Source organism: Nyctibius grandis, chromosome 6 (assembly GCF_013368605.1).
Source record: "Nyctibius grandis isolate bNycGra1 chromosome 6, bNycGra1.pri, whole genome shotgun sequence".
Lineage (NCBI taxonomy): Eukaryota > Metazoa > Chordata > Aves > Nyctibiiformes > Nyctibiidae > Nyctibius > Nyctibius grandis.
Genome location: NC_090663.1, coordinates 6045656 through 6189093, shown reverse-complemented (window position 1 = coordinate 6189093; position 143438 = coordinate 6045656). Strand labels below are relative to the sequence as shown.

The 143438-nt window shown below is 45.6% G+C and overlaps 3 protein-coding genes and 1 long non-coding RNA gene across 7 annotated transcripts; 2 read left to right on the top strand and 2 right to left on the bottom strand.

Annotated features, from left to right (window-relative positions):
- The first annotated feature begins 53299 nt into the window (after nucleotides 1–53299).
- Nucleotides 53300–60758, top strand: LOC137664705 (histamine H2 receptor-like). The gene is made up of 4 exons (XM_068403079.1): nucleotides 53300–53513; nucleotides 55033–55321; nucleotides 58823–58999; nucleotides 60083–60758. The coding sequence occupies exons 1-4, from the start codon at nucleotides 53300–53302 to the stop codon at nucleotides 60756–60758; spliced, it is 1356 nt and encodes a 451-aa protein (XP_068259180.1).
- A 4969-nt stretch (nucleotides 60759–65727) lies between these two features.
- Nucleotides 65728–109714, bottom strand: EIF2AK3 (eukaryotic translation initiation factor 2 alpha kinase 3). The gene is made up of 17 exons (XM_068403362.1): nucleotides 109432–109714; nucleotides 102574–102703; nucleotides 88308–88502; nucleotides 86216–86346; nucleotides 83907–84141; nucleotides 83566–83725; nucleotides 82102–82239; nucleotides 81465–81587; nucleotides 80654–80874; nucleotides 80191–80303; nucleotides 78664–78786; nucleotides 77260–77409; nucleotides 75473–76241; nucleotides 70274–70441; nucleotides 69615–69716; nucleotides 67321–67383; nucleotides 65728–66243 (listed from the first exon to the last, which is right to left on the bottom strand). The coding sequence occupies exons 1-17, from the start codon at nucleotides 109692–109694 to the stop codon at nucleotides 66067–66069; spliced, it is 3261 nt and encodes a 1086-aa protein (XP_068259463.1). The 5' UTR covers nucleotides 109695–109714; the 3' UTR covers nucleotides 65728–66066.
- Nucleotides 109715–114548: 4834 nt separating this feature from the next.
- Nucleotides 114549–117460, bottom strand: LOC137665231 (uncharacterized). Of its 4 annotated transcripts, XR_011048460.1 has the most exons (4): nucleotides 116819–117454; nucleotides 116606–116731; nucleotides 115810–115926; nucleotides 114549–114777 (listed from the first exon to the last, which is right to left on the bottom strand). It is a non-coding gene; the product is annotated as an uncharacterized lncRNA (long non-coding RNA). The 4 variants fall into 4 exon arrangements; XR_011048461.1 differs by lacking the exon at nucleotides 115810–115926 and having other exon boundaries at nucleotides 117380–117460; XR_011048462.1 differs by lacking the exon at nucleotides 115810–115926 and having other exon boundaries at nucleotides 117390–117460.
- Nucleotides 117461–117563: 103 nt separating this feature from the next.
- RPIA (ribose 5-phosphate isomerase A) lies at nucleotides 117564–135159 on the top strand. Its single transcript, XM_068403884.1, has 9 exons — nucleotides 117564–117816; nucleotides 122429–122489; nucleotides 124335–124390; nucleotides 128266–128325; nucleotides 129037–129101; nucleotides 129428–129496; nucleotides 130040–130181; nucleotides 131386–131485; nucleotides 133966–135159. Exons 1-9 carry the CDS (start codon nucleotides 117634–117636, stop codon nucleotides 134061–134063), a joined length of 834 nt encoding a protein of 277 aa, XP_068259985.1. The 5' UTR covers nucleotides 117564–117633; the 3' UTR covers nucleotides 134064–135159.
- Nucleotides 135160–143438: the final 8279 nt, after the last annotated feature.

Genomic DNA, 143438 nt, shown 5'->3' with positions numbered 1-143438 from the left:
TTCAGGAGCAGGATGACAAGAAGAATCTTGCTGTCAGAGGCAGCAAAGAAGGGTCAGGAGACTGAAGAATCTGAGGGGCTGAGAATGGATTGATGGGGCTGTAGTATGGGTCATTGACCCAGCCAGTCAATCATATGTTATCAGGAAAGAAAAGATCCCCTAAACAAGGAAAAGTGGATCCTAGTAAGCAATTTCCACAAGGATGACCTTCCAAATTCTGTGTGTTTCCTGATACCTAAGCAAACTCCTCACTCTGTTCCTTGCTGGAGGATTCAGAAGGTGGATTCAGTTTCCACAAAGCAAGAGAGACAATACAGAAAAACCAATGCAAAAGGCTGGTCACTGGCAAGTTCAGAGATATCAAGAACTTCAGTTGCACAATTTCAAAAAGTCATTTGACCTGGTGTGTTGCAATAGGTGTGTGGAGTGTCCTAGGGCTATATGATATGTGTAAGAAGCTGCTGAAAAACATTATGAAGAGGTGAGGTCAGCAGTCCTGGTCAAGAGCAAGCTGAACAACTGGTTCAACACAATGACTGGTAGCAGACAGGATGTCTTGATAATTCACAGCAATTTCTGGAGCTGCCTGTAGAAAGCAAAGGATGGAGTTAGAGTCACCAAAGACTTTGGGCAAAGTCAGACAAGGAGATCAAGAGCCTGAGGATGATCACATCTTCAGTGGTGGTGCCAGTTCATCAGATGTGCCAAGTCAGATTGCTGGGTCCCATGATGAATGATGCAAGTCAAACATTGGTGTGAGCCAGACAAAGGCCAGGAGGAAAGGGAGAAAGAATGAGAACTACACAGGCAGGTAGCAGCAGGGTGGACAAGATGAACAGCCCCATTTATTTGAGAAATTTCACCACACGGGACAGCAGCAGATACCTCTACAGAGATCTGAAGGAGGATGTAGCTGGTGCATGCAGGTGTAGATCATCTGAATCAGTCACGAAAAGGCACAGAGAAATCATGGAAGCAAAAATCAGACTACTTAGTAGGTCCGTGTCCTTGCTCTATGTGCAAAGAAATAGACAGTCAGGAAGACAAAACAAAAAAAGACAGCTGGTATTTGCAATGAAATGTTACAGATCGTGAGACCATGTCAGAAATGGGACAGTCAGCAGTAGGATTTACAAAAGTGATCTGTCATCTGTGTGAGGAAACTGGCTGCTGGCTGGCTGGATAATCACTTTAGGGTACCCTGTTCTTTGTTCTGGTAAAGGGAAGAGCATTAAGATGCTGATGAAACTAGAAACTAGATTATTGGTTTTAATTTTTTTTTTTTTTTTTTGCTTTACAGTTTTCTCAACAGAGGTGTGGGCCCCTACATACTGAATTTACACCCACCTCTGTAAGATGCTACTTCCTGATCGTCCTTCACAGACCCTTTGGGTCTGTAGTCTGTGGACCTGAAGGGGTGGACGACATAAGAAAATGAGTCTGTATTTGCTGAACACAGTGGAGCTCTTGAGAATGACTTGTAACTGTCCTCTATGGTCATTAGTCTGCGGGACAAAAAAAATAAAGGGCAAGCCTGGCTGAAAATGGAAATAGCGAAGACAAGGGGACCGAGAGGGAAAGTGGCAAACAGAAGATTTATGCATGGAGCAGTTTCAGGTTCATCCTTGAGCGAGAAAGCCACTTTGAGTTTCCAAACGCTGGACCTACAACACCAGATCACTCTAATGGGCCAGGCAGACAGAGCCCTGCCAGACAGCAACTCGCAAGAAGCCTGCAGAAGAAGAGGCAAATCCAACTCAAATTTCCAAACTCTCCTCTTGATGAGTAATCTGGATCTTTACAAGTCGGGAGGTTTCTGCAGAGCAGTAAATTCACATGGCGTAGTCCCAAAGTTTTGGATGGGATCCCTAAAAAACCAATAAATCATCAAATGTGCAGGATGGAGAGAACCAGATGATTTAATCTGGGCTGTAGGAAGGGTGAGTGAGATGGAGGTGATTGAGCAGCATCAAAGGGTGACAATCAATTTGAATTTCCCCAGAAGTGATGTTGATGCCTGCGTTGCTTCTCCCTGTGCTTTTTCTTTAATTAAATACTGAATGTTCCATTAGTAGTTGGAATAACACGCTGTTCTTGGGGAAAAGAAAACCCAAGTAATCCCTTTATCTGCTAAAATAGATGATTTCTAGTAGATTAAACAGTGGCCTTTCAGCTACCAGAGCATAGTTCAGGCCATAATTGAAGTCCTCTCCTTGGCCTCTCCTCGGTCCCTCGCAGCCAGTAGTCCGTAGAGCCCCATCATCAGAGATAACCTCGGTGACTCTTGTCTGCAGTGAGTGTTTCTCCAGATGAAGAGATTAGTCAGAGATAAAGCATATTACCTGAAAATAATAAGTGATTATGGTCCCAGACTGTCTCTCCACATTCATTTCATGCTGGTTAACCCTTGCAAAACTGGCTGCTGGTAGGGTTTAGGTCTTTAAAGAAGAGGGAGGGTGAAGGAAGGTTTCCCATGTCTGAGTGGAAAAGGAGGAATTTCCCCTTTTGTTTTCTGTTTCTGAGCCTGGGTGAGGATTTCTGGGCACGGCAGGAGGCACTCGGCTCCTTGCATTGCTGCAGCCTGTGGTCCATGGAGGAGCCAGAGCTGTGCCTTGCAGTGTCCTTGCAGGATGCCATCACCCTCTGCCTCCCTGTGCTGGTCAGCTTGAAGCTCTGAGGTCTTAAAACTCCCTTGCAAGTCATCTACCATTTACTTGATAGCAACACAGAAAAACCCTGGATGCCCAGTACGTACACACTGGCTGTATTTCCACTGCTGCATTAGACAGGACCAGGTCATAGGCACAGCCAGTGACCTGCAGTAGTCCGTGCTGTTAAATTATTAGCGTGGGCCAGCCATGTTTTGGGGTTAACAGTACCCTTCCATGCCCAGGCATGGCTATGGACTTCTCAGGGGGCAGTTTCCATGGGACTGGTCTGCTCTGGGGAGTGCTGGCTGGGCTGTGGGGATGTGAGCTCAGGGCCAAAGGACAGTCCTGGGTATTTTTTCCAGCATGGATGTAGCTACTCTGACTCAACACAAAACCATTTATAGCTCCTGCATTCATCCATCAACAGGAGATCCAGAGAAATACAAAAACCTCACAAGGTTTTTATTGCAAATTGTCAACATGTCTAGGAGAAAAAAAAATGAACATATTGTGGTTTTCTAGAAATTCAGGCTGGTTGCCTAGGTAGAATGGAGAGGAGAAATGTAAAAGAAAACTCAGGTTGAAGAAATGCCTTGAAATCTGCTTATGGGGCATTGCTGCTGTTATCAGTGCTGGGAGCGAGCTCCTGCACTGCAGAAAGCAAGAGTCCTGATGGGCAGACCTTGCCTTGGTCTCCCTGCAAATATTATAGGTGATGTCCTGGCCCCGTTCAAGTGACTGGGAGTTTTGTTAATGACTTCGTTAGAACCACTGCCATTTCATTCATAAAAGGCGTCTTCGAAGCTCTCGTGCCATTACAGCATCCTCGGTCTGTCATCAGGCTGGTCTCCGTGAGCGAGGGACGAGCGGGTTCATCCTCCTTCCTCTAAATGCTTCATCAGCCACTCCCTTGAAAACTGTAAATAAAGGCCGCTGGGGATAGCTTTTCTGCTTGACCCCTCACCTGAAATGAAAATAAAGGTGACTGAATTTCATCCTGACGCGGAGCTCCTTCCCGGGCTGGCTCTTTCCCGTAGCTGTTGACAGTTACCTGCCAAGCCCCGTGGTTACCTTTGATTTTGCCGTAGTGACATCTCAGTACTTAGGATGGCTCTGGGACTGTAATCCTCTCTGCAGCCCTAACCAATTTATGGGGTAACCTGAGACCAGGCTCTTGCTTCCTCATGATTTCGCCTCTTGTTAACACTCACCGAAGGTATCAACAAACTAAATGCAAAGGGTTTATTTTATTGCATGCCCAGGGTTGGCACATATCCGCGTGCACGCCTGCTGTAAGCCTCTGCTGTGAGAAGGTGGCTGCATGCGCTTGCCATGTTAAAACTGGACAGTATTCCGGGTCCCCAAAGCGTGCTGCTAAAGCAAATGCTTTGTTAGCAAAACCCAGGCAGCGCTCCAAGGAGCTGTTAAGAGCAGAAGTGAGGATTCAGCGAAGTGGGATTTATCCACAGTTTTGCCACAGGTTTTCTGTGTGATCTGTAGCTTGCTTTGTCTCAGAGTGCTTCGTCTTTGAAATCCTTTAAGTCAAAGTCCTTTATCTGTCTTGTGTGTTTAGACTGTAAGCTCTTCAGGGCCAGGGCTTTTTTGTTTGTATAACAGCTTTTATAATAACTCTCCTCTGATCTTTAAAGGACCTACCTGTGAGTGTATAACACAGTTATAAAAGAGCAGTCTCAGCTTCATCACAGTGAACAATCCTGGCATTAGAAGAGGACACGAGCCCTGGTCCCTGCTCCCTAACGTGTATTAATTGGCTTTTCTAAAGGAAATCTCAGGGCAGATGATTTACACGGCGGCGGAAGTAGGAGGAGGATCCCTGGGGAAAGCAAACACTTGAGACTTCAAGGTGGGATGACTTCGGTGGCACACTTCTCTAATGACCATCTGATCCAGGAGGTGCCCGCTTCCTAAGCACAGATCAAAGGCAAAAGGTGACTTCTGAAATGACATGCAACCACCTCTCGCATTGCTTAAATTCTCTCCTCCTGCTAGCGTTTGATCTCACTTTACTTTTCCTGTCACTGGAAGCAGGTGGTTGCTTTATTCTCCCCGACAAGTTTAGATTGGCTGAACAGCTAATGGTTGCAGTGGGACAATCTCCCAGTTGCATGTCCAGTCCAAACCTTGGTGCAGTCAATGGAAAGGCTCCTCTTCACTGTGGTCAGTTGTGGGTGAGGTCTAGATGAGCTGATTTGGAGCGGTCGTTATCCTGCCAAACTTGTCTTTAAGAAGTAGATGTGATTGTATTGTGAGGTGAGACTCAAGGGAAGTCCAGCTGGCTGAAACCCATGAGCTTCTCCAGACTGTGGGCATATGGCTTGAGGATTTTCCATGATGTGCTATAGATGCACATTTCCCCTACATTTACTGCTAGCAAAGGCTCGTGCTTGTTATTCTGGGCTCTCGGCTCTATATGGTGGCTCCACTGACTGCTGGTGAGAATGTCAGGCTCTTGGCCACCATGAGATCTGTGACAAATGTGATTGCAAGTGACAGGTGTAAGTCAAACCAATGTCATATTGTAACTAGAGTTACGTTAGACCAAGAGCTTCCCCGAGATTTGGGTCCCTTGCCTGCACTGCTCTGAATTTCATCTGTTATTCCTATTTGTCCGTAACGCAAGGTGCTGTTCTGCTCTACTCGTGTGAGCCTATCTCTAATTTTAACCTTCTCCTTCCAAGGAGAAAGAGAAGCAGAATTTACCTAACAGGCAAGCTCTTAACAAAGCCTCGGATATCTGATACACATAATGGTCCCAGAGGCATGTTTACTTTGGACTGAGTGAGTGAGTGAAAACCATTTTGGAAGGGCTTTTTCACCTCTAGCGACTTAACCTAACGAGGAGAAAAGTGATGTGGTTAAAGGGCTATTTAAACAATGGCATTAGTGAGCAGATTTAGGTTCTCCAACAATACATATATGTATTTGCCTTAGACAGGTGCATAAATACGCAGTGATTTGTATCACAGGACACATCGCATAGACAGTGATGAGGTTTCAGCCATCCTCTGCTGATGGATGCTTTTTTGGGGGGAACCGTGAGCAAACAGCTGATTGTTTTGGCAGGCTACAGCAGAACTGCCCAAAGATTTGGGACACCACCACTGAGTTCACCAGCTCCCCTTGTCTTCTGCAGAGAGGAGTGTCTATGCAACAAGGAGTTTAACTTTGAGGGCTCAGTCCTGTAAGTTATTTAGTGGCTGGAAGAGAGCTACAAGTGCCTCAGATTTAGGCTGAAGAATGCTGCTTATTTCTCATCACAAGATGCCATAAGTACCCCCACCAATTTATCAAGAAAAGGGGAGAGGAGCATGAAATAAATAACTCCATGGGAAACCTTCCCATGTTGGACTGCTGCACTGCCACCAAAGTTCATGTTTTTAGACCCAAATGGATGACTGACCTCATGCTGACAGAATGGGCTGTCAACACTCGTCCCTTGAAGAAGAGTCTCCCCTTTGCGCTTTGTCTCCTCGTGGTGATAACCTGAATGGAGATCCACAGATTACGCCCTGCCTCTTTCACACGATGGGGGTCCTGCTTACCGATCACTTCCCTCTTTCAACATCCTCACCGGGGCAATGAATCTTATTCCTAGCCCAAAGAGCACTTGTCAAGAGCTGGGTTGACAGGGAGGTATGTCCTCCTTGGACATGTTTTTGTTAATAGCTGAGATGGTTCACCTGAACCCTGCTGGTACCCAGTGCAGTGCCCTGCATAAGAGCAGTACAGGCTTATATAGCACCGTTACCATTTCACAAGTGGAAAAAGACAGCAAAAACAGGAATTTAGGGCCAAATTGAGGTGAAATTCATCTCTGTGTCAAGTCCTATGTGCTACTGCAGTCTTACTGAGGCTATGAGATCGACTTTCCAGACATACATAGGTACCTCTAAGCACAGGGAAATGTCCAGCAGGATTTCAGAAAGTTGCTGCACAGATCAGGTACACAAATATCATTGTTTTACTTTATAATTAAGGTCCTTGAGTTTAATTTAAACTCTTCCCATCTGATTTTAAAGGACCTGAACTCAGCTACTATGCATTTGGGCCCATTGGAAAATTCTCCCGAGGTGCTACTAAAGCACATAATTGTCTGCCTTTGACAATCTGGTCTGGGCTGGCTTGTTGTAATTGCCCTGCATCCACGCACATAGCACGATGTGGAGAGGTTAAAAGCACCAGCACCCTCTGAAAACCTCCCTGGATGTTTGGGGTGATCATTGCCTTGAGAAACAGGGGCACTTCCATTCAGGTATGTGGTTTAGGCTCCTGACCCTGGAAATCTTAGCCGTTACCTCCCTGGAGTATTGTGAAAATAAACCAGTTAAAGAGCAATTTTCTCCTGCAAGTGTTTATAGCACAGTGTTGGTCTTCAGCATTAACTTCTGTCTTCTGCACAGACAGCAGCCAGGCAGGGTACAGCGAGCCCTCTTCGATGAACTGCTCCTAGGGCAGGGAAACTTTAGAAAAACATATAGAAAGCATTTAGTTGGGGAAAGGTGGGGAGGAAAAGGCACAGGAAAAGCTACCTGATCAAAAAAAATGCTGACAAAGCAACCCCATGGCTGAGATTCACAGGTAACACTGAAGTGCCTGGCGCTGCTTTGCGTAGCCCAGCAGAGTTTGAATGATCATACAGTGGTTAATGCTGTAGGGAAGGGGCAAATCCAGCTTATGTGAAGCCAACACAATATTTCCATTGACTCCAGTCGGATGTCTCCCTCTTGGTGCTTCTCGTGTGCAGCCTGTGCTGAGCACTGTGTGCAGGGATGAGGGATCTGACACGCGGGAGCTGAGTTTCCTTGTGTTGAGGGGCTCAAGAGAAACCTGGGACCGTTGCAGGGAGCTGGTATTGCAGGGGGGATGATGGCCCTGCAGCCCCCAGGCATCTGTGAAAGAAGTTTAAAAAAAGTCCATATGCATAAAAACCCTTAAAAAAAAAAAGGCATGTGCCTGGATTACTTTTTGTCCGTATCTGAATTAGCAACAAGGAGGCAGATAAACCCTCTCCAAGGCAGAGGAAGACGAGAGCTGGGAATTTGGTTCCTACCCACTTCTAATTGGGATTGTGTTGGCAATTACCAGCCCCATCGTTAGGTATTTGGGAAGAAGAGATGGGAATAGCAATAGTGGGCTGCTCCTGCATGAACTATCCTGGCAAAACGCCTTTTAATTTCATGCGAGCTGCGCCTGCGAGAAGACGGAAGGATCAAGCCATCATCAAGGAAGATTAGGATTTGGAGCCAGATTTTAGAAATTGTCTCCTATCTCAGTAATGAATCAGACACCTTAGGTGAAATTCGGATCCTACTGAATAAGCATTTTTGGGTTTTTTGAGTTTAGCAGGGCCAGAATTTCACCCCTAACTTCAAAAATATCCAAACGCTGCCGTGCCTGCAGCTTGGAGCTAGTTACCAGTGTTACAACCTGAAATTGTATCATCTCATTTATATTAGTCTTGTAGGACCTGATTCTGCTCCCCCTGTAATTAATGGGGGTTCAGGTGCTGAGTTCAAGATGACGGGACTGTCCCTCCTTTGTCGTGCTGCTTTACAGAATTGCGGTGTTTTAAAAGTGAATCTTCTTAATTTATGTTATTCCTGATAATTCTAGAGTGCAGATTTGGTTTCATTTCCATCAAAAATAGGATCCATTTTCCCTGCCCTGGAAGGAAGACACTCTCAAGGGCTTACTGATATTTGTGTGTTTGACTTTAAGGCAGAAGTTTGTTCCTAATTAATTGAATAAGTGCTTTAATCCCTGGCCTGAGGGCGTCCCATAGAGCATTAGCTGTATTAAGAAGGAAATGGAGTGTAATCCCTTTAATATAAGCACAGGAAAACATGAGAGTTTCACATTTCTGGAAATATTTTCTTTCCTTGTTGCATCATTTATTCTAATATTAATTTGCATAAAATACAGTGGGGACGAAGGGCTTCTCTTTCTGCGTGACTCCAGTGCTGAGCTGTTGGCAGCACAGGACCCTTGCCAGAGCGGTAGCATCCTTGGGCTCCAGTTACACACTGGTGCCTAACAGTGTGCAAAGAGAAATAACTCTAGAAATTCAGCTCATTCCGACAGTGGCTGTGAACACAGGCCCGTGACTGGCTCTCCTCTGTGGAGGATCCTGGAGCCAAGATGTCATCTTTCTGACTCATGTGTCATCACCAGCATTTACTACTATTTGCATCACTGTAGTGCCAGAGAATCTCGTTTCTGAACCGACAGCCAGGCTCATGTGTAGCTGAGAAACTGGACTCTTGGCTGAGATTCAGTTCACCAAACCCAGGCTTTCTAAGAAAGCAGTTTATTTCATCCCCAAGTACATATCTATGTTGGTTACATGAATTGGGCTTAAATGAGCCAGGAAGCCAAGAAGGATCAGCTCAGAGGGAGACATCCTCTTTGTGGACATCTCAAATTAGGTGAGATTAGTTTTGGATGAAGTGCATCCAAACCTGGTCAATGCTTGACATTTTTTAAAGAGTAAATGCTGCTTTGTGGATCTGGGCTGGTGTTCCTGTCCATTCATGGGATGGATAGAAGACTAAATCTGAGCATCCCCTGCTGTCATTTATGTTGCAGGTAATCAGAGGAAGAGAACTGCAGCATCTGGATGGGACAGTTCAGGTGTACTCGGCCGCCCTCCAAGACCAAGCAGAGATCCTTCCCTGCCTTACTTCTGCAATGTTTGCCACCCTTCCATGCAGTGAGGTAAGGATGCTGTTTTCTTCCGCTCAACGCACCCATAAAGTAGGTCCTTTATTCCCCAGTTTCCCCATCTTTTACTCCCTTCTTTATCTTTAGCAGGAGCTGGAGGTGCTTCAAGATCTCATGAAGGGCAGGCTTTGTCCCTCTCCTGGCCACGTGTCCCCAGCACATCTGGCTGCAGCTGAAGGAGTGGGTAGCAGCTCCCCAGCTATGACTGTGGGGTAGCTTCTCCTCCAAGAAGCCCTCACCCACACCTTCAGGGGGCCCCCCCTCCCACCAAAGCCTCCAGGGTTCTGGAGTGTGGGTGTCTCACAAAGGGACAGAGTTTTCCGTTGTCCCTGGAAACGCCGTAGCTACGCAGGTGCTGGTGGATCCTATGACACACATACCCTATCCCAGGAGGGGACACTCGTGTTCACCCCCTGGCTGGCTGTGGGGCTGCTGGTGGTGGGATGCCACCACCTCTTTGCTGCTGGGTCCCACCAGGCTGCATCCCCTGAGGTGTGTGGCTCCATATGTGCTGGTTACTGGGCTGGATGGGTATATTTTGCATTGCAGAAGTTGAATGAGGTCAGTCATACTCTAACTGCCAATTTGGGGTGCACAGGGGTCTTGTACCTCAGCTGAATCCCCTTCCTCATGCCAGTACCCAATCCAGGTATCTAAATCCCTTACCCCTTGGGGCAGTGTGGAGGAGAGGATTTGGTTTGCTGGTTGTTAACTGAGTGACTTTTCTGGTCCAGGTTCCTGATTCACCATGGTGGACACAACGAGGAAGACAATGCACTCAGAGGTGAAGTACACACGGGACTCTCATCCTCACCGGTGTTTGAGTAACAGGTTTGCAGGGTCTGCCAGGCTGGGAAGATAATAGGAGCTGATGACAATGAGGTTCTGGGTCCTGGCCAATTGCAGCCACTGGTCTGAGAAGCCCAGAGGGGGAAAATCTGAAATGTTAGAAAAAATGAATGAGAATATAAAATATATTCTTACCCATAGTGGGTGACATTGTTGGCAAGGCAAGAGGAGCTCTCCCTAAGGTGCTTTGTGCTGGTGGAGTTATTGATTTCTTTTTATCACACGGACATGGGAGCACGGACCTGTGCCTTGGCCGGCCAAGCCGCCCCTGCGTGGTGGACGTGTTCATGTAGCAGTGGAGACCGCAGTAACGCCATTGCTTACAGCACAAGAGCTCATCTCCCCCAGCCCTCTGCTGTGTCAGCACTTTTAATGCTTCGGCATAAAACCAGCTCTCTTGGGTCAGCCTGAAGGCTCATCTCACCCCATTTCCTGGCTCCAGCAGTGCCTGTGGTGGATGCCGAGGGAGAAGACACACATATAGTGCTTTTTCCCTAAAATCCTCTCCCCGTCTCCAGCAGTTGGCACTGCGGTGATTTCCAGTGTTAGGGCAGGTGTCACTGGCTTAACATCCCTTGGCAGAGTTTCCCTCCATAATTTCTCCAATTGCTTTGCAGAATGAGTATTGACATTAGCCAGCACTTAACTTTAAATATGTGATAAGCACATGGGAAATTTTACTGAAATAGAAGACGGAAGCACATGCTGATTTAACCTGAGTGACACTGGACCTCAGCAGCTGATCAAAGTATTTCGGCAGCTTTATATTAGTGCTCTGCCTGGGGGCATCTGAGCAGCCAGAGGAGGTGTGAGAAAGGCAGGAGGAAGCTGTTTGTTGCAAGGGACCCCCTGGGACAAGAAGAGCCCCAGAAACCATTGCCAAAAGAGTGTAGGACCTTCCTGGCCACCCTGCTCGGGGCTCGACTGAGCAAGGGCTTGCCCCATTGGACTGACCGCAGGTGGCCCAGGGGACAGAGGCTGTGTCCAGAAGAGCAGCTTATCCTCTCCTGAGCTTCGAGGGAGCATTTTGTGTTTGTATCACCACTTTTGAAGGCTTCCCCCAAGTCCTAGCAGCTCTTTGTGTTTGCCTCCTCAGCCACCCGTGCCACCAGGCATGTACAGGAGTTCGTACAAGAGAGACTACCAGTGGTGTGAGGAGTCACCCAGCGAAGAGGACCGGCAGGTACCGTGAGCTTTTCCTTGCTTGGCTCTTTAGCCCATGGTGTCAGCTCCCCTCTTGTGGCTACAGGACAGCTGGGGACGGGGTTGGTGCCAAGGGGGCAGCAGGCATGGGTGCTGTCTGCACTGTCAGTGTCTGCTTTGGTCCCCACCGCTGTGACCCACCAGCAGGTCACGTCACGCCCAAATGCCCTTGGCTTGTGTCCCCATCCCTTCTGCGGGAAATCCCCCTTGCACCCTCTGGTAAAGCTGTTTGGGGCGGGCGATGCTAATTACACTCATTAAGTCAGGGCACTAATGACTGCTTACTGAACCCGTGCCTAAGCCTTGGGCTCCCGTTGCTCCCCGTGGGGCTGATGGAGTGTGTCAGGATTAGACCCATCCCGGTACCGCCTTGAGGAGGGGGATTGCGTTTGGGATGGAGATGGCTCCTTGCCCTGACACGGGCCTGAGAAGACTTCTGCGGGGAAGCTGAGGTTGTTTTTTTCCTAATCTCCCTGCAGTGCGAGCGACCCCCTGAGCTATTTAATCTGATTTGCCTCGCTCCGCCTGCCCTGGCTTAATTGCTTGTGGCAGCCTGGTGGGGACAGCTGCGGTCTGCACTGGGCCACTGCAGGGAAGTGGTGGGGGGCATGTTCGGTTGCTGAAGTGCTTTGGGCTCGTACGCTCATGAGAGAGAGGGGGGGAAAAAAAAAGAAAGTTCAGGCTGGGGAGGAAAAGGGGGGGACAACAACAGAGGAATCATTGTGTGACGGTGCCCACTGGGGCAGCGGGGCTGCCATCCTCGCCTGGGCAGAGCCTGGGGAGCCCTCTCCTCTCCTGCCCTCTCCCTCCGCTGCCAGCAGCCTTCATTAACGGCCCGCTCGGGGCTCCCGCTGTTCTGGGGCTGGCGAGGCTTCCTGGGCAGCCCCAGCCTTAGGTGGCTGCTCCGCTTCCAGGAGCCCAGGCCCTGGCTGGGAGGGCAGGGTTTAACCCCTGCCTGCTGGAGCACAGTTCCCAGCCCGTGCATCTCAATTTCTTTTTCTTTTCTGCTTTTCCTTTTTTTAATTAATATTTTTTTTTTAATTTTCGGAAGGCTGCACACTTCTGTGGAGGTCCTGATGTAGTTTGGGAGATACGAAGGGAGGAAGCACCTGAGATACATCTGCTTTCTTCGGGTTGCAGCTCCCTTTGACTCTTTATTAACACCCAACACCTGCAGTGGAAAGCTGTCCCACTGGGTAGCATGATGATGGGGTACTTGGGAGGCCCAGGTTTCCCTCTTAGCCCTGCTAGGATTTGGGTTTTTTTTAAGAGGATAAAAAACACTGTGGTGGTTTTACCTGTGAAATTTTGGACAGTAGTTAGCTCCCGAGGGGAAGGTGGGGAGCTCCTTGATTTAAGGCAGAAAGCACTGGCTGGTGAGCGATCCCCACCATGGGCTCCTGGAGGCTCCTGTTCCTCTGGAGATGCCTCGTGAGGAACTCTGGCCATCCTCGGTGGGGGAAGCCCCCAGGTACAGGTAGTTCCTGTAGCTCTACAGCCTCCACCTGCCCTACTGTCAGCATGGTGAAGGAGAAGCCACCTTGGGGAGAGCCCTGAGGACCTTGGAGGTTGAGGGACAAACGGAAACCCATGGAGATCCAAAACAATATGTTGGAGAAACCCCATGCGGACAATCCTTGCTGGCCCCAGCAGCCTGGCAGAGCTCACAGCAGGAGCGTCTCTTTCTGAGTCCCTACAAAGGAGCAGCTGGCTTGTGATGGAGCTCTAGTGTGCAGCTGAAGAGGCTGAAGCCAGCAGACCCCCCAGAGCAGCCATGCCAGCAGCCCTGTTAGTCTTTTCTGACATGAACCCTGGAGCCTTTCCCTCTCCCACCATCAAACTGGTGTTTGTGCAGCGGGTCTCACTCCCTCCCTCCTCCTGTCCACCTGGGGCCCAGCAGAGTCCCAAGCCATAAGATGGGCAGAAAGAGGAGGCTGTGATGCTCCGTGCATTTTTAATGACAGTTATGGAGCTGCTCTGTGGCCGTTGTATCCCCAGGGGTGCTGACCCCACCAAAGCCCAGGCTTTGCTGTGGGCAGGTAGCGTTGCTTGGTGATGCTTTAGCAACCGTCCTTCCCACTCGCTGCCTCTCCATTCACATGGGACTTTTTTCTGCAGAAGCTGCGGATTGCAGACTCCCAGCTAAGAGCCAAGGAGTTTGCTGTACCCCGGGAGGAGCACGCAACGACCTACAGCAACAGCGTTGTCGGGGAGAGGAGAGAAGTCGCCCCAGCACTGGGCTTCCAAGCCAGCAGTCATGATGAGGATGCAGGAGGGAGGAAGGCAGAAGGCAGCCCCTCCGGCCCCAAAGCCTTGCAGCTGAGAAGTCACTTTACTCCGGTCCTCTCTGCTGCAGAAAGCTGCCTACCCAAGTATTACCCTGCCACCGAACCGGCAGCCACCCAGGCAGAGAAATTGGAGAGGCTGGAGGCTCTTGCTGAGCCAGAGGATGAGCTGTCTTACTGCCAGCACCTTCCAGCTGCTGCTCAGACTGCTGGAACAGCAGGTACCTCCCACGCCGGCACCGTGAACTGGCCACATTCAGGTACCCGAGGGGCTGTCTGCCCGAGCCTCGGCCAGCTGAGCCCCCTGCCCGTGGTCCGTGCTGGCTGGACACACGTGGGTGGCAGCATCCCGACAAAGGTGTTGGAACGAGTCCAGAGGAGGGTGACCAAGCTGGTGAAGGGTCTGGAGGGTCTGACCTACGAGGAACGGCTGAGGGAGCTGGGGTTGTTTAGCCTGGAGAAGAGGAGGCTCAGAGGTGACCTTATTGCCGTCTACAACTACCTGAAGGGAGGTTGTAGTGAAGTGGGAGTTGACCTCTTCTCCCGGGCAACTAGCGATAGGACAAGAGGACACAGCCTCAAGCTTTGCCAGGGGAGGTTCAGGTTGGACGTTAGGAAGCATTTCTTTACAGAAAGGGTCATTAGACATTGGAATGGGCTGCCCAGGGAGGTGGTGGAGTCACCATCTCTGGATGTGTTTAAGAAAAGACTGGACATGGCACTTAGTGCCATGGTCTAGTTGACATGGTGGTGTCAGGGCAATGGTTGGACTCGATGATCCCAGAGGTCTCTTCCAACCTGGTTGATTCTGTGATTCTGTGAAAGTGTCGGTGCTGGGCTGAGCCTAGCAAGGATGAGCAGCATGGGCACAGCACCCTGTCACTACGGATATGCAGCTCCCAGGCCAGCTCAAAGCACAGATGTAGTGAGCTGGAGTCTCAGAAACATCTGCAGAGCCGCATTCGGTGCATGAAGATGCTAGCAAAGCATCGGCACTGCAAAGTCTCTAAGGGTTTTATCTTCGCAGCAACTTGGGGATAGAGGGAGATGCAGTTGATCCCATGTTGCAGGTTATGAACAGAAGCGCAGGGAGGCAAAAGAACTCCGTGGTTGACCACGAGGGACTTGGGTGATTCGAGTCAGCAGCCCTTAGTGCCCTACTGCTAGGGGTACCTGTCTGGCAGCAAACACAGCAAAGGGGCTGGTAGCCAGCCCTCAGCCTCACCATCTAACTGCTTGCTTGCATGGATTAAAATGCTCATGGAAATCAGGAAAACAAAATCAGTGGTCACCAAACATCACCCAGCCATGCTCAACCTTCCCAAAGCAGCAGAGATCTTCTGCTGAAGCTCCTGTGTGAGAGGAAGAGGGCGGCATTGCTCAGCAATGCTCCAGGATCAAATAGGAGGACATGAGCAGGGATGTCCTCTCTGTTCCCTGAGCTCACCTCTCCCAGCGTGGAATGTGTGTGTCAGGGTCCTTTCACCATCAGTGGGGAGAAAAGACCCAGCCATCTCCTGTAGCTTAAATGCCACCTTGAAGATGAGTTGAAGTAAGCCCTGGCAGGTTTTCTCTCTCTCCACTCACTAGAAGGAGAGTCTGGACAAGCGTCTCAGATGGATTGTCTCCATTTGGACAGATGTCTATTTGGACAGTCCATTTAGACTCCACTTGACATCTGAGGGCTTCAAGCATCTCCTTGCCAAGCCCATCTGAAGCTGTCTGGTGCTAATGACAAAACTGTGGGCTTTTCCTTTCCTGCTCTGCTCCCATGTAGCCCAGCAGTGCAGTATTTCCCACAAAGTCTTTCCCTTTCATACACGAACCTCCTGCAGAGGGTCTCAGCTCCTTTTAGCACTCCAGGGCAACATGGAGACAGCACGGCTCCTTCCACTTGCTTCACATCACCATAAATCCTTCCCCTTCTGGCTTCATGAACCAAATCGATGCAAAATTGATGCACCTCAGCAAAGCTCTGCTGAAGTGAATGGGTCTCCCCTGATTTATGCCAGCTGAGGCTCCAACTTGCCGTTGTTATTTCCTTGCTCCCACCCAAGGGTAGGATTTGGGTGAGTAATTGATGGTGCTTCCCGACTAATGCACCCTTTTCTTCTCCCATCTCTCAGGGATGTTGCTGCACAGGCAGAAGCTGACCCCAGCCTGGGACACCTACCAGCAATTCACCTGGGAGACGTGCCGGGCAACGCAGCATGATGCTCGGCAAAACAGGAGCATGGGCCTGGGCTCGTCTGTTTTGGTGGAAGGTCGGTGGATGGAGGTTGTGGCAGCTGCCCCATGTGAGGGATTTGTGGCCTTCAGCCTGGCTTTGGGGTTTTGTTATTTTAACGCAGGAAGGGACTGAGGAAGGTGAATGACACAGGAAAAAGGTCCACAGAGTCCCCGTAACCATCTGCCCGTCAGTGGGGAGAAGCAGGGCAGAAAAAAAACAATTATCTTCCGGAAGAGGTTGAGGCGTTGTAAATAACGTTTCTTTCATCCCAGTTCCCATGTGGGCCACCCCATGCAGCGCAGCCCTGCTCGATGTGGCCTCCCTGGAAATAATGCCCAGCACGGGAACTGCTGCTGTGAGCGCTCAGGTTGCATTAACAGCCTGACATGGTCATGCATGTGTGAAATACCTGTAACCTCAGCCTCAGTGGAAACAACAAAAATACTTTACTAATGACTCACTGCAGGAACGTGTAATTTCAAAAAAATACGCAGAAAATCTGCAACGTCTACAATGGGCAGCTCTTCTTTGCGCGTCCTCCCTGCTCTGTTGCGAGAGGTGGCAGCGCGTTTCTCCGCAGGCAGATCTGCTCAATCAGAAGGACACCCACAGAGGCTACTAACATACAGATGGGGCATCTCTGGAGGGCAGGATAGGAGAGAGCACCCCTTCAAACCAGCTCCTACGGGGATGTTGGGAAGACAGCACAACAGATGTGATGGTTCTCACTTGGGGGTTAAGTGGACCCTGGATCTCTTTCCTGGTTTAGTCCCTGATTAAATAAAGCAGAGATGCATTGCTCTGGTGTGATGAAAGAGAAAATCTAGGCACTAGGGGAAAATATATACCAGCTGACAAGTCAATGTCCAGAAGGGAAGAGTGCAAGATAGCATTTCCAGATCTGCCTTGCGTGACTTCCATCATACATAAAAGGCTATAGAAAATAAGAGCTGAATAATCTTGTCTAAAAGACCTTATCTGCACCAGGGATGCGCTTCTTCCATTTTCCCTTGGCTAACTCTTCGATCGTGGTAGCTCCAGTGGGATCGCTGAAAGCATAAACAGCTGATGGAGCTCAGGAGAAGGAGGAACAGTCAGACTGTGGGATACAGGAGATAGAGACCTAAAAAAGTCTTTCAATTATTTGGACTCTCTTTCACTAGATTACTATGACCCTGACTGGAGAAGTACCTACAACATAGATTTCCAGCACTGGCCAGGAGCCCATGGTGGATACCGTAAAAGAAATAAGAACCTTTCTCACATTTTCCCTGAAGATGAGCAGTTAAACCAGTAAGGGAGAGGTGGGCTGGGGGGAGAGGGCGGCTGGTGGGAGTGGGGACTGGGTAAGAGCAGGGCAGTGAGGTCTTGGAGATGGTTGGGACTGGAGGGTGTTTCTCAAGTGTATTTCTCCATGTCCATGTTATGCAATGAGTTCAAATGAATTCCCTCAGGGTCAAATCCTTTCTCAAAGCCTGCTCAGCCTTTTCTTGAAAAGTTTTGCAGTGGGGTTGATAGGAGCAGGGAGACTTCTTCTGGGACAGCCTCATCCCTGTGGAAAGGAGATGCCGAGGACCTGTGGGGCTGGGGGCAGGAGGCACATCTCAACGTTTCCACTCCCGGGCTTCCTCTGGGAAAGGGCTCTCTCAGATCAGGGCAGGAGCTGTTTGCAATGTGACTCATCCTCACACTATGAACAAACAGGCATGAACTGCTCCTGAGCTCTCATTTCTCACCGGAAAGGCAATTCCTCCCCGCTGCCTCATCCCCCCCACCTCCCCCTAACACACACACACACACATTTCAGCTCTGTGTTGAAGTCTCGATTTTGATCTACGATCCTGGAGTTACATGTGGGCTGGAGACTGAGCCTCTGTAATGGTTGATCTAGGTGGGAGATGGGTCCCAATGGCAACCACGTGTGTCGCAGCATCTGCGCCACTCCTGATGGAGACAGGCTGTTCCCCCTCTCCCCTGTGCCATCAGCATGTGGTTTCCTTTGCTCTACTCCATTTCCTGGCTGGGTGGTCAACTGCTGTGGAAGGGGAGGCAGGTCCCCTGTCCCGGTGCACAAAGCAGAGCATGGAGATCCCCTTCTTACCCCCTTCTCCATGTCCTCTGCAGGAACTACTGGGTATCTGAGTACGAGGACAACTACAGCATTTTCTTGCAGAGGCTGAACCGGTCATCGCAGAACCCCGCTGCGGGGCTGTGCTCTGGGGTGTCCTTCGGGGAAGGGATTACGACGGAGACGGCCCAGTGAGAGGAGCTGCAGGTGGCCGTGGTAAGTACCAGGATTACCCATTTTTGCGCTGAGAGCTGGGAGTAATGGTGGGGTTTCACGGACTGAGGCAGTGGGAAAAAGTCTATAAACAGTCGTGAGACCTGGTACAAACTCTCTGGAGACCTGAGATAAAATGGTGAGGGCTTTACTGCCGGAATGTTCTGAGTAGCAGCATTTGTCCCTGCTCGTTGCAGGGGGTTTGGACTAGATGACCTTCAAAGATCCCTTCCAACCCAAACCATTCTATGATTCTATGATTTTTGGGGCTCCTAGAAAGTGGTTTTCCAACCAGATGTTATGAGGAGGATATTTTTTTGCCGCAAGAGTGATCAAACACTGTCTGGAGACCAGAGAGGTGGGAGAATCGCAGGGAGATGTTCACAAGTGACAAGACGAGGTCTGAGCAACCTCATCTAAGTTGGCCCTGCTGGGCCAGGACACCTGCATTATTCTATGATTTTCTGATTTATTTCAGGATGTGTTACCTATGCTGTTTTGTGATTACAGCTCCTTGGGCCTCCAAGCTGTCTGTGTGACATTGTCCATCAGAGACCCTGGAAACCTGGAAACCTCCTCTCTTCCAAACCCACCACCATGTTTATCAAATAATTGTGAAGTGTTTGGCATAGACCTTTTAAAACACATATTATCATTAAAATCTCCCAAGAACCTGAGCTTTTATCATTGCCAGAAAAAGTCTTTTTTGGGGACAGTGCAGGCTACAGAGCTAAAATCACTCACAGAATCACAGAATCAATCAGGTTGGAAGAGACCTCTGGGATCATCGAGTCCAACCATTGCCCTGACACCACCCGGTCAACTAGACCATGGCACTAAGTGCCATGTCCAGTCTTTTCTTAAACACATCCAGAGATGGTGACTCCACCACCTCCCTGGGCAGCCCATTCCAATGTCTAATGACCCTTTCTGTAAAGAAATGCTTCCTAACGTCCAACCTGAACCTCCCCTGGCAAAGCTTGAGGCTGTGTCCTCTTGTCCTATCGCTAGTTGCCCAGGAGAAGAGGCCAGCTCCCACTTCACTACAACCTCCCTTCAGGTAGTTGTAGACTGCAATAAGGTCACCTCTGAGCCTCCTCTTCTCCAGGCTAAACAACCCCAGCTCCCTCAGCCGTTCCTCGTAGGTCAGACCCTCCAGACCCTTCACCAGCTTGGTCGCCCTCCTCTGGACTCGCTCCAACACCTCAACATCTTTCTTGAAATGTGGGGCCCAGAACTGAACACAGTACTCAAGATGCAGCCTCACTCAGGCAGTTTCAATTTGTGTACTTTAAAGAAAATTTGCCAATAAACTTTGTCTCACAGCAAGAAGTAGTATGTGATAAACAGCGTTGCTTGTGTTAATTTACTCTCTAAAGCCTTGTGTGCTCACAGAGAGGGAAATACCTGCGTTATCCAGGGCTGCTGAGTACCAGCCTTGCAGAGCTCCTTCCCCTCCTTTGTATTTAACACCTTTTTCCCAGGGTTTGGCCACTGATTTCAGCTAATGCTGGGTAAGCTGGAATGGAGTTTGCTGTGTCTGTTTGGGAGATTTCTAGGATTTCTGGAAGGAACAAGGCTGCTCCCAGCCTGAAGATGGCAATGCAGGGCTGCAGAGACCTGGGAAGGGCTGATGTCCCCAGGCAGGACCGTGCCCACCACAGCCTTTCGGATGAGCCCTGGGGCTTTAGTGATTTGTCTCTGAATTGATGCCAAAGTTACCCGGGAGTATGTGGTGTAGAGAACTCTCTCCTTAGCACCTAAAAGGTATCTACAGAGATGATCAGAGGACTGGAGCATCTCTCTCATAAGCAGAGGCTGAGGGAGCTGGGTCTGTTCAGCTTGGAGAAGAGAAGACTGAGGGGGGATCTTATCAACACTTACAAATACCTTAGGGGCGGGTGTCAAGAGGAGGGGGCCAGACTCTTCTCAGTGGTGCCCAGTGACAGGACAAGGGGCAATGGGCACAAGCTGAAACATGGGAAGTTCCATCTGAATATGAGGAGAAACTTCTTTGCTTTGAGGGTGACAGAGCACTGGCACAGGCTGCCCAGGGAGGTTGTGGAGTCTCCTTCTCTGGAGATAGTCAAAACCCACCTGGACGCGACCCTGTGCAACGTGCTCTGGGTGAACCTGCTTTGGCAGGAGGTTGGACTAGATGATCTCCAGAGGTCCCTTCCAACCCCAACCAGTCTGCGATTCTGTGATTCTGTATTGCTTTTATTGAGACATCCTTGCAGTATTGAGGGATAAGAAAGAGATTCTTGACAGATACAGCCAAAATATCAAAAGTTAATAATAATGATGACAAATAATTTATTCTACAGTAATATCAAACATACCTAGACCTGATGGTGACAGGGACTGTGTAGACACAGCAGCACACATGTCCCTGCCTCAAGGAGTTTACTGTCCAAGGGAATCACCTCTCTTGTTTCCTTAAACTCTGCAGGCGTTTCAACCCGTCACCACTTACCCGTGGCACATTTTACCATTAACTTGGTGCAGGACCTTAGGAAAGCCACGTGCGTGGCTGTGTTTCCCTGTGGGAGAAGAAGCATTGGGGGATTTAGGGAAACGACGTCTGGCAAGGCCAAGCTCCGAGCAGATGGTACAGGGAGGTACCAGGACCCGTCGTTTCTGCAGAGCTGCCCCCTCTCCCTGCTCTGGCATGCGACATCTCTGATCACAGCCCACGCAGCGTTTGGGTGGCACAGGGTATTTCCACCATAGCTGAGAGTAGTGGACTAGTGGCTGCAGAGTTTGGAAGGCAGAAGCAATGAAACTGCCTTTAACTTAAAAACAGGGAAAAATAATACATCAGAGGCTCCTGAGGAAACACAGACTTTGGTTTCTTTGGGGAACGAGACCATAGGAATAGAGATGTTCTTAACGGGACATGTAATTTTGCACCACTTAAAATGAATCCCATGGCCTCACTGATAGTTTTCTCCTATGAAAAATCACCACCATCCTGCCTCCCCGTGCTGGAGACAGGCTCCTCAAGCTGATTGCGATGTTACTCCGCTGCAACGGTTTGTTGCACTGACAAGGGCCGTTTCTAGACAAATGCTTAGGGCACATATACAAGGTAATTTCAAGTCATCTTCACTAGGAAAAAACTATGTTGCTAAATGCTAATCAAAACGGGCAACCACCGTGGAAACGAACGGCTGAATCAGAATATCTGGTTGTGATACGCCCTGTCAGGCACACTAATGAAGATACTCAATCAGGCAGATGGATGCTGGATTTGCTAACGTGGTCCTTAACCGTGTGCCAGGGAGAAGGAAGGAAGCTGCTGATATTGAAGAGAAACGTCCTTCCTGGGTATTCTGGCAGTATGCTCATCTAAGGCACTTTCCAGCTTTCGACACCAGGTTTAGAGACGGGGCTTTCAAAACCTGTGCTCGCATGTTTCAGCCCCCGCGCCCAGGATCCAGCCTGTTGCACCTCCATCTCCTGCCATCTCTTTTCTCAGAATTACATTTATTTCCTTCCATACCTCTGTTTTCCCAGCCCTTATTGCTCCTTCCCAATATTGACCTGTCTGATGTTGGCAGTGATTGCTGTTAATGATTTTTTTTTCCTTCCAACTCCCTGCTATGGAAATGGAGGTGGCCCCAAGCTAGTCCAAGCACACAGAAGGGTGGGCAGCGATCAGCACAGTGTAGCTTCAGCAAGCTCTCACACTGCTCCAGGGAGCCATGGCTGTGTTGTAATGGGGGACATTTGGGCTGCATGCAAATATATTCAGATGACAGAAGGCAGCAGGCACATAGACAGCTTCCATGTCCCCCCAGAGCCCCAAGTGATGCTCCCATTACCCAGTGGATGGAGCCTCTTCATGTGAGTGACACAGACTAAGAATCGAAGAGCGCTGGGGTCAAAAAGAGGTGAAAAGCTCTAGATAATGCTGGCATTACCTCAACACCATCTGTTTTCAGTCCTTTTTCTGCACAGCCCAGCATTGCCTGCCTGGGCTCATGGCACCAGATAACACCAGCCGTGAGCTCAACAGCATTCAAAAAGGGATGAGACGTTTGTATGAAGAAAATCAGGTCTTACACTAGCAACAAAGTCCAAGGGGAAAAAAAAAAAACAGCACAGAGAAACAAGCTGGACATGAGTCACATTGTAGCTGGTGGAGAACAGGAGGTGTTTTCCAGGAGTGTGTTGCCCCATTATTCCTATGGTCGACCATATTTCGCCAAAGCATTTGGTGCTGCCCTGTGTCTGAAACAGAGGAACAACCCTGGATGTAGACTGGTCTCATCTACCAGTTCTCTGGTGGGAAAAACAATGGAGCCATGAGAAGGACAATCCGCTTCAAATCCAAGTGATGGCATCCACGGAGCAGTCAGAAATGTGTTCCCTCTTAGGACACTCAGTTGGTCCCAACATAAGATGCACAATTCAGTGAATGCAAATTTTGCAGGTTTTCTCCCCAACACACAAGTTCAGGGAAAACAGGTTTTTGGTAAGGCTAAAGTGATGCTTTTTGTGTGAGTGCCTTAGTGCCATCTCCTGGGTGGAAGGGGAAATTCTCACTTTGGAGGTACAGTGTGTGGTCCAAACACCCTTGGCTGTGCAGGTTCAATCATTTAGCAACTGGGTGTGTGGTTGTGGCATCAGGATATCACACCTTGCCTCATCCTGCTAAATTGCTAAACAAATGTCTTCCTTAGGATACGTAATGGAGATGTCTGTTCAGGGAAAAGGATGCTCTGGATTCATCCCTCATCACCACCATGAATTTCAAGTAGCATTTTCCGTCTTTAGTTTTGGCTTTTATATTTTCTAGCATGGAACAACAGAATGAATGCTGAACTTACTTCATGCATCGTTTATGGAAGAATTCATTCAAAATGATTAGAGGTTAATCCAATTATGAGTATTTCTCTACTTTGAGGCTTTCTAGATCTCACCACAAATTATCTTACTGGACATTAGAGGTATAAAATCTCCTTGTTGAATAGTTTAATGAATTACACGGTGCTGAAAGACAGCCTAAAATATGTCTGTGGCCATGCTGGTCTGCCCCTACAGAACATCTTCTTCACCATGGAGTGACCAAACCCTCAAATGTGGTTGCTGCTGTCTGCAGCTTGCATGGGAACAGGCAGAAATCCCGCTGCAACAGCTTCCTTGGAAGAGCACGGTTAGGAAGAACTAGTGGTTTGTGACAGAACAGGCATAGATTTTCAGAGGTGTTTGTACAAACGTAATTGGAAGCTGAATTTAGCCCAGCAGAGTCAAAACATTGGTGCTTGGGATCTCATTGCTTTAATGCAAAATTCGTAGAAGAAAAGCACCTGCAGTAACACTGCTCTGACACCTACACTGGTTGCTTCGCAAACAGCATTGCTCACTGAAAGCCACCATTTCCTGGAAGGCTGCAAGGACATTCAAAGGCTGATCCTCAGCCCCATCACTGAGCAATCAACTTTTCCTCCTGTTTCGAAGAAAATTCTTGTCTTGGCCATCACCCAACCCACAATTATGCAATAAATCATTCAGCATCTGCTTAACATTAAGCCTTGTAAACAGTCCCACTACCCTGTATGGCAATTAATAGTTAGAGCAAAACAACTTTGAGCACATTTATAGTCACACAGCTTCAATTGGGTGAAAAGCAGAGTTCCCATAGGTCACCGTGGAGAAGTGCTTCCCCAAAGAGGACTCCACCAGTGCAGCATCTCCGATCTCTTAGTCACAAGACAACTAGCTACGTACTTAAAGCTAGTGTGTGTTTAAGAGTTTTGTTGGAATAGGTTCTTCATGTAATGTTTTATAATGTAGTGGTCATGGAGGGGGTGGGAAATGCCCTTCTTCAGAGGGAGCTAAAGTAGCAAGAGTTAACGATGCAAAAACGCTGTCTGCTGCAGCTAGGTCACCTCTGGTAAGTCCTGCCCATGGCTCAGCCACTAACCCTGAGCAGAAATGATGGGCAAAGGGAAAAACTTGTTAATTAACATATTTCACTGAACTATGATTTTTGTCAAGGGTGATGATTAAACAAAGCTTTGGGAGTAGTATAATTTTAATGACACTTTCTTGGGCCAATGATGGGGTTCAAAAGAAATGGAGAGAAAGAGAAGGGAGAAGCAAGACAGGCTTGTTGAGAAGTAACTGATGGCTTGGCAGGCGAGAACGAAAGCAACTGTCAGCCACTCCTCCCAAGTTTCCGAAAATCAAGTCTTTTGCTTTCCAACCAGCCTCGACCGGCCTCATGCCTGTTCCCATGTTGTTTCTGTGTGGCAGCTCAGGCTCTGTTAGTGTTCAGGACCACGTCTGCTGGGCTTGAATGTGGGACACTACCTTCATAGAAATTCATAAACACTTAAGTGGTCTTCACTGCCTTTATTTGAGCTTGCTTAAAGGAAGAGATGTTCTTTGGTTTGGTTAAAAACTACATGAATCATCCAGTAGAAAATGAAACAGAATGTATTACTGAGACGTAGTGACTCCATTTATGGTGTATAGATCTCCCCGATGCCAACGCAACGTAAACGTTATAAATGACTACACGATGATGGCAAGTCCTCTACATGCAACTGCTTGGCCCGGTGCCCAGCTCAGAGACACATACCAAATGCTTTGCCTCAGTTCTCCCTCTTTTGGAAGAAAACACGTGTGCCTGCCATTGGGCTTGGCATTGGACCTCTGCTTGCTTTGCCATCAGCTTGTACGTTGCTGGCGGGATTTGCCTCCATCACATATGAGCCATGCTGGTAAAGCTGTTGGAATTTTCCACTGATTTTCTTTTTTTTTTTTTTAAATTAGAAATAACATTTTCTGTAATACTAACATTTTGATTTGGCCTGTATTGTTCCATTCTCCTTTGGTCACATCAAAACAAAATGTTTCAACCAAGGGCTGAGCTGACCCCAATGTTTCACTTTCCCCTTCAGCTGCTCAGTCACTGAACCTTGAGAAAATTCTCTTTTGGGTGGCCTGAGCCTTTACCTTGCAGGTCATGCGTGGTGCAGAGGACACGTTTCAGGTGTGCTGGGATCATACGGCCTTCGCAAGACCTAAGCATTGCCACGCGCCCAGCGAACAGTGGTGCCATCCAGCCAGGCCTATCCTCCTAAGGAGGAGCCAATCTTACATTGAACTAAGCCTATATAAAATATTTCCTTCTTTTTAACAGTGTCAAATTGAAACCTGCTGTAATATTTGCTAATTCAGTACTCATCCTTCCATGGCCAGCTGGAGACATACAGCTGCATGTGTTACTCAATAATAAAATGAGATGCCAAAGCAATAGGGAAAAGAAATAGATTTTTATCTCTCTGTAGGGTCCATATCTGGGGAAAATATTCTCGCAGATGATACATGGCTCCTGGCTGGGTCGCTGATAATGAGCCCATTAATTAAATAGGTCAGCAGGGCAAACGGTCACATCAGAAAGCTCCTGCTCTAATCAACACATGAGAGTCTTCCAGCCTGGCTATGCCAACTGCTCGTGCTTTCAATCTCAGTTCGCAGTATGAGATTTCACTGTATTTACCCAAGGAATGTACATATGAAAGACCTAAATAAATATGAAAAGTGAAAACAAGCACTTAAGTGTTTTATTTCAATCAAGCTGTCTTGAGTGTCATGTAGAAGAGCAGATACAGGCTGAGATATGCTACTGTGTATGATTACCTACACCCTCCTCAGTTCAGCTGTGACCCCTTCTAGCGAAAAACTAATTCACCTGGGGGGCCAGACCAGCCGCATCGCACCACACGTGACAGAGTCTCCCCAAATCTGCTTCCATTTCTCACTATGGCACGATCACCCTTGTGCATTCTTGCAGGGACAGGTGGGCTCCCATACCCTGAAATCTGCATCCAAAGGCTATTGAATTCCCTGGAAAGATTTGCACTTATTTTGAGAGGCTCAGACTTCATAGGACTTGAAAAAAATTAGTGAGAGGCAGCTCTGTTGAGAGGAGCTCCCTGCTGTGGCTCTTTGCTTGCAGTCCCATGGCTGAAAGCACTTGCCTTCCCCATCACCCTTCCCTGCCCTCGTGCCTGCAGCGGTCACAGCCCCCTGCAATAAAACAGATAAAACCAATATTGCTGCTACTAGTACCAGGCTGCAGGTACCTTGCTAATGGTGCCTTACGCTAGCTTTGCAAGATGCCGGTCCTGAGTTAGGCTTGTTTACATGACCATGCTGCACAGACTGGTGCTGAGTACCAGGTGTGATGGAGCATTGAAGTTGGGATAATAGCAGAGCCCTTAAAAATAGGGGCACTGGCTGAAAACAGAGACCTGGGACCTACAAACAACCCCCCTGAGGCTGTTGGAGAAGTACAGACTTGAGAGCTGGGAGAAACTGCTTCAAGGCTAGCAAAGAAATGAGGAATTGGTAAAATAAAAGGGAAATAGTTGAACAGCAGCTGATGCGTCAGAGGAATAAGATGCCCTCTGAGTCCGTGCAGCACCTAGGGCTGGGGCAGATGTCAATGGCTGAGCAATGGTCTCAGCATAGAGACTTGGACATCTTCTACAAGAGCGAGACCTGGAGCTTGGAGGAGGATGAGGGGCTCATTACAGAGGATGAAGGTCCTCATGGGGTCACTGTAGCAGCGAGCATGCTGCCTGCCCCAGGGACCCTGATGTTTCAAGGACCTTTTGATGTGCAGGAGGACTCGGTATGGTGGTACATGTGCTTGAGTCAGATGCTGGTGATGAACCTCTTAGTTACATCAGCGTATTTGTGCCTGTGGAGTGCTGCCTTGAAACCCAGCCAGGACACATACAGGGAACGGTAGGTATTCAGCAGGCATGTTGCTTGCATCAGTTTTCTGTTTGCCTAATACAAAGCAAATGGGTTTTGTTCCAAACGGAGCTGTGCAGCCAGCCTGAGAAATGCCAGCTATTAGCTCTGATGCTTTGGCTTTACATACAATTCTTTCTCAACCCAGTCACAGGCACAGTACTGTGTGCGCAGGAAAAACATCAAAGCAGCATTTCTGTGATCCTTGGAAGTTATCTAACTCCAGTCCTCCCTGGAGGTCACACTGAAAGTGGTGGGAAATACATGAAAGGAGGAGATTGTAGGAAGACCATATGGAGTTCCTCTGTTGACTAAGAAAAGGCTGGAGGGCTTAGGAGAAGAGGGTGGTGGTGTACGTCTGTGGGATGGAGAACAACTTGGAGATCCCCGGGCAGCTGGGGATGACTGCAGTGTGTGGGACCAGCCCGTCCTGGTTGGTAGCAGAGTGTGGGGTGTCAGGTAAGTGTGAGGATGGGGCGTTTTGTGGTTTGGGGAGCAAATTGCTATAGGTTAAAAGAAGTTTGAGAATGGTCTTTGAGCTGGAATCAGGCCTTCTCCTCTCACTGATACATTTTTAGCTTTTAAGGAAGAGGGCAGGAAAGCAGAGGAACTTGAGAAAAGACAATACTTGGTCTTTTGGAGAATTATAATGGTCTTTTCTCATTCGTTTTTGACCTAATCTGATCACCCACCTTTCCCAGGGCAGAGTCAGTGGTCCCTAGAGTCAGCGTCATCCTAACCATGCTAGCACATGGTGTTTGGTGAAACCCATCTGAATTTTTAAATGGCTTTGTGGCCAAAAATATTTTTAATTCTGAACGAACTCTGCCTTGAAGGAGACCCTCCCTCCCTCCAAAATTTCACCCTGGGAAGGAGGAGTAAAGTGCCCAAGTGTGAGCCCCAGACTCTCAGGCTTGCAGCTGCTGGGGAGGGAAGGACCGGATGGACTGGGGATGCTCCTGGGGATGGGGCTTGCATGACAGCACAGAAATCCCAGAGGCTGGAGATGAAAATCTCCCGCTGAGTCACCTCAGCTCTGCAATGCAGGTGCCTTCCCGTCGCTGTGTTCCTGACTGTTTTGACCACTCTTCTGGGGATGACCGACGTCTGAGTCATCCCCTCATAAAACTACTCCTGGAATCACGTTTTCCAGTTACTGCACATCCTCTAATATATGTTTTCCTATTCATGCACTGGGTTTTTTTTTCGCCTTGGAAATGGCAGGAACTCACTTCTCTGTCCCTTGTTCACCCAAAACCTTGACCAATATGAACAATTAATAGTCTGATCCGGGGATGGCACTGAAAACTGGTTTTTTGTTGTTTCCATATTTAAACAAATCATGGAGAATGAGGTTAAAAGGAATCCTGAAGGCACATATAAGCTGCTAAACAAGAGGGCTGGGGAAATCAGGTGAAACACTGGACCATCATGGTCCACATAACTGAATTGGCAGCTTACTCCACGGCTCTCCAAGACAAACCTGCTGTAAAGGATTAGCCTTAATTAGTGTGGATGAAAGCCAGTTCTGGCTGCTCAGCCTTGTGGCCAGGGTTTGGTCGTGACCATTTTTTATTTAGCACTGTGTGTATATACCTCTGTGTGTATGTATGTATATATGTGTGAGTGTCTCAACCCAACCATAGGCACAATACTGTATTTGCAGGAAAAATAGCATGTGCACCCCACACTCCTGATGTCCAGCATCCAAAGTGTCCAAGTTACAGCTCCTCTTAATCAGTCCCTTGTGCATCATACCATACCTCCTGCACCCAGTTACCATCTGCCATATCACAAACTTTTCATTAACACAAGTCTTTTACCTGCTTGCTAAGCACCCAGGTAAGCTCCAGTAATTATCAGCTTTGGGAGTTCAGTTCAAGCTTTTAATGCCATGCCTGGATACTTTCTGGCTGCACACCTTCCTCCATACAGTACCACTTACTGTGGGCCAACCTTTGCCCATCTTGTGATACTCTATAGACATTTATTAAGAGAGATGCAGCAATGATAAACATTAATCTCTTCTGGCCTGCATCAAGTACCGTCATCATTTAGTTTTTCTGGCAGCAAAGATTGCAGACATCTGAAAATGAATGGTTACGCATCCGACCCAGCATGGGAAGGAAGCATGTTTAACTGCCAGATCACGAATGGTAAGTGGTGATACCCATTAATGCAGTGGTCCCTGCGTGCCCTTCGCCTCCAGGTTAGCACTGATTGCATTGCCAGGCTTGGCCACCCAGCGCAGAGACGCAGCGACAGCTAAAATCGCTTTTCTTGTGAAGAAAGCTCAGAGATATCAACCATCTGAGTATAAATCTCCACTGGCAACTCATGAAATCTGCATTTTCCCTCCCGTTCTGTGACCAGAAATACAACACCCATACACCGCTGAAGCCTACTAAGGGTCAGTGAGCATTTCGCAGTTATAAAGTAGGGTAGGCACTTGCTTCAGTCAGTCTATTGTGCCAAGGGCAAGATGGAGCCTCAGCTTTTCATGTTGCAAATAAAATATTAAACTCATGGGGTTTTGGTTTGTTCTGTGAAGATGCCATGTGGCAACGGATAACAAGAGAATTGGTTTGGTTTAACACTGAGCTGGGAACTTCAGTGCAGCTCAGACAACATTATCGTCAGCCTTTTTCTGACCTTCAGCCTCAGACTCTTTTTTTTCACTGCAGAAGAACTTACACCCACGTGTGGACTACTGACGACTACCAACACAGGCGTGTTTCACCATTGTGGGATTTTGAATTGAAATGATTGTACTGTAGCGATGATACAATTTGGCAGGGCAGCAGCAGATCACCAGCTGGAGCCTCATGGGGCACAGTTTGAAAACCAATATGGCCGTAGATCTCACTGGGGCATTTGGCTTATAGCAGGAATCCCAAGAACATCTTCAGGACAAGCAAGAGCACTGTAAGTGGGTTTAAATCCTTCATGCATCCCTGTTCAGACTCATGGCTTGTTTTCCTCCACGTATTTCCAAGCTGCAGTGAGCGTCTTGGCCATTGCTTGTAAGGCTGATCGTAGGACATGTTATATATGGCACTGTGATGTATGCCACGGGCAGACTGCACATGCCATGGAGGAGCAGGTACTCCTCTGTGGGGGGCTCACAAAGCTGTAGGTCAGCCCTGATGTGGAGATATGTGTTGTTTTTGTGAACAGATCTCTGAGCGCCTACAGGAGCCCTGCAGGCTCCGGCAGATTCCTCCCACATATTTGTTCATCCCCAGCTGACATCCCAGCTGACCACGCTTGGCAGGCACTGCCTGAGGCATTTCCTAAAGGATTCCTGCAGGCAAAAAGGAAAACAAAACTTTTTCTTTTGCAATGTTGAAAATGTGTTTTCTAAATGTGGGTCGATTCCCAAAGTGTCCAAGTGACTTAGAAGTCAATGGCAATGCCATAAAGGGCTTTAAGCACACGAGTCCCAATTAGAATCATAGAATCATTTAACCATTAACCCAGCACTGCCAAGTCCACCACTAAACCAAGTCCCTAAGCACCACATCTACACGTCTTTTAAATACCTCCAGGGATGGTGACTCCACCACTTCCATGGGCAGCTCGTCCCAATGCTTGAAAATTATGGCTTTGAAAGCTGCACCCAGGCAGTGCTGGAAAACTGTGTGTTCCTGTGGTTTTGGTAGGAAAGGTCTTTAGGGAGTTGATCATCTGACAAAGAAGGAGGATCCTGATACCTCTTCAGGGATGGTCTAAGTCCATCTGTAATTCACATTTAGGGTATTATCCCAACTTTCTTATTTGGGACTGATGCTCAAAACAAACCTTTCAAACAGGACTTCACTTGAACACCCCCTGAGAAGGCAGAGACTGGGAACAGCGCTGGGATGGGGGCTGCTGTCCAAATCCTTATGTTTCAGTGCAGTTCCCCTCCTCACTGAGTTCCCGCCACACTCCAGGGCTGGCGGGGACCTGTGGGTCCAGGCATTTGCAAAGCACTGGAAAATTGCTAAGTATTGCAGCAAGGTGGACCAGAAATGCAGAGACCACTCATCTCACAGCACTGCTGCCCCCTTTTAAAATCTTTTCTCCCTGAGTTTGGTGTCTTCAACCCCATTGTAATGCAAGGGGAGAACTGGTTATGTGGGAAACATGATCCAGAAACTGTGGGAAGGGGAAGCTGCTGAACATGCCCATGGGGAGATGCTGAGCTCAGCCCTTCTCTGGGAAATCAAGCAACTTCCCCCACTTTGGGTAGGCAAGAAGAAACTTCTCCTGCTTTTCATGGCTTTTTCCATGTAGCTCAGCCAGGGCTGCCTCCTTACACTGGGATCTGGTGGTGAGGGCCACGGCCATGAGGAGATGACACTTGGATAGCTGTGAAAGAGCATCTGAAAAGTTTACTCTGTTCATTTGTTCTCCAAAACTAGTTTCTAGCTGCTATCAATCAGACAAAAAATTAAAACATTTGTTTCTCATTTTAGAAACAAAAATTCTTTGGGTTTCCCGTTTCCCAGTACTTTTGCCAACTTGGAAAAGGTACTGAAGGGCCCCATTCAAAGGGATAAAGAATGATGAATAACAGGAAACCAAATCTTTAAAAAATCAAACAGGCTTATTTTTTTTTTCTTTAACACAGAACTGGAAGGGTAAATTTAAAATCCAAGCACTAAGTAAAAAAAGGTTATTTTTCATGTGTCAAAGTTTGAAATGAAAAACATCGATTTGCTCTAACTGCAGTTTTTTTATACCACTTTTATCTTTGATAGGGATGAGGGTGAATCATGGCAGAGGGATGCCACTTCAGAAAGAACAGCCAAGTGTGACATTGTCGCCGGTAACCTATAAATTATACACGGAGAACTGCTGCTTGTTTAATCTTATACTCAAAGCCAATCAATAACTTTTCTAGTTTGCACTAATGGAAGTTCACAGGCTCTCCTGGGTACCTTGACAGCACGTTCTGGGTGAGCATTGCCTCTCCTGCTAATTCCCTACCTCTGATGAACCACTTCTGCCTCTGCAATGAATTTTCACATCGCTGCGGTAACATATTTTCATTATTTTATGCTACACCACAAGCCAGTGAAGAGGTGCTGCTAGCTACCTCCACCTAAGGAGTTTAGAAAATCTTCACAGATGGATATTTTTCTTCTATGAAAAGATACGAGCACTGGATTTTCCCTTTATTGCTTTCATATAAATTCAGTCTTATAGAAAAGCAATTTTCAGTAAGCAATTTTCTGTCTTCACTTTAGAGCTGGTTGTTTTTCACGGCACATGATTTATTTTTTAAACAAACTAAAAAGATTTTTGCATTTTAGTGGGATTTTCATTTTCTAACTCAATGCATCAGCAGCCAACCTGCAATCAAGTTTATGAAGATTCAGAAATAAGTTTCCCTTTCCCCACTATCAAGCACAAAAGACTGGGTTTCAGACACATCCTACTAACATAAATGTTTTCTGTAACCTGCTGTCCCATTGATCTGGGATTTCATGTGTTTTGAGTAAGCACAAAGCAATAAGTAGACTTAAGTCTTTTGTTAAATCAACCTCATCAGCCACCTCTTCTGGACATCAAATGTCTAAATACCCTCTCAAGACATTGCACAGAAGAGACTCTAGAACACTTTTTTTAATCATATATTTCTTTTTTGGATCTCTTCAGGCATTTTTTTTGCCAGGCCTTTCTAGTTTTTAAGATCAATCTGTTTAAAACATGTATTATCATTCAAGTGGTGGAGGATGATGACGCAGATGAGTTCCTGAACACGCTCTTGCTTTAGCAGCCTAGCTGCAGAATTGCATATATTGGCTTTGCAATCCACAGAAGCACGGTGCCCACAAATGAAATACTGCTTATTTTTTTTTAAATGACAGCCCTTCTATCAGAGGAACCTGGGGAATACGATCAATACATAAATCTACACATTGGGAAAAAGAAATAGAGTTGCAGGGTTCTGCTCTGAGATCTTCAATTTTGTGAGTCATGCAATTCACAAGGACAGGTTAAAAGCGTTCTTGGGCTTGACTTGTAACACAGGGGTTGCCAAACTTTACTGATTGCTGTGTCTCTTAAAAAAAGATATGGAGAAATTTCATATGCAAGACTCTCCTCCTAATGCATGTTTAATTAAAAACTTAATTGGCTCGAGCTAAGTATTTTTGAACTCTGGCAAAGTAAATGAACATTTAAAGCTCCCTTGAGGCCATTATAACAAGCACTAGCCAGAAAAATAGGATCTTGTTTTACCAAAATTAAAGGCTTTAACACAACATGATATAACACCAAGACCTGTCAAACAGTCAAAAGGGCAGCGGGCAGGACAGCCAGGTCTGAACTGGGCAGAGTGGGGGGGACCCTGAACTGTTTCAGGGTTTTTTTTTTATTTTTGCCAGAAACTCTGTTTTGTTTTCTGTTCCCCAACAGGTTTTTTTATATTCTCTTTTTTTTTTGAGGAGTCTATATTTCTGTTATATTCTTTCTTCTTTCTAATGGAGTAGCATTCCCCAAGCAGCCACCTCACTGGAAAGCATTTGAATTGCTCTAATTAGAGCAGCCTTTGAGGACATCTTGTGTTTTCATTTAAAAAAAGGAACAGCACATGATAGTCTCTGTTAACGCTCTGTGCAACACGAACTATAAAAAACAAAAAAGAAATACCTAATTATCAGAAAAGCCACCTTGATATCCCTCTTAATATTCTGCAATAATCTAGAAAAAAATTATTTTTCTAAGACAGCCTAAGATCTGATGACCCATAAAAGGGACTCATTCCCCAGGATGAAGCTTTGGGAAATGCAGGATTCTGTATTCAGGGGCTTGGCTTGTAGCTAAATCTCTGCTGGGTTTTTCACACAAACCTCAGACATTTGGAGACCACCCAGCAGAGGCCAAACCGCAGGGATGGCCACCCTTGCAAAGATGCTCCAGAGAGAGGGGCAGAGTCCCTGCCTGATAGTCAGAGCCAAAAAGCTGGAGCTCTGCCTCATGTAGGGTCTGATTTCTGGGTTAATGGTTGGACTTGATGATCTTAAAGGTCCTTTCCAACCAAAACAGTTCCATGATTCTATGATTTTAGCACATCAGAAACACAAGTCACCCCTTGCCTAGTCTTCCTCTGTAGACTCATCCCCAAGCTGCAGAGAGGTACTTATCACTCAGCATTAATGTGGCTGAGAACTTCAAATGCTTTAAATTCAACCTCTTACATGAGAAGTGTTCAGTTCCTCCCTGTGATGCTTTGTGGACCTGTCAATCAATTAGGGCATCAGAGCTGAAGCTGACAGCCTCCCACCACTGGTTATATGGCTTGTGAAGTCTTCACTGTCTGCGGTGATGGCTTCACCTCAGGTTTTTCTCCTCATTTTATTCCTGGCATAATGTGGGATTCAGGCTTCAGAGTCAAAGGACTCTGCTTCAGCCATGGTTTTAATGGATGAGCACTAATTATTGACCATGAGTTTCTGCAAAATGCAGCCAGTTCCAGCTCCTTCACGTCAGAGTGCCCAAAGGCTCCTGGAGATGCTCTGCCAGCCATGCTGGGTGGGGTGATCTTCCACTGGATGGTGGGATGGGAAAGTTTCCTCAACCCTTGCCTTGGGTTGTCCTCCTGCACATGCCCAGCCAGCCAGCCCTCCTGGAAAAATAAGAAATATACTCCCACCCTGGACAAACCCACATCCCACCAGTGACAAAGGTACCACAGATCTCTGATTTGAATCCATGTCTCTGTACCACCACGTGTCCCTGCCTAGGTACACATATGTCCCAACTGAGTGGATCACGCAGACTGGAAATCAGAGTCACTGCAAGCATTTTTGGTTTTGTCCATGAAGGGATTGTTTTTCTATTGGTTTTGAGACAAGACCAAGCAAATTCCCTGTCGTGACAGCTGGATCCATATTCTCCAGAGCTTAGACTGGCCTTGGTGTGAGGTGGTAATGAATGAAGAGTACCTCAGGTCTGCATGTTGTCTAGATATAGAGAGAAAAGTCCTGCTTAACTCACTCTCAGATAGAAAGAGAGCTGAGAAAGTCTTCCTGAATTTGCCTTGTACTGGGCTGTATCCTGCTTCTGGGTTTGCTGTGGCAAGGGCAGATGCAGCTGCCTGGTCCTCTGCAAGAGGATGCAGGTGTACAATGCGAGTGTACAAGAACAAAACCCACACTATAGAGACTGAACTGGGCAGCTTACAGCTTCAGAAGTACCAGGAACTCAGGCAAACATCACCATGCAAACTGCTTTGTCAGCTAAGGAGACTTTCTAATGAGCTTGAGGAAGCCGAGATGAAGAAACCCCCCAGGTCCTCTCCCAAACCAAGCTCTGCTTATACTGATCTTGCTGAAGTTCAAGCACGCTGGTGTTCAGCCCAGTGAGAGGAGGGAAGGGTCCTCAGTGCACAGCTGTGATTTCTTTGGGTTGGCTCTCCTGACTTTGAAAGGGGAGAGTTGCGCAGCCTGAATGGTTTGCAGAGGGTAAAGCTTTGCTTTGGGTAGTGTTAGCAGTTAGGCTCAAGCTCATTGCCTCCAGATGACGTCCTGGTGAGCCTAAGGCTCACTCTGTCCTTGATCTGCTTTTGTAGATGTGCCTGATTTGGGAAGTGCCAGCTTTGTGGCTATGGATGATGTCACTTAAGGGGTGAATGATGGCTTCATCACCATAATCAGAAAAAGGGAGTTTTGCAAAGAAAATAAAAGGTATCAGAACATCTTATAACCTGTGTTCTTGTTTATATTTGGTTCTTTTTCTATATTCAGATTTTATTTATCTAGCTAGATTAAAACTGATTCAGTAAAACTGCTAACATAAATAATCTGGATACTAATTCTCTGAATCCAACCTATATTTATATAGGATAAATAATATTTATCTTGCATACATCAGTGTCAAATAAATCAGCATAGCCTGGCTTGTATGAATATTGTCCCTGTCTTTTGCATTATCTGGCTGGATTAAAAGGGGATATCTCTGTAACCACCTTTGGAGACAGAAGAAGGGTACCTCTCACCAGCTACTGAGCACCCCTCATCTGACAGTGCCTGCTCTTCCCCCCCTCTCATGCTGAACTATGTGTGAGAGCTTTCTAGGAATTTCAGTCAAAATCACCCAGGTCAGCTGAAATGTAGCTGACAGGTCTGTATCTAGCAGCTGATTTTGACTAAAATAGGTATTAGTGTGTGCACACAGGCAGTCCTCTGGCAAACCAGCAATAGATGTGGACAGAAACATGGGGTGCTGATCCTGTGCAATCCAGCATGGGCATCACTCCCTGAGAGCCTCTGCTGTGAATATGGGCAAAGCCTTCAGGTAAATACCTCCTTTGAGCAATAAAAGAGGCTTTATTTAGAGCCTGATCTGGCAGCTTCACTGCATGTGGAGCAGATCCATTGACAAAGAGTTAAAGTGCAGCTTTGGCAGAATTTAAGTACAGTAGACCAAGTGTTAAAACAAGCAGCCAAAGTGCAATGAGGGCCAAGTACCTGAGATGTCACAGACACCTGTCTCAGGAAATTTCTACCAGGAAAACTTGCTTAGAAACCTAAAACCCCACTGTGTGTGCCTAGAGGAGCCCACGTCATGGCTTTGGGTAAACACCTAGCTACTTGTCTCTAGACTGATGCTGCCTGGGAATTCATAAATAAGGCAAGTCTGAACTTAAAACCTTTCAAAGTCACACACAGCATGGCTAGAGTGTGCAGAGAGGAGGGAACAGCAGATTTTTTGGGTAACAGTAGTAATAACTTAGTTCAACAAGGAGAAGTGCAAAGTCCTGCAGCTGGGGAGGAACAAACTCATGCACAAGTATATGCTGGGGGCCACCCAGCTGGAAAGCAGCTTGGCAGAAAAGGATCTGGATGTCCTGGTGGACACCAAGTTGAACATGAGCCAGCAATGTGCCCTTGCAACCAAGAAGGTGGGAAGATGTCTGTTGTGTGCAGACAACGGGATTTGAGTGTAACGCAATCACAGAACCAATACAGACACTAAATCATACAGACTTTTACTCCAGCACTCTGCTCTCCAAAGGATGGGAATAAAATTCATGGAAGAAAGCAGAAGAGGAGGAATATTTCTCCTTTTATTTGTATAAAAGTAACATAGTAACTTTGGCTCTATAACATTGAATCCTGATTTCCCCTGAAAACAGTCCTCTGATTGAAAAATATAACACAGCCCCCCTATGTTATTAGGTACAAACAGAGTTTTCTTAGCAGACACACACATGTACATATATATAAAACATCTTCGTATAGTCTGTCTCCGATACATCAGTGATAGAAGCTCAAACACCAAAAGCACGTAAAATGGAAATGGGAGAAAAGCAAATGTTCTCTCATTGAGATGACAAAGGTGTTCAACAGGATTAAAGATTTCCAAACTCTATTAAAATCAGATTGCCAGAGCCAGAGCCAGCAATGAAAAATAAAATAACCAAAAAGTGGGTTAATCTATGTTTTAGCATTCCAGATCAGGCAGTGGAAAACAGACAGATTATTGTGGTGAAAGGAAGTCTTTGGGAGTCCTTAGGACTCAGTCTGACACAGACGTCAACAGAAATACATTTTTGGACTTTGTTAATAAGTTATTGGCTGGATAAAGTAATTATAGATCCACACAGAGACAGCACCTGGTGCACTGCTCTATGCGAATGCCCAGGGGAGAATGACAGAGCTGGAAGGTCAGGGTGAAAGGAAAAAGAAAGTAAATGCAAGAAAGCAAGGAGCCAATATAGAGATCTGCTGGTCCCCTGGCAGGGCAATGCCCCACCACAACTTCTGTTGTCCCCATCAACCATGTAAGATTTTCATTCCCTTCCCCACTTTCTTTATATTTGCTCCTGGAAAGTGTAAGTTTTTGGTGAGATGGATTTTTGTCCTGTTGCTAAAAAGCCATGTATTCCAGCTCACAGTAGTTCATCTTCTTGGCAGACAAGATGTCTTATGCTCTATTCAGCCCCTTTTATATCATAACCTATATCAAATTAAGTTTCCCTCTCTCCTGCTCCTGCTGAGATCCAGGAGATGCAATTGTGCAGTGGCAGAGGGCACAGCTGGGCACAGCTGGGCACAGCTTGGCATCCCCAGCAGAGGTGCCAGGAGCTGCTGGCTCACCGCACGCATGCCCCGAACAACCTACCAACATGTGCAATGATTCTTGCTGGCTCCCAAAGAGTTTCATTTTTTATCTTCCTTCACTGACCTTGCATTTATACGCTAGCCCTTCTCTTGCCATCCAGATTTTATGACCAAGTAAGATTCACATATTGTATATCAAAAAAAAAGTCCTTGGAGTATAACATTTAATTTCCAACACATGCTCCTTTAATCTCCCCAAGGCTCTTACCTTTGGAGCAAGATACCATTGCCAGAGTTTGATTTCCCATCACAGTGAAGCAGCTTGTTTCTCACCCTGCTAGTTTAAACACATCCCCATTTCCACCAGCACTTCCATAGACAGATATTCAGATCAGGTGTGTACTCCCAGCACAACCGTGGGCCATTATCCCACACTTTCCGGTGGAACAGCAATGCTCTGACTGCTCTGTTCAACCTTCCACCCATGGAGCTGCAAGGCATATTACAGCATTAGTTAAGCTTAAGAAGACAAGCGATGGTATGGTTTTTTTATATGTGAATGCTCTATGGATTTAGCATCACCATGTTACCGAAGTTAGTAAAATGTTTTTCTCTATTGGCAAAGGAATTAAGTTATACAGCTCTACAGTATTTTGTAACTGTAATTGTTATTTTATTGAGAGGTACTGTGGGGGGAAAATAATGTTCTTAATTTAAAAAAAAAAGGATATTTGCTGCAAAAAATAATGTGTAGATCAGGCTGTAAGGTTTGTAAATATTTTGAGATCCTCGGGTGAAAATCCGTATTAAAATGTGAAATATCAGCCTTGCCAGGCAACAATTTATTCTCCAACTATGAATCACATCAGTAAACAAGTCTCTCCTGGATTCAGGATGAAATGCCTGGGAGAAAAGATTATGAATTTGCCATTGCCGTGCTCTTCAGAATAAAGTAGTCTATGTTATGTTTGTATTTATGTCCACACCACTTGATACGGTGGGTGGTGATGATATTTGAAAGGAGATATTCAACTAAAGCTAAAAATAAACCTCAGTTATATTTGTTGAATGACAAAAACTTAATGCAGCTGTTTGTAGAGGAGAGGATGTAGACCATCCCATGCTGCAATATCTCAATGCAGCATAGGATGGTCTGAGACTTAAACAGTCTAATGCCAAAAAAGCACCGTGCCTAGTTCTTTTACTTTCCACAACTTCCCTGCCTACCTGAGTATTTCTTCCCGATTTGTAATATTCTGCTGTGAATCTTCTCTGAAGATCAGGCACTACCATCCTGGCGTCACCCAGTGAGATAAAGTCTTTGCTCCAGGCAGGTGAGAAGGAGCCGGTGGCGTGGAGCACACACATTTCACAGCTCAGCAGCCAGCCTTGGCTCGAGCCACGCTGGGAAGTGCTGCACATGTGAATGAGACCAAGCGCTGCGCTCCGGGGGGGGGGAAATTACACAGTGAGGGGATGTGTTTTCAAATGGGATTGTAAAAGCAAAACGAGGATGGCTCTAGTTGGGACAGACAGGTCCTGGCACGAGGATCTGTGCCAGCAAATCAGTGCCGTGAAAGCTGAGGAAGAGCATTTAAGAAAAACTGTGTTTCAGAAATTTACTGCCCACCTTGCTATGAAAGGAAGTTTCTTCAAAGTTCCCCAGGGCTTTCAGAAGTAACTGTGATTTTTATTTTTTTTTTAAAAGCTTGTCTATAGCAGATTCATCAGGTTTGATGCTCTGGGCTGAGACTTACTCTTTTGGACCCATCTTCTACTCTGCCCAATGCACTTATCTTTGGTTCTGTTCTGCCCCAACACGTGTAGACCCAGAGCAGAGGAGAAGCTGTGCTGTAAGGGGGCCTACAGGAAAGCGGGAGAGGGGCTTTTTACAAGGGCATGTAGTGATAGGACAAGGGGTAATGGTTTTAAACTGAAAGAGGGGAGATTTAGATTAGATCTTAGGAAGAAATTCTTTCCTGTGAGGGTGGTGAGACACTGGCACAGGTTGCCCAGAGAAGCTGTGGATGCCCCCTCCCTGGCAGTGTTCAAGGCCAGGTTGGATGGGGCTTGGAGCAACCTGGTCTAGTGGAATGTGTCCCTGCCCATGGCAGGGGGGTTGGAACTAGATGATCTTTAAGGTCCCTTCCAACCCAAACCATTCTAGGATTCTATGATACTACCCAGCAGGAACCCAATCTTCCAATGAGGTCTGCAAAAAAATAAAATGCTTTTCCTGTGCAGCACTGTCTGCAACCATGTGAGAAGGTGCACTCTGGTGAGGACGTCTGGGGTCTCACCATGGTGCACTGGAAACCCTCATCCCCACCACCTCGTCCAGAGAAGGGCTTTCAGGCATCAGCCTCACTCCTGCACAGGAGGTGGCCATGAAGATGTAATCCAGAGAGGAGCCCACTTTTTGTTTTAAAACAGGAGGCTCAAGTTATGGTTTCACAGCCCTTTATTTTAAATGTAAGACTAAATTTGACTTCATAGGTTAGAACTGGACAGCCTGATTAAGGCAGGGCAACCCTAGAGAAGCACTCAGCTTGTGTTTGTGATACAAGTGTAGCTTGTGACCCCGTTGAGCTTCCCAAGGTCTATCTGAGGTGAGAAGTTCAAGTTACGATAGCAGTGGCTTGTCAGGAGCAGGTCTGGGCTTTGGTTTCGGTGGCTGCTGCAGTAACAGGGTGCATGAGAAGAAAGCCATTCCCAGGGAACGGTTGTGTTTAAGACATTATTGTTCTCAGGTGTTGCCCAATGTGGGTGTCTCCTCCTCCATTTCGACAATGCTCTGTTTCTTCATGGTTCCTGGGCTGTACAAACCATAACGCCCTGCCATGGGCATTGCCATTGAAGGCACTAGATAGTCTTTTAGTGGTTTATCTTCTGCAGTGTTTCCAGCACACAATAATCCCAGATGTCCAGTGAAATCTTCCATCTTCTCCCAATTACTCAGCCTAATCCTTGCCAGACTGTAATCAAGCCAAGCAGCCTTGTGAGACACTAATGTGTTTTGTGGTTGTAGTTTGCTTGCCAGCATTTATGACATTTGGAAAGACAGTGGTGAGTCATGCGAGACAAATGGTTAGTGCCGTCTATTTTTTTATGTACGTATATAATTAGATTTTGCAGCACAAGAGAAAACAGCCCCTGTCCAGCTTGTCAGGAAAACAATAAAAAGGGAAAAGACAATTTTCTTTGGCAACTTTTTCTCAGCCTGACAAGTGGTTTCGATGATAAGTTTCTTAGATGGCTTTTTTCCCCAACGAGTTATGAAAGAATTTGAGCACTGTTGCTAGAAATACATAATAGAGCCATGAAACGGAATTGTTGGAAACAAGTAAAAATACCACAGCTATTCAAATAGATACTGTGTCCTGATACAGTGTGTAGGACATACTGCCTTTTTTCCTCTGATGGTTTTGTGTGTGGACCTTCAGTGCTCTCCTCCCTCTCAGGACGCTGTTTTGTGTGTCACTGTGCCCAGTGGAGGTCTTTTCTTCCAAGGTCAATGAAAGCCTTTGCAACTCCCCTTGGTGGTCTCTGCAGCAGATCTCTAGTGTCTGCTCAGTGAGATTTCTGACTAGATTTATATTTTTCTCCCTCCCTCACATCAGACATGGTCTAATAGTTAACGCACAGGACTCAGGTTTTATGTTTCAGACCATGACCATGTTGACTCATTATGCAGTTTTTGGCAAGCAACGGAGGCTTACAAAAATGTCCACTCATTTCTGATGACTCAGTCTGAGCATCTCCATACCTCTTGGGCTTGAATTTTCTGAAGGTCTTTGAGAACTCAAAGCACTCACAGGACTAAGTTACACAACCCTGCTGCAAACCCAGCCAAGGTAACCCAACCTGGACGCTGAGGAACGGAGGTGCCCATAATTAGAGAGCACTTTGGGAATGTTGGTGTTACTCACTGGGTTTCGGTTTATTCCTCATTAACATAAGGGTAAAAATACCAAGGCTTCTTCTTGACAATGGACTTTTGTTTGCAAAACACAGCGATCCTCAGGTGAAAGTGCAGTGGTGTAAACAAGGGAAAGGAGTGTGCCCATGTTGAAAGACTGACCATCTGATAACTAGGACATGCCCTTTTACAGGCAAAACCATTTTGCTTAGAAGTATCATCAAATTTCTGGAGAAATCTCCCACACAAATACAACGCATCTGCCCAGCAGCTACAAAGAGATAACCAAGCCACTTCAGAGATGTGAGCGAGCAATTTCATTAGAATATATAGCAGATGCATGCACACTTCAATGCAAGCTAACCAAAGTTCCCAGAAAGTCTCCTGATACGTAACAGCTGGTCCTACTGTAAAAATCATGATTGCTTTCATGTAAACTCAGGGATATTTTCCTGCCAGCCTTAGATACCTCTACTTGAATCACAGGATATCTCAGGCGTAACTATGGCTGTTGGATTATCAGTCAGTGTGAAAGGACTGCGATCTGGCAGCATCAGATCTTTCTCGATGGGATAAAGTGCCCAAGGTCTCCTCAAGGTGTCATGAAGATTCAGCTGGAGCTGCTGACTGACGTGTGGAGTAATGCCTGAGTGTGGCTGAAATGAAGCCACAACGAACGATTCAAACATTAAGGCGCGTTCAGGAACTGTCACCATTGCGAGTTATGGGCAGTGCTATGCCATTTCTGTTCCTGAACATGCTTTTGCAGCTTACAAGCCTCAAACTCTTCTGTAGGGAGAATCCATAATAGAGCAGAATTTGGACACATAAATCCACATAGGAAATAACTTGGTTCAGCACCTACAGCCCTGCAGTTGAGGAGTTGTGAGAAGAGGTATGGGGAAAGCAACCACAGGTTCTTCTGGAAACCACACTTTGCTTGTTTGTACCAATGCAAAACCTGTGTAGAACAAAAGAATAGGGATGTTGAAACTCATTTTCATGCACAACAAGCTACCAAGGATACACTGTCCTCTCAACATGAGTCACACAGACTATACCTCAGGAGTTCCCCCGCAAAACTGCCTTCTTCTTTGCTCTGATCTCTGTTGCAGCTGGCCAGTCCTGCTCTTTGTCAGAGATTACATTTCCATTGTCAACACCAAGAAAGACTGGGGTGGATCAACGCTTGGATGGGAGACTTCTACTGCACTTTAGAGTTTGGTTTTTGAAGTTTTGAAATTACAGTTGCCCTTCCTCTCCAAGTAGGGCTGATCCAATGACCCAAAATTGCCCTATAAGACCAAAAACACCGAGCACTTCCAGGAAAACCTCCTGATGCTTACAAACACCTGCTGTGCTGAGCCAGTTTATATTTTGAGAATTGTTTTTCTTTTATTCTTTCTATAAGTCCATAAATATATATCCATCTTCCTGCCTTGAATTAATGGGTGCTGTGATAATAAATGCCTGATAAACTCTATCCCAGGCTCCAGTAGTTTCCGTGGATTTTATTAGAAATGTTTTTGGGACTTCTAGTTTCTTTGAAAACGAGGAGGATCCTGATTTTCCAACAGAAAGAAACAGTACTATTTACTTCCAGAATATAAATTGGATACAACTGAGACAGGAAAGATTAGGAGTGTATGTCCCCTACACAGGCATGGTAGAAGAGAGAGACCACCTTTGGGGTCAGAGGGGCAAGCGGAAGCAGCGTAGAACAGTTGAAGTGAATTCCTGCAGCAGACAATAGCAGTAATCCCTCAGTGTTCATCTTAAGAGTGAATACATCAAGGTAGAAGGATCACAAAATCCACCTGAAAGAGAAAATATAAATACATGGGGTCTGATGAAGGAAAATTGAAAGGGAAACTGTCAGATAGAATTCATCAAGTACAAGAAATGTCTCAGACACAACAGCATGTAAGATATTAAAAAAGCACAATCAGGGAGCACAGCAGGTATCATGTGCCAGAGGAACTTCATTGCTTGAGCTGGTGACTAACAGCATTTATACAGAAATCAGGCGCAGCATGCCAATGCAACCTGACAGAGAGCACATCTCGGAGGCAGCTGTCTCTGATCCCCAGAGCTGCTAGAAATGCAGTAGTTAGCAAGCAACTTTGGTGGCTTCTGCTCAGAAACCCCGTCAATCAGCAGAGCTATTAAAGAGTTGTTTAACAGTAGAGGCATCTGTTCGTACAGTTTCACACCTGGCTAAATCGAGACAGACAGGAAAGCAAATGCTCATTCCTTCCTTCTACCTCTCATGCGGCTGCCCGAAGGATGGTGTTTAACAAGGAGCAGCACCATCAGGACAGGCTTCCCCTAAAAAAACAAAGGAGGAGAAAACACAAGAACAAACCTGCCACTCCTACGAGCCTGTTTATCCAACGCCATGTGATTTACAGGTCTTCTTCATTTGCTATTCTCTATGCCTTTGGCCGATCTCCTTGTGTGATGGGGTTATCGCGTGCCATGGCAGTATCCCCACTGCTGGAGCCTTGACGTCTAAAACCCACCAAGGAAAGTGTTTCCTTGTGCCCTTCCACTTCATAGAATCATAGAATCACAGAATAGTTTGGGTTAGAAGGGACCTTAAAGATCATCTAGTTCCAACCCCCCTGCCATGGGCAGGGACACCTTCCACTAGACCAGGTTCCTCCAAAGCCCCATCCATCCTGGCCTTGAACACTGCCAGGGAGGGGGCAGCCACAGCTTCTCTGGGCAACCTGGGCCAGTGTCTCACCACCCTCACAGGAAATAATTTCTTTCTAATATCCAATCTAAATCTCTCCTCTTTCAGTTTAAAACCGTTCCCCCTTGTCCTATCACTCCGTGCCCTTGTACAAAGCCCCTCTCCAGCTTTTCTGTAGCCCCTTCAGGTACTGGAAGGCTGCTCTAAGATCTCCCCGGAGCCTTCTCTTCTCCAGGCTGAAGAGCCCCAACTCTCTCAGCCTGTCTTCATAGGAGAGGTTTTTCAGCCCTTGACAACATAACAAGTGTCTGAGATCCTTCCCAGTTTCATCAATGCTTTCCAAGTGGGTACCAAAGGTAAATGAAGCCTCAAAACAAGTCTGGGTATTCCACACCCTGATCCTTCTTACTTGGCAATTTAAGGAGATTTGCTGCATTCTACCTTTAGCTGTACCTTCATGTCTGCATGAACACAGCTCTACCACTGTTCAGGTTTTCTGAGATCAAGCTGCTTTTGATATGCAAAAGACTCTGGAATGTACATTTCCTATTTCTCTTCTTGTTTCCAAGACCAGAAAGTCAATTAAATTATAATATTCCTCACTCCTCCCTTTTCATAGAGCATGGCATATCATGTAAAAACAAACCCCCAGTGAGAAAAACCCATGCAACCTTTTCCTGCTTGACAATACCCTCGAAGTTCCAATAAATATTAAATTGTGCCATGTTTTTTGATGGCTTGTGACACGCTCACGGGTGATATCAACCACAGATGACACTAATACGAGTGCTGACACAGCATTTGCAGCACTTTGTCCAAACCACTTTCTTCTTCTTCTTGCTGTTATCTATCTTCTTTGACAGTTTTTTTGGATAGGTGCTATTATGCTTAAAGAACTGCAGGCCTTTATTACTATTCTCTATTCTGTAAAAACTGATATTATTCAAGTGTGACAGCCTTCCTAGATTACATGAGGATAAAGAAAGCCACAGCGAGAGGAAAGCCGTGATGCCTGAGTGAGGCAGAGTGAGCCCCTGCATACTGGGAGGGGCTAGGTCAGGTTGGACGGGGCTCTGAGCAACCTGATCTAGTTGAAGATGTCCCTGCTCAGTGCAGGGGGGTTGGACTAGATGACTGTTAAAGGTCCCTTCCAACCCAAACTACTCTGTGATTCTATGAAAAAGCATACTTTAGGAAGGGTCTGTCAAAAAAAAAACAACAAAAACTAGCCATTATTTAAAATGACAAGGTTTTTCTTGTTTCTGTAATTTTGTATAGATATTATGTATTTAAAAATTATAAAATAATATAAAAATATAATATGATATGTAATTTATATATATTTTATATATATAATTTAATTTTATTTGTTGATGTTTGATTGTCAGCACTGGAGAAATAACAGAGTTTGGTACAAGCTTTTCAACAAAATCCTCAATCCATAAACTATTTTTATTATAACTTCTTGCCCTTTGCTTATCTTCCCTCTTTGGGTGCTCATGGCATGAGTAAGGAGCTCAGAAAGTGGCTTCCAGAGCTCAGCTTGCAAAGAGGGTCGGAGAACAGTACACAAAAACTTTTCTTCAGGTTTTTGATCAGAAATAAAATATTTTGATCAGATTTCAAGTTTTATAAAAGCCTTTAATTTTTTAAATGAAATGTAAATTAGAAGATTACTTTAAACATAATAATGTTGAAGCATTTTACACAGAAGTTGTCAAAACTGACTTTTTTAGAAATACACAGAAGTTTATGTTGACTAAAGCAATGAAATCACTCTAGATTGACAAAATACTCCAACCCACACATGAGTTATTTCTCCACCTTTATAGAAAATAATTTATACAACTTTATTAAAGAAAATACAGAGATGAGATTGTGTTTGGGTGTGATACAAATTATTTCCTCTCTCCTTCCTCCCTTCTTTCCTTCCTTTCTTCCATCCCTGAGTGGAAAAGCATCATTTAAAGTAGAATTTATTATTTTCAAAGGGTTATCTGCTACTTCTGAAGCACTAAAGATGACACAAAATGTTCCAAGCATGCTCATCCATCACAGTTTGGTTGTTAATGTCAAACACGAGTTTGAAACCTGAAAGGCCAATGGCCAGCCAAGAGCTGAGCTGTTCCAGGGAGAGGACAGTAAATCTGGGTGTCTTTATTTTCACAGAATCACAGAATCACAGAATCAACCAGGTTGGAAGAGACCTCAGGGATCATCGAGTCCAACCGCTGCCCTGACACCACCATGTCAACTAGACCATGGCACTAAGTGCCATGTCCAGTCTTTTCTTAAACACAGCCAGAGATGGTGACTCCACCACCTCCCTGGGCAGCCCATTCCAATGTCTAATAACCCTTTCTGAGAAGAAATCCTTCCTGATGTCCAACCTGAACCTCCCCTGGCGAAGCTTGAGGCTGTGTCCTCTTGTCCTATCGCTAGTTGCCCGGGAGAAGAGGCCAACTCCCACTTCACTACAACCTCCCTTCAGGTAGTTGTAGACTGCAATAAGGTCACCTCTGAGCCTCCTCTTCTCCAGGCTAAACAACCCCAGCTCCCTCAGCCGTTCCTCGTAGGTCAGACCCTCCAGACCCTTCACCAGCTTGGTCGCCCTCCTCTGGACTCGCTCCAACACCTCAACATCTTTCTTGAAGTGCGCGGCCAAGAACTGAACACAGTACTCAAGATGCGGCCTCACCAGCGCCGAGTAGAGAGGGACGATCACTTCTCTAGACGGGCTGGCTACACTATTCCTAATAGAGGCCAGGATGCCATTGGCCTTCTTGGCCACCCGGGCACACTGCTGGCTCATGTTTAGCCGGCTGTCGATCAGCACCCCCAGGTCTCTTTCCACCGGGCCGCTTTCTAACCACTCTTCCCCCAGCCTGTAGAGCTGCATGGGGTTGTTGTGGCCGAAGTGTAAGACCAACTTTCCACCAACCCTGCTCAAGAGCTTTCCTCTCTAGACTCATTGAAAAAATTCTCCAAGGGCATTTTTGGTGGCGGGTGAAGCTGCAGTCCAAAGTGTTAGCAATTGTCTTTGGAAAACAAGTGGGACAGGAGAGGGACTTTTTGGTGACAGCAAGTGTGAAAAGTTGATGCCTTTGAGTGTGATTTGGGGGGTGTTTTAGGACAGGAGCTATGCACGAAGTTTACACATGCCCGGCTTTGTGTGTCACACTCACCCAAGCTCTCAAAGAACCAGATTTTTACACCTCTTCTTGCTGAGTTAATTTTCTGCCAGAACATTGAGCTGAATCAGCTCCCAGTGCCAGTCACGCCTTCCAGCCCAGACCTGCAGCTGGGAGGAGGACCTCTCCTTTCCAAGCAGCCAGTTTAGCCAGGTTTCCCCAAGGGACGTGCCTACACAAGCCAGTGCCCAGTTTCCAACCTGGCCAGCACTGCTCCAAAACCCACTGACCACCATTCCATCGCAGAGAGCCTGACTCAGCCTTCCTGGCAAGGCGAAGTGGGGCTGGGCAGGTAACATGGAAATACAGAACGGTTTGGGTTGGATGGGATACCTTAAAGATCATCTAGTTCCAACCCCCCTGCCATGGGCAGGGACACATTCCACTAGACCAGGTTGCTCCAAGCCCCATCCAACCTGACCTTGAACACTGCCAGGGAGGGGGCAGCCACAGCTTCTCTGGGCAACCTGAGCCAGGGTCTCACCATCCCCACAGGAAAGAATTTCTTCCTAATATCTAATCTAAATCTCCCCTCTTGCAGTTTAAAACCATTCCCCCTTGTCCTGTCACTACTTGCCCTTGTAAAAAGCCCCTCTCCCACTTTCCTGCAGCCCCTTCAGGTACTGGAAGGCTGCTCTAAGGTCTCCCCGGAGCCTTCTCTTCTCCAGGCTGAACAGCCCCAACTCTCAGCGTCTCTGCTGCAGCCCTCTCATCATCTCCGGGCTCGCTCCAACAGCTCCGTGTCCTCACCCACGCCAGCGCTCACAGACCCCTCTCTCCACACCCAGTATTTTACCGTTTTGGTTCAGTTTATGCACAAAGCGCCCCTTCGCTGTCGGTACCGGGGAGCCCGGCCGCTGGACGCCTCTCGGGGTTGTTTCCACCCCGCCGTGCCCGTGCCCGAGCCCGAGCTGGGCGCTGGGAGGGCACCACCGAGGGGACCCCGCGCCCGGAGGGACCGGCCGCGCCCAGCGGGGAGCGGGGAGGGGCGGAGGGGCGGGGCGGGGAGGGTCCCGGCTGCCGCCCCCCCCCCGGAGGCGGGCTGCATGGCGGCCCCGCTGCCGGTAAGTGCCGCCGCCGGCATCCCCCTCCCCATCCCCGGGCAGCTCCGGCGGTCCCCTCCCCGGGCAGGGCTCCCTGCCGCTGCTCGCCCCTCCGGGTGGGAACCCCCGCCTCAGCAGGCTCCCCGCAGGTAGGTCCTATACCCACCCCCCCGCCGAAGGACACCCCCCCAAACACTGCCTCACCCCCGGGCAGGGCTCACCCTCCTTCCCTCCCTCCGAGGCAGACGCCCTTCCCGGGCAGGACCCCCCAGCCCCTCTCCGGACCGACTCCCCCTGCCCCCGGCTGGGGCAGTGTGGGCTGCGCCCTCCGGCATCGTTGGGGTTTTTGCCCCCCCGGCGGTTGGGGTTTTTGCCCCCCCCCGGCGGTTGGGGTTTTTGCCCCCCCCCGGGGCTGGGTTTTTGCCCCCCCCAGGGGTTGGGTTTTTGCCCCCCCGGGGGTTGGGGGGTTTTTTCCCCCCGGGGGTTGGTTTTTTTTCCCCCTGGGGGTTGGGGTTTTTCCCCCGGGGGGGGTGGGTTTTTGCACCCCAGGGCTGGGTTTTTGCACCCCAGAGGTTGGCATTTTTGCACCCCAGAGGTTGGGGGTTTTTGCCCCCCTCAGGGACTGGGGTTTGGCACCCCGGCTCAGCTGCTCCCCCAACACCCGCGGGCACCCCCGCGTTTTAACTTTGCCTGGAGTTTTACTGCTGCGGTCGCACTTCGTCTCTTCTCGCTCCTCGGAGAGGTGGTTGCGATAGATTCGCTTTTGCTGTGGAAGAGCGTTCGCTGCTTCTGGGGAGGAGATGGCAAAGGGCGACCGGCTGCGCTGTCTCCTAGATGCAGGTTCGACGTCCTGCGTTGGGGCAGAAACCATCAGCCACGCGTAGCCAGGCCGGGAGCAGCTCCGTGGGGTGGGAGCTGGGAGCTGGAGTGGGTCCCTTGTACCCAGCTGCTGGGACAAGCCCCGCGCGCCCGGCTTGGCCGTGCTGCTGAGCTGCCTCGGGCTGGCTGGCTGCCTTCAACCATCTGTTTGGAAGGTAAGGATTGCACGTTCACCTCTGCTGGGTTTCCAGACTTGGGGCTGGTTGGCTGTCGGAGAGGTTGTACGAGTTGTTCTGGGCTGATTTGGTGGTGGAAGGAAACCATTCATACCCTGAGAAATGCTGCCCTGCAAGTGGGAAAGTTGGATGGAGGAAGAGAGAGAGGGAAGGAAAGTCAGTGCAAAGGCTCGCTTGCTGCCTGGCCTGCCTGAATGCATGTTTGACAGGTGGAAGCATCCCCAGGGATGTTCCTCCTCCGTTATCACCGCACACCAGCCTTGCAGAGTGATGCACCGCTCAAAAAATTACCGAGCTCCTGCAGTCTCTGTTCGTGGCAGAGAGGAGGAGGGAAATGTGTGTTTGGGTCCTGGGGCAGGTACAGTTGCCTGCTGCTGTACGCTAATTCGTACTTGGTTTAGCAGAGGAGCTGAGTCTGGCAGCAAATATATTTCCAATTTTTGTAATTCCTCTAAGATTTTAAAGTGCAGTCAGCCTGGAGACTGCAGAGCTTTTTTTTTTTTCCTCCCCTGCCATCAAAAGACACCATTTAGTGATGAAATTAACCTTTTGCTTGGGATTTGTCTGCTGAATAGGTTAGGTCAAACTTTCTGTACATTAAAGGAAAACTGCTGAAATGATGGAGCTGCTTCGCTCAGGCAGGCTGCGAGCAGAGTCTAGCCCATCAATTTTTGGAGGGAAGCAAAACTGTCGTGTCCGAATAAGAACAACGCAAACCATCAGGCATCTGAGATCCCCAGGAAACCTGGGATGATCCCCCATCATGGTACAACTGGGTATTTACCCCATTGGTAAATACCCCAGAGGGGTCCTTACAGGGAAGGCTGGAAGACTGGGCTGTATCAGCAGCGTAACCACATGAGCTGCTGCAGCTCACAGGATAATTTAAAAGCTCCAGTATTTAAGTTGTGGAAGTACATCCCTGGGAAGGATGGCACATCTCACTTTGTCGCAAAGATTTCCACAGAGATGTTAAGACTGTATCATCCCCCGCTTTCCTGTATTAACAATGCTCCAGATGGTTGAGGAGTAGCACTTCTTAGCAAGAGATAAGTTGCTGGCTGCCCAGTCAGAGGCAAAAAGGATGAGAGACGTCAAGCTTGGGTTGTTGGCTGTGACACTGACTGCAGATGAGCTTCCAGGGACTCTTTGCCTGGGGATCCTTGAAAAGAAGCCAGGAGCAGCAGCACCCTGTTGTCTGCACCCTGAATTAGAGTTCAGGGTTCAAACATGAAGTTTCAAGCATCCATCATCTCTTCTGTTTGTTGTCAGAGAAATCATGGAGGTCCAATGGGGAGAGTCATTTCCAGCTCCTCAGCCTATTGTTGCATTGACCAAAAAATAGTACAACCAAGAGAATGTTTCTCTAATGTTTTAGGAGTGGGAGCACATTTGTCTCCTGTATTTCTGCACCGTTGTGTCGTACTCCTAGGTGTATCCTGCATTAGGCAACCTGCGGTTAGTTTTTCACTTGAGAAGACCTTCTGACCCAGGCTGGTGGCTAAGGTGTTACTCAAGTAGCATATAGAGCTTCCAAAGATGAACTCTAATAGCTGCGTCCTACTTCTTCTTAAAGTGTGAGTGCAGTGTGTCTTCACAGATCTATACCAGAGCAATGCTGTGTAAGCAATGATCCGCTTTAATTAGAGTTGTACTGACACTGATACGTACTAAACAATCGTGTGAGCACAGTCATTGTTTGCAGGAGAAGGAAGATGTGACTTCTCAACCTTCTTTCAGTGTTACATCTAAAAACCCCAGACAATTAATCCTGGATTCGCACGTATGATTATTCAAGGCCATAAACCAAAAATTTGACATTGATTTTTTTAAACCTTAAAATTTGACATTGATTTTTTTTTTTTTTAAACCATTGATTTTTCATTAAACCTGATTTTTGCTATTCACATTTTGGGAGCCTATCTTAATGCTGCACCCTTCTGGGAGAACGTAGGGCTGTCTGAGTGGTGTCCATGTGCCTAAACTGGTTAGGGGTCAGCTTGAGGTGGAAATCAGAGGACTGTTTCTAGACCCACAGAGGCCCCGGAGGTGTGAGGAGGATACCAGCATCTCCGAGCAGGTATGGGAGGCAGCAGATGACCAGATGAACGGGAAGATGGAGGTGGACCACGTAACGGACCTTGTGGTGGCAGGTTCTGTAGCCTGGTCGATGTGCGGCCGTGTGTTGTCACCACGTGGTTTTGTCAGCCAGCAGTCACAGTGCCATCTGTGCGGACCATGTAGGGAGGAGAACGGGCTGAACAATTTTTCTGCCAGAAAGTGTGGTTGCATCAAAACCAAACTGTTCCGTAGGAGCTCATCCAGTTTGAGGACATCCTCAGCGGGGTTGTTAGGAAGAACGGTGCAGATTATCCTCTTCCCTGCCAATAACGTCAGAGCTGGAGATAGGATTTTTTATTTTATTTTTATGGGGTGTTATCAGGATGTGAAATGTTGTCCAAGGAATATTTTCATTAAGAATGATGTACTTAAGACACCCTGTAGACTTTTAGTAGCGCCTGCTCAGGGACCTGCCACAGATCTTGATGTCCAACAAACCGGCTTGTTCTCAGCACTGGAGCAGGGGAGCTTCAGGTCTCAGTCAGCAAGTCCCAGCACCGGTGAGGAGGGGCAGAGGAGGAGCTTTCCTTCTTAATTTTTTCTAGACAGCTGTAGTTATTTCTTGATTTTTATTTTTTATTTTTATTTTTTAAGTCAAAAGAAAGGAAACCACTAAATCCAGCAAGTAAATAGGAGTCAGGGGAGGGAGCTGAGAATTTTGAAGGATGAGTGCGTGCACGTAATACATGATTACATCCAAGGACAAAGTCAGTATTGCTTTTACAAAAGGCAGCCCAGCCTCATGGTCATATGGGAATGCTTGGAAGCAGACAGCAAGTATGTGGATGGGAAGGACCTAGCTGGTGTAGTCTGCTTGGATTTCTGAAAGGTTTCCTATATGGTCCCTCATGGGAGGCTTTTGCTGAAACTTAACAGTCCTGGGTTAAAAAGGAAGTTCCTTGCATGGATAAATAATTGTCTCAAAGGTGAAATGCAGGGGGAGAAGTGGATGGTGAGTTACCATGTGGAAAAGACATCAGCATTGCTCTTGACAGGGAATAGGGGCTGGGAGGTATGGAGTTCAATATATCACTCACAAACTGGAAAAAATGTGAGTAGCGAAGTGGTGATATTTGCAGGTGACACAAAGTTTAATCAGGGCATGAAGGGTAAGGCCTGACTTAAAGAATTTTGCAGAAAAGCTTTTATGAGGCTCAGCGAGCATTAAAATGGAAGAAGAAATTCAACTGTGAAGTGATGGACTTTGGGGAAGATGGAGAGAACCTAATTTCCTCATTTCATCCTATTTTCCTGGACCGTTACCGCTCAGGAATGAGATCTTTGGATGGCAAGAGGTGGTTCTGTGGCAAGGTCAGCTCGGTGCTAAGTGCCAATCAAAAGCAGCAAACCATGTTAGGGATTGTTATGGAAGGGAAGCAGGACAAAACAGAGAACATCATTATGCCCTTATGTAAATCCACAGTGCATTTACCTCTTGGAAACTGTTTGCAGTTTTGGTCCATCTCAGGGGCTCAGAAGAGCAGGAGGGATGGCCAGGAGTCCTCAATCACTTCAATACGAGGATGAGCAAGTTGGCGAAGGCTCCTCAGCCTGACCAAGAGGTCATGAGGGGGCTGGGGGATGTGACAGAGATTAAAGAGCCCACCAATGGCACTGAGAGAGTGGATGGGGATTGCTTGAGTGATGTCTCTTCCAATAGAAGGACCAGAGGGCATCAAACGAAACTGGCTGGTGACAGGCTCAAAACAAGCAAAAAGGTGTTTCTTTGCACAGCGCATGGCTGAGCTGTGGAAGGTGTTGCCGTAGGAGGTCATGGATGCTAAAATTTTGCATGAGTCAAAGAGGAAGCAGGACAGCTTCATGACTTAGCAGTCCTTGAAACCATCTTTAGAGGTAATTCTGGATCACAGGCTGCTGGCAGGAAAAACAGACATCGGGGAAATTTTGCTCCATGCTGCCTTGTTCTTATAAGCCTCCTGAGGCAAAGTTTGGCCACTGTGAGATAAGGCACGTTGGGCTACATGGGTCCCCTCAAGTTTTGCCTTTGTATTCCCATTAGCCACACCAGTGAATTTTGAACTGCTGGAATTTTTGCAGTGCATCATTCCCACCTTCCCAGGTACCTGTGACACCACTCAGTCAAAGTCTGGGAACTGAGCTGTGGACACAAGCATGTGAATTTCCTTGACTTAAAAGTCCCCCATTACGGAGTTGGGAGCGTCCTCTCCCAGATGGGTGCAGAAGGGGACATGAAACAGAGGTCACTGCTGCACCCGAGATGCCTCAGTTACTTGCATGAAGCTCCGTGTGTGGTTGCTGGCAGCTCTGCATGGCCATTCAGGCTGTAGGATGGAGCTGCCCACCGTGGTAGTAAACAGCTCTTAACTTCAGAGCCTAAAAAAGTACCAGGATGACCCAGGGTCATGTAGTGAATAGTGGGGTTATGAAAGCAGCTGGACTGGGCAAGGAGTCTCACCCAGTCTGTGGGTGGCAAAGATGATAATGAGAATATAGAATCACAGAATGGTTTGGGTTGGAAGGGACCTTACAGATCATGTAGTTCCATCCCCCATATTTTGTGGACACGGCGTGCTGTTCAGTGGGATTTAGCAGAGCTGCTTTAATTTTGGATTTCGGTTGCTTGCTTGTCCTCTCTCTGCTCTCAGTGCTTTTATTTTTTTTTTTTTTTTTGTATCACGCTTCACGTGATGATGCGTTTTCGTTCACAGGAGGGCTTTTAATTGCCATGAAGGACTTCAGCCAGTGCTGCACATTTATCCTCACCCTCAGGATTTCAGACACTTCTAACGGACCGATAACCGTGGGACAGTGATGGCACAGCAGGGTGTGTGCATTTTTCTTGAAGTAAATGACGCATAAACATTATTTCTGTACTTCCTTTCATAGACCTACAAGCCGTGTGCATTAAAGTCCTTATTGATTTTTTTTTGCCCTTTCCTCTCTTTCAGGTTTTAGCAGTGGGAAGATGCTGATGGACAAAAATGAATCATGGCTGTCTAATTTCTCCTCTGCTGCATCCTCCTTTGTGAAAGGAGGTGGCAACTGGGCAGGGATCGGCCTCCAGGAGGTGGTCATCGGGCTGATACTGACCCTCATTGACTTGATCACGCTCCTGGGAAATACGGTAGTCTTCATCTGCCCGGTGGTGGAGAAGAGGCTGCGCACCGTCACCTACATGTTTATCATGTCCTTGGCCATGGCAGATTTCCTTGTAGCTTGTCTGGTCATGCCCTTTAGGTAAGAAGTGCTTGTAAGGTGAGATCAGATGGCGATGTGTGCGTGCAATGTCGCCTCTCCTTGCTCAGCCACCGCTGTTTGAGCAGGGCTGGCTGGAAGTTCACGTGTCGTGCTTAGGGCTGGGCTCTCCAAAGAGCTTAACTATGGGTCAGTAATTGTATGTGCTTCTGTGCCTCAGTTTCCCTACCCTTTATAATCATAGAATCGTTTTGTTTGGAAAGGGCCTTTAAGATCATCGAGTCCAAATGGAGGTTGGGCATTTCCAGCATCCTCGTTACTTCTGCCTCCCTCCTACCGAGGTGGTATTTGCAATCTGGGTGATGGGAGGGAGCGGTAGCAAAGAGCAAAGGCAGGCAGGTGTCTCGGCAGCTGGAATTTCCCCCCACAAGACTGATAGCATCTCCCATAGCTGGAGTAAGACCTCTTCCTTGGCAAGGAGAAAGAGGGAATTTGGCACTAGGTTTTGCTCAGTTAGGAACACAAAGGGGAAGGAAATTGGACAATTCCTACTTCCTACTTCCAGGAAAGCATGGAAGGAATGAGAAGAAGCAGCTGAAAATATATTTCGTTGGGAAATCTGTCTGTGGCTTCCCATGCCCAGCAAGAAAGGAGAAGAATGGCACAACAGGGATGAGGAGGGGACCACAGCTGTAAAGAATATGAGGGGAGTGGAAAGATCATAGAATCACAGAATGCTTTGGGTTGGAAGGGACCTTTAAAGGTCTTCTAGTCCAGCCCCTCTGCACTGAGCAGGGACATCTTCAACTAGATCAGGTTGCTCAGAGCCCAGTCCAACCTGACCTTGAATGTTTCCAGGGATGGGGCATCTACCACCTCCCTGGGCAACCTGTGCCAGTGTGTCACCACCCTCATTGTAAAAAATTTCTTCCTACTGTCTAGTCTGAATCTACCCTCTTTTAGTTTAAAACCATTACCGTTTGTCTGATCAAAGGATGGTAAGAGGGCATGATAAGGGGGGAAGGATTTCCACGAAAACCAATGGCTTTGCTAGGCAGCCAGAGAGAAAACAGCCCACCTAGGAGAGTGATGTCTTATTTAACAAAAAAAAATAGGAAGGGGAGCAAAAAGCAGAGCACGATTGATGCTTTGTGCCCCTCCTGAATGCCCTGGTGAAGTCTTGCCAGCTCTCGGTGGGCCACATGGTGAGGATTGGACCCTGCTGGCTCCGTTGGGTGTTGTTCAGCCCTGCTGGTGGGGTGGCTCTTGGTCCACATCTTCCCCACTGTCTCAGCTTCGTATCTATATTGCTGATTTGAATTGCAGTTTGCTCTCAGCCAGCATGTTAGCACATGCCAAAGAGAAGGAAAATAAATGACCTTAGGAGCCCGTTTGGCTCAGGAATAAGAGGTTTTGTGATGGGAAACCAAGGTTGTTTCCCGCTGCCTTAATTTCATAAGAGCAAGGCTTCAGTTTTGTTCCTGGTTTGGCTTGTTTGCAGGAGCCATTCAGCTGTGCTTAGCTTGTTGTCTGGGTACTCCAGCCAGCCCAGCCATTTCCAGGCTGAATATTTCCACCTACTCTTTTTCTTTTGCACGTGTAAGTGAAACACAGAGGTGACTTCACTTCTGCTCATACTGTGCGTTTCTTTGGGCTTTCATTATTCCTTTTTAACCAGCATCATTTCCAGGCTGCAGAGATGGAAATGATGTAAAATGTAAAATGTTCTTTTTACACCAGAGAAGAGGGAACAGGTATCTGCTACTCTGTGCTGTGAGAACATCTGCTAGGTCAGGCATCCCACCAGATGCGTGCTGATGAGAGCTAGGTACCTGCTCAGCTGGGATCTGTGTGCAGGGATGTTCATGACAGCAGCACGGTCTCCTTCTGGCAGGCCATGGTGCTCACTCCACAGGCTTTGCAGCATCTCTGTAGATAAGGAGGACTTCTGAGGAATGGCACCAAGACATCCAACTCCCTTACTGGACCCATGCTTCAACTTCTAGATGTCTCATTTCCCCATCTAAAAAAAGAGCCACGAAACCCTTCCATGTGTGCGTGGTGGGACCCTCCATGCTGGCCCTGTGGAGGCCACCACAGTGTAGGGACAGGTTCTGCTGTCGATTAACGTTTGCTTGAATTTTTGTGTAGCATCCCGCATCACAAAATGCTGCCGAGGGCAGTACTGTACCCGCTTACCGCAGTTGTGCTCTAAGACAACCTTCACAAGTAATTTTAATGAATTGTTGCTAATTAGATGCAGAGTAGGGGTTGGTTTCTGACTCCTCTGACACCGAGTTGACTCTCTGCCCGTGCCGACGGCAGAGCCCACCTGAGCGCACTGCAGCGCAGCAGCAGCCCTGCTTTCGCCGTGTTTGACCAGCAAGCTGTGAAGCTACAGGATAATTAAAGCTTTGCAGGACTAGGTACTTACTCAGCCTTTCACATCAAATTCACACACAATGGTTACTTCAGCAGCACCACAAGGGTTCCAGAAAGCTGGTGAAAGGAAGGGGAAGCGAACGGCATCTAACTGAATGCTACAGAAACAGGCATCAGCCTTCCTACAGCTGCCATATGTTCCTTCCTCCGCTGCTCACTTCTTGCAGGCCCCTCTTGACTTTGTTAGGAATAATTTTGGCGTGATGTCTGCTTTTTGATAGTGCACTTACCTCGCTGAGGCATTCGTCAGCTACACAATGTACAAGCCGCATAGGCTTCCTCTAGGATTTATTTTTTTTTTTAAGAAAAGTTGAAATCCTTTAGTTTTGAAGCATGAGACCAGATGAAAAAGAGCATCTTCCACGCCCCAGGAACTGGGGAGAATTCATAAACCTCCATGCTTCACAGGGCACTGGAAAAGCTGTGATAAACAAAGCTGTGCAGACGTAAATTTGGGGAGCTTTGTGGGAGCAAAGCTCCTCTCTCAAGGCACCTGCTTGTGACAGAGTGCAGGCAAGGGTGACATGGATTTAGTATTGTACTTAAATACATGCAGACATGTATTTAGTTGTAGCGAGGAGAGTGTTAGTCTCTTCTCCCAGGTAACAAGTTGTAGGACGAGAGGAAACAGCCTGAAGTTGCGCCAGGGGAGGTTTGGGTTGGATATCAGGGACAATTTCTTCACCCAAAGGGTTGTCAAGTGTTGGAACAGGCTGCCCAGGGAAGTGATGGGAGTCACCATCCCTGGAGGGATTTAAAAACCGTGTAGATGTAGTGCTGAGGGACATGGATTAGTGGTGGGCTTGGCAGTGCTGGGTTAACAGTTGGACTCGATGATCTTAAAGGTCCCTTCCAACCAAAACAATTCTGTGATCCTATGATAAGGAGCATATGTTTGGTCTTCTTCAGCCATGCCCCACCTGTGGGCTATTGCCTTGGGTTGCACTTTGAGGATGCAACCCCGCTGTCTAACTGAGCCTCCCTATGCTGGCCGTCTTTAGCACCTCCACGTTAAAATATGATGTTACCTCAATGCAGTCTTGAAGAAATGCATGAAATCAGTCCTTCTAGCTTTGATTTCTAGCCATTTTTCTCTCACAGTATCATTTACGAGGTGACGGGGATGTGGTTGTTCGGGAAGCTATTCTGCAAAGTCTGGATCTCCTTTGACGTCATGTTCTGCACTGCATCCATCGTCACGTTGTGCTTCATTAGCCTGGACAGATACTGCTCCGTGGTGACCCCGTACCACTATTCAAGAAGGATGTCCCGTGGCAGGTGGGTGAAGAGGCTCCTCACTTTGTGTCCCTTCAAATTCTTACTTGGCCATGGCCTATGTTGACTAGGGACCAAATGAGCTATTGACAATTGTTGCCCAAAAGCAGAGCGGTGTGACAAAAGGATCTTTGCACCATTTAAAACTTCACAGAAACTGTTTAATGTGGTGCAGGAGAAAAGGAGAATGCAGCTGAGCTGGTTTGATGGCGCTCCTGGGAAAGCACTGTTTAAGGATGGGTTGCAAAATGGGGTAGAAACCAGGGGTGTGGGCTGACTTGTGCCTACAGCTTCTGCCCTGTGCAGGCATTTCATGGGAATTTCCCCAAGGACGAAGGGACACTACACCCAGGAGAAGGCATGTAGCAGTAGTCTTCCCCCTCAAACTCATGATATTCCTGGGGAAAATAAAGAGAAAACAGGATAAGTTTCTAAGCTCCTGTCAAGGTTTCATGTGAAACGTTGAAATGAGGACTGAAGGGTGGGGAAAGTTGTCTGAGGATGGGTAGAGAGGACACTGCAGCTGCGGGGTGCTTTACAAGGTGGGTTCAGGCTCTTTTGGGGATGTTTTTCCCACTGCCACTCTTGCTGTGTACGATCTGTGGAGCGTGGGCAGTCACCAAAACGAGGAGGGGGCTGCGCAGCACGCCCTGTCGCAGAGCAAGTGCTGCAGCGGTTCTGGGATCTAGTGTCCATCAGCTCCACCCCTATTGCTCCTCAGAGGGTAAGATAACGGCCAGATATTAAAGCTGGAACCAAGCAGAAAAATCTACTAAAAATATTAAATATTAACAAAAATCCTCTGTAAAACCTTTCCTCCTCTTTTTTCAGCCAGCTCTGAGCAGGCCCTTACGTTGACCCCCGTTCTGTAAACCACAGACCCAATTACCCAGTCGATAGAGATATTAACGTATGGACTTGTTGTACCCCAGCTTTTTTCCTGCTCAGCCACCTCTCCGAGCCCAGTGGGACTGCTGAGCAGTGATATCCCACACGGGTTACCATGGGGATTGAATTGTACTGGATGTTCTCAACTCAAAATAACTCAGACCCTCTCTTTCCCTCCCCATCTCTTTCCTTTCACAGATGCATCGTGATGACCTGCATGGTCTGGGTGTACTCCTCCCTCATTTCCTTCCTTCCTGTCATGCAAGGCTGGAATGAGATCCCCGGGGTGGACTTTGATGCAGGCAGAGAATGCATCTTTGTCACCAACTGGATTTTTGCCATCGTGGCTTCCGCTCTGGCATTTTTCGTCCCCTTCATGGTCATGTGCAGCATGTATTTCTTCATCTACCGAGCTTCACGGCTCAAGGCTACTCGTATTATGTCTCAGACCCTGGAGATTCACTACCACCCCAACAGCAAGCGGCAGAACCATCTGCAGCTGGAGAACAAGGCCACACGGACCATTAGCATTATCATTTCAGTCTTTGTTCTCTGCTGGCTGCCATACTTTGTCCTGAACGTTTGGCTTGCTGCCCGAGGCACCGACTCCACTAGCACGGTCTTGGTAGACACCTTCAAGATCATCACTTGGTTAGGGTATTGCAACTCCACCATCAACCCAATGCTCTATGCTTTCCTGAACCGGGATTTCCAACGGGCCCTGAAGAAGCTGCTCATTTGCAGACACAGGTCTCAGGTGGACATCGGAGAAGACATGGTTTCCATCGCCACCTTTTCCAAGACTGCTCCAGACCTAGAATATAGCATTACGGTGCCAGTGCCCAATGGTGCCCTGAAGGGCAAACCCAAGTAAGAGGGATGCAGGATCAGTTGCTGGAGGTGGTAGTACAGAAAGTGCCAGAGCATATCCTAAGGGAAAAACAACACGTAGGAAAATAAGGGAAGGAGGAGCTGGAACACTACAGCTGGGGGCATACGACAAAGATGTATTTCTTCATCTTCCATCTTTTACGAATGAAGAACTTTGATATTTTAGGGGCAATTTGTTATAGCTAATGGAGCTAATTCCTTCCTGGGTAATTATTTTTTTAATGAGCATTTCCTAAGACAAATTCAATCCTCATGCTGGGGGAAAAAATCAGTATGATAATGTGAACTTGCCTTTGTGTACATCCTGGTGATCTACAGTTTAAGGTGGGACAGTATTTCTTTCTTATCAAGCCACTGTAGCTCTCACCTTGCAGCTTACATTACAAATTTGAGCAGTTTTAATAACTCCACGTGCCCATGTACGGGAGTTAGGAGGGATGTGGTCAAAGAGCAGAGGTCACTTTACGAAGGCACCACTCTGCAGTCTGGGCTGTTGTTCAGGGTTCAACTCACTTGCTTCTGAAGTATCAAGAGGTTCAGAGATTTCAGTGGCTTTCTGTGAATTATCTGTGAGTTTCCTCATTCATTCTGGAAGGGAATCTCCTACGTGGCAGACCCCAGGAGATGAGCAAGACTTGCTGTAAGCACTGAGTGCCCAGAGAGTTCAAAGGGGGCTACAGGTGACTGACTCCAGCCAAAGAGGGGATGTGAAGAGGAATTCTTACTTGTGTGTTTTGCACTGTGATGTCTATGCCTTGATGCTAGGAGTGCAACTATAGAGTATTGCTGGACCACACAGCCATAAAAGAATGATGAGAAATGGGAATGATTATTTTTACCACTCCCAAGTGCTTGTCTGGACTTCAAACAGCATCAAACAGCACTGGCTCCCCGCAGGAGGGCCATGGAGTACCTCGCTGAAGGATGGCCCTGGAAAGGCAGGACTGCTCCTGAACGTCTCTGCAGCATCGTAACAGTGAGTAAAAGCAGGAGCGGAGCCCCCAGGACCACAGCTTTTCTGTGGCAGCATCACGGGAGGGCTGGTGACCGCTCAGACAACTGCCATCGCTTCCCTTGGCACAGTTCTGGTGGGGGTCTCACACTGATTTACATGGGAGAGTCACTGCAAGGATGGTTTTTAAAATAGCTTTTTCTGAGTGCTCAAACACCTATGTGGGACAGGCAAGGCTTCTTCAGCCTGGGAAGCAGAGCAAACACAGCAGAAGGATATCCAGGCCAACATTTAATGCTAAAGCGACTGAACTGAGGCACTCAAGAGTGCTGAAGAATGTCACTTTGTTAATAAATAAACAAAGTGGGGGGTTAGTAGAAGTCCTGAGTCCTTCTGCTCTTCCAGCTCAGAGGTAGCAGAGGACTGTCCTCAGAGATATAGCAAAAAGCAAGTAGCTACTGCCTGGAGCAGCTCAGCTACTGAAGACACGGGTGCAAGGGTCAGAAGTTCTCTCTCAAGAGCTTGGTAGAAGAAACAGCCCCGACCTGGGGTTGCAACGCTGGTACTCCTGTCAAATGACTCTTCATGGAGTGGGGTAGGTCTCCCAGCTCCGACGACTCCAGTAACAACACTGAAGCAGTAAGGAGAATAACTACACAATCCTGCCCTTAGTCTGGGGGAAGCATCTAGGTCCAGTGGGCACAAAGGTGGACGGGATGGGATTCTTGCTCCTGACACCCAGTTCATTTTGATAAACAGGACAAGGGTTTGTGTTTCAGCCCCAGGAACTATGGGGTGGAGGGAGCTGAGGGATAGGCAACACCCTCTGCAAGAACAGGCCAGGACCACCATGCTGCACAGTGCAGCAGAGCCTGAGACCAGCGCTCCCCTTGGCAGGGCTGGGAGCTGGCAGCTGTGCTGGCCTCCATGTTCAGGTGTCCCTTTGCAAAAAAAAAAGTTGGCAGGAAGATACACAGCAATTCCTGTGGCCAGAGGAAGACCTGAGACAGTCTGATAGTGGGTTTCTAGATGTTGACAAACTGAAAGAAGGCAAATAAACTTGTCTATGAGCCATCAGATGTTCCTGCCACCAGGGCTGTCTTGGAAAGACTGGGATCTCACAGAGAAGCTGGAAAGCTGCTGCTGTCACCTGTACAGAGCTGAGAAAATCCTTCCTTGCTTGCCCTTCCACGATGTGAGCACAGAGCAAATGCACATTAGACCTAAAGGCCTTTGGTCTTTCAGCCATGGTTGACCATTTGGTCTGAGCTGACTGAAGAACATCACCTGGCAGGACAGGGATGGAACAGGGAAGTGTGGTATAATTAAAACCCAACTTAGAGGAGGAAAACAACATGGGAGGTGCATCCCTGTGGGTAGCCGGGTTCTGAAGAGCTGCTACAACAGTCCTGGAGCTGAAGGGGGTGTTGAAGCCCAGGTGGATGTTTCAGAGCACAGAGAAGTGTCCTCTTCCCCCACTGGTGGGGCAGAGCAAGTGGAGCTGCCAGAGGCAGGGAAATGAGTGCTTGCAGGCAAGACCTGAGTTCAGAGAAAGTCTCCCTGGTTAGGGAGAAGACTTCCTTAGTCAAAGCCTGGAGCAAAAAAGAGCAGACAGGGATGCCACACTCCAGCATCCAGCGTTAAGAGAACCAAAGTCTGACTGACACAGACAGTTAACAGCTGCGCATGGCCAGATGCTTTTGTGGCACGTTGACACGGTAGGATTTGTATATCCCTTTGGGGATACGTGTAACATCCCAGAATATGCAGACACACCCAGGGTGAACAGGTATGCCATTTTTGGTACCGAAATCCTGCAGGGCCCTTGGAACAGGCAGCTACTTACATCCAGCACAGACATACAGCAAGTTAAAAATACCTTATTCTTCATTTCCTGTGCTCCATCTGCAATCATTGCACTGTCAGGGAAGCTGGAGAGGCTTCGAAGTGGCCATTAACTGTGCATTTATAGCTGGGGCTAACAGGGACATCCAAAGGAAGAGGACACACTTTGCTGTCTTCTGTTTTAACCCGGGTAAACTCGGTAAAGTTGTTTTTGACCAAATACTCACTGCAGCGTTCTGGCTTCCCCGGGAGAAGCCAGTATCTAGGAGCATTATCCAAGAACACAAGACAATCCTTGTAAGGCAAAAGTGGATTATCATAAGGCTGCAGGGTGTCAGATGGTTTCATTGCTCATTGTAGAGTCACACCACAGTAGTGATGCAGAGAAGGGTTTGAATCCAGCATCTTTTTAAGAAACTGATTTCAGAGACTACAACTTCAAAAATTTGAGCCTGTAAAACAAGAAAATGCATTTATGCAAAAACAGTTCCAATAGCGTAAGAGTTACCCCTTCTTCTGGGGTTACTGAAGTTACTTCTTCTGGGGGTGCTGATTGACAGCCGGCTAAACATGAGCCAGCAGTGTGCCCAGGTGGCCAAGAAGGCCAATGGCATCCTGGCCTCTATTAGGAGTAGTGTAGCCAGCCGGTCTAGGGAAGTGATTGTCCCTCTGTACTCGGCCCTGGTGAGGCCGCACCTTGAATCCTGTGTCCAGTTCTGGGCCCCACACTTCAAGAAAGATGTTGAGGTGTTGGAGCGAGTCCAGAGGAGGGCGACCAAGCTGGTGAAGGGTCTGGAGGGTCTGACCTATGAGGAGCGGCTGAGGGAGCTGGGGGTGTTTAGCCTGGAGAAGAGGAGGCTCAGAGGTGACCTTATTGCCATCTACAACTACCTGAAGGGAGGTTGTAGCAGAGTGGGAGTTGGCCTCTTCTCCCGGGCAACTAGCAATAGGACAAGAGGACATAGACTCAAGCTTGGCCAGGGGAGGTTCAGGTTGGACATTAGGAAGCATTTCTTCTCAGCAAGGGTCATTAGCCATTGGAAGGGGCTGCCCAGGCAGGTGGTGGAGTCACCATCTCTGGATGTGTTTAAGAAAAGACTGGACATGGCACTTAGACCATGGCACTAGTTGACATGGTGGTGTCAGGGCAACGGTTGGACTCAATGATCCCAGAGGTCTCTTCCAACCTGGCTGATTCTGTGATTCGTCTTCCCTGTTAACAGCTGAGAGATCGCCTCCATAATGCACTCAGGTTAGAAGAGCTCGGTTCCCTTTGGACAGAATCTCACTTCCAAGCAGCACATTCACCTCCGCACCATCACGTGCACTGGGGCAAGTGTGAGATGGGAAAGCAAAGCACGTTACAGAAAGGCAGTGCCCGTCCCTCCTGTCCCCACTGCAGGCGGCTGCCATCTGCAGCGTGCACTGAGGCGGGCTTTGAACAGAAACAACTACTATTTTTCTTTTTTTTTTTATAAATAAAAAAGTTTATTAAATCATTTAGACTTGAAAGAAGTCACAATAATTAGTGCACTCAACAACTGTAGCAAGTGCATTCTGTACACCACCAACCCAAATGGATTGATTCTGTATTTTATAAATAAAAATTAACATATTTACAATGAGAAATAAAAGCATGGCATTTAGGCAGTTAAATTAGCAGATTACACAAATGCCTACCGTTGATTTTTTTAAAAAGTACAAATCTACAAGATTACATACAACACGTATGACTTCATTAGGTTTAAATTTTCAGAATCACAACATTTTCGTACATAATTTTTACTATGGCTCTTCCAACCATTGCCTATAAAACCCCCTTTTTTAATGGCAAAAAGCTCCTTTTCCTTCTCTACAGGTTTATCTGTATAAAATGCATTTCCTAAGATCTACTATAGTGCAGAAGTATGAAACGATTTCCTCTAATGACTGGCTATGGAGAGTGAGAGTATGTACAGCTGTGGTACTTTTTTGCTTTAAAAATAGTGCATATTCCCAGTTTACCCACCAGGGACAAAAATGGAGTCAGAGTTCATTTCAAAATGATCTTCATTTCACCAAAGAGCAAGTGATCCAGATAGATACTCACTAGGCTTAGAGACTGTAATTTGCTCTATAAAAATACAGTATTTGAATTCTATTTACATGTTACAGATCTCTCACTTACCCAGCAAGCTGACACTTACAAGCTTCAAAAAAAAACCCCCAACAAACCCAAAAAAAGGATAATGGAGCACAACCTCGGTAAACACAGTAGCTGGACCCATCCGCCTAGGAGAGTTAAGGTAAGAAAAATGGAATGTGAAACGTGTGGTTACTGGCTTTCGTTGGCTGTCAAAGTAAACGAAAATCTGTCCAACATGTCTTATACATTAAACATGGCAAAAAAAGTTTAAGTAAACTATTTCCAAGATAGACATTCTGCATCATAGGATCCTTCTGCTGAACAATCCCTGTAAAACCTCCCGAGTGGAAGAAGTGATCCTGAGGATAATTATTTGCTTGGTTGTCTTGAATGCTTATTTCCTGATAAACTCATTGTCCGTGACCTCTGCCTAAGCACTGGTTTTGGTGGCAGTTCCATGTCTTCAAATACAGAATTTTCTATGATTGCTGCAGCCTCTGGTCTTTCAGTGGGACTCGGAGAGAGCATGTCCTTCACCATGGTGTACTAAAAGAAAACACGACATGTGCTACGTGAACCAAGTCATAAATTCTTTCTTATTTCATATTCTGACTTCAACTGTGGCTGTATGAACATGTGGAAAATGTCCCCAGTTGCTTTCTGAGTAATTGGGGTGTTAGTGCTTTGGCACAGTAGTTGGAAGTGCATTAAACATTTGAAAATGTGTCACTGTGCATCCATTAAACTGTCTTTACTGCCAAAGACTACAATCGATTTGGCAAATCAAATCTGACCCGAGATTCAATACAGTTATAAAACCTTTACATTAATTTGCAATCAAAATAATTTAAAAACATATGAAATATAATTTATGAGTAATTTTTAGCTTCACGTTTAAGCCACCATGTTTTAAGCCACGCAGTAATTTTTCACAGTGAATTAGAGGTTTTCCTTTAAATATACAGGTAGTTTGAATATTTGTCTCAAATTTAATCAGAATTAGTGTCCTACTCCAGCTGAGCACAGCACATCACATCCCCCCGGGCAGCCTGCAGCTGTAAAGCAAGAAAGCCTAGTCTCATTTAGCTGCTGGTCTGAAGCTACCATGAACACCTGAAAGCATCTCAGCTTTTTATTGAAGAGGTTTCGTACATCATCTCCTCTTTTTCTGCAACCGTTATCACTTTAAAGATCTGACTAGTAAGAACACATATGGTTTCCCACTTGAGAGATCCAGTTCCTGGAGTGAGACCCCATACATCCATGATGCTACCTACAGTCTCCCCTTTGCCTGTCTAGAATTCTGCACTTTGTGAATATGGATTTGTTGCAAGAAATCATGTCAGGATGCATGCAAAATGAATGACAGCAAGTGACAAAGGGAAGCCAGGTAATATTGTATAGTTACTGGAAGTAAACTGTGACAAAAGTATCATCATCCACATTATTGTAACATTACAGCTTTGAAATGTAGAAAAGTACAGGGATAGAGAAATGCATCTTAATAACATGAAAGCTTTTTTTTTGCTCCTCTATTTTTACCTGCAAAGCAATTGGAAAGCAAAGAAAAAAGCTACAATTATTAAAGAAAAAGCTACAATTAATAGCATCAGATATACTTACCTCTTGTGCATATTTCTGAGTGAACAATGGTGGAAACTTCAAATTTCTAACATCACTTAAGGTCTGCAAAAATATTAAGAAAAACATGTAACTTCTCCAAAATACCATTCTTCAGCAGTATTACTTTATATATTCTTAAAAAAATATGCAAACTATGCAAACAAATCAGCCTGATGTAAAAAACCCTTGGTTTAAAGTCTTGCTTTAGTGGTTAAAAATCACAACATAGTTAAATGGGCAAGTTGCTGCTCCCTTAGGTACACAGCCTGCAACAGGAATCCTGTTACAAGAATTCTGATCTCTGCAGTTTTAATTCAGCCAGAAACACAAATTCGTACTTCCCTCACTTTGGCTCAACAAACTCCACAAATCCGTGCTCCACCCATAATCCCCAAGATCACCTACACCAGTATTAAGACACATGAAATGACTGGCTCTGTCTTAACAACGTAAGCACTAGTCTGTATTTAATGTTTATAGACTAATGAGCAGATTTATCAGGAGTTCATGTTGTGTATTTCTGTGTCCTTACAAGGCAGCTGGTCTCCTTCAGTGTTTCTTCCATAACAAGCACATTTGCTCCATCTAGTGACAGTAATTTTCCTATGTTCAGCCACACAATTATTTGCAGCAGGCTACCTTAGGAATTTAAGTTCTGTAATTGCCATGAACCACTTTAACATGTTTTTAGCACAGAAGGACAATATTTAGCGCTTAATTTCTTTTAGGAAGGATCTCCTTTTGCAGAAGTTTGAGCAGAAAATATAAGAATTCTAAAGTTAAAACAAAATTAATTTTGCTATTACTCCACTGAAAGTATAAACTGACCAGTTAATAGTGATGGGCAATAGTCAAACTCCTCTTCAGGAGAACTGAGCTTTATGACAGTAAAATGCTTCAAAAAATTGTTCTCCTCCTCTACCAACTCAGTCTGCAATTTAGGGATGTTTTCAAACATCTAATTTGGAAATAAATTGCACTGTCACAGACTAACTGCTAACAGCTTGAGACAGAGGCAGGTCTCACACTCCTCCTCTGGGGATTTTTCCAGCCCTTTATCACAGATGCCTACAATTTGCTGGGCTACCTGGTCAGGCAGAGCATGCTTTGCTTCAGCAATTAGTGCTAACGTGTGGCTGATGCCAACAAAAACTTCAGTGTAACAACTCGGAAACAACTACTAAAGTAGCTAAACTCCAGAACTTGACAATAAAGGGCTGTGGGTTTCTTGTAGATTTTATCAAAGAGAGTGGAACGACAGAAACTGGAAGGGCAAAGCTTGTAGTCGCGGCTGCACGAGATCTTGAGAATCCAGGATAGCTCTTTATTGTGTATGTGTCTCAATAAAACTGATTTTATTTAGGGAAACTGAAATTGGTTTCATTGCCAGGGGTTCAAATCAAGCACTGTCATTCCTCCTCTAGACTATGCTCTTTTGTACTATAAAAAGCCAGAGCAGTTCAAGCAAGAGAATGCAACACCAGCATAGGTGAAGCATTCCGTCAGGCTGCATTCATGGTGCAGTTCAAGCTGCTTCTTACACCTCTGCTAAAAACAATTGATAACCAGATGAGAATTACCCCCCCCAAGCACATATAAATGATAAATACAAATTATAATGACTCTTTCTTTCCTGCATAGGTCACTAGTCACCATATACAAGAGGAAAAACCTTTCTGGCTGTAGCCCCTGTTCTCTATGAACTTGTTCCTGAGCAAGATGGATCTCTCATGCATTTTAACAGCAAGGAAGAGCTGTAATGCACCATCAAACCTCCCAAATTCACATTTGATGCAATGAAGGTCATCAATTACTGGGAAGATTGTGCTTGAAGCTGAGTGAGACTCAAAGCTAAGACCTACTATAGGAAAAGGAACAGCAATTTTTCACTAAGTGCTTTGGGTGAAAAGCATTGCAGATGCAAATGAAGGAAGAAATGATAAAAATGCACAGTATGGTTCCCATTCTTGAGTGAAAAACAAGCTGGTAGGCTTAAAGTCACAAGCTATATTTGTTGCTTGAGTTCTTGGATATCCTAGTTCAATAGTTTCTCTTACTTGGCTTGACAACAGAGGAGCTTTGTAAAGAAATTAAGGCCTCAATTCAACTGCACACATTAGGAAGACTGCAATTTATTTTCAGTGATTCAGGAGCTCTGTATGAGGCTGAAGAAGTTGTGCTCCTAATTGCAAAGCTTTTTCTTAACTGAAAATAACCTCTTGCAAGTGTTTCACCAAGCGAATAGCTATTTTAAACAAATGATCAAACTGAGGATAATCCAATACCATACATACCCTGACCCTCTCCATCTGTGTGCTGAAAGGGTAAAGCAGCTCAAAGAGAATCAGTCCCAAAGAAAAGATATCAACTTTGTGCGAATAGGTGTTCCCACAGATCTGAAAATTCAAAATTAGGGTTAGGTCAATCAAGCTGCTCACTGTATGTAATTATGTAATTATGTACAACACAAACAACACCCTTTCAAGTCAACATATGGAAGTGATTAGCCCTGTGCAGAGCTGAAAACTGCAGGACAGGCACATTGGCAAACTTTGTCAAATGAGCATGGGTGAGCAAGGCCCCGATCACCAGCTCCTCTTTGCCGACACAACTGCAAAGCAAAATGTTTCAACTTACTTAAGCCTCACGCGCAATAGTGTGTCTTGCTCAATTAACTTGAATATTATACTGTTATCTTTCTACTACATTAAAAGCAAGATAAATTAATGCATCTAAGTACGAAGCATTAGCCGCTTTTTTGCTATAATAAATATATATATTAAAATATTAATTTTGGAATTCAATTTAGCTCAAAACTCTACTTTGATGGGAAAGAATTTAAGTAACTTGATCGCAACAATTTAGTAGAAAGAGTGCCTGATCTTTGAGCTCCCGGGATTTCAGGTGTCTTCCAGGCACTGCCAGATATAGCTTTAGAGCAGAGAGCACAAACCTGTTCTGGGCTCATGTAGAGTTTGGTCCCTACTTGTCCTGTGTGCCTGGCATAAGCTGGCATTGGGGTAAGTACTGATTCCTCCTCCTCATCTTGGTCCATAGCAGTTACCAGTCCAAAATCCCCAACCTTTACTATGTCATCCATTGTAAAAAATATATTGGAAGGCTAAGAAAACAAACAGGTGAAAAGAAAAAAAATATGTAAGTAATAAACAAGTCTCTGTGTTTCAGTAGATTCAACACTTTGTTCTAATTCAGATAAGCCAAGCTGTCAAGGCTGAAAATGTTCATTAATCAGGTTAGCAGAGCCAGCTAAGGATCTTAGCTATTCAGGAAAAGGGAATTACTCCTGCATGAAATAGTCTTCTTTCCTGAAACTCAGACTCCTCATTTCTCGTCATCCAGTAGAGGTTTACAGGCACTACGCAGGTCTGCTGAGTAACACACACAAAAGTCAACAGCTGTTGGGAACAGCACAGAGAAGTTACCCAACTCTCCATCACATGGCAAATTCACACCAGATGCTGGAGTTCTGACTCCTAGTCTTCTTTATTCTAATCTCTGAGTGCTAAACTCATTCGCCATATTATTACCCAGCACATAGCATGTCATCTTAATGTTAAATTATAAATACACTGGAAGTCTGGGATCAAGGTCTGCTTTTCAGTTGGTGCTGTGCAGTTTAACTGTGGGAACAGCTGTCTGCGTAACAGAATTATAAGTTTGTTTTTGAAAGAAGCTTAAGAACTCTGCAATTCATAGAAGCAGCAGCAGTGACGATCTGGCTTAACTCTCCTTTAGCTCGTTTGCCACGTACCGCCATCCTTGTCTTAACCTACTGATAAAAGAGACTGGAAGGCAGATGCCCCCTTGCTGATGGTACATATCTCAGATGGTTTTTCAAGAGATTTGCATTCTAGTTGATAGAATAGCATACACCAAATGAATGACATTTCTTTGAAACATGATCGCTCCACCTCAGTTACAAAGAAAGACAGACACACGGTTGTGGGGGAAAAACAGACTGATCCTGCAAGGGCGAAGAAGCAGCAGGATTATGTACGGAGAAAGGGCCGAGGCGTGGTAAAGAGGCAGGTGGTGCTGGGCAAGCTCCTCTCAGAGCTCCTGAACCTTCAAGGCTGTGAGAACACGGTCCATGCTTTGTTGACATAAACCCTGGAATGGGAGGCTGCAGACAGATAGAGGGCAATATTTTTCCACGAGATAAGAGGACTACAAAGCAGACCTATTTCAAAGTCCATCCGACTTCCTCAGTCAAAGACAAACCCACCCTGTACAAGAGAGAAGACAGAAAAAAGGCTGCTGCTTTTTTTTAAGCAACAGACAGCTCTGAGATAAGCACTACAGAAACAGATACAACTTGTTCGTTCCACAGTGCCCACATCCTGCCTCTAAAATTGCCTTCTGAGACAGGTCTTATCTCCCGCTATATTTTCCTGTAACGAATGTTATGCCCTTTGGAGTCACAACTCAGTGCACAAAAGCTACTACCCTGTAAACCCATAGCGTCCCCAGGCTCTCTCTGAAGCATTTATAGGGCACCCACCCTCTGACTGCACACCCACGTCGTCAAAAATCTTTGCATCAGAATTTTAATGCTGAAGGCACAAACGTCTCCATGAGGGATTTGTATCCCATTGCCTTGATCTCCATTCCCCTCCTCCTCCAACAAACACACAAGAAGTCAACAAGATCTGTCTTGCTTCACGAAGCAAAACTCTTCTTAACAGAAAGTTTTATTTCTCGTACTTCTCTGGCTGAAAACAGACCGTCTCTGAACGGGCTGGTGTATAGTTTCTACAAATTAAGGAGAATGGACTCTCTGCTATCACAAACTGCCAGCAAAAACAAGCCATCAAGACCACATTCGGAAAGAGGAAGTCTAAGGCAGATGCACACAATTTTGTTTTAAATCAGATGAACACAACCACCCTCCAGTTTAGTTATCTTGGCACTTGTACAAAGAAATTTCTCTCCAGATTCTTCAGTCAGAACAAGAATTCTCATTTTTTTCACAGATATAGATAAGCTACTCACACATCTGGAAGACTACTGTTTAATTCAATTAATGCTGCAAAACGTATCTAAGACTGTTCTTGCAGTTCTATGAAACTCATAATTTCTTTTGAGCTGTCAGGCATGACCGACGGCTTACCCTGGGAGTAACAGTAAATTCACTTGACAGACAAACTTCTGTTTCTGTACTTCATTTTCTTCAAAAGAGTTTGAACTGTGACCTATTCACTTGCCTACCTAAATTCCTGCCATCTTGTCATTTCAGTATCTCTGATCAGTAGGAGCCTAATTAATGCATCTCAATGTGCACTGTTAATTTAAATAGTTAAAAGATCTTCTTGTGTCTTTTAATATGCATGCATACAAATTTATTTCCACATAGGTCAATGAGTTTTTGTTGGTGACAAGGGGAGCAAGAGCTGGCCTCTGCTATCAGCTAGCTCTGCCTCTACCAAAGACAAAACAGCTTTGCAGGTTATTTGCTTATTAGTACTGGCATGAACTTAGGGTTGCATGACCAATCTCTTGGACAAATTACAAAATCAGGTGAGATATGTTCCAAGGAGCTTCTGAAAACTACAGAAAAAAATTAAATATACTGTCTGTTGTTTTGACCAAATTAACACATAACAGACATACAAACTTCCAGGATCCAAGAAGAACATCTACACACGCCTGGGAAGTTTTCTGAAGCAGGAAGTTGTTCGTTCAGGGAAAGGCTTTCAAAGTTGTTTATACCAAGTCAACAAAATAAAACCTCTTGTTCAAATTACTGCCAATATTGAACTTTTAAGATATTCCAACAAAATGCTGCATAACTGCTGATTAAGACTAATACAGCTTTAAGTGAAGATCTACATAAGCTTTACTGAACAGTGATCTCAGTAAAGACTGCAAAGAGTTACAACTGGCAGTACTGTTAAGAAAGGTTATTAATTAACATGTCTAGCAACATATTAGTAGAGGGATTTAATTAATTTTCTGGTTAGTTTCTCAAGCACTAAAGATTTTTCAGATAACTGGTTCAAGGTAATTGCTTAATGCTGATGGGGAAAGAAAATACTTGGACAAGTTTGTGAGTTTTTCTAACTTTGACATATCCTTTCAGTGTTACTGAATCCCCTTTTACTGCCACATCTGAGATGGCATTTTTATCTTTTGTTTCTACTGATACCAAATGATTACCATCCAAGAAGTTCAACAACAGTTATAATCATTTCAGTATTTACTCCAGTGAGGAAGGTATTAATGCCTTCTCAAATAAGCAGAGAAACAGGAACTGCCTCTCCACCACTTGGCAAAAGCAATCCATTTCTCAGAGCTTATAATAAGACTGACTTCAGCTGGGTTCTTTAATTAAATGCTGGTATTTGGTAACACATACTGACATTTCCAGTGCTAAAAGTTCCAGCAAGATTAGGCACTAACATAGGATTAGAAGCAAAACAAAAGAAAAGGTACAAAAAGTTACTCCTGACTTCAGTTATGTTAAACACCAGAGGTAAAAAACACCTTTCCCAGTCTCAGCTGTCTGGGTGTTATCAGACATTAAAAAGATCATGAATCCTTCAGAAAGCTGCATGGTGATAGTCGGCATTGACTCAGAATTCAACTCCAGGACAGTTTACACTTCAATCCTAGAGCACTAATACTGAATTTTTACTTTCTCTAACCAGGATTAACACCATGCTCTTAGGCAGTATTACTATAGAAAGAAGAAGGAAAATACCAGAATTAGAATCATAGAATCATTTAGGTTGGCAAAGACCTTTAAGATCATCGAGTCCAACTGTAAACTTAACACTGCCAAGTATCTGCTTCACTTGAAACAGTAGAACAGGATCCAAAATAGCTTTCGTTGCCACACAGCTCAGCAATGAACAACCCTGTACAAAGAACTGAATTAAAAATGCCATAAAACAAATGCCACTGATCTGTGCCAGGTACAAGAAGTCTTGCTGTAAGAATGACTTTAATTGCAATAATGAATGATTAATGGGTATTTCCTGGAGCACTGCACCTCCACATTATTGTACAGACGTTAACTCAGCTTTTGTAACACCCATGCTGAGGTCACTGATACGAGTCAACTATTTCAGCAGGATTTGTCTCCAGTGCCATATTACTCCCACACACAAAAAAATTTTACCTCTATCCACACACTCATGATCTGTCAGTTTAAAGCAGAACCTGACACTAAGCTAAACAGCCTGGCACTGCTGTATTAGGAGCACACAGAATCACAGAATCACAGAATGTTAGGGATTGGAAAGGACCTTGAAAGATCATCTAGTCCAATCCCCCTGCCGGAGCAGGATTGCCTAGACCATATCACACAGGAACGCATCCAGGCGGGTTTTGAATGTCTCCAGAGAAGGAGACTCCACAACCTCTCTGGGCAGCCTGTTCCAGTGTTCGGTCACCATCACCGTAAAGAAGTTTTTCCTCATATTTATGTGGAACCTCCTGTGTTCCAGCTTGCACCCATTGCCCCTTGTCCTGTCAAGGGATGTCACTGAGAAGAGCCTGGCTCCATCCTCATGACACTTGCCCTTTACATATTTATAAACATTAATGAGGTCACCCCTCAGTCTCCTCTTCTCCAAGCTAGAGACCCAGCTCCCTCAGCCTCTCCTCATAAGGGAGATGTTCCACTCCCTTAATCATCTTCGTGGCTCTGCGATGGACTCTCTCTAGCAGTTCCCTGTCCTTCTTGAACTGAGGGGCCCAGAACTGGACACAATATTCCAGATGCGGCCTCACCAGGGCAGAGTAGAGGGGGAGGAGAACCTCTTTTGACCTGCTAACCACACCCCTTACAAGCAGACAAATTTGGACTTGCTGATGCTCAAGTTTGTAACGCAGTGGAGGGACAGCTACCCTGTGATGCCATTTGAGTCAGTCCATGTGTTTCAGGAATTTTATAGCGCCAGAGCCTTTTGTATGACACTTTGGGCACAGATAATTCAAGTTATGATAGCTCCAAAGATAATCTCTCACAGTACTAAACCAGAAAGTGTTTGCATATAGGACACAGCCAGTGAGATAACCAGTTACAGCCAGAATTTGGAAAGTTCAGGCATTCAGTGATGATCATGCCAATAAATAAATTAAAAAAAAAAACCCAACATTTTTCCTACAGTAACCTATGAATACAAACCTTGAGATCCCTGTGCATTAATCCTTTGCTATGCAGAAACTCAACCGCTTCAGCTATCTGCAGAAATATCTGCAGACACTCTGTCCTTTCCCTCTCCTCTATCATGCATCTTCTGCTCATCCAGTCTTTAAGGTTCTCTTTCCGGCAGAGCTGCATCTGGATGTAGAGATACACCTTTGGAGAGGTGGGCTTGACTTTTTCTGCAGTATTTTTAGAAAGGTCCAGGCTTAAACTTGTTGGCCTTGGTGGAGAAACAGAGAGGGGACTTCCTGAAGCAGACTGCTTGTTACCAGATTCCTTTGTACTTTTCACCTTCTCCTCCGAAAGACTCTCATCATGTGAAACATCAACTTTATCTTCCTTAATAGAAGCATTTCCACAACCAGAATCCTCAAACACAATAGAAGAGGAAGTCCCTTCCCTCAGGTGTACAACAGGAACAGCTGAAGAACAAACTTCCAAGGAGTGACCCAACTTGTTATTGCTGATAGTACTGTCTTCCACATCACAGCCTGTAAGGACACTGTCCTGAAGGTTTAATAGTGGATCTTCTGACTGGTGTAAGTCCCTGTTGTCCGTGGCAGAAAATTCCAGAGGGGAAAACAGGCTTCCGGATGAATCGGACTGACCACATGGTATTCCCACAGACCTTACCCTCTGCGATGAAGTGGCAATAACTTCACTGTGCTCCTTTGTAGAAAATGGCTCTGTTCTGATCTTAAATGATGGGATGTCCATCGGACTGGGGGAACTGAGTGGCCAGTCAGTGCTAGAAGAACAAAATGGAGAGATCAATACTACAGAACTTTATTCCACTAGAAATGCATTTTCAGAAGCCCAGGTTTAAACAACTGCTACTTCTGAGAACCATGTTGTACCATAATGGTAAATGACTACCCAAGTGTGGGAATCACTAATAACCAGGATTTAGCATCCTCTTTTCTTCACGAGGATAATATCTTCTCATTAAGACAACAGTGTTGATAAAGGAAAATTTAGCAAGCTCTACTGCCTGGATGCCCAATGTGCAATCAGGCTTCAGCTTGAAAAAATTCAGTCCTTCAGAACATGCATTGCAATGACTATTTAAAGTGCCTTGGAAGAATTACAGCTGTGAAATGTTAACTTGATGCCTGAAATATAAAGGTATATTCTAAAAATTGTTAGGCATGTGAAGATCTTATGATGAGACCACTAAATAGTCTTGTATTAGGCCACATTCTTTAAATGCTAACATACACCCACTTTTTCCTTTCTCTTAACATCCTCTAACTCCTTTATCTCATTTTCTATTTTTAACTTACTTCTACCAAGCTTTATAAATCATCACTCTGATTATCTCTCACATATTTCTGCTGAAATAAATTCATTGAAGCATTGAGCACTTGAGTACTGAATCACACCATCTAAACCAAGACAACAAAGAGCAGGAAAGCAGTGGAAAGGAACAAAGAGGACAGAGATGCCAAAGTTTAAAATTGAATCACAGTAGCAATGATCCAACCTTCCAACCACCCTAAGATTGAATTATAGAAATTACATTAAGAACTACAAGATGTTTCCTAAGCTGAAACAAGGACCTTAACACGATAGAGGATGCAAAAAATCGAGAGACGCTATGCACTAGTGGGATATATTTGTACCTTGTTCAACTGAAAAGTTGACAGGCTAAGTTAATAACCATCTCTTTCCTACACAGTCTCTCCATCTTCCTGGATCATCTACCAGTTCTCCAGTTCTGTTGATATACAATCTCAAATTAAACTGTAAAAACCCCCACGAGTTACCTTTCATCTTTTAACCACTGTTCATCCATCTTTTCCTGCCATCTCTCAGGTGGAGCTTCCAGCCATGCGTTGAAATACCGAACAATACCTGGATGCTCAAGTTTAGCTAATGCCTTGACTTCCCGCATCACCTTTTCACGAGCCAGCTCCCTACGATTTGGAGTGAGAACAACAGACACATGGTCACATAAAGCAACAACATAGCACAGAAATTTCTACAAAGGAATTTAATCAAAGCTAGCCCAGTATAAACAAGGCCGGTAGTACAGCTCTTCACACCAGAAGACAGATACGTCTTAAATTCCCCCGAGTAACTCCTTTAGGTTAGAAGTGTGGAGGAGCAGTATGTGCTCGTAACGGCTAAGTATTTAGTCATCCCTTTTCAAATAATTACAGGCAGCAAAACTGAGAAGAAAAGGTTCATCTTGCTCTCAACTGTTTACCAGGATAGAAAAAAGACCACTAAACAGCAATATTCTACAGGGATGTAGAAGACACTGACACAAAAGAAGACAGTAATACCTTAGTATTTCTTTTTTAATTGGCATAACATAAGGAGACTGCATAAAGACTATCTCCATTCTATGGACAGGAAAGCAGGTAGCCTGCTATCTTCCTGAAGTAAATAATCTCTCTTCATAAGACCATAAACTGTATCAAATGAAGTCACATGGTTTTATTTAATGGGTTTGAATATGCTTGGAAAAGAAGAATTTAGGCTACCTTAAATTTCTAAACAAAACCTTTAATCTTAAATAGTCACGTTTATTTAACACATTAAAAAAAATAGTAATTCTAGATTTCATAGCTTTACCCCCTCCCTCTACTGGCCTGCCTGTTGCTGTTCTAACTTGAGATTTCCAGAAGCAGTGTCTCCCATCTCCCACTAAAAGGAACTGCTGCAAGCTCTGTGTAGGGTAATTCAGCAGCATGGCTTGACCACCTATGACTGAAAGAAAAGGTAGGGGTTGTGGGACCAGAAAATGAAACAAATGGACAAATGGAGTCAGAAAAGCTGGTGAGGGAGAGAGAAAAGAAAGAGAAGGTGGAGTAGGAACAGTAAGGAGAGGAAGGAGAGAAGCAAATTAACAGCGCTACAAATAACTGGTCCTGTTATCAAAGGCTCTATTCATCAAGGAAATCAAAGGAGTTCCCACGTAGCTGCAGCATCCTCACAAGGGTCCTGCTATGCAAGTATTTTAGCCAAGCAGGTCACCCTTCTGCTGTGATTACATATGCCATATTCTCGATGCCAAAACTAAGTCAGCCCCCCCATTAAAAAGTATGTCATTCATCCGAATGTAATATCTGGGAAATCAGTTCAGGAGCAGATGGTTCAGTGTAGGACGGGATCCCACCATTCATTCATTACTACTTCTGTATCTCAACAAACTCATTCATTACCTGTTAGGTAAACGGATCCTTTTGATAGCATAGTTGCAGTCATCCACTTTATTTCTGGCTTCAAAAACTACTCCGAAACCTCCACGACCCAGACACTGAATTGGTTCAAAATCTGTCAGGTATCTGGGAGAAGGGTGTGAGGAAGAGACAGAAGAATGGAGGGAGGACAGAGGAGAAAAATGCATTAGTATAGATAGACAAAATAAGTTATTTATGACTCAGAGCAAAATATTTCTGTACAGGCAAAACATGCTGAATGACTTGAAGCATTTCTTATCCTTTTTCCCTGCTCACTCACTGAGGCAATCAGATGGTTACCTGTTTATGAAATGGACACAGTTGCTGATTATACATTTATTCAGTGTCTACCACAACTCAGCAAGATCTATTATGCATGCACATGACAAACTGAAGAAGTTTTTCAGAATATCAAGTTGTATGTTTACTGGATCACGGAACATAAGTATGTAGCCTAAGTTTCTATACACAACTAGGTGGTGAAAGCTAATTATTTTCTAAATCATAATTTACCTTTAACCCCACCCCAAATAACTACTTCTGCAACTGGTCCTTCCAAGCATCCCTTCTGAAACACTGTTCTTAAATCTCACTACCTCTCTTATTTTTCCTCATTTTAAATACTCCAGTCCTTACTTTCAGGGAGTTACAAACGTACAGAAAATGGTCACATTTTCTCCAGAGTATCACAACATGCTCCTATACTCCCTTCTGTCTTAACCAACTCCTTCATAACAGCAACAAAGGTTTGTTCCAAGCACAGTCTGCTTATTCAGCAGAGTATATAAAACATCGTTTCCATCTGCAAGTGCCTTTCTCTGCTTTAATCCATAAACACAGAAACAAAGAGAGTAAACACTGATTAAGACCTTCAAGAATCAACCTTCCACTTCACGTTATCAGCAGGAAATATGAGAGCAACGTTCCTGATCACAGGTGTCCTGCAGACTCTCTGGGATTGCTTACGCTAATCATAACTGCAATGTCCCATCAGTAATGGGGTGACAGGGTTCTCTGTGTCAGTTGCTTTGCGTCAGTCCTGTGAAGTCGGAGGACTAGGACTGGGGTAGGTAAGAACACAGAATCACAGAATCAACCAGGTTGGAAGAGACCTCAGGGATCATCGAGTCCAACCACTGCCCCTACACCACCCTGTCAACTAGACCATGGCACTAAGTGCCATGTCCAGTCTTTTCTTAAACACATCCAGAGATGGTGACTCCACCACCTCCCTGGGCAGCCCATTCCAATGTCTAATAACCCTTTCTGGAAAGAAATTCTTCCTGATGTCCAACCTGAACCTCCCCTGGCAAAGCTTTAGGCTGTGCGCTCTTGTCCTATCGCTAGCTGCCCGGGAGAAGAGGCCAACTCCCACTTCACTACAACCTCCCTTCAGGTAGGTGTAGACTGCAATAAGTGAACAAGTGAAAACCTACTCTTTTCTTCCAGATAGTATTAGTTGTCACACTGACTAAAAACTCTGTACATGTTGTGTTGAACTGAGCTCACCTTGACACGTATCCAGAGTTCTTGACATCACTCCAGCTGCTGTCTTTAACGTCTCCACAAGCGGGCTCATATTTACTATCAGTCTGACACTGTGTTTCAGATTCCTTCCGCAGCTAAGGAGGGTTGCCGGAACAAGAACAAAAAACAAACAAACAAATTCAACTCCTTAAGTACTTGAGACCAGTTTGTACCCCTAGAAGTGGCATTAAATAATTTCAGTGTAAATATCTCCAAACAGGTCAGATACAGTTGAAGCAGTCTAATCTGCTTGCTGAACCAGTTAAGCAAATTGTATATGGCATCTGCCAGCCTTCACAGATAGATTAAACAATAAATGTAGGCTGTTGATTTTGTTATCTCATTAGTTATTAACTTATTAATACTACTCATTGCAGACTCAAAACCAAAAGAAAAGGCTAGAATAATACCTTCTGTATTTAGGATTCGGAAAAAAAATACTTACTCTGCTGTAAGGATGAGGATGGAAAAGTTTGCGTACAATAAAAGTTGTGGCCACAATGCAAAATACAATGGTGCCAACAATTTCTTTCCACCAGTGAAGCAGAAGAACAGGATCTTTTTTGCGAATGTTCTTGTAATTTGTATCATCAAAAAATCTAACGGTGATCTGGGTGCTACGTTTATTTCTCTCTCTCTTGTAGTATGGTAAGTAATAACCATTATCTGTGTATAAAAGACACAAAGAGGGCATAGATTTTGTTGTAGGCAACTACAAAACGGTTTTGTCTTCTCATTAATAGGTTTCCTCAACAGACACAAGGTATTTTTATTTGCATGCCCCATGATTTTAAATGGCACATAAGCAAATTCAGTTAATCAAGGTTGTGGATTCCACAGCAACTAGGTCTCCCATCAAAGTTTCCACTTCAGAAGGCCTGACCCACTGATAGCTTTCAACCACTACATCTTCCATATGGAAAACTTTATACCGCCAGGCTGAGTCTCCAGCCCTGTTAGCAAATTCTGAAAAAAATAATTCACACGCTTTTTCCACTCGGACCAACTACCAGTGGCAACGGCAGTACACACAATACCTCTGCTGCAGCAATTTCAGGCACGCCGAAGTGCTTTGCATGTCACTAATTATACATACACCACAGCCTGGAAATCCTAGTTTGGGCAATAATTTCCTAGTTCATTAAATGTTAAAAAAATACACATATCAAACAAATGGCCATTCATTGAATTTCACAGGTAATAAATGGGTAAACCCGGCTATTTGAAACACTTCAAAATTTGGAACTTCCACCTACCGTATGGATACTGCAAAACTGAAAGTGCTCCATTACTGTACTCTTCATGAGAATACTTGTCATTGCTGAGACACTTATCGAACTCGTCAGACCCCACCAACACTGGAGTCCTGGAAGGAGACTCTAAGCATAGAACAGACACAATTTTTTGAGCTGAACTGCTATAAAAATTCTGTCCTTGTATTAATTTAATGAGCACTCCAATTGCATAATCTTAGAAAATGTCTCTTGGACCAGACCATGAGAACCAAAATGAATGCAAGGAAACATTAAGAAGGGTATTTTCAGGTAACAGTTACTTAACACCTCTCCCCCTTGCCAAAATACTAGTTTTGGACAAGTCAATTCACTCATATTCACATCACTGCAAAAAACTTCCTCTTTTTTATTGAAAAATTTGATTTAGAAGACCCAACATTTCACTATTAAAAAAGACCCTGTCAAATTCATAGTAAAAGAAAGCAGACATTAAACATTTAATTAGAAAAAAAATAAACAATTAATAAGGCACAGAGATAGTTCCTGAATTGGTTTACAGCTGGAAACATTAGACTAGTTTGAAACATACTGGAAATCAGAAAGATGTCCTGTCTTTTCAGAGCTAAGACAGTAAATGAAACTCTGAATTGTTACTTACGGATTAAAGGTTTCCATTTGATTTTGGGAAGAGGAATAATTGCATTATCGTTCCTGGATTCCAGAGCCTTTGGGTTGGTTGGGAATTTCTCAGAAATTCTGACTGATGACTGAAGATACAACTGGCCCCTGTACATACCTAAGTAATAAACCAGAGAGCATACTAGTCTTAAGATTTAGTTCTCTTCACCCCTAGAATAAAATTGGCCAGTTAAAATACATGGTTAAAAATATTTCGGAAAATATTTCTTTATTTTCTCAGAATCTGAGATACTGACTCTGATTGCTAGGCTGGATGAATTCAAGTAATATGTTCCCTCTGTTCTAGAAAAGCAAGATATCAGGACATCTCATTTTCAGTGTTGGAGATCTGGTGCTACAGAAAAATGCCAGGAATTTTTAAGAGCTATAAAGCAGCTTGGGCTTTGCATAGGTCAGACTTCTTTCAAACTTCTGACCCTTGTTAATGCTGGGTGCAGATTACTCCTCAACAGCTGTTAGCAGGAAGGCTGGAACTATCTGGCTTCTTCCTAGCGTTATTCTTTATCTGTGTAACCACTAACAGGAGAGCTACAAGGTGTAAAGACTTATAGAAAAAGAGTAAGGCAAACAAAGTCTTAGAAAACCAAAGCATATTTACCACTCGGAGACAGACAGCTGAGAGGAAGAAGGACCTTGGGCCACTCTTATTTCAAATTGTCACAAACCACATCAAATGAATTCTGACAGCTGTATGAAAACTTAGTCACATAAAATCTTAACTGAAATTTCTTCATGGTAAGTTACCGTAATCAGTGTAGAGGAAAAAATGAATGTGACAAATTAGCGGGCTGAAGGGAGATATTGCTTATAGCTTACGGAGCAGTAAGACTGCCTTGTTAGCTATAAACCTATCTTTAAGAGTTTCAAGACTTTCAGTCATCTCCAATGTACTGGAACTACAAAGCAGTGAACATTTCAGAATCAAAATGGAAAAGATGTACGGATTTGAAATGTTTTGGTTTTGAAAAAGGAAAAAAAAAAAAAGAAAAAAAATCTTTTAACTCTCACTGTTTAGGCTAACCAGTCATAGACATTAATTCTGCCACAGCCAAGGGTATACTGTCCCTTCCGTAATTGTCAGAGTTTCTAAGATGGGTACACAGAACTCTGACTTTGGATGACAACAGCAAAGATGACCAGAGCAGGCTAGGAAGAGATGAGAACACATCTCTACCTTTTGAAAGTCTTTAAATCAAGTCAAGGTGCCTTTCTGGGATAGGTATGTTGGTAAAGCCTCAATTTTTGGGCTTTATAAAGCGATGTGGGTTAAATTCAACAGTCTTCATTATGCATAATATTAGACTGGACATGTTACAGCTCCTCTTAACTGTAATCGATCAGTACAGAAAGATCTGCTTTACTACAACCTCAACGGAGAAAAGAATAATGTTTACTACAGAAAATGCTGCAGTCGGTGTCTCACCCAAATAAACGCTGGATTCTGTGGCCCCTCTGGCAGCTTCCACAAGATCTTCATCTTCCAATACTTCATTGTTCGCTGTGTAACTTGTGTCATCAAACAGACTGATTGGAATTACTTTGCCATCCTTAACCAGCCATGCAGAAGCAATTGGAGTGCAAAACTGAAGGAGAGAGAGGTAACTGGAAAATTAATGTTGTATTAACTGGATATTATACAAGCACAATGCTAAACAATGTGCTTAATTTACAAAGACAGCATCTGAAACCCAAGATGAAAGACAACATCTACAATGCTGCAAAACTTCTACTTTTGTAACATTTAATATTCTGTCTTTCCCCTACCTGGTATTCCCATTCCAGATGTCCTCCTCGTTTGTTAAAAGCCATCACCTTCCAGTCAGCTACTGAGACCTTTATCACTGTATCTTTCATCATAGCTTCCTGCTCATCCACATCTGAAATAATTTTTGTTTCTTCTTTGTTCATATTTGATTTAAAATTGCTCTCAATATATCCCGCCCTAGTTTCAATATCTGGGACATAGCGCAGCTCAAAGTGACCAACGCTGAAATTCCACCTTAAAGAAAAAGAAAAACTTTGTAGAAAGAAAGAGAAAAACTTTGTAGAAACAACTTATAAGTCCCAAATCCTCCATCCAGAAGATTCTTAAACCAAATTACCTGTGTTTGGCCCATATTTTCACAGTAAGCGCTCAGATTGTCAGATGAACACAACTGCACCAGGAGGGGGAGCGCTAGTCCAGAATACAAACCAAACCAGCTGAGAAATCTTGTCCAATATGACGGGTGAGTTGAGAAAACAGCTGGTGAAGTAGGGCCAATGGCATTAAAGGCTTATTATATGGAGAGGGCAATTAAAATCATCAAGTAGTACAGCTAGGTCTGTTTAGTAGGAAAATGTTATGTAGCTGATGAAAGCCAGAAGTATAAAGCATTTAGGAAGCAGCATTCTACACAAGACATATTTCTCTTCATTAATAAAGCGGCTTTCACTTGAAACGTCAGGTTTTTCAAGCTGAGGGAGGAACAATGATTTTTTTTGTTTTAATCCCACACACAACTTAACACAGGATCTCCTTGACAGGTACTTCATGAAACCAGGACTGCTCACATCCCATAGGTTAACACCAAAAAAAGACAACTGTATAAGGAACGCAGAGTTGTCTTGCACAGCCAAAATCTCTTTAATTTTTGTAAACCAACAAATTAGGGCAGAAACTGAAAATTATTTTCAGAAAAAGAAAGAATAATTCTTTTCTTTTTTCCACTATATAGCCCAATGCTGTAGGGACGATGGGAAAGGATGGCAGGTTTGTGCCTTGAACAGCAAGAAGGGGGAAAATATTTCTTGAACAGTGTGTTTGGGTATCCAGAGTTTCTTAGGACCGGCCTGGCAACCACAAGGAGCCCAGTCTGTCTCCTTAAAGAATTTACACCCTTATGGTAACAGTTTGGTATATTTTATATATTTAGTTGTTTTATTACAAGTTTTTCTTTCTCTGGATTAAAAACACAGATCTATCCTGTAAACTCCACAGCAGCCATACCATGTCACCAGGAAGGCACCTCTGTTTCTGACTGTAAGGGCAGTAGGATTCTGGTGCACAAGATGTCATACTATGTTTTTGAAGGAGATGTATGAAGGAAAAAGCACCTCTTTACGACATACCTCTCCCTGCCCATATCAGTCCCCAAGAACCACGGAACCCAAGATTTCTCTTTTCAGACATCTGATCTGCTAATTTATCAGAGTTCGAATTAGGTTCTCTCTGATACACTACAGATGCACAAGCTGTCAAATCCTGCTGTAAACAGAAGAGGGAGCAGGGGAACAGGGAATGACCAGTTCTCCACTAAGTTGTTGGGCAGTTATTGTATCTGTTTATGGCAACCAGCATTTTAAACCTGTATTTTATTAAGTGGGTTTTGAGTTTTTTTTAGTAGAATACATGTCTGTATTTTTATAGAAATCTTGATTTATTAATACTTCAGCATGGAAGCATTAGGAAAGTCACAGACTGAACCAGTTCCTACAGCTTGTAAAGAACAGACCTGCTACATTATGAAATGAACAAAATACATTTAAGAATGGGACTTTGAAAAAAATAAGACTGAAGACTTCTTAAAATACCAACTTCAAATGAAAACTAAAGACATCAAGTATAAAAAAAATCAGTGACAGTTACCATGAACAGGTAAAGAACTTAAAAAGTCAATCAGCAGGTCATAAGATGACTTTTAAACTGTCTCCTTTTGTACAAAAATCAACAGTTGGAGCAAACATTGGTGACGTTTGCCCTGTGCAGTAGAGCAGTGACAAATTCTTTTGAGGTATGCAAGGACAAGGAAAGTAATTTTCATTTGATTTAGAGAGAATAAATACATGCACAAATCTTTTCTGTCTAATCATCTATAAACCTAAAGTTCAAGACATTTTTCAAAAGCACTGAAGAGCAAAGGGGTTAGATCCTAGCCAATAGTCTGGTGCATTCCTTTGGTCAACAATCTGAACTCCCTTGTGCAATTCCTAAACTAATGAGAGTAAAAAGAAGGTCAAATCCTTAAAACATTACATATTAGGAACTTACCTCTATCGGATTGGATTGTTTCTGAACACTTTCTTACACTTACTTTTCATTGCCGCTGCGTGGTCCAACAGCACGGACTGTTTTCTGGGTTCGGTGTAATAGGAGTGTCTCTTCCTGTTCTGTTTCATCGTCATCCCACCGGCGACAGCCCATAGCTGAGCAGATGTACTTCACCTAAGGGACAAGGCAAGAGATTCACACATGCTTTGAAGCTCTGGAGAACTTCAAGACAAACAAATGCAATCAACAGCAATATTCAAAGCCAACAATCCTTACAACACATTTTTGGCTCGCAGGCAATTTGGAGCTCCATGATTTTAGATGCTTGACTTAAGGGATGTTGAAAAGCCTGGTTTAAGAGAGAAGGGCTTTTCAGAGCTAAAATTTTTAAAAAAAGTCTAGTAAGTCTACAGTTTGGGCTATTTTGACTACCTTTTGACTATACTTTGCACGTATTTCTACTTCTAACAGAAAGAAATCTTAGCTCTCTTTTCTCCCACTATTTCTATGGACATAAAAAGAACATTCCTACAAGACCCACAGCATAATTCTGCTTTCGTGCCATATTTGTCTCAGCATAACTCTATTAACTTCAAATTAAGTACTACTGATTCCTATAAAATAGCACCAGAGCCTTTCCCCTTTGACTTGTCAGCTATTAGGGGGGAAAGAAGACCTTATTTAACTCTCACAGTCACACAGACTTTGCAGCAGTCCCAATCTCAAACAGAATTTGGATTATATGGGCAATTGTGTTTTGAAAATGGAGTTGAACACACCTTCAGGAAGTCTGAATCAACATCATACTGCCAAAGACAACAGATTGCCCAAACTCTTAATGAGGAAGAGTCAGGCACTATTTCCTGTATGAGGCACCTTTGCTACTGTGAGCACAAGCCAGGAATCAAAGCAGAAACCGAAATTTCCACTTCCTGAGCACTGGGGGAGGAGCAGTCTGTTGGTGCACAGTGCCCTCTGCTATCAATGAGGAAATCAAAATGATTTCATGAACTCTTGTTTTGGGTCTATGCTCTGTATCACTAGTGATCACTCTACACCATGCCATAGAAGTATTCTACATTAAAATGTACGGTCAAAATGAAAAACTGCTTTTGAGGAAAACAAACATTGGAATTTTAAAATTTTTAAACTGAATCTATTTTTTTTAACTGGTTTTAACATGCACCAACACTTCTGATTTAGCAAATATCTGTTCCTCACTACACAAAGTATCTACAAGTACTTTAATGACATCTGACATTAAGGAGGGGATGTCAATTCTAGGACTCTGAATAATGCAATTAATTCCTGGGCTTTTTCCAGCCTTTTTTCCTTCTGTGTTTTTTCAAAATATACAACTTTTAACCAATGGATTTCAGAAGAAAAATGTCTTCTGAACTAGTCAGATAGCAAGTAGTTTTCAGCTTAAGTTTTGCATATGACTTTAAAATGTAAGGAGAACTAAGAGATAGTAAACTCGCTGACAACTACAAGTCTTAAACTTTTGCATATGTTGAATGTTTTTGTTTTCAACCAGCTATCCCTCTTAGTTGTGAAAAATCTCAAATTAGTTGTGAAGAAAGTGTGTCACCTAAAGCTGCCTTTGTTACGCAGTAAACTGAACAGCAAAGTCTACTTCAAGCAGACCTATATGACAAAGCTGAACTCCTCTCCCAGCTTGCTAGAAATGGGTCATCCCTCTTTTTTCCCCTCACTGACCTCTGGTCACAAAACCCCTGTCCCTTCCCTTGTGCTGGATCTGGCACTCCCTGACCCCTTGCTCAGCTGGCTACAGCTAACCCAGCACAAAACCAATCCAATAAAAAGTGAACAGTTTTCTGTTGATTAGCAAGTTGAATCAGTTTAGCAAGGGGTGAGACGAATGTTAAAGCCAGCACAGGGGATACAGCAGGAGCTCACAGGCAGGAGACTGCAGTGAGGGGCTCAGCCTCACCGTCTAACCACACCAGCCATTAGCCTTACTCCAGCCCGCTGCATTTGTTGCCCAAGCAGCTCAGATTGTGCTCTTTCGAGCTCTACACTTGAGCTGTGCTGCAGTTTACATCTCAAGAGCAACCTATTTGCAGGACAGCACTCGAAACACACATACACACGGCAACTTTTCAGGCTCTTACCTTCCCTGAGTATGAGCTCAGCCCATAGGTCGTCAAAGACTTGCCCCCAACTAAGACAACATCCTCGCCAAATTTGTAGGATGACTCGAGAAGAGATTCAACTGTGAAAGGAACTGCTTCCATGCTCTCTCGATCCCGATCCCACTGGAAAAGGTCCCCATCCAAGGAAGGGATTATCATCTTATTTCCAAATACCTAAAATAATTGAATTGAAGGTTAGCCTCCATTTAACCACAGTTTCATCAAAACACACAGATCACAAATGGAAGCAGAAACGCTGTATAAGCAAGAACAGTGCATTATATTCCAGTGTCCTGTTTCACGGTTTTGCATCCCAGAGTCTTACTTTTCAAAGTTATACTGAGGACAGAAAACTTCCAGGCATTCAAATCAAATCCGTATTTCACTATTCTCAGTTAAAAAACAGTTCACTGTGTGACACTTTTTCCACTTTAAGCAAAACATTTTAAAGCTCAATCAGTAGAGAGATTAGTATTCATCCGAACTGTAGAAAATATGATACTGGGAGAAGCGTTCTTGAAGAGACAGTCACTGGTTAAAGTGCAAGTTTTGCAGATTATTTGTGATAGTTTCAAGACAGTGGTATTGTAAGTAAAGTTCTACTTCACTGTTGTTTTTTTTTCCAGAGCTAGTTTACTGCTAAACACAGAATCATTCTCTCCAGATCAGAAGTCTGAATTAGGTTTTAAAATAAAAGCTGAGGCTGTATGTGAGCTTGTTTACAATTAATGATTATTCCAGAATATCTGTCCTCCTGTAAAGCAGAGAGAGCAATTACCACTGAGATCAGAGCTCACATCTCACCTTTGCCTTTCCAGTTAAATCTAACTTCTCCTCCCCAGAATTTCTTATGTTTAAGTATACCATTCCTTTAAAACTTGCCTGGCTTTTTCTTAAATACACAAGTAGTAAACAAACAAACAAAAAAATCTTCACCAGGCCACAGCATTTCATCCCTTACACTGAGATTTTCAAGGAGATCCTAGTTCGGAAGTATGAGTCATTGTCAATGAGTACTAAGGGACTTATTAAGAAACTCATTATCAGCCTGATAGACCATAACTAATACTGTGGAGCCACAGTGGCTGTGCCCATCAAGAATGTGAGAAACTGTAATCCACATAACCTCAGCTTTTGAGGATATGGATTAACATGGAAGATTTTAATGCTTTTTCAGAACCTCTGTCCATATGGGCAGTATCCTACACATAATTACATTCAATTCAGATACTTTACACATTAAGGTTTAAAGACTACTTCTGGTACATGCATATTAGGCACTTCAAACAAAATATTCCTGCTCAGACTCCAAGGCACAGACGTGGATTACAAAGCCATACAAAAGATCCAGAAAGTTTCTGGTTATTATTTCTGGAACCACTGTGAGGATCTGAAACCACACCTTCTGCATGGTTAAAATTCTCTCCAACATGAGACTTTTTATTCCTCTAACTGGGTCACAGACGGGCAAACAGCATTAAGCAAGGTTGGGATTCACCTAAACACAGAGGGGAAGATAGGTCTTATAAATGTGTGCATGTCATGACTAATACCTCTTCTTACACTGTTTGACACACCTCATTCAAAGAGAAGATTTAGGTGAGCTACCCGACAATGCTGGTGACTGTATTTAAGATCCCTAAAGGATCCAACACCGATGCTTTCTGGCTTTGAAAAGCCTCAAGATGACTGACAATTAAAATAAAAACTCCTCTCAGGAGCACAATGTGTAATTGAACAGATGATAAAAATAAACCCCTGAGAGTAGCTGTGAAGTTCTTTACAAAGCAAAACGAGGTATGTTCTTTCCCCCCCAGATATTTACCTTATGGCAAAAAAGGCCAAATATCCTGGAAGAGACATTGCGTGAGATCTGTGATGCACAAGAAATGTTGCATTATGGCCTACCATTGGGGAGGAAAAATACAAGCACACAGCTCTATACATACGCTTGCAGAAATAAACTACCAGAAAAAGCAAAAATTTGTGCAGGGAGGGGTCATTTGTAGAAATCGCCTGTTCAGTGGAAAAATAAAGCAAACAAATAAGGTTTGCATAAAAATTTATATTCAAGAGCAGCCTTGTGATCTTGAGAAACAAAGGCATGCAGATTTTGGAAAATACCTTTTTAAAAACAAAAGATGCCAGTGCCAAAGCTGCAGCTGTAGCCATGTTGGAGCATCTTGTTAAAACTTTCAACACAGAAGAGTAATAGTGTAAAATGTTTTTATAATATATTCTTTCAGAAACGCATAACAATTTTGATGACAACTTTTAGCCTGTGCAGCTATTACTTTGCATTAATAAATCACCTGTAAGGTTTCTTCCTGCACATGGTCCAGATACCTGGAAATTTTCCACCAGCAAACAACAGGCAAAACGTTGGCCATTTCTGGGAACCACACTTCCCAACACGCATGAAGCTCACTCAGCAACACGCACTCATATACTCCCAAGATACGGGTCAAATCAGGTCATGGTTTGCATGCCTTCAAAAATTCCCTGACAGCGGGGCACTGCCTGCTCATCTGTTAAAACCTCAGTCCCATAAAGCTGTGGAGGGCAGGCGAGACCATTTTGGTCAGCTCTGCTGATCACCTGCCCGCGCTCCCAACCTTGAGGGCACCTACGGGAGCAGCACGTCCTGTGTGACATTGGGAAAGAAAGGCTGGGAAAAGACACAACTGCTGTCAGTGAACGCACAGGCAGCAGAAAGAGCTCTGCACCGAAGGACAATGCCAGGGTACAAGCACATGGGCTTAAACTGACCATGAGTAAAGTGCAACCTACATATTTTGGTTACTAACCATCACAAATGTGGTATTTCACAATGGAAACAGAACAGATGGGGGAAAAAAAACACCTTTTTTAAGATGAATCTATCTATAAATGGGATTACCTGACACGGTGGTGACAAGGGACTGCACCTGATTACCACAAAGGTCTTTTTTTACTAAAATAGCTTTGTTTGAAGAATGGGGCAGGTATGCAAATGTGCATACTTGCAGATGCACACACATGTAACAAGAGGCATTTGTGGGCACCTGTGCTGACATCTTTTAGAAGAGCAGTTTAGCCAGAGGCTTTAGAAGGACATGAATAATAACAACTCCTCTGGAGTTATGCAGCTCATTCTCTAGCTCATCAGAAGCAGCAAAGGGACTTTCCTTGAAAGTACTAGCAAGTAGCATCGGCATGCGGCTCAGGTAAAGGAATGACATCACCCTGTATCTCAAAAGCATTACCTCATCTCCTAATCCAAGGAGTGAGTCACCCAGGCAGTCAGCTGCAAATCTCTTGGCACAGAAAATGTAGGTTACCACGATGCACTTACACATTCCTCTGATCTGTCAATGTAAATAGCTATTTGTTCAGCTTCACTGGTCAGCAATATGGCACATAATTGTTAAGTGGCTTCTCTTTCAGAAGTAACACTTAAACCCCCCCCCCACATTAACTATCGAGCCCTAAATGAGACGCTGCTCTTTTGCTCATTAAGAGTTTGAAGCTGAAGTTCTCCATTGGCTCGGCGCGGGATGCTGCAGCCCTATCAGCGGCGGTGGCTGCTCAATCTCCAGGCCGACGGGTGAGGTAATGCAGTTTCTAAAAAGCCTTCACAAAAAAAAAAAAAAAGGCAAAAAAAGGCATAACGATCCGAAATGGCATACGCTACCGGGGAATTTGCTGTCTAGACTCTTTACTGGAAAGGAGGGCACTGCACGCGAGGTTCCACGGCAGGTTGATGGGTGCGAGAAAGCTGCTGATCTATAGCAGTGGAGGGGAAAAAAAAAGGAAAGAAAGAAAAAAAAATCGTGTAAACAGAGATCAAAACAAGCTGAACTACTAAAGCTTCCACGAGCTGTTTAACAGTAAGTGTGACATTCATTTCCCATGCCTAACACTCTTTATCATATGAAGCAAAAATCAAGCCTGCTCACGTACAGGCACATCTGAGACAAGCCTGGTGCCAAAACAGTCAATATTATCGTTTTCAGATGGGCTCCACTTTCCAATAACTCCAAGGAAATAACTAAGCAAGGTAAAATATTTTCCTTAGAATAGGAAATGTTATGTCTTTATGTTTTTCTAACACTTCAGCTTGTGGTTTTCAAGCCTTACTCTTATGATAAACTGCCAGAGCTTCATTCCAGTTACTAATTAACTAAGACTAACCTATATGATCCTAAATGATAAGGGTACCAATTTTTTTTCCTCTATGATTATCTCTACAATAACATCACTGTAACAAACAGGATCAAAGCCAACATCAGGCATGTTCTTAAGAAAGCTACTTCTCAGTGAGAACTCTGTCTTTTAAGATCTCTTAAAATTAATCCAGGCAACATACTAAAAGCTACATATGGCAGCTTTACTCTAAAGGGTAGAAACACAAACCTGCACAAACAAATCTGTGAAAGAGAAAGCAATCACTGTACGTTCCACATTTTTTAAAAAAAATGCATACAGTAATACAGGTATCCCTACTACAAATGTTTACAGATTTTTCAGAGGAGATATGTAGATATATACACACACACCCTGGGCAAGGTCTTAAGATGTCCCTAGTTCAGGTTGGTCTGGATCTGATTTATTGTCTGCCCTTTTTTGATATGCATGCAGGGAGGTATCTGCACAGATACACTGGTTTATGACTTCTTTCCAATATAAGAGGTTATTTCTCCTCTTCAGCTTGGATTTCAGGACTTTGATTCATCTGTTTTCCCTTCAGCTACCTGCAGAAATCCTGACATACTACAAGGATGACAGCATACTATTACTAACATGCAAACCTGAATCAAACAGGAGTACACTGGGATGAAGGGGCCAACCAGAGTCTAAGGAGATATTTTTCTTCAAACTTTCTGCAAAGCCCACAACATCACCACATCCTTAAGAGGAGAACAAAGACCTGGGCACAAGTAAAATCTTTTGAAAAACAAAGGCTGCCGAGTTAAGATATTCCACTGCCTAAAGCACTGGTAAAGAGCAAAGTATTCTTCAGAGCATACAGTGCTGTTCAACCAGCCAGGGAAGGAGAAAATTGATTGCAAAGGGGAGTCCATGATTTACATCAGTAAAATGACCTCCTGAGACGTGTTCAAGGGCAATGAGGAAGCTGAAGCAGGAAATACCAAGACAGGTGGTTGTTTTGTCTAGAAAAAAAACCAAACACTTCTTGTGAACACCCTTACTTCTGATCTCAGCGCTACACTTGTTTACAAAGTGCGTACCTGTTCCTGACTACCTCCTGTTCCTGACTACCTCCTGCTCCCGTTAACCAGCGTACGTGCCCAGACTGTCTTCACGACCAGGACCGTGAGAAAGGCTGCACTTGGACATCTGATGAATCGGTATTTTATGGAGCCGTTTATGGAAGCAGGATTATGTGGCTTTCCTCCTCTGAAGAGGTAAGAGCCAGCCTGTGCCAGAGCGGCACAGAAAAGCCATGGAAATAGGTTTCATCTCAGCTGGGGTGTGACAGACCGAAAGGGCACACCAGCTCTGCACAGCAACAGCGAGTGTAGATGTTTCTCAAACCTCAGGATGATTTTTACCCTCAGGCTGTACAGCTCACGCGGTAACGTTCACAGGATCGGCCAAGTGATCAAAGCTGGTTCCCTGCTCCTGCCCACATTTAGATCCTTATGACAGAAGTTTGTATCTATTACAGTCTTTCTTCTCCTTCCACGAGCTGGTGGTTTCCATTTCATTTTTCATTGGTTAGAGAAGACTGGGCCAAGTCATAAATGTAACTTTCACGGCCCTGTATTTTGTGTATGATGAGCGCATGAAGCGATGCTGTAATCCTGTGCCTAGATGAGTACTGGAGAACTCGTCTGAAAACTCCTTTTTTTTTCTCTCTCTCCTCAAAGCAACACCTGCACCGTCCTTCCAACAACTTTAATAAACTTGGTATCTCTGTCGTGATTCTACACTTCAGATCTTAAAACCTGATCAGGTGTAAGCTACCAGGGTCCTGACAAAACTTTTACACAAACAGTGGAAAAAGCAACAGATGACAGTAGCTCAGTAGCTTCAGAACTATATTCTCCTTTCCAGCATCAGGGGCACAGCATCTTGTTCATCTTGAGTTTGCCATTAAAAGAATTAGTCCTGCTCTGCCCTCCCTTGAGCAGCCATGCAGGGAAACGGAGGAACTGCAGTGTGTTAACCACACCACTCCAGCTTCAAAAGAGATCAGGTCCCCAATACTGTTTGCTGTACAATCAAACAGACCTTTCTTCTGAAGACTAGCAAACTAAAATATCACCATTACTTTTACATCATAGTCAAACAAGACTTGGGGTTTTGACTAGAGATGCCAGCCTGCTCTGCTGCCATGGTAACAGACTTTTAAAAACTGTTCTCCTTAATAATAAAAAAAACTCACGGTGCTTTAAGAAAGACTTTATTTTGACATTATTCCATCCCCCTCTTTAAGGTGGCAAGTTTTGTTAACAGGACTGCAACAGTCTGCTGGAACTTAAGAGCAGTCCTTCCTGAGACAAACTGGAGCTGCTGCTACTGGGCCCATCACTGAGCTCCTTAAAACTAATAGCACAGAAGGGAGAAGATTAGTGAAGAAAACAAAATTACCCAGAACCTTGCCTCTACAGAAACAGGCCCTATACAGAAGCTTATTGGCCACCATGTCAAAATTGGTACTGTTCCAGTATTGAGATGTTTTAAGATCATGTTTTAACTCCACCTCCACCCCCCAAAGCTCTCTTGCAGACTACCTGGGCTCCTATAGCACCATCTGGGAGCTAAGCAAAATCCTTCTCTTCAGAGATGGGGACAACAGGCAATAGCAGAAGCCACGTCACTTCGGGGGTCCAGGATTTAAGCTGATCTCTGCCGCCCCTTGTGTGTTTCTTCCCCGGCCCTGCCTGGACAGGGTGTTTTTTTCAGATAAGGACAAAGAGTCTGTGTGTCTTGAAAAATTAAGGCACAGAGCAACTCCAATGGGAAAGGAGAGCCCAGTACAAGAGAACAGAACATGGCAAATGCACAGGCTGCTCTTTCAAGGATGCAAAGAAAGTAGAGAGCACGAAACATGCAGGGACTCTGACAGAAAGAGTAATAGTTACCTGCGCAGGGAGGACAAAGTCCAGCAGAACTTTGGAAATGAGATGTCAGCGGCTGTGCTGCTAGAAGAATGATTTGCTAAACTGTCTAAAATGCTTAGCGCTTGAAGCAGGCACTTTCTTTTAGAACAGGCTGAAAGTTCAAAAAGGCTTTAGGGCAGAGTAAATCACTTTGTTGTGTTTTAGGCAGCTGAGCTCCAAATATCTAAGTTACCCATTCCCTGTGCTGAAACAGGTATTTGTCCAGGCATTACAAGAGTTGATCCATTTTAATATCTGTAAATACTAGAACTGCTTAACAGCCAATACAAAACATGCAGTGTACCATATGTTATTAAATTACAACCTACTATAAAGATAACTAAACAACAGAGACAGTGAGTTGATGGTAAATGTCCTTTCCAGGATTCGCAGCAATGCATTTTGACCATATCTGTGAGTGCGACAGATGAAAGCTGGTGATAAACATTAGCCCAGGGTGACTCTGAGAAGCTTTCCTGGCTTCGTTCAAGGCAAAGCATCACTTGTGAGGATTGGGGCTGAGAGCTCTGATATCATACAAGCCACAAGATCTCTTTCTGTAGCTTCTCACGTGTCTCATAACAGTTGTCATCACCTCGAACATCCTTACAGTACGAGTTAGAGGACACATGTCAGCACTTTATCAGAGCTTTATCAGCGCTAACTACATCAAGTGTCATCAAGAAAGCCACCAAGCTGCAGTTATAGGAAGTCTCTTGTTTTTTTAATTGAACAAGACATTGAACTAAGATGACTGTCTTTGAAGACGTGCAGTTTCGATAAATACACAAGACCACTTGTCTAAGCAATAGCCCTACTTGTCACCCCGACAAAAATCATGATGCTGCGTCATACTAACCACTTAACTCAGCTCAGGCATCCACCAGCAGTTCCCCTTCTCTGCAGGTTTACCACTTCACATTAAAAAGTTTGGTTGCATTTCCTAGAAAAGCACGACTTCTAGCTACCCGAGTATTTTACAGCAATTAGTCTTTTGCCAATGATTTTTTTGTCCACTAAACATCATCAGAAGTTTATTTTCAGGAGAATTATAAATTACAGGGTTTTGTTTCACCAAGAAAGCGGCAAAGATCTATACTTGGAAATCCACAGATCTCTCCAGGAAGTTTCCCAAGCCTGTCACCTCTTTATGGCCATGCACACTGGGCACGTTTCCAGCAACAGAAATGAAAAGAACCGCTCGTGCCATCAGAAATCGTAATATATCTATGTAGTTAAAGAGCAGTCACCTCTATTCTCTTCTTGCAAAACACAGGCTCCATTCCCCTTGATAGCCCTAATAAGCCTTCTCTGCCTCAATTGCAATTGGAATTTATCTTCCTTTGAAGCACAATTCTGGACACTCACTTCTTATTCATTATGAGCTTTTCCAGGACCATTTAAGACACTAATCTCTCTCTCTCTCTCTAGCCGCAGGCAGCACAGGATCACATTTCCTTCCCCTGCAGAGGAATCGAGATGGCAGCTGACAACCTGCTACTGGATCTCTTAGTACACAGTATTCTCAGTTCTAAACTGGTCACCTCCAACCTTCAACAAAATTGTCATTATCAATCCCCACATCTTGTATTTTGTTTAGTACACTTTAATTCCATTTCTATTATAGAAAACCTGTATGATGGAGAACTGGATAATGCCCCAGTCTTCCTCTGTAGGAATGATACTCGCAGCTATCAAAGCATCTGGTGGTCCTACATCTGTCTCAGCAGCACACAAAAAATAAGGATCAGCTACAGGACACAAGAACTCTACTAGAATATTCCAGACAACTAAAATTATACCACCTTACCTGCAAGGAAATTGATTTTCCCCAGATTAGGCACCTCAATAACAAGTCCATTGATTTACACTCTGCCTGCCTAAACAGACTGGCAATTTGGGGCTTTACATCTAGTCACAAAATACTACAGCTGGAAAGTAACTTTTCAGCATTAATAGAAATTTTAAAAATTTTATTCTTTATTTTCTAGAATAAAACTTTGCTTTAGAAAGTTTTGCAAACACTCAAAGGCTTAAAAGAATTAACTTGTTATTCTCTGTACATGAAGCTCTGACCCCACTGCCCAGCATTTGCTCCTGCAAGCAGCCTGTTTGGTGCGCAAGGACTCTTCCAAGTGCTAAGCGGGGAACGTTGCTTCTGTTGCTGATGCCTTCCATGCCACATGTTTTAAGATGCACAAATACATTAAAAGTTAAGATTAACACTAATGAGCTAGACAGACCCATTCATTTTTAAGCAGAAAGACAGAGAGAAAGCCATTTTCTCAGAATGTCTGTGTAGTTTGAAATGAATCTCCTTTTGTTTTGTCCAGTGACTGTTAGCAGGCAGAAGAGATTTATACATGTTTAATAGAAATTCATAACATACAGTGCTGTATTCAACAGCTGCTATAACAACCTTTTAAGTGAAAGTACTCAAACAAGTCTGACTGACAATCTTAAGCATCCCCCACACCCAAGCACAAAACAAACATTATCTCAGCGTTTTGTTGGATGATATTTACAGGCAGTGACTTAACTGAAAAAAAAAAAAAAACAACTAAATCAGAGAGCCATGGACCAAACAAAAACCTCCTTTTTGTTCAGGCTCATAAAATGCTGCTGTAGGGGTGCCCTACGTGGTGGGTGTGACTTTCCTAAAACTGATGGCACAAGATTTCTCTTTCAAAGAGAAGGTTAAATTATTTACCCTCCCGTAACCTCTGGGAGGGGCACATAAAAGAATTCAGAAATCACAATTCAAGCCCCTCAGAGGGCGTTTTGACCTCTTGTCTTGCCCTGACCCACTTCAGTGTGGATTTTGCAACTTCTTCTGCACCAAAGTGTTAAGAAGCCCAAGGATGAGTTGCTGAATTTCTTCCTGTGTTCCTAAAGCAACCCAGGACAGCTTTTGGCTCTTCTCTGGCTTGACAGGGTACAGAGGTTACCTTATCCAACGTGCAGGGAAGTGTAGGCAGTTTACAGTGACTCCCAGGTGCCTGGACACTTCACAGCAGAACTCAGTATTTCTTTTGGGGAATCGAAACACTGAAAATTTGAAAATATTTATGATGCTGATACAGGGAAGAAAAAAAAAAGAAAATTATACATTCATACTGTACATTAAATCCTGTCAGTAGTGGAGCTCTGGAGATTTCAAAATCCTGTCTCAACTCACTGCTCTAAGCATCAGTCTGTCCTCTCCAAAGGGCAAAAAAAGGAACAATCTGCTAAAGACATCTATGGGTTCACTTTGCCTACAATGTAATGAGTTTTCAGCCAACTTCAGTATAAAACTTCTTTGCATCTCCACTTTTCTCTGGAGGAAAAAATATAATACTGGGCTATTCCACAAAAATATGCCACTTTTATAGCCAAAAAGAAAAAAAAAAAAAATATCACACAGATGTCTAAGTTTGTAGAAAAGTTTATTTTATGAGGCTATCACAAGAAAAAAAAAGGCAAGAATTTAATATATATACAATACAATTCAAAGATTCTGAGAGCCTTTAGAGGGATAAGGATGTTGCCAGATTTTGTGACAGGACATAACCCAATCATTTCATTTTTCCAGGATACAGTGGTATGTTTACTATGACCGCTACAAATGTCAGCCTTGTGGACTGAAACTCATTTTGTCCCATGATCGCCAACCTCTCAAATAAGGAAATAAGATGCTTACTTATGGATTAGTTGTAACAGCCAAATCATGAGGCAATGCCGTTACTTTTACCGAGTACATCCCAGCGTAGCCTCTGCCCTGAGCCCTGACACCACCACGGCTGGAGCTGCCCCGCCAGGCTGAACTCCCTGCACCATTCCCGACAGCGCAAAGAAAAACCCCGTCACAGTCGTGAATGTATTTTCAAGCTGTTACTCTCACATCATCACCATCAGGTATCCCACTTATTTTCCCCTTTCTCATCGAACATCAGCTGCCAGCTTTTTCACAGGAGTGTCTCTACCATTCATCCATCCCACAGCAGGCTTTTTTTCCCCATCTCCATCTCTTCTCCAGCCTCCCCCTGTCCCATCAGTCACACTAGCCACTACCGGCCAGTCACTAATATACAGGCAAGTTCGCACTTTCATTTCTCTCATTTAACAGATCCTCATAAAAGAAAGAGACAGAAGGCCATTAAGTAATCTAGTATAAAGGTATGCACGCAAGAGGACGCGTCACCCTCGTTAGTAAACGACAGCAGTCTCGTAATGATGAGCTATGAACCATTTCCACTGCTTGAGAGGCAGTTCTCTATTTTCACTATGATTAAGCATCATTATCTTAACAAGCTGATTCTCCCAAAAGTATTCTTTTCTGTCTAAGTACAGACGATGTATTCATTACAAAGCTAAATTTTAAAGGGTAAATTAAAGCGTTTTCATTAAAAGTAAGCTCCCTTTTAGAAAAGTTGAGATTCAATGACTTTACCCTGAACTTCAACAAGCAACCTTTACGTGCAAGTAACAAGAAATCTCGGAGTTGTGGACATACAGCTTCTCTAGAGATGGGCTTTTCATTTTAGCACACTGGATAGGGAAACAAAGTTTTTAAATTCTTATTCACAAGACTGAAATGTAGAGTCATACCTTATCAGCACTGGCACCCTGACCATGATTGTTTATGTTGGAGCTTTGAGCCAAGGAATGAATTTTACCATTTTAGTTACTCAGAAACACAAGTAGTAGTTCAGCAGCCTTTCCTTTCTAATTGATCTGTTCACATGACAAATGATGAACATCTCACTTGTCAGTGTCTTAAGCAGTAGTTTCAAGAGCTGAAGTGTTTGACAGAGCTGCTGGAACATTTGAAATTTTACTACCTCACTTTCCTAATTAACACATGAGCTCCAGACAGCCAAGTTGACATTTTACAGTGAGGCAAAGGAAGTAACTACTGTTCTATTAAACACTCAAAGTTTGAAGATCTAACGTCTTTTCTTAAAAGGCACTTGGAAACTAAGTTGATGCTTTCGCATCAGGACCTGGAGCTACGGCTCGTAGCACTCTCCCCCAAGATAGTTCAAAAAACTCATCAAAACAATTAAAATATAGCAGCACACACTTTCCTCACTCTGAAAGAACACAGATCTCTTAACACTGCAAGTGTAACGCAAAAAAAGTTTATTATCTGCCATTTCATGTAAGAAGATGTAGGTTAACAGCTTACACAATGATACTGGTTTATTATGAAGATAATATTGTGGTTGCAAGCACAGAGACCTTTTTCACCTCAAAAATGTTGGAAGCGGAAGAAAAAGCCTCAATAATTAGTTTGAGAGAGTAAAACTTAACATGCCACATGCCCAAATCAGAGTGGGAGTGGGGAGATGACAGACTCGTAGACATTAATGAATTTAAAATTTTGACCCAAACCAGAATTGTCCCAACAACTTTAATGAGGCCAATTACTCAAGTAGTGTCTAGATTCACTTCATGAAGTCTTTCAGCTGATACTGACAGCAGATTAAACATTTAAATATTTAAATGTTTAAGTGCAGCTTATTTGGAGCATTCGTTACTTTCGTTTCTTGTTAAATTTTCTCTTAACAGCATTTGTTGACATGACAGTAAGTCTAAGAAGGTCTATATTCACAACGCTTAACAGCTTCTAAAAGGCCAGAATGAAGTTTTACTTCCCATTCTCTTGTAGGCTCCGCATCTTAACCGCCAAAATCTATTTGCAAAAACACTTCTATAATATTAAATGCTTGAAATCTTTAAAAACCTGGCTTCATGTCTTAATTTGTGCTGAAAAATGAATTTTATATTTGCACATATTTCAAATGTGTGTTTTATAACCGGTTGTTTTATTTTCACAGTGGTCATTAGAAACTATTAGCAGCAACAGATAACAGAACAATAATTTACGTATCTAGTATTGAAAACATTTGTGAAGGACCACAGTTTGTAACGGGCACCTTCCTCTTTACAGAGGTCTTTACAGTTCTCTTTACAGTTTTTGTATTCTTTTAAATTCTGTTCTAGAACATATTTAAGAAAGTTCTTCTTTCCTACGGAGTTTTTTCTTAAACACAAAAATATATCTGAACAAGACTCAAAGTTCCATCTGTAAACAAAATTCTCTCTCAGAAACAAAGGAACATGAGTTAACATTCACATTACTTTTGCAATCTGAGATATTTATTACTAGCTCTCACACTTACACTACCCACAGCAACAGACCAAATCTTTCCTTGGACTTCTTTATACCGAAACAGAGGTCATGTAAACGAGACACCAACAAAGAACCACAAGCAAGATGCTCATATAGTCTGAATACCCCTGAATTCAACTTTCATTCTCTGATGCTCATCATGCAAAAGCACGATATAGGACTGGTCACCAAATCCAACCATCTGTGACAGTGAAGGACTGTCCACTTTGTCACCACCACAAACTACCGCTTAGTTGGTGTATTTATTCCTCCTAATTCTAGGAGAGAATGACTCATGGATCTCACTTCTCCAGTGCAGAAAAAAAAAGAAAGCAAAAAACTTCCTCCTAATTTCTAGCCTAAGTTTATTCAAACGGACAGTGGAAATTGCACCAAACAAGAAATTTAACCCTTTAGATTTCCTTCTCACAGTTCATCAGCAAGAAGTGATGCAACCCTTTACCACTGTGTACTTCAGGGTGACCTTCAGCGCTCTATTTCACTGCTAACACATTCTATTTCATAGGCAGCCTGCTTATCTAGTATAAAAAAACCCCAATCCTTTGTTCATTTATTAGGTCACAAGGACTTTTGCTTTTCTTGAGGGGGGAAAAAAAAAAAGCCACTATTTGCCAAAGCATACTCCAGTAATACAAAGCAGATGATCCTTTCATTTGCTTCAAACTACAAGTAACTTGTTTTCAATCAGCAATTGCATACAATTCCCAAAGTCAGTTACATCATCTAGTTTGATGGTTATCACACACATCAATCACAAGACTAAAATGCTGACACACTCCAGTTTGGAGTGCTTACATCATGTTGCCATTTCAAAAAAAAGTTCTAGAATAGCCATCAAACTTTATCTATACTCAGTTTGCTGCATTATTTAACATCAAATATGGAGGAAGATGCATTCATTTTATTATAGAAAATTTTGTTTTTTAAAGATTTAGTCAGGAAATAGATCAAGCCTTACCTCTGGTTTACTGAGACTGGATGACACAAGAGAACCTGATCCCACATCCAGATCCCACTGTTTTCTCCCACTGTTTTCTGGATCCAGTGCAGCAATTCGTCCATCCAAAGTGCTTATAATTACGAGAGATCTGCAAGTTGGAAGCATTCACTGTCAAAACTACAGCAGTACCGAGTTTATCTATTAGCCGTTTCCTATATTTAACACAGTGCAACTCCAGCTTTAAAGTTAAGTCTATATATTCTGCAAAACAGCAATTTAACTTGGTAGCTCCACCTAGACCAACAAGAGAGAGTAGAGAAGTTGAAGTCTCTGGCTGGATGTCATAAACTAATTTAGATGCTCTAAGACACTTTCAGAGTTCAGTTTCAGGGGAAGATAGCTGACTTTTTGCTCCCACATGCAGGTGTTACCACTACAACACTGAATGAGATGATCTTCTTTTGAGATATTTATGTGAACAGTATAGATCCTATTTTTTCCAGTCCCTTCCACACTGATCTTTAGTATGTCCTTTCAAAACAACCTAAACCCGAAACTATTAACACAGCAAATCAGTACGTAAGAAATATCAGGTCACAACTACGTTTTCAATACCTCTGGATGAAACATTGAAATCCCGAAGATTTGGCAAGGCTTAGAATAAAGCAAGTCTTGCCTAAGGCATACACAGGACACTAGAAACAACCTCCAATGTCTGCAGACAACAAAGTAAGCAAACTGCCTCATACAGCTTAGGCTTTAAGTAGCCTATCTGTCTAGGGATGCATGGTAATGGCAGGCTAGATGTTGATTTCTACAGTGCCTGAAGCTCATCAGTTTTAGTAAATCTTGTTTCTTACACAGCAGTACAATTAGAATAAGCATTTCCGACTGGGCTAGAATTCAAGCATTAAAATTAAAAAAAAAAAAGAAGAAAAAAACAAACCAAAAAACTGAGCAACACATCAGAGACAAAACACTGACAAGGCATTTCTGAAGGGCCTTTTTTTTTTTCCCCTTGAAGATTGTTTCCCTCTGACCTGAAAAAGCAGGGATGTGTTGGCAGTTTTGGCTTGCAGCAGGCTCACCAATCTTCAAAGGCTGTGGGAGTAGAGCTTGATCACTTTACAGACTGCTTGCACGGAGGGGGGCTGGATCTAGTGACCCAGAAGGACCTTCATAGACATTGGTTTCAGTGAGAATAAGGAACTACACAAATAAACCTGATGGGTAGATCAACTGTTTTCAGGTGGGGTGAAAGGACAGGGGTGGGGTGGGGGGGAGCTAATGCACACAGATGTGTATATGAATCATTAAACAATAAGGAACACTAAATTATCACGTAGAACTTAAGCCAAATATATTCAGTTGTCCAAAGCTACCAGTTTAGTAAGCTGAAGTTTAGAGAGGAAATGACAGGGGCTCTAATTTTTCTTTAAAGAAGAGGGAAAAACTAAAATCATAATCTTAAAAACATGTTCAAGGAGAGTGGCTTATTACATCACCTATAACAAAGGTCATGTAAAACTGCAGTTCTACATGAAAAAGTAACCCACACATTTTATAGGACCTTATACTGTACTATAGCACTATATTGTTAATAAATAAAAAATTACATACATCTTTAATCTGTACCAAAAATAACGTAGCAGCTCCTACTTCTGAAGGTGGCCAAGCACCACGTTCCTCCAAAAGCTTAGTTTAAGCAACTGTTAGAAAAATACCAATTGTGTAAATATTTGAACAGTAGAATACATGAGTTTTTATAAGCTGAGTACATATCATTATTCCAACTGTACAGAAACCCAGACCAGGTTAATAATAAACTAGATTACAGGAGACTAGTCTCAAGTGCGGTAAACAAGTGCTCACGCACTGAAGGCCTTGGACATGCATTGAACAGAATCTGTTTGCTTTATGGTAAAAACAATTTATCTGAAGCCCTCTAGCATTGCATACAAATACTATTCCAAGTGGGTCTATTTAAATTTTACATTGATCCAGCTGACAGGTAGGTTGTAAAAGAAGGCAGAAGTGTAGCTAGAACGGAGGGAATTTTGGCAGTTACACTGCAGAGAAGAAAAATCCTAAAATCACACTGTGAAATGTTTCCTTCCCATCTACTCCCATTGTTTTCCTTTATCTAATTCTTCCCGCTTGACTTCTCCCTCAAGTAGCAAATGTTTCATGCCTTTATATCTCACCTTGCCATATTATCCTTCCCCACCAGACGCAAACCTCAACCTTCCCCAAGAGTTATCTCATTATTTAAACCTCGCCACCACCACCCAAGGCAGCAGTTTTGGAATCTGTACCTGCATCATGACGTCTGGTAACCCAAATTATGGTGTAACCGCACTTAAGTTTTAAGTTTAGCTTATTAGGAAAGGGGGGGCATGCCCTCAGAGGGAACCTTTGTACCAATAGCACACACTTGGAGAAACTGGTTTAACCAACCACTTCTGCATGCCCTATAAATCCTGACATCTCTTGGGTGTAATGGTAACCCTCTATTAGTCCCCTTGGCCACCATCTCTACAACGGACTTTGTTTCACAAACTCCACCTCCTGAGCAAACACTTTGATGAGACACAGGAACACGACTGGCTTGGCTGTACCTAAATCTTGGACATGGCTACCTTTAGAACTGGAACTAGGTGCAAGAAAAGCATTCATTTATCTCTGCTTTTTTAATGAGTGACTCATTTTGAACTAAATAGTCATGTTTCTAGTTCCATCTTCATCTTGCTCTTCAACAATAATCCTGCGTGTCAGAAAAACTGCTAAAAATCCTTACTCTTGTAACAAGTCATCTCCAGAGGTCCCTTCCAACCCCAATCATTCTGTGATTCTGTGTATTATTTACTCTACTTATCTATAAATTAAAATCTTAATACCTTTTCTCCCCATCTCTGACCGACTCCAGTGAATTAAAATCCTGTCACTTGAACTCTAATTGGTACAAGATCTGCAATTTGTCTACATGTGCCCTACACCCATGCTAATGTTAACACTTTCTCACTATCAGATTTTCCTTTTTTTTCAAGTTTCCCCCCTTTCTCTGTGAGATTCCACTGCTCGCAGCTTTGTGTACTGAGAGTATGAAGCAGTGATGAGACCTTCCCATCTTTCAGGTAGTCTAATCAAGCACTAGACGAACACATTCTGATAAAAGCAATTTAGGCAACTACTTCAAGAAACTATTTCAGAGCTTAAAAACAGGCAGGCAACTTGCTTTTTGTCACCCCACAGTGCTATCTTAAGTTTACTGTAGCTTATTATGCCCAACTCTTACAGCAAATTCTTACACACACCAGTAGAATACAGCCAAGATTAAAGAACAGAGTTGTCCTTTTAGCCATCTCTTTGCAAGCCTTTGCTGGCTGAAGAGGTCAGGACTGTACCTGCAATTCCATTACACTAGACTGAAATAGTGATATTCTGGATGCATCTTTGGGACACCTAATCAACAAGTTGCAAGGAAAAGCAATTCCCATGTTAGCTTCTATTTCAGTTAAGGCTGATAAACTCTGTTATTCTCTGCAGAACGATGCCTTATCGTTGGCTATATCAACACCACCTCCTGACTGGGGTAAAGCTTAAGGACTACCTTGACCTGTTTCCAACAACATACAAGTTTTCCAAGAACACTACCAAACTAGACCTTGATTCTGCATACTGTCCCACACGAAACACAAAATATTACCCAACTTAAGGCCAAAGGTAAAAAGGTCAGAAGTCACAACTATGATGCCAAGGAAGTCAGGAGGATAGAGACAAACAGCATCAAGGCTGCAGATTCCTGAAACACCAAGACATTCATTGAAAGTAAATCACAGGCTATACCAGGGAGTGAATCACATCACACAGATACTAAAGAAGGAAAAAAAAACCCCACCAACACAAAACCAGAATTGCAATAGTCTCCACAAACCTAGACCAGAACAAAACAAAACAAAAAGATACAGAAAAGAATCACTCCAAACTAGGCAGTTACTTAAATCCCAGGATCCATCAACCAGGCACCTGAAAAACGAACATCAGTAAAATGATGAAGACACTTATGTACTTCACCTTGCCTCTAGCTGCTGCTCCAGAACATATTATGAACGAAGTGAGGGAGCACAAGAAAATCTTCTGGGCCCTTACAGATGGCAGCTGAAGGACTAAAGCAAGGAGCCAGTACAACATCGCGCACACGAACACGTCTGTAATCACACCAGCTGGCAGAGACTAAGCTAATATTATATAGTCAGATTTTATTTGCACATGTCAATATGAAAACACATCTGGACATACTTCCCCCACCCCGACCACCTAAAAACAGCCTCCACAGTTAAATGAAAATGTTTTCTTACCATTTCCTCTCCTCTTTCACTCATAGACATGAGCTTGTTATTAAAGTGCAGTTATAGGGTTCCCCCTTGAAATTATGCAAAATATCTACTACAAACTTCCACATACATTGACAAAAGGCCAGTCCTGGGCCATGAAACCATTGTTTATATCCCATCATGAACACAGCCCACTTTTTGAGATCAGGTGGCCTGAGCACAGCTCTGTTCTACTTTACAGAAGCGAAGCTATCTGATTTACCTACGAACAGAAGAAAAGGGCTAAGATTGCAAGGGAAGGTGTAAACAGGATAGAGGAAGGACACTTATTTAGCTCATCTACACCCTTTCACAGCACAAAAATTTGCATTTATTTGAATAAGTTGGTTTTGTTAGAAAAACAAAGCAGAACTTATCATTTTGGTACAACATTTACCACTGTTCCTGTTTCAGTTAACAAAAAAAAACCAAACCAACCCGACCCTAATACCCTCAACCCCCAAAAGCCATTTGGGACATTGCAAATACAGCTGTTTGTCAAACTTGAACTCCAAACAGCTATTCCAATTTCAAAACCTGCACGTTTGTATGTAAAGAGCACAGTAATTCATGAACCCTCACATTTTCTTCTAGGAAATTAAGAAATCCTCAAAACCAAGATGATTACCTTCATTTGCCTACAGCAAAAACAGTCGGGGTTTGGGTTTTGTTGGCTTTTTTTCAGATTATACTGACCTGTTATATTACACGGATATTTTATTGCTGAAAAACAATTAGCTGAGGTGAGCAGAAATCTCACAAATACAGACAAAAAAAAGAAATGCAGGCAAAATACTGTGGCCAGGCAGCCATTCTATTTTTATTTGATGACAGCAAATCTATTCCTATGCTCTAATCAATTAGAGAGCAGCTACATTTAATCTCAGGCTTAAATTACTAAATTGAACATCTTTAGTGTATTTTATTTAGCTCTAGTAGTCAAACAGAAAATTCATTCTAAAATATTTTTCAGGGCTAAATAAATGAAGGTCTTATTAAAAATTGAACACAGTAGAATTGTAATAAACTAGGTAGGATTTTGTTGACCTGATACACAAAGGAATGATCCTGTTGCTAACAGGTGAATAGATTATCCTCAAACAAAACAGGATGCCAAGTTATCAGCCAGTTTCTTGCTCTAAGTGAATGATCGGATTACTAATAAAAAGCTTTGGGCTTTTCATTTTTAGAACGGGTTCTCAAATATAGTAGGCAGTTAGTCATGCTTCTCTTCCTTTAAACTCTGGCTGTGGCTTATCACCTCATCTTTCTCAGCCAATTCGGAAACAGACTGGAAACAGCTCAGTAACATTTCTGCACTTGAGTCATTCATTAAAATCTTCCTTTTGCCAGAGCTTCTTGCCACATGTGGTTATTAAGTATTTTATTTCCTCTTGTTATATTCTGAAACTTGTTCAGCAATTTGTCATGCATGTTTGGCTTCCCTTCAAGCATACAGCAGTGTCTGTGTTTAACAGACAATTAAGTAAACAGGAGAACTGCATTTTCTTTAAAAGAAAAGAGATGACAGAAACGGATACAATGCTCTGAACAACTGTGAGTTGCAGGTGTTGGAGAGTCTAGACTACAGATGCAATGGTTTTGGGTCTCCTTCCCGCAGGCACAGCACTGCCACCCGGTAACGAGTCAAGGAAGGGATCAAGTCTTGGTGTTAGGGTAAGCAGACGGGCCAGATGTCACATAGCATGACATCCGGCAGCTTGTTTGTCTAAGAATTAAGGCACCCTTTCTCCCTATTCACAACCACAGAAAAGAACAGGTACCTTAGGGATGGTGAGGTCCTGAAGTACCCTTGGCAATGGTGAGGTCCTGAAATACCCTTTCCTTACTGCTACAGCCTCTCCCTCTCCCCTCGGTCCAGCCTGTCCACCACCGCAGCCCTACTTCCAGCTCTCCTCCAGCCCCATCACAGGACTCCTCTCTTCCGCCCCTTCGCCCTGCACCTCTCCTTCCACCCTCAGACACTTCCCTGCGTGTCCCTACAGTTCAACCCCACGCACTAGCTCGCAGCACCCTTGTTTCTCCACACATCCCCTTCCCAACGCACCGTTCCCTCTATGAACAACCTACAGCCCAACTCTCCCGCCTGCCTTCTCCGCCCTCCCCACACTACTGACCCCACCGAGCGCTCTCCCCCTGCACCCCTCCGAGCCCACTCCTGCACGACCCCTTCCCCACACACGACCCTCGGGACCGTGCACCTCCTTCCCCCGCACCACCCCCCTCCCCAGCACCCCCAGCTGCTGATTCCCAGCCTGGACACAGCTCCCCCACCTCAAGGCACCGACCCTGGACGCTGCCCCCCTCTCCCCTGAGGCACCGACCCCCGCACCGGGTACCGACCCCCGCCAAGCACCACCAAACCGGGCGCTAACCCCCTCCCCAGCATCTGCAGGCACTGACCCCCACCCGGACAGCCGCCCCCCTCAGCAGGGACAGACACTGACCCCCACCCCAGTCACCGACATCCCCCCCCGCCCACCTGCCGCCGGTCCGGGCCTCTCCGCTCTCCTCAGGCTCCTGCTCGCCGGGCGCCGCGGGGGCCACACCGGCCTCATCATCCTCCACCGTCACGTCAGCGGAACCGGCCGGCAGAGCGGCGGGAGCGGCGGCCGCCCCCAATCCGAAAGCGGCCTCCACAGCCGCGGCATCGCCCGGTGGCGGCTCCGGGCCGCCCGCCGCCACCCTTAAGAGCACCAGCAACGTGAAGGCGGCCAGAGCGCTGCGGCCCCGCGGCCCCCGCATGGAGGGGCCCCGCCTCGCCCGCCGCCACCGGCCGTTAGGACATGAACGCTGCCGCCAGCGCCGCCGCCACAGAATGGGCGCGCAACGCAGCCCTCCCCACGCCGCCCCGCCCGCCACGTACCGGCACTCCGCGCGCAACCGCCCCGACACTGCTGCCCGCCCCTTCGCGGCGGGGAGGGAGCCCATTGGGTCCGCGCCACGCCGCTCCGCCCGCCGCTTCCTCTTGATTGGAGCGGCCGGCGGCAAGGGCGGGAAGGAGCGGTGTTTGTCAACAGAGCCGCCGGGCCAATTGGAGTCACGCCGCTCTCTCCCCTCCCTCTACCGCTGCTCTGGCCAATCGAAAGCGTATGATTCACCGACCTGCTCTGGGATTGGCGGAGCCGGCGCGCCACATGTGCTGCTGACTGGCGCGCCGGGCGGTGCGGCCCCGCCCCTTCCCGCCAGCCCTCCAGGGCTGGAGACGTGGCTGTTCCTCCGTGTCGGCAGGGCGGGGCCAGCGGCGCGCACCACCCGGCGCGCGGAACGCGGGGGGGGGCAGCAAAGGGCCCCTCCGGAGCGGAATGGGCTCGTCGGACGGCCTGCCCTGGCCCCGGGCCCGCGGGGAGCCCCGGGCGGTCTGAGGGACCGGCCGAGGTGGGGGCACGCGTACGTGCGCCTGTGCCCGCACCAGCGTGTGTAGGCTCCGCTGAGGTGCCCGCAGCGGTGTTCCCCTTCCCGAGGCCGGCGGTTTATGTTTTTCAGCATTGCATTTCGGAATATGGGTGCTGGAATATGAGGTGCTGGAGCGAGTCCAAAGAAGGGCAACGAAGCTGGTGAAGGGTCTAGAGCACAAGTCTTATGAGGAGCAGCTGAGGGAACTGGGGTTGTTTAGCGAAAAGGAGGCTCAGGAGAGACCTTATCGCTGTCTTAACAACTACTTGAAAGGAGGCTGTAGCGAGGAGAGTGTTAGTCTCTTCTCCCAGGTAACAAGGATGAGAGGAAACGGCCTCAAGTTGCACCAGGAAAGGTTTAGATTGGATATCAGGAAAAATTTCTTCATTGAAGGGGTTATCAAGCGTTGGAACAGGCTGCCCAGGGAAGTGGTGGAGTCACCATCCCTGGAGGTATTTAAAAGACGAGTAGACGTGGGCTTAGAGATATGGTTTAGTGGTGGACTTGGTAGTGTTGGTTTAATGGTTGAACTTGATGATCTTAAAGGTCCTTTCCAACCAAAACGATTCTATGGTTCTATGGAGATTAGGGTGCTGTGCTCATCTGTATCCAGGGGTTGAAAAAGCTCTAATATATCCCTCAGCGTGCCTCCCCTTTGCACAGGGACGAAGGCTGACTGTAGGCCGTCAGAGAGCATTCAGCACAATGCTTTTCTTCCTCTGTGTCCATGTGCATACCTGAGATGCGTAGCTTTGCATTTGACTGTCTTACGAGGCAGTCCCTTTATCCAGACCCAGTTTACCACGTTTTGAACAACGGCCCTTGTCATCCTGATTGTACCACCCTGCTTGATGCGGATGTCATCCACAAATTCCATTAGGAGTTATTTTGTATTTACTTCCAAATGACTAATGAAAATATTGATTATGTACATGTGTAGTATAGCATACATGATCCTGGAGGGATGCCACTACAAGTAGCCTTATTCAGTAATGATTTATAACTGTTCTTAAAAAAAAAAACCAAACAACTATGTGGCCAGTGTTTAATATATGTTTAACTGATGCTTTAATTACCCTGTTTTTTTAATTAAAATATTGTGCAGTTCTAAGTAAAAATCCTTTAAAAAGTTTATTACACCTTCCAGAGGAAATTGAATTATTTGTTGTCTTCTTGAAGCATGAAATGAGATTTCTATTAGATCTCTGACTGGCATTACTTATTCTTTAATCTGAGCCACATACCAACTTTTTTTGGTATTTAACCAGGAACTGTTCTTACATGTAATTTACTACATATCATACAACCATCCTTTCTGAAGACAGATAACAACCTGGCACTTTTGTAGCTCTCTAGAATTGCCCTAGTATATCAAGGTTTGCTAAAGCTGAACGTCAACAGACAAGGGGTCTCCGCAGCCAGCTGTTTCAGAGCTACTGGGACACAGTTATCCCTAGAAGACAAGAGCTTCATTGGTTACTAATGGACTGAAATTTATCACATCACTGTTAAGTAATCCACCCACATATCTTCCTGCTTCTTTACAAACATAGATCATAAATGTTCAATGAACGCTTCTGTGTCGTTATTGACATTTTAATCGTGTCCATCTAGTAATGGGCCTGTACCATTACTAGGGTTTTCTGGGATTTAGCCTTGCCAGCTATGGATTTCCTTTGATGTGCTTCACTTCCAATAACTACTCAGCCTCTCATAACTTCTTATTTATACAAACACTTTTTTATTTCCCACTTTCCCCATTTTGGCTATTTATTTTTCATTTTTAATCACTCTCTCCAGTCCACTAATAAAAAAGGAATTGTCAATGTGTTTTCTCTCTTGATTTTGAAATTGTGGCTCTTTGACTGCTCAGTGAACTCTTTGTAAAAGAGTTTATAATTGTAATTTTTAGCCTTCTACCTAAATTTTCCTTCCTGCTTGCAGTTTTATCTTCTGATGAGTTAGAAATACAGCCCTTTTAAAGCACGAGATGTCATGAACACTGCTCCTCAGACAACCACTGAACTCCAATCCAGAGAGATTTTTTTTTTACTTATGTCATTATAATGAAGTCCGAAAGAGTTAACCTTGTGCCGTATGCCAAACGGCTCATGTCATTTTTAATAACTTATATGACATTTTCATAGAATGGTTTGGGTTGGAAGGGACCTTAAAGATCATCTAGTTCCAACCCCCTTGCCACAGGCAGGGATACCTTCCACTAGACCAGGTTGCTCCCAGCCCCATCCAACCTGGCCTTAAACACTGCCAGGGAGGGCGCAGCTACAGCTTCTCTGGGCAACCTGTGCCAGGGTCTCATCACCCTCACAGTCAAGAATTTCATCCTAATATCCAAACTAAATCTACCCTCTTTCAGTTTAAAAATGTTCCCCCTTGTCCTGTCACTACTTGCCTTTGTAAAGAGCCCCTCTCCTGCTTTCCTGTAGCCCCTTCAGGCACTGGAAGGCTGCTCTAAGGTCTCCCTGGAGCCTTCTCTTCTCCAGGCTGAACAGCCCCAACTCTCTCAGCCTGTCTTCATAGCAGAGGTGCTCCAGCCCTCTGATCATCTTCGTGGCCCTCCTCTGGACTCGTTCCAACAGCTCCATGTCCTTCTTATATTCGTGGTCCCCAGAGCTGGACGTAGCACTGCAGGTGGGGTCTCACGAGAGTGGAGCAGAGGGGCAGAATCCCCTCCCTCGACCTGCTGGCCACGCTGCTTTTGATGCAGCCCAGGATGCGGTTGGCCTTCTGGGCTGCAAGCGCACATGGCTGGCTCATGTTGAGCTTCTCATCAGCCATCACCCCCAAGTCCTTCTCTCAGGGCTGCTCTCACTCCATTCTCCGCCCAGCCTGTATCTGTGCTTGGGATTGCCCTGACCCATGTGCATTGTACCCATATGGTCTTGTGCTAATATTTTCTTTAGATAACTCCTCTCTCGAGTGTCTACCCATTCATATGTTTATAAAGAGTAATCAAATTCCTTCTGTTCTGCTAGGCAAACCAAGCCAAAGGCTTTTATTCTTCCCTTGCGCTTTGGCTCTCTGCTCCCCCGTTCATCTCACTGGCCCTCCCCTGCACCTGCTCCCATTTAAATTAATCTTTCTTGCCTAGCGATGTTTTGAACAGTCATGTTGAAGGGTAACTCTAATATACTTAAATTTTAAACTCCATTATATTTATAGACTGTACAGAAAAACTAGTTCTGTGCCATGCTTTTTTGAGCAACTTATTTCTTGTTCTACTCGTTATTCAAGGGGCTTAGATGCAGATACACAGTAACCACAGACCCCAGCAAGTTCCAGGATATTGGAATACTTCACAAGTAGGCTTGCACTTCCACCTTCATGCTGCTTCATGAAGGTTTATTAGGCTTATAGCAAAACAATAACAGCCTTGTGCAAGTGTCCTTATCACACCCATGAGTGTTACCTCATTTTCTTGTATTTCCTCCCACCTCCCTGTCCCAGGTCATCAGTCTTCCAATTGCAACCTTTTATTTTAGGGGGGCTCTAACAGTTTTCAGGAGAGTCCGTGTTTTCTTCTAGACTCCTCCTAGATGCCTTACCACTCAGGCATAAGGAATAACAATTGTAATCTAGAAGCTCTTATTTTTCTGTTTTGGAAACGTTTCTCTAAGGCTTGGACAGTGTTATTCACAAGTCCTTAAGACAAGCACGGCAATACAGCCATATAATTTTCTCTTTGTATTAAAAATTCGTGCCAACAAAACCAAACTTCCTGCTTTTTTTGCAAAGCATGACTCACATTCTCCATTCTGTTGTGACTGACTGACATAAGAGATCTATTTCAATCATATGACAGTAACTCTCAATCTGACCAGCCATTTATGTGGAAATCAAAGCCTGTTCTTGCAGGATGGATGGATGCTAACAGGAGTGGTGTTTTACGTAACTCCACTGAAGAGCTGCCTGCTTTCCTGGAATAACTTGCTCTCAGAGCAGCGAGGCACAGCAGCGAAAGCCCAGCATGCCACCTCGTGGCAGCCCTCTACCGAGGGCCATTTGTTGTCCCCTGCAAAATGATCATTTATAGCCTGCCTATTCCCCCAGGAGAATTCAGACCATCAAAAAGCTGCGTGTGTTGTAATTAGTGTACCAGCACCCCTGCCCATGTCTTTTCACAAGCAGAATAAACCCATGCAATTCTTCATCCAACAGATCAAACTAGAGACAAGCAGTGAATCAGGTGTTATTCAGATGAAATGTCACTGAACTGGAGTTTGCAGGATAAAAAATTAGGTAGCAAGAATGTAATTGCTGGGACCTGACAGGCTTGGAGAGCCACTGTCAACCAGAAAGAGAGTTTATCTGGAAAGATGAGTTAGAAATGCTCGATCTTCCACTTGGTTTCTCCAGTGTGTTGGTGAAGTTTTACCTTCACAGGTCTTGCTGGTTTTCAGCTGTTTCATGCCTTACCAAAGGAGAGAGACATACCATTAATCGGATAAACACATGTGACACCCAGATGCTGCTGTGCCTTCACTAGCATTTCACTCAGGTTAGCATGCACTTTTGCAACAGGTTTAAGCTGGGCTAAATCTCCCAGAGAAGATGGTCCTGCAGCCTTCCCACTCACAAGTGATTGATCTTGCTGCCTTCTTCAGGAAGATCAAGGAAAAGTGACCTGGATTCTGTCGGTTGCTTTACCTTTCAGAAAAACCCTCTATCTGCCAACACATAGAAGTAGCAGGAAAACTTGGCAAGCAGTGGACCAGAGGGTGGAAATGCTCCTTTTTGGGGACAGTGATGTCTTAGACCAGAGCAGCTTAAGCCAGTTACAAGATTCCCCTTCAGAGAAAGTTAGATGTTAAGTTTGGCTGAGTCAGCTCAACCTCACTCACATGGCAAGAAGAAACTGCTTTTTTTTTTTTGCCTGCATGGCAAGGTGAATCAGCACAGGGGCAAAGGTATGCCAGAGCCAGCATAAACTCTGTATGCAGGTTGAGTGTGGATGGCGGGTGAAGGGAATAAAGAGCAGGATCTTCCCTTTCTGTCAACAGCAAGCTGTTATCTCAGCTACTGTGTAATTTCCTAACATGTAATTTCAGCCTCAGATGCAGAATTGAGCACCCAGAATCATGCAGCCACACTTTCCAGCCTGGTGGCCCAAGCTACTCCGCTCATCAGCGTGGCATTGTGCTAGGGTTAACACCTCGCAGCTACCACCCTGTTTGACAAGCAAAATGTCTGTTCAGGCAAAGCAGGTTCAAACACCTCCCTCTGCACCGAAGTAGAACGGATGAGAGCTGGCTCCCGGCGAGGCTTTGACGTGGGGCAAACGCAGGCTGGTACAAAAGGACTTTGAGCTGTTTGCAAACAGAGCTGGTTGTCGCTGAAACTTAAAGAAAATCCATTTCTAAAATGTCCCTCTTTTTGTGCATAGGCAAGACTCAGCACTCCATAAATGAAAGATTTTTTTGCATTCACTGAAACTGTAACTCACCAGCAGATTCAGGCGAATTGCTAACAGAAAGCCCCCTTATCTCTGACTGGAAATGTTCGTGTTCCTCTGGGTACACGCACTGCAAGATGTGCTTCAAGCCAAAGCCATCAGCCATTTCTGTGAGGATACAAACAGGTTTATCTCCCCGTAGTTAACTTCTGGACTAACATTCCCCACCCTGGTGGGATTGGAGAGATGCCCACATGTAAGGATGAGCTTCCTGAATCAGTGTGAAACCCCAATGACTGTTTCTCCTTTCAGACAGCAGTCAAGCATTGAGGATACTGAATGGAATAACCCCAAACCCAGTCAGCTGCTCCTTCAGTTTTATCGTTAATGCATCATGGAAGAACACAGTATTTAGGTCTGACTCTTTCCGAAATATATATCCCACTAGATGTGTGTATTTACGCTCTAAAATGTGTAACGTGCAGGAAAGATCACACGGAACAACTGTTTAGCAATCATGTGCTGCTCTTAATAGCGAGTCACCTGCTCTGTACAGAAAGGTGAGGCCTTACTGCACTGAGATAAGCCTGGGTGGTGATAACAGAGTCTTTGTTGAAATACCACCCCATTGTTCAAAGACCGGTGTGCTGACCCAGGGAAAACAAAAGGAAACGTTTCTAGCCCTTAAAAATCACAGCAGAATCGCACAGGTTGGCAACAAAACAAGCCAGTCATGCGCAGCATGTAAAAAAGCAAGCCAACAGCGGCTTTTCTGTTGTGCAAATAAAAAAGATTATTCTCCATGCATTGTGGTCTGACCTTGGAGTGAGCAGTAAGGGGTAAATACCTGCAGTTCTCATCCGTATTGGTGGGATTGCAGCTTGGAGACAAACTGAGATGCCCGTGCATGGTTGTAACGTGGCTCCCAGGCCTGAAAATGCTGGTGCAGAGGTACTTGAAGGTTGATCTGTCTCTGTAATGTTTTTCACGAACGGTTTCAGCAGATGCCAACGCAGGATAGAGGAGAAAAAATATGGCAAAAAAAAGGCTCAGTGCTTACTGACAGAAAACCTCCGTCGGGTTTTATCCTGACCCTCCTGCGCGGTGGGATAAGGACGAGCGAGTGCTGGTTGATAACGGCGTGGTCAGAGGACTGGCATCTTTTGTCATGTCCACGTTCCTACTTGTCAGTCCTGCGACAGCGTCGCTCCCAGCTGGCACAGCCCTTGGCTCACCAGTCCCTAACCCCCACCACACAGATAAACTTTAGAGCGAGATCATGCTACAAAGTTTGAGTAAAAGTCCAAGAAAGGCCTTTCCTTAACGCCTCGGGAAGCCCAGGCGGAGTTCAAGTAACGCCCTTGAGCTCCTTGCATTGCCTGGTGCTCTGCAGCGGCTTCCCCCCCACCCCCAGCACTTCATAGAATCACAGAATCACATCATGGTTTGGGTTGGAAGGGACTTTAAAGACCACCCAGTTCCAACCCCCCTGCCACGGGCAGGGACACCTTCCACTAGACCAGGTTGCTCCAAGCCCCCCATTTCCCATTCTTCTGCACTTTACGGGAAAGCTTCAACCCCTCCATCCCCGGCAAACCCGATGGTATATCGGTGTGTGTACATCTATATACATCGAGAAAACAAGTTGTTTCGGGTCGGGTGAGCGGGCGGGCGGAGCGGGCACCCCGCGCCGAGCCGAGCCCGGCCGTGCACTGTGGGAGCTGTAGTTCGCGGCTCGCAGCACTACAACTCCCAGCCGCCCGGAGGAGGAGGAGGAGAGGAGGAGGAGGAGAGGAGGAGGAGGAGGAAGGGAGCTGGCTCGGCCCAGGCCTCCAGCCCGAGCGGGAGAGCCCCCCGGGGGCGGGCCGCGGCGGCATGCGGCTCCTCGGCCGGCCCGGCCCGCTCCGCAGCACGGCCCTGGCTGCCCGGCCGCCGGGGAGGGCGAGAGCGGGGCCGGCGGCGGGGAGACGCGCCCTGGCCCGCGGGCGGCTCGGCGGCACCATGGCAGAGGAGGCCAAGCGGCTGGCGGCCTGCGCGGCGGTGGACAGGCACGTCCAGGTGAGGCGGGCCGGACCCCAGCCCCGCTCGGGGCACGGGGGTGCACGGACGGACCCCGGTGCACGGACGGACCCCGGGGTGCACGGAGCCGCCCAATACACGGAGCGGCACCGGGGTGCACGGACGGACCCCGGGTTGTGCGGAGCGGCTCAGGGGTGCAGGGACCACCCAAAGCACAGAGCGGCCATGGGGTGCAGGGACCCCCCAGTGCACGGAGTGGCCGTGGGGTGTGGGGATCCCCCCAGTGCCATGGGGTGCACGGAGCCTCTCAGTGCACAGACGGGCTCCAGGTTGCACAGACCTCTCAGTGCACGGAGCAGCCCTGGGGTTCATGGATGGGTCGTGGGGTGCACAGACACCCCCACCCTCACCAGAGCACGGGCAGTCCCAGGGTGCAAGGAGGGACCCTGGGGTGCACGGACGGGCCCTGCTGAGCCTCTTCCTCCTTTGCTTTGGACTGTGCTCCTTCAGCCCAGGGAGAAGGGAGAAAACGACTTTTTCCTTCCGATCTCTGTGCTCGCCCAGCACACGCCTCCCACGCAGCGGCTCTGTGCCTTGCCTGGCTCAGCACGGAGCACCCTGAGTTTGGGGTAACGTCTTGCACCTCTAAACGTTCACCGTGCACCCTCCTGCAAGCTGGGCTGCGGTGGGAGTTCAGGCTAACGCCGTGTCCTGCTCCTTTCTCCAAGTCCAGGGTGCTGCTGTACCCTGTGCCCGAGGACCCAAGCAAGGAGCAACAGCCCCTAACCAGGGGGTCGTGCCCTGTCCTCTGCAGGGAGGGAAACGCAGTGAAGGGCTTTAATCAACCCCTTGAAGGTCAAATAGGGCTGGAGCTGTGAGAGGTTTGACACAGGCTGATTGCGAATGCTTGGAAGATCAACGGTTAATTGTGAATACTTGGAAGATCAACGGTTAAAGTCACACAGGGTTTATCGCAGTGTTTGCTGTGCAAGTCGTTGTGCAACAGCCATGATGAAATAAGCATAGAGTTGCTGCCAAGGAGGTAGATGTTAGCACTCAGAGGGGAAGAAAGTTCCCTTTTCCTTCTCGCTCCCCCGCACTGGGCTGGCATCTGGAGGTTCCGTTGCTGATGGCTTCCCTGGCGTCCCATAAATGTTTCGCTTGTTTTGCAGCCCCTCCTTCCTCTGAGCAGTCTGTACCTGCCTGCAGAGAGCACAGCCACATGCCATCTGAGACCTACCCTGCCAGTTGTGTAAAAACCCCCTTTCTTACCCAAAGCAAGCCCCAGAGTTGCACGTTGAGGTTTTGCAGGAGGAAGGACTTCACGTTGCAAGGTGTGGAGCTGAAGCATGACCGCTGCTGCGGGCTGTTGTGAGCTTTTTGGTTTGTGGTAAAACATTACTCTTGATTTTGGACTTTTCCTAGTAAGATAGCTGGCCTTTGTGCTGTTCTGTGTTCAAGCAAACTTAGGATGATGTTTCTGGCCGTGTCCCAGCTGATTAAAGTTCAGTGCCCGGCTAGTGACGCTGATTAAGTAACGGCAGCGTCTGGGGTAATACTGTGATGCTTGCGGTGCGAGTTGGCGTGGAGCAGTGGCGGAGAAGCAGGTTGGAGTCACCGCCAAGGAGTCAGATGGTCTCAGCTGTCAGAGCAAACCTGTCTGCCCTTCAGTTTGCACTGTCAGGGCGCAGCTGCCGTTTGTAACGGATAGTTTTGTGTTTGGATAGTTTTGTGTTTGGATAGTTTTGTTTGGCCATTAGAGCTATCGCTGTTAACAGAGGGAGCAACATAATTTCCGAAAGTGAAGCTGCAGATTCCCTCCCTTGCACAGCGGGGACGTGTGGGAGGTGCCGCTGACTTCAGGGTTCGGTTGTGCTGGACATATCTCTCCCACTTAACTGTGCTGTAAATCTGTGGCACAGGGGGTTTGGTACTACGGATAGATCAGGCTCCTCGCTTGGTATCCTCCTTTGCACCCATCCCCAACTGCACCAGCACAGCACCTCCTTGTGCTGCCTGCAGTAGATACAGAACCTGTGGGTGAGGGCATTAGGAGAGAAGAACTTTTTTCTCTTTATTTTTTTAACTAAAGCCAGATTGGTGTGTTTACCCACAGCACTTGTCCCCAGGCAGCTGTAGGAGCGGAGTCCCCCAGTACTGGAGCGGACACCAAGAGGACCAAGCTCAGAAGCTACAGGCTGTGCTGCCGTGATGGCTCGGAAGATCGGAAGAGCAGGGCTGGCACAGGCACCGGGGCTTTAGAGCCTTAAGCTGCTTGGGGCAAGCTGGCTTTGTGTTTATACAGGAACTCCGAAGGCAAGTCCTGTTAGCATCTTGGTTAGAAATGAAAAGATCAGTGAGAGCCGCAGGTCCTGCTGCCCCAGAGGACTGAGCATTAATAAGAGGAAACTTGGGGCTTTGCACTGTATTTATCTCCTGCTCTTTGCCCATGTAATTCCTAGTCTTGAAAACTTTTGTTGGACAGGCCAGCCCGTGTGGTGCTGCTGGCAGCCCCTCTGTGTGCGCTGCCTTGTCGGCATCTCCAGTGTCCCTTGGCCCCTGAGTTAGCAGGGACAACGCTCTGGTCACTGCTGGCTTCACTCATGGAGTCCATACATGGGTCTGCAGCTGTGCTGTGGCTCAGTACCTTGGGTTTATTCGCTGGGGTTTTAGTAAACAACCTGAAATGTCATTTTTTTTTGCATGGCGTCCTGCTCCTCAGTGCTCTGAGCTGGACCTGCCCCTTGCACGCTGACCTTGTGCTCTGCTTCTCACCAGCATTTGCCCTGCCCCTGTTTTTAAAAGTGAATGTTTTTTGGCTGGTTTTGCCCCTGGTCTGGCTGGGGTTGGAGCTGAGGAGGGAGAGGTGGGACCTGCGGTAAGGCAGGGGTTGTGACAGCACCAGTTTAGACTGACTTAAACTGTTTTTCTGGGAAACCCACTTAGCCCAAGGTCTTGCCACCACCTGAGGGAGGGTGCTCCACCCCTCCTCACTGATAAATGCCTTTAAGTTTGTCTCCAGCGGATGGGCTGGGATCCTTGTGAGCTCTTCCCTCTTCATTACAATGGAGTGGCTGATGCTGAGGCTTTCCCCATCCCTTTAGGGCACCCAACTGCTCCAAGAAGCTGTCCCACCCTCTAGAAATGAGCACAAAGAGAAGAAACTGCTTCTTCCCAGGTCCAAACAAGTCTCTTGGGAACATCGGTCCTGCCCATGTCCTGCCAGCCTCCGTGCAGCTTTGCTTCCCCTTGGCCGGCCGCGCTTGGCTCTGTCTGCCGGGCAGGTGAAACAGAGAAACCTCGGGAGCTCTTGGGTTTCTGCTGGCAACGTTGCAGCTGTGCAGCTGCGATGTGTTGCTTTCTCTGTCTTTTGCAGAGTCACAGTGATGAGTGCGGGCTGGGATATAAGCCGAGTCTCTGGGTGTGCACTGGGTTTTGGAGAACTGTTGTGTTTTTAAGCTTTTAACCCACAGAAGCAAGGGAAATCGTTCATCCCAGGGGAGCGTGACCTGCCTTGAGCTCCACCTTTCTGGGCAAGCTTGCATGCCAGTAAGATTTCAGCTGGTTGAAATGCTGCAGGTGTGGCTTTTTCCACAGCTGCTGAGCTCTGGGTTTGCTGCACGTGGAGAAAGAGCTCCAGACCTGTCTAATGGCCAAGAGATAATGCACAAGAACTCTGTGCCTGCATCTCTGGCTGGCTTCAGGTCTTTCTCATCTGGAGTCTCTGTGGTGATATTAGGCCTTCTTAAGTCAATTTAAGCTTTGGATCCCATCCAAAGGAGGGGAAGTACATTGAAAATTGGGAGAGTGCAAGAGGCTGCAGGTAGCTCTCAGGGGATGGGAGATTGAGCTGATAATAAACAGATTTACATCGAAGAGCATCCTCTAGCAGAGGTAACACAATCGCACCCATCCACCCTCAGCCTGCAGCACCTTTTAGAAGCGCGTCTGTATGACTGATGAGGCGGCAGTGATCCTTCCTAAACCAGACCATAAGCAGAGAAAGGCCAGGGCTGAGCCGTGGTTAAAATGTGATCCTCTTCAGCAGACGCTGCCAGGCTCACCCATCTTCCAAGCATGTTGCTGGACTCTCATACAGACAGTTATATACTCTGTTTTGGAGGGTGGTTTTTGGTAGACTCTAGGAGCGGCTGCTGTGCTCTGCTTTGGCCGCCGGTGCATCTGTATTGTTTACTAACAGTACGGTTGGTTGGCCGCAGACCTGTTGCTTTTACTGTGCGGCTTCCTTGGGAGATGTTATCTTGAGGTTGTTTCACCTTCTTCCTCTGTGGTATTGTCTGAAACTCCCGGCTTTCCGGCAGGAGAGGATGCGTGCAATGCCAGCAACCAGCGGTGAGCGTGCATTGAACGCCCCAAGAGTCAGACCGGAGGGGTATTTAGCAAGAACACGTCCTTTAAGGAGAAGGCGAGTTGCCTAAAATCCCTTAGCCACAGACAGTGGTCGTGCCCTCGCTGGCGCAGGGTGTTCCCTTCCTTGCCTGCAGCGTGCTAAGATGTCGTGTGCCGGCGTGCACCTCTGGGCAAGGTTCCTCTTGCGTGTGTTGGTGATGTCGAGTGTACCAGGAGAAGCGGACGGTCCTCGTGCCAAGCTCCCAGTAACGGCTCTCCCCTGTCTCTCTTTGATTTGCAGAACAATCAAGTTCTTGGGATCGGAAGCGGTTCTACGATTGTCCACGCGGTGCATCGATTAGGTAGGACGCTCCCCTTCGTGTCACTCCCACCACTGAAGTCCCCTTGCCCAGCTGTCCCAACTAGCTGGAAGACAGGTTAAATCGTCTGGGTGCTGACTTAGAGCCAACGTGTCGGGTCTGTTCAGCAACTGCTGCGTCCTCCTTGAAGCTGAAGGTTAGAAGTGGAGTTTGTGATCCAAATTTATTGCATAGAGAGTCCTGGGAGGTCGTGATTTGCCACCTGCTCTCCCCATGCAGCCAGGCAAAGCGCTTTGCTGGCACCCACCCCAAACTGGAGGGAAACCTCTCCAGCTCTGCCCCGTCCTGACTTGCTTTGTGGCTTTGGGCCATGCAGCTGCTCCGCTTCCGTTAACCCGTTCGTATGCGGCTGATGCCGCTTGCTCACGCCCTCGTTATTCACGTTGAGGGTCCTGCTGAGGTGTAATGAAAATGAGGAATGAAATCCTGCAGCATTTGTTTTTTCTACCCTACAGCTAGGTTTATCTGCTTGCTCCAGGTGCAGGTTTGTATGAGGTGTGATTCAGAAAATTTCAGCAAAATATTCAAGTGAGGCAAATGCATTTTTGCAATGTGAACACGAGGGTAATTATCCTCACGCCTCATTATAGAGGGTGCAGAGGTTTAAGGTTTCCTTCTCAGGGTGCTTTCCACCCTAGGGCAGATCTGCTTGTGGAGGTGCCGTGCCTCATCCTGCCGTGGCCCTGGCCACCACACTCCTCACCTCGGATGCCAACTGGAGCACCCGTGGGTGCTGTGGTGGGTTGGGAGTGCGGGGTCAGCCCTGTCATTTGGGGGGCTGTGGGCTCGCTGTGGGCGAGCGGGGCTGAGGTCTGAGCGCAGCGTGGTGCTTCGCAGGGGAGCAGCAGAGGTGGTGCCATGCCTGCCCCTTGGCACCCATCTCACCCCACGCTGTGTGTGATACACTTAATTGTCTGGGAGCTGGTTTGGGAGCTGTGGTTCAGCTTCCTGGGTTTGGCTCACTATTGCAACCCCTCCCGACCCTAACACAGAGTCAATCTCTAAATAAATGGGCGTAGTATTTAAAGCGCATCGCCTCTTCCAGGCTGCAAAGTCTGACTTTTCACGTCTACTGAATTCATGAGCGCTGAGATGTGGGTTGTAACAACATCCAGCCCCACGTATCGCATCTTCAGTCCTTCCACAGCAGCGTTCCCTTGAAGTGTGTAGCCCGTGTGCTTGCTCTGGTGCGAGAGCTGTTGCTGACTCTCGGGCTGTTGGCTTATGCCTGAGTATTGTAATTACTAAAATAACATTTTGTCCATAATGATGTCTTAGTAATAGATTTTAGTCATTTGAGGTTAACCTGGGGGAGGAAATATTTCCTTCCATTTAATGGAATACTGTATTTTATTAGTTCTTTCCCTGTCATATATTTAAATGTTCTGTGATAAATGAATGTGATGTCCCCAAGGCAAGCAGCCAGAAAACCTTTCAGACAGCTGCTGAAGCTCTCTGTTTACAAGGAATGCAGTGAAAACCCGTCTAATGGAGTGAGAGAGGGGAGTGGGGCTGATTTCCCAGGTGAGGATTTGCTGATGAGGCTCCTCTGCTGATGGAGACACAAAAGTTAATGGCTCGTGGTGCCTTGGGCTGAGCCAGGGCAGGTGTTTAAACATTTCTGACTGTAGAAACTGAGCCTTACCCTATGCAGAGTGGCACCTGTTTGCATTTTGAGCATGACTTGAGTTATTTGCAAGCCAAGCAAGTAATTGCAGTGATTCAGAGGGGCTGTTCTGAACTGACTGCTTAAAGTGAAAGTAGGTGTGGTTTTTTTTTTTTCCTTCTGCAATGAACAAACTGAGGCTTCTGCTTTTTTTCCTACAGCTGAGCGGGTTAAACAGGAGAACCTGACGATTGTCTGCATCCCTACGTCTTTTCAGGTAAGCGCTTTCCTCCTTTGCTTTCTGCCAGTCCAAACATTCACTCAGAGATCTTCGCTTTGGCCGCACTGCTCTCCGGACAGGCTCACCGCGGTGTGAGTTAACCGACAGCCCTGGTGGAAGCAGTGGTGATGCTGCAGCCCTGTGAGTGGACCTCGTGAAGGTGGTAGTGGTGGTGGTGCTGTGCTACCCTGCGCTGAGCTCTGGCGATGCTGTAGTGCTCGGAGGAGTGTTTTGAACCCCTGTGGTAATGCTGGTTATGTCAGTGTTGGTGTGTGGCTTGCTCTGGGTCCTGCTTGCAGAAAAATGCTGTTTGGTGGTAAACCAGACTCATAATGCAAAAGTCATTGGAGACACTTAGTCTCCTTTGATTCTGTAGCAGGCCCTGAAAGCTGTAAAAATCGTGCTGCAGGCAGTAATAGCAAGCTCATGCGTTTTCAGGAGGAACTTGAAATGCATCGACTGGCTTTTATACGAAATTGCAGAAGCAAAATCAGCTTAATCTTTCCTTTGCTGCGCAGCTTTTGCAGGGGGTGGTTTGTACCAAGGTAGCTGTTGAGAGGTTTTCAGGGAGAGGGAGAACATACCTTGGTGGTGAAATGCAGAGCTGCTGGGGAAGCTTCTGAGCTGCTTCCATGCCTTCAGGTCTCTCTGCCTCTATTCCCTGAGGTGGGAACTTGCTGCAGAGGAGCAGCTGTCACCTTGTCCCTTTCAGGCAGGGAGAGGTGACATTGCCAGGGACGGGGACCACCTGCAGGGTTTTCGAGGCTGCGTGGCAATGGCCCGCTATGGGAATTGGGCAGGTGTCCTTCTCACGGTCCTGGTGTGGACCTTGGGGTTGTACTTTTGTCCTCGGTGACAAAGTTGTGACAAGCAAGCAGCGAGGCAGGCTGCCCAGAGGGGCTGGGCAGAGTCCGTCCTTCCAGGTTTTCAAGACCCAAGTGGGTAAAGTCCTGAGCAGCCTGGTAGCTGACCCTGCTTTGAGCTGGAGGTTGGATAGAGACCCACGTGAATAATCCTAAAATCTTATGAAAGCTTGACATCTTCTTACCCTGCAGATGTTCTTCAAGTGTGAGTGTGGGATGACAGGGCTCTCTCTTTTCCCACGTGTTGCAAACAACCAGTGGCCAACTGGGGTATAATACAAACTGCTGCGAAGGGCAAAAAGTAAAAACTAGATTTTTTTTTCTTTTTTAACCTATATCAGCACTTCTGTTAGCAATCAGGAAGAAAACTCATTCACACGAAGCAGATAAGCAGGCACTTTATTGCAGCGCTGGGGACACGTGGATAGCTCCACCATATGTATCCAACCAAACATTAAAATCCATCAGTTTTTATACACTGAGTCACTATTACATAAGTCGTTTTACATAAAAATGCATAGTATGCTTGCTCTTAAATTTAACCTTTACAACAATTGGTTCCGTTAATTTTAACTTTATCAATATTCTTATTCTAAACCAATCATTGGTTAGTTCTATGCTACTGATTGGAAACTATCCCTGATATTCAAATCAGGATGGGAAGGGTAAGGGGATTTCCAAGCAGCATAACTGGTGTCCGTGATGGTCTCCTTAGTTTCTTAAACAAAACATAGAAAACTCCAGTAACTTCCTGGTGAGGTTTCCCTGGTTACCTGTTTCAAACCTAACAGTGCCTCTGGTTACCTATTTCAAACCTGACTCTTCTATATGATCAAATCTTGATTATTTTATCGGAGTATTTGCAACACTTCTGTTGCATACATACACTGTGGTGAGAGTCTGTCTTTGATCTTTTTAAAATGATCCCCATCCTGACACACCACATCCCATTTGAACTGAGGAAAACTCCTCTGAGTTCAGTCATTAGGTCTTATAGAAAATCGTGGTAAAGCTCTCGGGGTGGACATCGACTGGGGCCTGTCCTGCCTTGAAATGTTGGGATTGTTCATGTAACACTACACAGTTTCTTACCAGTGAAACAAAAAGGTTGCAGTTAAAGGGAAGAGATAGATCATACACCTGCACCAGCCAACAGCCCCCCGACAGAGGGCTGCCTCCTATCTTTTACAGTCACACAGAATCAATCAGGTTGGAAGAGACCTCTGGGATCATCGAGTCCAACCATTGCCCTGACACCACCCTGTCAACTAGACCATGGCACAAAGTGCCATGTCCAGTCTGTTCTTAAACACCTCCAGAGATGGTGACTCCACCACCTCCCTGGGCAGCCCCTTCCAATGTCTAATGACCCTTTCTGAGAAGAAATGCTTCCTAAAAGTCTCTTAGACTTCAACCAGCTCCGAGTGAAGCATTCCCAGGTCAGCAAAACAGCGTCTTATTTTCACTACGCACAGGTGTAAATGGCTGCCTGAGGTCCCTGGCAAGGAAGAATTGGTTTCATTGGGCTTTTATTCTCCTCCCTTCCCTGTTGTCAGGTTGGGTTATTCCATCACCATCAGTAAAGCTAGAGCCGGGGTAAGTATCTGTCCCGTGGCTTTTGCCTTGTTTCTTCTCTTCACCCAGCTGCGTGCTGAGAGCGCAGAGCGAGACCATGGTTACCGACGCTTTCCCCCAGCTGTGGGAGCTCTGCTTTTGACTCCTACTGCTCTGCTCCCATCGCCTTGCAAGCAGAGAGCCCGCAGAGAGCCACCCTGATTCCACACTGCTGCCTCTGAGCCTGCTCAGGATCTGGCCTGCATGTGCAGCACAGTGTTTTTTTCAATGCTTTCAGTTCCCAGATCCCTGAAATCTCTTTCCGTGGACACCATGTCATGAATGTAAACCCACTGATTTGTATTCTTTTTATTTTGTGAGTTCCTTAGGGCAATCCCAGCGCACAGATCAAGAGCCCACAGCCCACAGGTGTTAAAACTGCATGCTGTGAAATGCCACAATGACGATTCAAATCGTACCCCATTGCCAGGCCCACTGCCTGCTAACTTTTCTTAATGCTTCTGGGATGCCAATACACGTGACCGATGCACTTTGTTAGTGTTAGTGGGTAAAATTCAGGGGAATCAGTTGATCCAGGCTATCGCACTGGGGTTTCTTGGACTAGCTATAGCATGGTAGGAGGTTCAGGCTCAAGCAGAGTCCTTGCAAGGAGGGAGGCTTGCTCAGGTGATCATTTGTAACCAATTCGAAGTTCTCTAAGCTTGAACTTCCATTTAAACTGACAGACCAAGTGGAGGGTAACTCCAGACCAAGGCGGGGGTAACTCTGGGTGCTCTGTGTTGCATTGCCACTGGAGGGATCCATCACTTTGGTAAAAGTAGATGGAAGCCACCAAACAGCTGTTTCATGAGGCTTCCCATGCTTCTTCCATGAGTTGTACTTTTTTGCCTTTTTTTTTTCCTCTTTCCAATATGAAAAATATTTTCATTGTTAGTCCTGTATTGCTCTGGTGTAAATATTTCATTTTATGGCCCCCATTTTTCAGCCGAAGGAAATCAGAAGGGCTGAATGGGTGCGAGGGAGAATGATGTCCAAGCTGAAACAACACAGGTCTCAGAAATCCTGTATCTGCTCTAATGCTTAGATACAAGTGAATCCCACCAAGCTGATGGACCTCCTGCTTGGAGGAGGAGAGATGGAGAGAGGTCTCTCTACGGACAGACCTGGACCCAGGAGTCCTGTTGCACCATCTGAGCATTTTAGTTCAAATCAGCAGCAGGGTTTTCTTTTGATTAAAATAATCCGGTCTGGAAGCATCATTCTTTCCTTGCCATGGGTTCCTGCGGCTGGCTGCAGCCTCCACCAGCTCAGGGTGCAGCAGTGGAGCTCTGCCAGGGTGGCTCTGTCCTTGCCACAGCCAGGGGAATGACACCATGAATCTGTTCTCCTTTTCTGCTGCCGGTAAATGGTGTTTGCTGTCTTCTTGGTGCGCAGGCCCGTCAGCTGATCCTGCAGAACGGCTTAACGCTAAGTGACTTGGACCGACATCCAGAGGTAAGTGGGACTATGGAGGTGAGGCCTCACCTGACCTTCCTCTAACCTGGTCTTTCATAAAGCATCAGGCTCCTTTGTCCCCCCCTGAGGTTGAAAGTTCAAGCAGCCACGCTGCAGAACACAAGTGAGAACCAGCTTTGTTTATTTTTTAAGCCTTAGTCTTGTCCTAGTTCTTGTCCCTTTAGAGATGGCAAGTAGGCTCCCGAGTTGTGTTTCCTCCAGGTGTTTGGTACCTCTTCCAGGCTGAGGCTTGCTGGCCAGAGGTGGGGATATGGCATTGCTGAAGTGTTGTGACCAAGATTTTCCCCAGGAGCCCCCACCCCTCAGCTGACAACACTAGAGGCTGAAATCATAGAATCATAGAATCATTTTGGTTGGAAAAGACCTTTAAGATCATCAAGTCCAACTGTTAACCCAGCACTGCCAAGTCCACCACTAAACCGTGACCCTAAATGTGTGAAACGATGTGCCTTGCAGGTCAGCAGTTGGTTTTGGGGTTTTTCTCACATGCCTGTGGTTTAGCTGGGGCTGGTATCCTTGGATGGCTGATCAGATGCTCATCTCTGGTCAGGCTGGCATCAAGGTGGTCCCAGCTCTAGTGACATTTCTGACTGCTTCTTGGGACCTGACCCCCTCCTGAGCTGTGCAGAGAGCGATGCCTTGACGCTGCACAGGAGGGGTTTCCGTACCAAATTTCTGCTCTTCCTACAGCTCGACGTTGCCATTGATGGAGCAGATGAAGTGGACTCTGACCTCAACCTTATCAAAGGCGGCGGGTGAGCCTTGCTGTCTGTCTGCGTCCAGCACGTGTGGCCTCTGAGCATCCTTTCCTGGCTGCGGATGTCTCTGGGGTGGTCTGGGAGGCTGATGGGATCCTGTGCAGGGCCATGCGTGCAGTGCAGTGGGAGATGGCTCCTGACAGAGTGTGGGCAAGGGACAAGGAGGATGAAGTGATGGGGCAAGGGAAAGAGCCTTGACGTGGGCAAATGGCAGCACCAAAACCAGCAGGAACATGGTGGAGAGGACTGGACTTTAGGACCGTCAGGCATACTGAGGAGCAGTCTGTTTTCTGATTTTTATATATGTTTTTTCCCCCTTGCAGTGGTTGCTTGACGCAGGAGAAGATAGTTGCAGGATATGCAAAGTGCTTCATTGTTATTGCCGATTACAGGTAAAAATACTACTATTTGTTGTACCTCTGTGTCCCGTGGGAGGATTCAGATGATCCTGTGTGAGTCCATTATTGTCCTTCCAGTGGGTCAGGGGAGCAGGAATAGGTGGAAATGAGCATGACTCCCAGTGCTTCAGCAATTCAATTTAGCCTTTTTTCTTAATTTTCAGCTCAGCAAGGCTGCTCAGGAGTCAGCAGAGCTTGTGGGGAAATGGCTGCTCTGATTTTTGAGCTCAGTGATTGGCACCACGGAATAAAATTTCCCCTTCTGTATATACAGCCATGGGGATCTAGAAAAAACAATTCGCATCTTCCTTGTCGAAAACATGCCAAAACAGGGCTTACGAGTGAATAGAGCATCGTGCGTTAAACGGGTTCTTAAATGGGTTCTTCCTACACGTGTGCACATGTGAACTGACCGCTGTGCCCTCCAGGGTCTTATGCCTCGGGGGTTTGCAAGATGTAGTGCGATTAAGTGCGTTATGTTAATGGTGTTAGCAATGCCATGTGGGATGCTAATCCCACCTCAAACTGTGTCCTCAGGAAAAAATCAAAGAGCCTCGGGGAGCAGTGGAAGAAGGGGATTCCTATCGAAGTCATCCCCATGGCTTATGTCCCTGTCACCAGAGCCCTGACCAAGAACTTCGGGGGTGCTGCGGAGCTGCGGATGGCTGTTAGCAAAGCGGTACGTGTATCTCATCAGCCCCACTTCCCCCCAGGAGCCACCTGAACGTGGGCAAACGGAGGACCCGAGGTCTGGCTTTTCGTCTAATTAAATCTGGGCTTTCCCTCCCGCGAGTGGCATCTTGTGTAATTCCTCCTAATTATACTTTGGTTAACGAACTGTGTGTTTAGGTGGTTTATGTCTCCTAAAGCAAGCATCCCTGAGCAGGGAGAGGGGGGATTGCCAGTCCAGGTCTGACCCGCTGCTCTGTGGGGGTGTTTGGGGGCTGGAGGGCAGCCTGCGCTGCCAAGGAGGGTCTGGAGATGGGGAGGCAGCTCATGCTCTGTCCCAGGCTCCTCCATACCACGCAGAGCCAGACTAAACTAAAACTGAAGCTGCTTTGTCTCTGCTGCCGCTGTCCTATCCTGACTTGGGCAGCAGGGCTTCGCCAGCCCACGTCGCGTGGCAAGGGGAAAGGAGGGCTGTCTGCAGTGACGGCTGGAGTTAATGCCCAAGGCTGAATACCTGTTTTTAATGTGTCTAATCCCAAGAGGCCATAGGGGCTGCGTTTGGGTGCCTGAGAATAGCAAACAGTCTTCTCTGTGAACTTGAGACCGGCCTCGCTCAGGGAATGCACATCAGTGCTGCTCCAGCACAAGCCGTGTCCTCGGAGGATGCTGGTCCCTCCTGGCACGTGTGGTTGCACACCCTATTCAGCGCTGCTGAAACGCCTTGTCTGCGGCCCCAGCTGTCTCTGCTCTGCTGAAAGGACCCAATTGCTCCTTCTCTTGGGCTTGAGAGAGTGCTGGGCACGTCTGGGGTGCTGAAGTCCAGCAATTCTTCATCTCCAAAACCTCCCCGTGGCATGCGGCAGCACGCTCTTATCACTGGGGCGGAGGGGTCTCATTTTGGCTTCAGTTGCCTGTAATGGCCTTTTTAGGACATCAACGTAGCTTTACTGTTGTGAAAAGGATCCCCTGTTGCAGTGATGAAATTGCATCGTGGTTTCCAGCTTCTGCATGATTATCTGTATGCAGGAGAATGAGAAATGAGCAGTTGCCTTGGGCGATGGTTTTACTTACAGGGTTATTGTGGGCTGCCCTGGTTTACTTGAATGATGACTGTCTCTAAGGGACGGCTGCTCCCGGTGAGAGGCTGTGACAGTCCCTGGCTGTGCTCGGCAGACAAGGAGCTCACAGTGCTCACAAATGGGTTTGCTTCCCAGGGCCCCGTCGTGACGGACAACGGGAACTTCATCTTGGACTGGAAGTTTGACAAGGTTCATGAATGGAGTGAAGTGAACACTGCTATAAAAATGATACCAGGTAATGTCTGTGATTGATTGTTAAAAAAAGCAAAAGCTAGCTAAGGCTTGGTCCGCGTGAGATAACCCTCACAACCGTACCCAAGTGGCATTCCCATATGGTGGTGAAAACGCGGGGCGATGCCGGGTGACTTCCGACGCTGTTTTCCTTTAGGCACGCCAGCCCTGGGCTCGCTAGAGAGTGGAAACACTGGTGGACTCTGGAGGGAGGGTTTGCACTGGGTTACAGTATTTACAGTATTAAGATAAGGAACTACTGGAGAGAGTCCAGCGGAGGGCTACAAAGATGATCAGAGGACTGGAGCATCTCTCTTACGAGGAGAGGCTGAGGGAGCTGGGTCTGTTTAGCCTGGAGAAGAGAAGACTGAGGGGGGATCTTATCAACACTTACAAATACCATAGGGGTGGGTGTCAGGAGGATGGGGCCAGACTCTTCTCAGTGGTATCCAGTGACAGGACAAGGGGCAACAGGCACAAACTGAAACATGGGAAGTTCTGACTCAATATGAGGAAAAACTTCTTTCCTTTGAGGGTGACAGAACACTGGAACAGGCTGCCCAGGGAGGGCGGGGAGTCTCCTTCTCTGGAGATACTCAAAACCTGCCTGGATGTGACTGTGTGCAATGTGCTCTGGGTGACCCTGCTTTGGCAGGGAGTTGGACTAGATGATCTCCAGAGGTCCCTTCCAACCCCAACCACTCTGGGATTCTGTGATTTTCCAGAAGGTGCTTACAGCTCTGCATCCCGTTGCTGCTGTGTAGTCCTACGGGCTCACCTCGCTGTGAGGGCGCAGCGTATCCTCGCTATTGCTGTAGCTGTTGCTCTGCAAGAGAAGCAGTGGCCGATCACGCAGCAAACAGAACAGCCTCTCTGCAAGGACTCCTGCCTTGCATGAAACCTGCTGCCCAGGCCAGAGCTGCTTCTGGATGGTCCAGGTCTGCGCAGGGGCAGTGGCACTCTCTGGACTTCAGTGAAGCAGTATATAAAGTGTGGCTTAACCACATCTGGATCTCTTGGCAAAGTCTGCTTTTGAATCTGGTCAGCTTTGGAATACATGTTGTATCTTTTAACTCTGATACCTGCCAGATACCTGCCCGCCCCTGAAGTCCATAACACAACAGCCTTCACTGACCGTGCGTTGTCAGAGCACGCAGGAACAGTTGGGATCCTGTTGCAGAAACCTCGACGTCCCCACAAAGCAACAATATATTGTCCTGGCACCATGATTAAAACACAGGACCAGGCAGAGGCTGTGTGTGTAGGCTGGGTGAAGAGTTGCCAGTAACTTCTAGGTGCTTTTGTTCGGTGGCTTTGCTTCCCTCAATGCTGCTAATCAGGCTGATTTACTGAAAATAGACCCATTTTCTTTTTTCCTGCTCTAGGAGCAAACTGCTAGGGTGCTACCTCTGCCTTGGCTTGTCCCGGTGTCTTTGTGATCTGAAGCATTACCTGGCACTTGCAGCCAGCAGTAGATGGCAGGTTCGGACCTTCGGCAGGAGCAGATCTAAATGAACCTGTGACCGCTGCTGGTCTGGGCTCTCCCTGGTGCAGCGCGCCATATCCTAATGTGGTTGCTGCCCATGGCTGTACAAAGGTCCGTTATCATCAGAGCTGTTTCTGTGTAAGAGAGAAACAGTGGCCAGTTACGCTGTTTGCAAACAAAACAGCCTCTCTGCAAGGACTTCTTCCTTGCATCTCTTTTGGTTGAAAGATGAAGGGGTAAATGATGGTAGCTGCTCCATCGTGTTGGTATGGAGAGAGTCTCTGCACCATTTGCTACTCAGAAATGGGCTTGCTAAGGGGAGAAGAGCATCTTCACTACTCAAAAGTGGATGAGCAGAACTGTTAAAGCCTGAGTACAGTGGTGATAGCAGGGCTCTGGTCACCTTGCGCTTGTGGTAGCTTTTGTTCTCCATTTCTTTCCACCTTTCTGGCCTCTGGCTGTGGCTTAGAGATCACTGTGAAGTTAGGAGCACCCCATAATTAAATGCAACCAAAAGTACATTTGCAAACAGGCTACAAATTGCAGAGGTAGCATCAGATCTGCTGTGTCTTAACATTTGAACAAGCGTTATCCAGGTGTTCTCCTCTAACAGGATAGATGTGTTTAAAGGCAAAGGGAGTAAGCCTGTGGCTGCGTGTAACTTCCTTTTGCTCTCGTGGGCCATCAGACGGCTGACAATGCCACGCTCGTGGTTGTGTTAGTGTAACGGTGGTGGCTGGGCTGGTGTGAACATCGTGGGGAGCTTTGGGAGTTGTTTCTCACTCTGGAGAGAGCTTCCTCTGGGGGTGGCCGCATGGAGAAGACTTCCCCGAGGCTCCCTGTGCGGTTGATGCAACATCACCCAGGTTGGACACCTCTCTCTGAACCTCTGGTGGAGGCATTAGCGCCTTTTAATGAACAAACCCATGGTCAGAGCAGAGGATTCAAGCAGTGGGGTGGCTCTGGCATTAACCGGCACGTGAACTCTTGTTCCCCAGGTGTGGTGGAGACGGGGCTCTTCATCGACATGGCAGAGGTGGTGTACTTCGGCATGGAGGACGGCTCGGTCAGCGTGCGGGAGAAGCAGCCTCGCTGACACCAGCACGCCGCCTGCTCTGCTTCGCCTTCGGCCAGTTCGATTCAGCTGTTGTAACGGTGCCAACCCGACGTTTTGCCTTAACGAGCAGCAGTTGTTGCAGAAGACGGATGGGAAGTTGATCAGAATCCGCTGATGTGATGCTGAATGTCTTTTTTGTAAAAACAAACACAAATTTTATTCTATTTCTATATATATATTTTTACTTTACAGGAATGTTTGTCTTTTTTTAAAGAATCATTTAAACGAATTGCTTTAACGTTTTTATTTTATTTTCTAAAAAATACTTACCAAAAAGAATACTCCTTGTTTTGTGTTGTGGGTTTTCTTTTCCTTTTTTTTTCGAACAGAACTTGAACCCTTCTGGTTGCTCCTAGTGCTTAGTGATTGAGGTCAGAAATGCAATCCTAATGCATCGTTCCTAAACACCGTGGCTGGGAGGGTGACGTGTGTAACGGGAGCGCATCCAGTTGGGACCTGCTGATGCCTTATGTGGAACCTTTTTGGTTCGGTATTTTATGCCTTTTATTTTTCTATACCACTGTTTTTTAATAGTTCAGGATGTCTAGTTGTCCTCTGTGCACATGACAATTCTCTGAGCCTTGGGTGGTCTCTACATCCCTCCGTCTGGGACATTAATAAGGGCCTTTTCTGGGCCTTTGTATGGAGATGTTTGTCCTTTGAGCCAAATTCTGCTCTCCATTAATTCAGTACCTCGGATTAAAGTCTGTTCCTGTAGCTGGAGATGTTTGGGACTTTGTCCTTGTAAACCAAGAGCAGAACTGGGTCCTTGATGAAGTTTACAGAAGCATATTTGAGCAGCTTAGGGCAGCGTGGAATACTGTTCAGTGGCAAATTATTTGATTTGGAATGAAGGTTAATTATCACCCCTCGCAGCTGGTTGGTTTGTGGAAGGGTAGAGCGGAACGCACGGGAAAACTGAGTCTTCCTGCCTAAATTTTCCACATGTAGCAGGAGAGAGACACTCGTTCAGTATCTTGTTCTCGGTGTACAGGTGCTTTGCATGGTTCTGGTGTCAAAATGCAAGCCCTCTCTTTGTGTTGTAGACACTGAAATAAAGAGTTGTTATACCAGATTTGGCGGTAATTTGGTTCTTAAAGTAACTGTTTTGTGGACAACGGGGCTGATCATCGTCAGACTAACTTCTGCTGTAGTTTCCCCTTACAAGGGCCCTTCACCCAGGCCAAATTCACCCTTCTCATTGGATTTCTTTTTGCTTAAGGTAAATATATTATTTTAAATTAACCAGATCACCTACTCAACACTTGTTAGCTGCATTGCTTGCCTCTAGACTGTCTTAAATTTGCATGCCTTAAACCTGTGCACCTAAATACAGCTCCTTTTTGTAAAAAAAGAAGCTATTTTTACACCTTTAAATCTTCCCCTTCCTGCACATCTATTCTGTTAATTCTGAAGCACTTGCACTGAGCAGACTGGCTGCCATCCAGCCAACAACTTGCTGGAAACACTGGAATATCTCTTCCCGAAAACCTGATGCTGCAGAAGCTGTTCGCAAAGCCCTGATTCTTGCCATGGGCTGTTTTCAGATGCGTCTTGAGCCCCTAATGTAATCCTAGATAAACAGAGACCAATCGAGCAAAGCTTTGTGCCCAAGCGCCTTCTCACTCAGCATGCTTCTGGAAATGAGATTAGCAGGAGCGAATGTTGCTGTTGACTCTCCTCTCTCTCTGAAATCAAACAGCTCCTTCTCAAAAAGCCAATAAAACCATTACCGCACCATTACTTTCTGGCCCTGGACCAGATGTGATCTCATTCAGCTTTGTGCTTAGCAAGGGCTTGTTAAATCTAAGCCTGAAGGTTCTTCTGGGCTTCTCCGGGTGCTTGGGATGCACTGGTGGGTGCTTTTGCAACAGATGATACCCCTGCTGGGGTGGGACTTTGAGTGGGTCTTGGGCTGTGGGTCATGGGTGCAGAGTTTACCATACTACAGAGATGGAATGAAAATCTCTGAAGTGCTGGAGAAAACTTGGTGTCTGAACCAGTTCTGGAGGCTTTGTGCAGATTTCCTTCGTGCAAACTCCCCCAGCTCAGATTTGCAGAGTCAGCAGATGGACTCCCCCAGCTCAGATTTGCAGAATCAGCAGATGGATTTTTGAGTTAAGGGGCTCTTAAGAAAGGTCTGGTCCTTTCCCTCAGAGGCTGCCAGGCTCCCCGACCTGTCATGACCATCCACAGCTTCATCTGCCACCATGTGTGGGGCATGTTTAGATGTGGTGCAGGGAGTGTGTCCCCTCCTGGGGTGGCCTTGGCGTGGGCTGGCTCTGCTCTGTCACCGACACAGCCCACTTACGCTGATGCTTAGCTGCCTAGGCACGAGCTGGTTGATGAAGATTAAGTGTACAGGCAGCGGAAGTATTTCTAGTCCCTGGTCCTTGCTTTTCTAGGCTATCACCATTAGCATTGTGTTTGTTTTTTGGAGAGAGAATGGTTTATAGGTGAGCAGCCCATGGCAGACCTTCAGATAAGGGCAGGCACTGCAGGTACCGACGACTTCCCTGGGTAGGGGCCGTTCAGCTGTGGCCGTACCAGTGGGCTGCTCCCAACAGCTCTTGGGCTTGAGTTTGTGCTTGTTAAATTTGATTTTAACACCTTGGCCGGTTTGCACTGTGGTATTTGCTTCCGACTTTCATTTTGCAAGGTGCTCTTCAGAAGAGCCTTAAGAAGCCTTTAGAAATGGAGCTGCCACCTCTATCCCACCCTGCTCCCTCGCAGCACTGAAGAAGAGCAGGGATGTATTTTTAGAAGATGGCATTGCAAAAAAAAATAAATATCAAAAGCAGGTGGAAGGAGATGTCCTTTTAAAGCCCAAGGCAGGATGGTTGTGGCTATTTAGGGTGCGTTCCCGCAGCGGGTCCTGTTACCCGATGCTACCCATGGTGAGACAACGCAGTCCAGCCCCTGCACACAAACCCTGGCGTCGCCTTTCGGACCATGCACGGCGGGTAACGCACAACTGACTTACCATTAGCGCTGAATTATGGATTAACTTGGCCCTGGAGAAAACAAATGTTTCAAGAAAGAGCAACAGCAGCACTAAAATTAATGAGCGAGAGAGGTAATGAAACATTAGTCCCATTTGAAAAAAAAAATCCCAATATAAATAGAATAAAAGAGTGCTTCATATTCAATTTAATTAACCTTTGGTTAATAGGTTAAATAATTAAGCTGAATTAATTAAACTAAGTAGAAAAAAATTAAGTGTTTAGTTAAAGTGAATCACCTTGTTCCACGTTATAAACAAAGTACTACTGTCTGTCAGGTTTTTATTATTGTCACTGTAGGACAGGATTTATGATACAACATAATTATTATTCTGAGAAACGTGACATAAAAAGACATGAAAATAATTAAGCAGGCACTACAGAGGACATATGCTCTGTGTATTAAACCAATTACAGCCAAAGTGATAGGGAGAAAACGAGCACATTACAACCAGTGAGAAAAATTAGCTGTCATGAATATTTGTAAGCTGTAATGAATATTAATATCTTTTAAACATAAAGCCACATCCGTCTTGTAACCAGGGAAAACATTCCCATTACTTACCCAGATTAAGTTAGTTAAATCTGGAGAACTTTTAATTCAGGTAGTTTTAACCAAAAATCACGTAGGAATGTCAGCTTTGGTCCAGCTGCACCAGGAAAGGAGGAGGAAAAGGAAAGAAGTCCTAACTTAAAAAGTGATTTTTCAAATTTATGAAGCCTTGTGGATCCTCCAAAACTTCTTTGCAGTTTTATTTCACTCAGTACATCACCAAAAAGATGCTGCATTTCAGCTTGAAGACAAAACCTAAAGACCTATAAACTGCCATTTTTTGTACCTAAAACATCTAAAATTATTCATCTCCCCTTCCAGTAACTTTAATGGGAGCTGTATCATCCCCATATCTCCATAAGCCATGAGGATCTGACCTGTTAAAAAGCCCCTATATAATTACAGAGCTTGACAGATCAGCTGTTTAGATATCTTGGATCTTGTGTGGGATTTATCTCCTGACAGAGCACTATAAATTACCATGAAATTCCCTAATGAAAATTTTTCTGTGGAAGAGTCTTTGTAACATCATCTCTGTAGCAAAACTGATACCAGATATTTATCGTTTTCAGGACACTAGACTTTCCTGTTTGTATTTTTACAGCTACTGACACAACATCTTTTAAACCCCCTTAATTACACTTACAGCCTTGTGAAAGTAAGGTCAGATCATCGAGATAAATGTAGTGAGCAAAACAGTAAAGGATCAGTGACTTGGCTTTGACTATAAGAAATTACATAAACTGCTTTTTTTTTTGTGTGTGTGAAAAAAGAAAAGACTTTGTACAAGAATGTCTTAGTGTAAGCTAAGTTTTCTAACATAAATCCTCAATCATGTTGGGAAGTTAGATGCTGCTGATGATTTATGTTGTTTCTGGAAGTCAGTAGCAGAAAGATGAAATTCAGTGGAAGAAAAAAAGTGACTATTAAGCACACCATCTCATATCTGTAAACCTCCCTGCAGTTTAATATCCATGTTAACTTGGGGTGTTGAATTAGGGATATTCTTAATCACGCTAAATTCAAAGTTCATCTCATGCTCTATTGTTAAAAACAGTGCACATAAATTTGATCATGCCAAAAATATCACCGAAGGTGAAGAGCCTGCTAACTGGAACGGTCCTTTTATTGTACACCAAACTCCAAATTCCTCATGGTGCTCTTCCAATGCAAGATTAATTAAAAAAAAATACTAACATTATGTATCCTTTCTAGTTACCAATGTCTCACAGATTTGTGTAATCTCTTACTGAAGCTATTACTGGAATGCCTTATAGATCAAAATCATTAATTAAACATTAATTCCCTTAAAACATTTTCAAAGCCTTAATTTCAGTAAGTTATTTGCCTGTCACAGTGCACTATCTTCTTGTAATCAGTATTTAATAACCTGTACAGTTTAATCCCAACATAATGTACTTGGCAATGACAAATTAAATTGAAAAACCCCGCTGTAAATCTAGGCGGTACACTGTGATGCTTTTCTTACTATCTTAATTCCTTGCTGAAAAAAAGACAGTCTTGCCTTCCTTTAATCCTTACATGAGTTGTTTTTCGAAGGGGAGATTGTCATTCTTCTCTTTTATATACAGCTTAGCGAGGGCTGGACCAGATCAGTGAGGTGTCAAATCCAACAGCTCGTAACTAATGTACTAAAATCTTGTATAATTGAAGAGCAAACAGCTATTTATTGTTTCTCTCTACTGAGATGGTCACGTGGCTTCAGGATATGATCCACTACACGACCGTGGTCATGGTTTATCATTTATGAAGAAGTTTCTTCCATCCTTGTTTGAGAGCTCAAGTGACCCGTGTTGACCCTGGCCAGGGTTTTGAGGGCTGCACTGCATGTTTTTGCTGAGGCTCCACGTTTTTCATGTGCATTTGGCTGATGTGACCAGCCCTGGCTATCTACAGCCTTTTCAAACATGTCATCATGCAAGGCCCCTCCCTGGGCTCTTCTGGGTGGGAGGCTCCCCAGCAGCCCGTGGCCACTACAGTTCCCTCACCTGATCTTTGGAAGCTTGTCAAGGGGTTGCTGTGGGGGCAGGAGATATTATTGCACAGAGGTCCATGTGTCCCATGGATCTACCAAGGTTTGGGAGGGATACCTGGGCTGGAAGGATTCACCCCTGAACTACCCCCCCTTCTCTGCTCTCCTGCAATGACCTGGAGAAATGTTCACGAAGGAACTGGTGGCATGAACCTCTCCAGTGGCCCATAGTTAACAGGGTTTTTCTACACATGGTAATGAAGTCAAATGGCACTGGCTTCCCCATAAACAGCTCAAGGTCCCCAAGGATGGGGGTTTTCTATTTGGGTTGGTCTTCTGTAATCCAGCCCACCATGCCTTCAACATGGTGACTTACAGTAGCTGGAGGAAAACAAGTATGGCTGCAGCCAGCCAAGCCTACAATTGTATCTTTGGATGCACTCATCCTAGGAGCCCAGGGCAGGATCTTCAACAAAATCATTGCCCTGGTCCAGGATTTTGGCAGTGGTGCTTGTAGACATCTGGATGCCACAGATATGTCTGGCTCCGTGTGCTAAGTTTGGAACAAGGCATTGGTCATTACAGAATCACAGAATCACAGAATCAACCAGGTTGGAAAAGACCTCAGGGATCATCGAGTCCAACCGTTGCCCTGACACCACCCTGTCAACTAGACCATGGCACTAAGTGCCATGTCCAGTCTTTTCTTAAACACAGCCAGAGATGGTGACTCCACCACCTCCCTGGGCAGCCCGTTCCAATGTCTAATAACCCTTTCTGAAAAGAAATTCTTCCTAATGTCCAACCTGAACCTCCCCTGGCAAAGCTTGAGGCTGTGTCCTCTTGTCCTATCGCTAGTTGCCTGGGAGAAGAGGCCAACTCCCACTTCACTACAACCTCCCTTCAGGTAGTTGTAGACTGCAATAAGGTCACCTCTGAGCCTCCTCTTCTCCAGGCTAAACAACCCCAGCTCCCTCAGCCGTTCCTCGTAGGTCAGACCCTCCAGACCCTTCACCAGCTTGGTCGCCCTCCTCTGGACTCGCTCCAACACCTCAACATCTTTCTTGAAGTGCGGGGCCCAGAACTGGACACTGTATTCAAGATGCGGCCTCACCAGTGCCGAGTAGAGAGGGACGATCACTTCCCTAGACCGGCTGGCTACACTATTCCTAATAGAGGCCAGGATGCCATTGGCCTTCTTGGCCACCTGGGCACACTGCTGGCTCATGTTTAGCCGGCTGTCGATCAGCACCCCCAGGTCTCTTTCCACCGGGCCGCTTTCTAACCACTCTTCCCCCAGCCTGTAGCGCTGCATGGGGATCCCGTTCTGCCAGGGGTGGAGCCTGTCCCTATCGGACAACAATGGATGGATTAAAGGAAGTGAACAACATCTACAGATCCTTTAGAGATCTTAATATCTCATCAGCAGTGACCTTTCTATCTGTTTTTTAAATAAAGAAAAGTTTATATTGGAAAACAAATTGGGGAATAGTAATTGGGAATATAGGGAATTGTCTCTGCAGTTATTACTTAACTGATGTAGAAACACTTTTAATGAGGAAAGAGTAACGTTGGTGAGTCCACTCTCTGCAGAGAGTCCACCTGAGTTTTCCTTTACTGGAATATTTGAATATTAATCCCTTCTTTACTTTGCCATATCTTTTGGGTTTCGGATGTGGAAGGGTATCAGACAGTTTTATGGAGAAATGGCTCTTTACTAAAACAATTTGGTTTTTAACTTGCATAGAAATGAGTGTTTCAGAGGAACTAGATCCCTCTCATCATTGTGTCTCTCTGTGATAGACATTGCTGTAATCCATACTCCATGAGGCTCTGCCTGCGGTGAAGCCCTTGCAGCAGTATTTTCTGTGTACATCCCTGGTAACTAGAACAGGGACTCCACAAAGGGTCTCCTCCCTCCTCTACCCCCTGGCAGCGCCCCTTTCCTCCAGGATGGAAAAATTGCTGAAGACCATTAAAAAATTGGCTTTTAATCCATAGGTTTGTTTTATGGGGGGGGTGCATTTTCCAGTGCAGATCTCCTTCATCCTGGCTATCCTGGGAGAGCGGGGAGCTCCATGCTCTCCAGCCCAGCTGCTGCCTCCTTCCTTCACCCTGTCCCATGACACCAGCTCATGGGACACGTTGGGTTGACATGTTGGTACCTCTGATGCCCACAGGTGCCCGTTGGGTTTCATTTCCAGTTCCTCGGATGCTCTGCCCATCTGACACCATTGCCTCACCAGCAGTTAGGTTGGCCAAGGGCTGTCCCTTCCCTGCACTGTTGGCTTTTTACAGCTTTTAAAGCAAGTCAGCACGAAATTTTTAGCAGATGGAACACCATTAGTTATAGAAGAATTGTTACAAAAATCTCTTCTGCTAGCAGGATTGTACAGCTAGAGGTGCCAGCAAGGTTTTGCCACGTGTTAGTCAGAATCACATCAAAACACTATTCACAGGTTTGGTATTATCTATCCTGCCTGGGAAATTTCTTACCTTTACTATTTTTCAATTAAATTAGTTTTGGGTCCTGTAGAAAACATAAAAAAGATATGATTTATCTTTCCAGGAAGTCAGATGGACACATTTTTAAGCTCTCAGGCAGGCAGCATTTCACATGGGGGATCATATGCCATTTCTATACGCGTTTGGTGTTTTAACACAGCTCTTATCCTTGGCTTCATAAAAGTGGTGCAGTCACTAAGTGCTTAATGTGAGTTCTTGTAGGTTTTTTCAATCGTCCAGATGAGGAACATTTTGGTTATAAAGGAACAAATAAGCCTCGTTCAGTCAATGACCACTTAGAAAACTTGAACGTTTCTGGACTGAATAATACTCAGTTCCAATCTGAATATTCAGTAAATAAGAGGGAAAGGAAACCTGATGACTTTCTAGTCTTCATTTGACTCATTTAAGAGAAATACATGAAATGCAACCAGTGTCAGAGCCTACATTATGCGGTTACTCTGCGGTCGATGTCTGCCTTGCCCAAGAAAAACTCAGTGGTGAAATTCATGCCCCAAGGCCTGTATTTACTGCTTGAGGAGTAAGTTAGATATTTTAGGGATGTCATTATTTACAGGATCAATATTGCTATTTAGCCAGGCGGCTGGCCAAGCATGGACAAATGCTGTCTGCTATAGTACACTTATCCGTCTATCGATCTATCTCTGTACCCTTCTGCTGATCAAACAGACAGCTAGAGCAGGACCGGGAGCAACTTATTCCTAGTTTCACCGCATCAGTAATAGGATTTGTCTTGCATAACTTCCCACTCAAAAGCTACGTGAGCAGTTAGCTTGAGCAAATGTGGAGCCCTATGGAAAGAGCCCAATGGATTCACCCCATCTATTCTAGGCAGGACCCATCACCTCCTGGCAGTGCCTACCCCAGATAAATGCAACCCACATCCCCTCCTGCCTCCCAGTCCTTCAACATCACAGAACCATGATAACACTTTAGAAAAGTATTGCATTACTGAAAGCAGAAAATGCAATTTTAGTGGAGATGAGTCAAAGTGAAGAGGAGGGATACAAAATTTTCCGAAATTCAGAATATTCAGTGGAGGATGCAGAGATATTTTTTTCAGATCTACACCAGTAAATACGCAGAGCGCTTCCTGTCAGTCCAAGCTGTTGCTTACTTGCTAGGAAAGTGTGATCTAGTAAAAGGCTTATACTGATCAGAGGGCGATGACACACAGTTCCTCACCTCCACGCAAAGCAGGAACAAGTCCAGTGAGACAAATGAAGCTAATGAACAAGAAATCAGTGTTAGCTGCAGATGGATTCAAAGATGGAGAAGGA

Bases quoted from the DNA above. Each gene is read 5' to 3' on its own strand.
- LOC137664705 (XM_068403079.1), top strand. From the start codon at position 53,300: ATGGACTTTGGGGAAGATGGAGAGAACCTAATTTCCTCATTTCATCCT. The intron at 55,322-58,822 runs GTAAGAAGTGCT...TTTCTCTCACAG, and splicing joins TGTCTGGTCATGCCCTTTAG to TATCATTTACGAGGTGACGG. The intron at 59,000-60,082 runs GTGGGTGAAGAG...TTCCTTTCACAG, and splicing joins AGAAGGATGTCCCGTGGCAG to ATGCATCGTGATGACCTGCA.
- EIF2AK3 (XM_068403362.1), bottom strand. From the start codon at position 109,694: ATGCGGGGGCCGCGGGGCCGCAGCGCTCTGGCCGCCTTCACGTTGCTG. The intron at 86,347-88,307 runs GTAAGAGCCTGA...CTTGTCCCTTAG, and splicing joins TGAGCTCATACTCAGGGAAG to GTGAAGTACATCTGCTCAGC. The intron at 67,384-69,614 runs GTATGTATGGTA...ATATTTTTGCAG, and splicing joins CACAGATGGAGAGGGTCAGG to ACCTTAAGTGATGTTAGAAA.
- RPIA (XM_068403884.1), top strand. From the start codon at position 117,634: ATGCGGCTCCTCGGCCGGCCCGGCCCGCTCCGCAGCACGGCCCTGGCT. The intron at 129,102-129,427 runs GTGAGCCTTGCT...TCCCCCTTGCAG, and splicing joins AACCTTATCAAAGGCGGCGG to TGGTTGCTTGACGCAGGAGA. The intron at 131,486-133,965 runs GTAATGTCTGTG...CTTGTTCCCCAG, and splicing joins TGCTATAAAAATGATACCAG to GTGTGGTGGAGACGGGGCTC.